The 117855-nt window shown below is 41.8% G+C and overlaps 2 protein-coding genes across 7 annotated transcripts; one reads left to right on the top strand and one right to left on the bottom strand.

Moving 5' to 3' along the window:
• Positions 1-20190: 20190 nt before the first annotated feature.
• Positions 20191-30352, bottom strand: mettl21a (methyltransferase 21A, HSPA lysine). 5 transcript variants are annotated; one of them, XM_072578580.1, is made up of 4 exons: positions 30248-30352; positions 22952-23134; positions 22163-22274; positions 20191-21312 (listed from the first exon to the last, which is right to left on the bottom strand). In XM_072578580.1, exons 2-4 carry the CDS (start codon positions 23096-23098, stop codon positions 20915-20917), a joined length of 657 nt encoding a protein of 218 aa, XP_072434681.1. In that variant the 5' UTR covers positions 23099-23134; positions 30248-30352; the 3' UTR covers positions 20191-20914. The 5 variants fall into 5 exon arrangements, with proteins under 5 accessions (XP_072434681.1, XP_072434682.1, XP_072434679.1 ...); XM_072578581.1 differs by having other exon boundaries at positions 30296-30349; XM_072578578.1 differs by having other exon boundaries at positions 30151-30281.
• ccnyl1 (cyclin Y-like 1) lies at positions 29794-92474 on the top strand. 2 transcript variants are annotated; one of them, XM_072578574.1, is made up of 10 exons: positions 29794-30329; positions 49185-49259; positions 57295-57329; positions 65783-65883; positions 66713-66748; positions 74375-74426; positions 76364-76483; positions 85609-85775; positions 88764-88926; positions 90759-92474. In XM_072578574.1, exons 1-10 carry the CDS (start codon positions 30140-30142, stop codon positions 90873-90875), a joined length of 1056 nt encoding a protein of 351 aa, XP_072434675.1. In that variant the 5' UTR covers positions 29794-30139; the 3' UTR covers positions 90876-92474. The 2 variants fall into 2 exon arrangements, with proteins under 2 accessions (XP_072434675.1, XP_072434676.1); XM_072578575.1 differs by lacking the exon at positions 29794-30329 and adding an exon at positions 49868-49956 and having other exon boundaries at positions 49197-49259.
• Positions 92475-117855: the final 25381 nt, after the last annotated feature.

Raw genomic sequence — 117855 nt, 5'->3', positions numbered from 1 at the left:
GAGTTCTAGAGTACACCTGATCAGGTCCTGGGGATTTATCCACCTTCAAGACATCCAGCACTTCCTCCTCTGTAATATGGACATTTTGCAAGGTGTCACCATCTATTTCTCTACTTTCTATATCCTCCATATCCTTTTCCACATTAAATACTGATGCAAAATACTCGTTTACTATCTCCCCCATTTTCTGCAGCTCTACATAAAGGCCGCCTTGCTGATCTTTGAGGGACTCTATTTTCTCCCTAGTTATCCTTTTGTCCTTAATATATTTGTAAATACCCTTTGGATTCTCCTTAATTCTATTTGCCAAAGCTATCTCATGTCCCTGTTTTGCCCTCCTGATTTCCCTCTTAAGTATACTCCTACTTCCCTTATACTCTTCTAAGGATTCACTCGATCTATCCTGTCTTTACCTGACATATGCTTCCTTCTTTTTCGTAACCAAACCCTCAATTTCTTTAGTCATCCAGTATTCCCTATACTTACCAGTCTTCCCTTTCACCCTGACAGGAATATACTTTCTCTGGATTCTCGTTATCTCATTTCTGAAGGCTTCCCATTTTCCAGCCGTCCCTTTACCTGCGAACATCTGCCTCCAATCGGCTTTCGAAAGTTCTTGGCCTTTCTCCAATTTAGAACTTCAACTTTTAGATCTGGTCTATCCTTTTCCATCACTATTTTATATCTAATGGCATTATGGTCACTGGCCACAAAGTGCTCCCCCACCTTTGTCACCTGCCCTGCCTTATTTCCCAAGAGTAGGTCAAGTTTTGCACCTCCTCTAGTTGGTACATCCACATACAGAATCAGAAAATTTTCTTGTACACACTTAACAAAGTCCTCTCCGTCTAAAAGCTTAACACTATGGCAATTAGAAGGCGCATTATTCTGAATGAGTAGTGGAAGTGCCACCAGCTGAGTCACCTTTAAAGACCAAACGTGAAAGCTTCTCAATTCCAAATAGGAACATTGGTACCTTAATGACAACATAGTAAGATTTTCTGGCTTAGTGCACATACTGTGCACTTGTTAATACAGACCAACACACATACTGGAGGAGTAAGCCATTCAGCCCCTTGAGCCTGCTCCACCATCCAATAAAACCATGGCTGATAGGAACAATAAAGATTAAAATATATATACAACTAGGAGGACTGACTCCGAGCTGGCTGGCCGTGCCCTTGTAAATAAAGGGTGACTTGGTGATGGGATACCAGCCTCTCTTTTTAAAAAAAAGGAGAAAAGTTAAACCATGGCTGATTGGATTGTGACCTCAACTCCACGTTTCCTGCCTATCACTGATGACCTTTAACTCTCTCATTAAAGAAAAATCTGTCTACCTCGGCTTTAAAAATATTCAATGACCCTGCCTGCACCTCTGTCTCAGGAAGAGAATTCCATAGACTCAACTCTCAAAGAGAAACTATTTTTCTCATTTCTGTATTAAAGGGAAACCCTCTAGTTTTAAGTTATGAGACCACATGAAATGGAACAGGGCAGGCTGCTCAGCCCCTTGACCGTGCTGCACCATTTAATACGCTCATGGCTGACGCAATATTCTTCATGTCTACTTTGTTGCCCTTTCCCCATCATCATTGATTCCTCTATTGACTAATGTGTACAGTTTTGGTCACCCTGTTATAGGAAAGGTATAGTTAAACTGGAAAGAATACAAAGGAGATTTACAAGTATGTTGCCAGGACTCGTTAGCTAGAATAGGACTTTATCCCTTGGAACATAGGAGAATGAGGGATGACCTTATTGAGGTGTGTAAAATCATGAGGGGCATAGATAGAATGAATGCTTTTCCCTGGATGGGGAATTGAAAACTAGAGGGCGTAGGTTTAAGGTGAGAGGGGAAAGATTTAAGAAGGACCCGAGGGGCAACTTCTTCACACAGAGAGAGTGGTGCGTGTATGGAATAGGCTGCCAAAAAAAGGGGTTGAGGCAGATAAAATAGCAACATTTAAAAGCATTTGGATAGGTACACAGATGGGAAGGGTTGAGAGGGATATGGACCAAACACAGGCAATTGGAACTAGCTGAGTGAGCACCAGGGTCAGCATAGACCATTTGGGGCCAAAGGGCCTGTTTCCATGCTGTATTACTCTATGACTCTTTGATCAATAACCTGTATCTCAGCCTTAATGATTCACAAATCTAGATCTAATTGCTCCCCACCTACCATCTTTCTCCCCCCCCACCCCCCACTCACACATCCAAACACAAGGGGAAACATATTTTTTCAGCATCCCCTACTCTGCCAAGTCCCAAGAGGACCTTATGTTTCAGTACATCACGCCCTTGTTCATCTGAACTCCAAAGAATACAGGTCCAATCTGTCCAACTGTTACCATCCCAGGTTTTAGTTGAATGAACTTTTCCTGAACTGCTCCAAATGCATTAAAAAACCTTTTGTAAGTAAGATGTCCAAAACTGTAAATTTGATCTACAGTGCTATGTGAAAGGCACTGTTTAATAAAGGCACCATTACAGCATCAAGTGTATTCTGTGGTTCGCCAAAAAATGGGAAAGATCATAGAAGATCAAATTTACAGGGAAATTATAGAGATACTCGAATATTATAAGGCAATAGTAATAGAGGACTTTAATTATCCTAATACACATTTGGCTAGCAATAGCATAAAGGTTAGAGACTAAAAAGCTGCAGATGCTAGAATCCATGGGAGACAAGCAGGAGACTGGGAGAACATAGCAAGTCAGGAAGCATCAGGAGGTGAGAAATCAACGTTTCAGGTGTAACCCTTGTTCAGGACTGGGAAGGGTTACACCCAAAACATTGACTTCGCCACCTCCTGATGCTGCCGGGCTTGCTGTGTTCTTCCAATCTTTTGCTTGTCTATTCTGCAATAGTATAAAGGGCAGGGGGAGAAAGAGTTTCTGAGCCGTATTTAGAAGAATTTTCTAGATCAGTGTGTTCCTGACCTTGCTGGACCTAGTTCTGGGGAAGAAGATGGATCAACTGAGTCATATGTCAGTGTTGGGCATTTAGGGAACAGTGATCATAACAGGGGCGGTACGGTGGCACAGTGGTTAGCACTGCTGCCTCACAGCGCCAAAGACCCGGGTTCAATTCCCGCCTCGGGCGACTGTCTGAGTGGAGTTTGCACATTCTCCCCGTGTCTGCGTGGGTTTCCTCCGGGTGCTCCAGTTTCCTCTCACAGTCCAAAGATGTGCAGGTTAGGTGAATTGGCCATGCTAAATTGCCCGTAGTGTTAGGTAAGGGGTAAATGTAGGGGAATGGGTCTGGGTGGGTTGCTCTTCGGAGAGACTGGTGTGGATTTGTTGGGCCGAAGGGCCTGTTTCCACACTGTAAGCAATCTAAATCTAATCTAATGATATAAGATTCATTCAGTGGAATGAGCACACATCTGTCCAGTGTAAATTAGAATTGCAGATCAATAGACATAGCTGTAACAGAACAGTTAGCTATTCCTTGAAGAGGAGATGCTTCAGACACAGTTAAAGTACATCTCCACAAACAAGCAAAGTAGACCAAATGAAGGTAGTGCTCCCTGGATGACAAACATTGTGTACAGTAAAATGAAGCACAAAAGATGATCAGGTTCTGAGGAAGGCTCACAGGACCCAAAACGTTAACTCCGATTTCTCCCCACGGATGCTTCCAGAGCTGCAGAGCTTTTCCGGAATGTTCTGTTTTTGATTCTGATTTCCAGCATCCGCAGTTTAGTCAGTTTTTTTTAAAAAAAGTGGTAGGTGTCGTGTTGATCAGAGAAATTGAAAGTGAAGCTGAGTATGGAAAGTACAGTTGGGTGAAAAGAAAGTTTGGGAAGAGATTGCAGCTCACATAAAAGAGAGTCCGCAAGTCTTTTATTAGCATGTACAGTATAATCTTTAAGTCAAGTCACATGGGAATTCATGTGAAATTCGAGTCAAACGTTGCTTCATGAAATATGAGCTTGCACCAAAGTGGTGAACATGCAATCTTGCAACTGACAACACAGAAAATACGTAAATGGACAATTATAGTACCTGACTCTAGGACGGAAATGCCACTACATTTAAGACAGATTACACATGAAGTGAGAAGGCAAAAAGGCTGTAATTCTCAACACGATTCTGATTCCATACATACACCAAACACTCTACCTCCTGAGAGCAGCCAGGTCTTCACTTGGATGTTTACAAGAAAGAATCAGAGTCTTGATGAAAAATGCTTCAAATTTTTCTGCCTTTGAAATCTGTCTGAGTTTTTCCCCTTTAGTTCACACCAAACACACAGGAGTTTAACAATTCAGCGAGTAGATCAGATTCTGCTCGTTTCCAACTGTGACTGATCCAGAGTAACCTGTGCAAATGTTTGGCGTATCACAGGTGTTGTTCAATGGGGACTGATATTCTGTTGGTGCACATGGACTTTGACACAACCAGAGCTTCCCAGTCGTCCGACTTTGAGATATTGCAATTTCACTGTAAATAGTAAATGGGTGGCTTGAGGAGCGGTATGGCTGGTTACAGATTGGCAAATGTCTTTAACAAGGAAGAAGATGCTGTTGAGTCACAGTAGAAGAAGGGGATGTTATAAACCTGAATTAGCTCAGAAATTATAAAGAAGTAGGAATAGAAAGACTGGAAGTAATTAAAATGGAAATGCCACCGGGACGAGTGTCGGAGGCTGAGGGGTGACCTTATAGAGGTTTACAAAATTATGAGGGGCATGGATAAGGCAAATAGACAAGGTCTTTTCCCTGGGGTTGGGGAGTCCAGAACTAGAGGGCATAGATTTAGGGTGAGAGGGGAAAGATATAAAAGAGATCTAAGGGGCAACTTTTTCACTCAGAGGGTGGTGGAGGCTGGTACAATTGCAACATTTAAAAGGTATTTGGATGGGTATATGAATAGGAAGGGTTTGGAGGGATATGGGCCGGGTGCTGGCAGGAGGGACTAGATTGGGTTGGGATATCTGGTCGGCATGGACGGGTTGGACCGAAGGGTCTGTTTCCATGTTGTACATCTCTATGACTCTATGACTGCATGGAACATGGAATGTTTGCAAGGATACTGAGGGAGGAAAGGGGAATTGTGAGGCTCATGTTATAATCTTCCAATCCTCCTTAGATACTAAAGGGCGGTGTCAGAGGACTGGAGAGTTGAAAAGGTTAAACCAAACAGCTCAGACGAAGCTGTTTACTGTCAGTGATGGGAACCTATTTAGAAATTATAATCTAAGACAAAATTAGCAGTTGCTTATGTTACAACACAGGGCAAACCCTCCTGCTTAATTTAAACCAGCAACAAAGAAAAGATTTATCCCGTGCAGTAATCTGTGAAAATTCAAGAAGGCAAGAGCTATTTAAAGTAAAAATTAACAACTTTATTTCTTAAAGTATAACAGAGAATAATTAACTAACAACTATTTACAACTTCTTCCTCTCACCTATGTTTTATTTTCCCTTCTACAATACTAGTCCGATAAAACTCCGGAGTATGATTTACCGAAAAATTCAACTTTCAAAACCAGCCAGCTGTCATATCTTCCTCTGTAGATTTGCTCTCCAGGTCCATGTCGATGTTTTTCCTCTGTGCAAGCTCCTTCTCTAGACAGGTATCTCTCAGAGAGTTTTAGATTTAGATTAGATTACTTACAGTGTGGAAACAGGCCCTTCGGCCCAACAAGTCCACACCGACCCACCGAAGCACAAAACAACCCACACTTACCCCTGCCCCTAACACTATGTGCAAACTCCACACAGTCAGTCACCTGAGGCGGGAATTGAACACGGGTCTCTGGCGCTGTGAGGCAGCAGTGCTAATCACTGTGCCAAGTTCTTACTAGTAGCCTACATCTGTTGGTCTTTTGGCAGTTGTCCCCCATCTGTTCAATTTTTCCTGGTCTTATATCCCCAAAGCATTTTAATATTGTCAATTTACTAAGTTCAAACTTGATTGCAGTTTGGTTTTTTTGGGGGGTATAATTTAAACTGATTGGCCTAATTCAAATGAGTTTTTGTCTCCAGGTGGCCAGCTATCCTAGCTGCTGGACCACTTGTTACATATATCTTATTCAGAACACTTGGAGCAGTCAGGGAGTTCTGCTAGCTTTTAACTCTCTGAAAGGTACAGTACACCCACATCTTCATAACACTTGGACAAGTGTAAATTACTTCACGAAATACATCATGCACATTTATTTTTTAAAGTTATATCATGTTTTACTAACATGATTTTGTTTTCATGTAGCAACAGAGAGGATGATGACCTTAATGTAATTTAGGGCCCCAACCCCACCCTCCCCTCCCGTTTATATCTCAGCCCCCTTGGCCCACAAGCCTCATTCTTGCTGAAGGGCCTATGCCCGAAACATCGATTCTCCTGCTCCTCGGATGCTGCCTGACTGGCTGTGCTTTTCCAGCAACACACTCTTAACTCTAATTTCCAGCAACTGCAGTCCTCACTTTTTCTTTAATGTAATATATGTTGGACTTTCCAAAAGCTCTTGATTAAGTGCCACATCATAGGCTCGCCAACAAACTTAGTGAAAGTGACAGCACAGATACGAAGTTGCCAAGGGAGCAGGAAACAGAGAGTAGTAGTGGCGAAAAATTACCAGAGAAGGTTCACTGAGGATTCATCAATGAGGCTTCAGTGGTAGCTGGAGGAACACTGCCTCACTTTCCACTTACTCACCTTACAGCCTTCTGGATTCAACAATGACCTCGACAACTTCAGAGTATGAACTCTGACCTCCATTTAGATATCTTTTCCCCCCAGTGATATCTTTTTCATAGTTCTGCTTTCAGTCAGAACTGACTTTTATTCCACTATTACCCCCTATTCTTTACCCCTTCCATACAAATATTACCACTCCCTTTGTCTTTTGTTCATTACACCTTTGATCTCTAATCTGTCTTGCCCTCTAAATTTTCCCTGATTTTCCCTTCTGTTCCACTTGTGGCTCCTCCTCACCTTTCTCCACAGAGTGAAAACCATCACTTTTCCATCTCTCTCTATTTCCAAAGAAGATCATATTGAACCTGAAATGTGAACTCTGTTTCTCTTTCCAATGGTGCTGCCTGACCTGTTGAGTTTACCCGGCATATTCTTTTTATGTGGTACTGGACAAAGGTAGTTTTATAAGGTAAAGGAATGTATATAGCAGGGTTCCCTTGGGATTGGTACTAAGCTTTACTTGATCTATTAATGAACTAGGCCAGAGTATGAGGGGTCGCAATTTCAATATTTGCAAAGAACAAGAAACATGACCATATCATGAAATCCCACAGCACCAGGTTATAGTCCAACAGGTTTATTTGGAAGCACTAGCTTTCAGAGCACTGCTCCTTCGTCAGGTGGGGCAGGATTATAAGACACAATGATCCTGCCCCACTAGTTATCTGATGAAGGAGCAGCACTGCGAAAGCCAGTGCTTCCAGATAAACCTGTTGGACTATAACCTGGTGTTCTGTGATTTTTAACTATGTCCACCCTAGTCCAACACCAGCATCTCCACATCATGAAATAGATAATGATAGAATACATGAACAGGAAGGGTTTCAAGGGATATGGGCCAAGTGCTGGCACATGGGACCAGATGACTTTCAGATATCTGGACAAGTTGGACCGAAGGGTCTGCTTCCGTGCTGTCCAACTCTTTGACTTTCTATAACTTCGTAAGGGTGGAGTCAGGTTGATGTGATGGGCAGCCAAGTAGCAGACAAAATTTAACACAGGGTGTTAAAGTATGTGAAGTGATACATCTTAGTAGGAAGAACATGAAGTGAAAATATAAACCAGAGGGGACAATTGTAAAATGGATGCAGAAACAGCGTGATCTGCAGCTTCATATACACAAATTGGCGAAGGTGCGAGGCCAGGTTGAGAAAGTGATTAATGAAGTGTTTAGAAAACGGGGCTTTATAAACAAAGGTAAGAGCACAAAAGCAAAGCATTTTGATTGTATAAAAGATTGTTTTGCCAAAGTGTTTAATTCTGGACGCCACATTTTAGGAAGGGTTTACAAATTAAGGCTTTAGAAAAGGTACAGAAGCTACTTTCCAAGAATGATTTTGGGGATAAGGGACTTGAGTTATGCAGAGAGATTACAAAAACTACAGCTGTTCTTCAAAGAAAGAGAAGGGCATTTGTTCAAGATATTCAAATCATGATCAGTCCAGACAGGATAAATAAGGAGAAATTGTTTCCAGTGGTGAAAGGTCAAGAACCAGATCACATTGATTTAAAGGAAAAATAAAACACCATGAATGTTGGAAATCAGAAACATGAACAAAAATTGCTGGAAAAGCTCAGCAGGTCTGGCAGCATCAGTGAAGAGAAACAGTGAACATTTCAGGTCCAGTGACTCTTCTTCAGAATGAGTTATAGTGAGGAAAAGGTGATATGTTAAAGATGGTGTGGTGGAGGAGTAGGGGTTAATGATAGATGGGTGTGGAGTCCAGAGAGAGAGAGAGAGAGAGAGTGAGAGACAGTCAAAGCAGTTGGCCAATCAAAGGAATGGCTAAAGGTCAGTTTTGGAGAATGAATAGCTGCTAATGGGCACCATTAGTAGGTGACAATGGGTTGGTTGTGGTAGCAGTCCATGTGATGACAAAGTCTGTTGTGTAGGGGTTGGGAGAAAGTGTTCAGACCCTAAAATCGTTGAACTTGATATTTAGTCCTGAAGGCTGTAGGGTTCCAAGAGGTAAATGAGGTGCTGTTCTTCCAGCTTTGACTGAGCTTTAATGGATCACTCTAGCAATCCTGAGACAGATAAGTTGACCAGGGAATATGGTGGTGTGTTGAAGTGGCAGGCAACTGGAAGCTCAGGGTCACTTTTGCAGTAGGTGTCCTGAAAAGCGATCTCCCATTCTGCATTTTGTCTCCCCAATTTAGAGCACTGATGATTGGTAAAAGAGGAAAATGGCAACATGAAGAAAATATTTCCAATGCAGCCCGTGGCCGAGAGTCAGAGTGTGCTGCCTGAGAGAGTGGTGGAAGCAGATTCAATCTTGGCTTTCAAATGAGAACTGGATAAGCACCTGAAGGGAACGGGCTGAAGGTAAAGGGAGAGAGTGGGACCAGCTTTGCAGATGCTGCCAGATCTGTTGAATATCTCCAGCTTTGTTTAAATGTCACATTTCCAACATGCTGCATATTCTGCTTTTGTGTTAGAATGCTGCTGTGTTGAAACAAGGTTAAGTACCTAGTTTGGGATAATCAGATTAAATGGCAACATAAATAGATGAAGTTTCAGTGTATTTAAAGCCATCAATTCTTATTCATGGGGACTGTGCATTCATGCGTGCACACTGCCTCACAACTATTCTTATTGAAGTAAATCATTTCTCTGGTTTGTTCTGGCAGGCTCAATAACTCCCAGTTCTGACTCAATGATTTAGTCCTGTTGTAGATTTTCGTAAAGGAAATGAGAGACTGTGTACACTGCCGATTGACTGAATTTTTCACGGATTGGCAACGTTGATCCTTTGGCATTCTTTCCTCCTTAAATTCTCTCCTGGAAGAAAAGTTTGCATTTCTACAGGGCCGTGCACATTGGCAGAGAATCCCAAAAATTTCTGCGACCAAAGAAGTCCTTTCCTTGCACCCAGTCACTATTGATCATGGAGGACCTGTGGCAGCCATTTTATGCAGAGGCTCCAACAAACTGCAGTGTGACAGATGATCAGATAATGTGATTATATTGACTTTAGTTAATAGACAGTATGGGACTGTTATGGTATAGTGGTAGTGTGTCTACCTCCAAACCAGGAGTCCTAAGTTCAAATCCCACCTGCTTCAGAAAGGTGAAATAACATCTCTGAACAATTTGATTAGAAAATATCTACGCAAAACTCTGGCTTGAACCAAGGAATCTTACACATCCACCTCAGTCTTTTTGTTAGTCACTGGAAAATTCATTTCTGTTTTTAATATTTATCATGCACCTTCCGAACGATCACACTGCAGTTTGTAGGAGCTTTCTGCACACAAATTGGCTGCCATTCTTTCCTACAACCGAGACCACCCTACAAAAACACCAGCTGCAATGTAGTTTGGTGATCACAAAAATTGCAAGTCTTGCTTTTTTGGAGAGGCTGAGAGACTCTGAAAAAACAGACAAAGGGTCCAAGAGACTCACAAGATGAGGAAGAAAGAGAGAGAGCTGCAGTAAATAGACTCTTAATCTGTACTTTAAATGGCTGCGGTATATGCCTTATCCTGAGGAAAGAGTCTGCTCAACTGAACATAGTAGTGTGCAGCAGTATTTATGCAGAAGATGTCTCACAAGCATATCATTGTGTTAAATTATGAAAAGTTTACAAAACGAGTAATGGGGGGGGGGATCCAAGATGGCAGCGACCTGAACAGATCTGCCTTGCTGAGCTCTGCACCCCAGCCCAGCAGCAGTGAAACCTTTACCACCCCCCAACCTTCCCTTTATTTGGAGAAAAATTGATGCTAAACAGCTGTGAAACCATTGAAATCTATTTGCTGGGGAGCCTCAAGTGTCTGAACGAAATGGGCAGGGTGTATTTTGTTTGGATGATCGGTTGTTCGGGTGGCTGGAAACAAGTGGTAATCTATGAGTGCTGGTTGTCTGAGTGTCTCTCGATTATCCGGCGATACACACCATAATGACACTTAACTGATAACAGAATGCTGGATTGCCAGGTGCTGTTTTTGCAGGGCCTTGAGATCTTGTTCGGATGGACCGGGATTCGGATGGTTGATGTTAGGATAGTCGAGCTTCTACTGTAAATTCTTTTTGAGCGAGCGGGGATACGAAAGGAAAGCATGCAGCCAAGCCCCAACACCCCCGGGACACCCGCTGAAGGCATGAGGTGTGTCCGTGACTGTGACTGTGGATGCAGCTGCAGCTCCCTCGACAGCTGTGAAAGAGATTTCTGCGCAGCAGAATGTCTCTGAAGAACTCGTGGCGATCTGAGGCATTGTCAAGGAGTTAATGGAGGACAATCATATTCGGCTGGAGCCAATCTCTGCCACGCTGCAAAAGCACGAGAAGGAGTCGGAAGGGCTCGGGAAACGAGTTGAAGAGGTTGAGCGGTCGACCGCGGCATCAGAGACCGAGGTCGAATCCTCGGTGGGGCAGATCCAGGCCCTCGAGAAACCGGTCCGGGCCTTGACTGAACAGGTCAATGATCTGGAAAATCGAGATACGAGGAAAACTTCCGGGTTGTTGGGCTGCCAGAGGTAGTGGAAGGTGAGCAGCTAACAGGTTTTTTGAAGACTGGCTGCCACTGTTTCTTGGTTGGGATTCCGAGGCGGACTGGGTAAAGGTTGACAGACCTCCCCGGGTTGGGGTGCGTAGATCTGGTCCTGGTACGATTTCAAAGCTACAGGCACCAGCAGAGAGTCCTGGAATCTTCTAGAAGAATAGGGAAAGATCCACAGGCCCTTACATATCAGGAATAACGTTTTTCCAGGACTTTTCTCAGCGGTGATCCGTAAAAGGAAATTGCTTGATGAGGTCAAGAGAAAATTAAGAGACTTTGGTATTCAATATTCGATGAGATACCCAGCGGTGCTTCATTACTCACAAGGAAACGGCACGGTCATTTGACTCCTCAGAACAAGCGAAAAATTTCCTAGATGCTAAAATAAATCAAATTGCTAAAATGTTTCAAATTCCTGAGAAAAGTACTCAACGAACTTGCTATCCTTGAGGATGAAGGGATGGGTTTATAGACATGGACAATAATGTTTGGTTTTCTTTCTCTCTTGCTACATTTCTTGTAATTTTACCCTCTTCTTAAAGAAGCTGCAGTTGGTGTGTTTCTTTTGTCCGATTAGGATTGGTGTTGGTACTTAGTTGGGGGTGGGCAGAGTGCTACACTATTTTGTCTGTTTTCTTCTAATGCTTGGGTCTGGGGTGTGGCTCGAGTTGGAAAGGGGAACGGAGATGTGTGTAGGAGATGTAAGTACCCTCTATAGGCTGGGGGTAGAGTCCCCCATTAAGTGTCTTTTGTGTTTTGTAGTTCGTTTAATTTTTTGGTTTTTCGTAAATATACTCCACAAGTCTTCTTTTGTACATGCTCAATGTACTGTAAGTCGGATTCTTGCTCTCAACAGGTCAAAGTGGTTGTAAATGATCATGGCTAGCAGTGTTCTTACATAGTGCCCCTGGAATATTAGAGAGATTCGTTCGCCAGTTAAAGGTGAAAAGGTGTTGTTGAGCCTCAACTAGGAGAGAGTGGATGTTGTCCTGTTGCAGGAGAGTCACTTTAATGACAAGGAGCACTTGAAACCACAGCTGGGCAGGTTTGATCAGGTGTTTTTCTCATCTTTTAACACTAAGGGCGAGGGGCGGTGTATATACTCATCTGGAAGACTCAAACTTTTAATGTAATAGATTGTGTTAAAGATGAATATGGTGGGTTTGTTATCCTTAAGGCCCTAATACAGGGTGAGGAATATGGTATTTTGAATGTCTGTTGTCCTGCCCCACCAACCCCTTAAATTTTTGACTGATGCACTATCTCAGCTGATATCCTTTGTGTCACAGCATTTTATTATACGGGATGGGGGAGAGGCCTTTAATTGCCTTATGGATCCTGTGCTGGGTAGAATGCCCAAACGACCCCTAAAGCTTTCTCCACAATCTACACAGTTCGGTGATCTATGTGTGGAACTGGGGTTGGTAGACGTTTGGAGACGTCTCCACCTCGGGGCAGGAACTTTATGTCCTTTTCCAATCTTCATAGGTGCCATACAAGGATTGATTTTTTTTTTCCCCTAATTCCCGTGGCTCCTCTAGATTCGGTGGTATCTTGTTCAACTGGAAATATCGTCATCTTGGATCACGCAGCAGCATATTCAGTGGTCGAGATTAAGGGTAATGCAATGAGCGCACGGTACTGATGAATGGATCCCTTCATCCTCAAGGACAGCAAGTTCGTTGAGTACTTTTCTCGGGAATTTTGAAACATTTTCAGCCACCAACTTGGGGAAAGCTAGTAATCCATCCATTCTTTGGGAGCCTGCTAAGGCCTATGCTAGAGGGATAATTATCTCATACTCAGCCACTCCGAAGCAATGGAAGACAGAGCAGCAGCATCTGCTCGAGGCATGATTGAAGGCAGCTGAGACGGCATATTGCAGTAGGCCGTCAGTGACTAAGCTGCAGTGGATCACAGCCCTTCGATCCACCTTAAATTCCATACTTACGCATACAGCCTGGAAGGAACTTTCCTTTGTAAAGCAAAAGTTGTTTGAGCATGGTGATAGGCCGGGTAAATACTTGGGATATCTGATTAGGAAAAAGAATGCCTCCCAATTAATTGCTTCTATTAGGGAAAGGAATGGGACTCTTACTTGTAATGCTAAAAAGATCAATACTGTGTTTCGGAGGTTCCAATCTGAACTGTATTAGTCTGAATGTTGTGAGGACAGAAGGGATAAAAAGGAGTCTTTTTTTAGGAACTTGGATCTTCTGGGGTGTTTGCTGAGCAGGTGTCTCTCCTTAGTGCTCCATCAATAGCACAAGAGATACAGGAGGCGGGGTGAGGCAACTTCAAAGTGGAAAGGCGCCTGGCCCTGACGGTCCCCACAGTGAGTTTTATAAAGAATACAATCAGGGCCGATGCTAGACATGTATATATTCATACAGAAGTGATTGCCTCCCGCCATCCTTGAGAGAGGCTAATATATCTCTTATCCTCAAGAAAGGGAAGGCCCCGGGAGGACTGTGCTTCTTATGGACCTATCTCGTTTTTAAGTTTTGATTTTAAAATGATGTCTAAGACTTTGGCATTGAGGTTGGAAGGGGTGTTGCCCTCTATTGTTAAAGAAGATCAGATAGGCTTTATAAAGGGTCGCAGATCCTCTAATAATGTTAGGAGGTTGCTTAATATGATTCAAGTGTACCAGCAGCGATCGGTTCAAAGGTTGGTAGTCTCTTTGGATGCAGAGAAGGCATTCGATCGGTGGAATGGCCTTATCTTTTTTATACCCTGGAGCGGTTTGGCCTGGATGAAATGTTTAATATATGGGTAAGAGTCCTTTGCAGTGATCCTCTGGCAGCAGTTCTTACCAATGGTATAAAGTCTGACAATTTTAACATTGGTAGGGGCAGTCGGCAAGGCTGTCCCCTTTCACCTTTGCTTTTCACATTGGTGATTGAGCCTTTGGTGGAGGCCATTCATGGGGACCCTAATATACCTGTCCAAAAGATGGGGTCGAAGGTGCATGAAATTACGCTATATGTGGATGATGTTCTTATTTTTTTCTCGAACCCGGCAGTCTTGTTGCCCTGTTTGATACAGTGTAGTAATTTATTTGGTTCTTTCTCAGGTTACAAGATCAATTTTTCAAAGTTGGAGGCTCTGCCTTAGGGGATGTGAAAGGTGAGTTCCCCTTTAAGGGGACACAGGGAGGCTTTCTTTACTTGGGCCTCTCTGTTACTATTAGTTATTAGTTGATCAGTTATTCAAGGCTAATTTTGTTCATTTGTTTGACAAAATTAAACAAGGCCTTCAAAGATGTGGGGCCCTTCCAATATCACAGTTGGGGTCGAGTCACTCTTATCAAAACAAATGTTATTCCTCGTTTATTGTACCCTTTGCAGATGCTCCCTTTGCTCTTTCCTAGAAAAACATTTCAGAAATTGAATAACTGGTGTTTACTTCTTTTATTTGGTGCTATAAGCACCCCTTATGAAGCTTGCAAAACTGCAATTGCCCAGGGACTCGGGGGGAAGTGGACTTCCCAGACATTAGACAATATCAACTGAGATCCCTCCTCCTATCTTTTGTAAGTGACTGGACCTGGGGGAGCTCAGCGTCGACATGACAAAGTGTCCTCTAAACAACCTGTTGTTTTTAGACAAAATGAGGAAAGTTGCGGAACATTGCCATAATGCAATAGTTACTAACATGGTCAAAGCATGGAGGGCAATGAGGCAGATGGAGGGTAGCATGTCTAACACATCTTTTCTTACTCCCATAGTTGGCATACCGGGTTCCGGCCAGGGACAACGGATCCCAGGTTTAAACTTTGGGCAGAGAAGGGAGTCTCTTGTTTGGGTGAGCTGTTTGAGGGTGAAACGTTGATGTTGTTTAATCAAATAACTCAGAAATATGAATTGTCGAGTAGGGACCTCTTCATTTTCTTTCAGAGTAGAGATTTTATCCGAGAGGAGACCATGCTTTTGACTGAGTGTTATGGATCTGATAGGGAAAAGAGGGTGCTTCAGGCTGAGAGCACTCTTTCAGTGAGTACCCTACATCATTTGTTGGGGTGAGGTTCCTCGGGTGACATCGAGTGTCTATATGAGGTCTGGGAGAGAGAGTTAGGAGGTGAGATCACTTCAGAAGCATGGGTGGACATTTGTGAGAATGCAAGGATGATTTCAATATGTAATAGGACCCATGCTATGCAGTTAAAGATTCTTCATAGGGCTCATCTGGCCCCAGATCATCTTGTGAAATTTAAGCAGGGAACACCTTCAATGTGCCCCAAATATAAAATAAATACAAACACCCTCACTCATTGTCTGTGGTCCTGCCACAGGCTCAGTACATACTGGAACGCTGTGGCAGGAGTAATGGAGAGCGTCTTAGAGATCAATGTTAAGGTGGACCTGGTCTCTCTGCTCCTGGATTTGCTGAATTTACCTCACTCAGATGTACGTGGGAAAAAGCTTATTACCTCACTCAGATGTACATGGGAAAAAGCTTATCATTGTGCAAGTAAGAACATTTGATGTGCTGGGTGGCATAAGTTAGTTATGGAACACATTCCTTTCGACTCTCTTGCAAATATGGTGCACCAGAAAATGGACAACACTTACAAGATGTGGCAGCCCTTTTAGAGTGACTTGAAAGCAGATCTGTCCGCCATTTTGATTAGGGCTTTTGTCTCGCCGTGATGGTTTGGTCTGATAAACCTAAGGCCATGAAAGGAAGAATTTCAAACAAATGTGGGTTTAATAATTGATGCTCTCAAAGGTTGACAGCTATGGTCTTGTTGCATTGAGTGACATTATTTATTTATTGATTTGTAATGTGTGTAGTTTTGATTTCTTTTGTAGAGTAGTATGGTAGTTAGTTTATTGTTTATTGTTGTTTTTGATATTATGATGCTATATTTCCACGCTGCTGTCACTTTCTAGTTTTGTAAAGAAAGTTTTTCAATAAAAAATTTAAAGAAGAGAATATGATTGTTTTATAGTATTAGAATCCTCTAACATTTCATTCTTATAAATGAATCAATTAGATGAAACCAGACAAACACAGCAAAAATCCAGTGGAGCAAATAGCAAATATTCCAGCTAGGTAAATAATAGTTAAGTTCTCAGGTTTCTTGTTTAAAGTAAGTCTTAATCAGGAGTGTCACGCAAGACTCAGAAACAGAATATGTAAATGAATGCTTAGTCCTGCCTTTATTGCTCTGGGATTAAAGTCTGTTTGTACTGGTCCTACAGCCCAGAGAAGGGATGTTTGAGGCTCTTTGTGGCTGGAACCTTTCATATGTCTATTGCTTAAATTGTCAGTCACTGTATTCTGCATAAATTGTTCATATAGCTCACAAATTAAAGTGAATGAGGCAGTGAGGCATAATGTGCAGTGCGTTAAATCTTTTATTCTTAATTTCAAGCCCCACTCAAGCCAGTTTTCCATCCAATGACACCATCTATTCTTCCCGTTGCCTTTGAAAAGCAACCAACATAATCAAAAACCCCTCCCACCCTGGTTATACTCTTTCTCACCCTCTTCCGTCAAGCAGAAGATATTAAAGTTTGTATACACGTACAAATAAATTCAAGAACAGCTTCTTCCTTGCTGTTATTTGACCTCTGAATGGACCTCTATCATTTTAAATTTAATATTGATCTCACTGTCTGTGCACCTTCTCTGCAGCTGTACCATTGTATTCTCTGCTCTGTTGTTACCCTAATGCACTTTGTACGATATTTTCTGCCTGCACTACACGCAAAACAAAACTTTTCACTTTACCTAGGTACATTTGATAATAATAAACCAAATCACTCCATCACCAGCCCCAGAGTTATGTGAGGTTTTCTTTTCAATACTGAATTTTTCTGGTCCAGTTTTCTGCCCTCCTCTGTCCTCAGGTTTCTGAGTCCTGCTGGGATAGGGGTCCTTCAACATCCTACAAACTTCTATCTCACACAGGTCAGTTGTCAACCCACAGGCTACAGCAACACCTTGGTCTAATTCAGTGCTTTTAACAGTGTGAAATGTCTCAGGCTGCTCAAAATGAGTTTAGGGTGCCAAGTCACTGAAGGTGTTAACTAAATTGGTAAAATGTTTGGTCAAAAAAGTAGAATTTAAGGAGAAGTTTAAAAGAGAAGAGGTGGCTTGGTTTATGAGTGAAATTCCAGAGCTTAGTCTGAGACAGCTGAAGGCAGGGCTACCAATGGTGGGTATATACCACTGCAAAGGAAGGACTATAGGAAAAGGGGTAATCTACCAATCTAAGGAAATAAGGGACGTCATCAAATTGAAAGAGAAGGCAATGTGGCCAGGATCAGTGGAAAACTAGAAGGTTGGGAAAGCTTTATTGGTCAACAGAAAGCCACAAAAAGAGCTATAAAGAAAAGTAAGATAGATTCTGAGAATAAACTAGCTCAGAATATAAAGACAGATAGCAAAAGTCTCTATAAATATACAAAATGAAAAAGAGTGGCTAAAGTAAACATTGTTCCTTTAGAGGATGAGAAAGGAATTTAGTAATGGGATATGAGGGATATGGGCTGAGGTATTGAACAGGTATTTTCTGTCGGTCTTCACAGCGGAGGACACTAATAACATGCCAGTAATTGACAAAGAGACGAAGGGAGCTGAGGACCTGGAAACAATCATTATCACGGAAGAGGTACTGTTGGGCAAGCTCATGGAGCTAAGGAAAGACAAGTCTCCTGGCCCTGATGGAATGCATCCCAGGGTACTAAAAGAGATGGTGGGAGAAATAGCAAATAGCAACTTGTGGTAATTTTCCAAAATTCACTGGACTCTGGGGCAGTTCCAGCAGAATGGAAAACAGCAAATGCGATGTCACTATTTTAAAAAGTAGGTGGACAAAAGATGGGGCATTATAGACTGGTTAGCTTAACTTCTGTAGTGGGGAAAATGCTTGAGACTATTATAAAGGAAGAAATAACAAGGCATCCAGATAGAAATGATCCTGCTGGGCAGATGCAGCATGGGTTCATGAAGGGGTAGGTCATGTTTAACTAATTTACTGACATTCTATGAACTCATTATGAGCACAGTGAACAACTGGGATTCGGTAGATGTGGTGTATCCCAAATTTCTAAAAAGCATTCGACAAGGTGCCATAAAAAAGTGCTGTCTAATAAGATAAAGATGTTATGGGCAATGTATTAGTATGGATAGAGAATTGGTTAACTAACAGGAAGCAAAGAGTGGGAATAAATGAGGGCTATTCTGGCAGGCAATCAGTGACTAGTGGTGTCCCTCAGGGATCAGTGTTGGGACTGCAATTAATCACAATTTACATAGATGATCTGGAGTTGGAGACCATGTGTAGTGTGTCAACGTTTGCAGATGACACCAAGATGAGTGGTAGAGCAAAGTGTGCAGAAGACTGTGAAACTTTGCAAAGGGACATAGATAGTTTTGGTGAGTGGGCAAAGGTCTGGCAGATGGAGGACAATGTTAATAAATGTGAAGTCATCCATTTTGGTAGGAATAACGGTAAAAAGGACAATTACATAAATAGCAAAAGAATTGCAGCATGCTGCTGTGTGAGGGACCTGGGTGCATGAATCACAAAAGATTGGTCTACAAGTACAACAGGTAATTAAGGCGGCAAATGGAATTGTGTTGTTCATTGCTAAAGGGATTGAGTTTAAAAGCAGGGAGGTTATGTTGCAGCTGTACAGGATGCTGCTGAGGCCACACCTGGAGTCTGTGTACAGTTTTGGTCTCCCTACTTGAGAAAGGATGTACTGGCACTGGAGGGTGTGCAGAGGAGGTTCACTAGGTTGATTCTGGAGTCGAGGGGGTTGGCTTATGAGGAGAGACTGAGTCAACTGGGATTATATTCATTGGAATTGAGAAGAATGAAGGGGGTTCTTATAGAAACATATAAAATTATGACAGGAATAGATAAGAAAAAAGTAGAGAAGATGTTTCCACTGGCAGGTAAAATTAGGACAAAGGGGCATAGCCTCAAAATTAGGGGGAGCTGATTTAGAACCAAATTGAGAAGGAACTTCTTCACCCAGAGGGATGTGAATCTGTTGAATTCCCTGCCCAGTGAAGTAGTTGGGGCTTCCTCAGTAAATGTTTTTAAAACTAAGATAGATAACTTTTTTAAAACAATAAAGGAATTAAAGGTTACGGCAAGAGGTCAGGTAAGTAAAGCTGAGGCCACAAAAAGATCAGCCATGATCTTATTGAATGGTGGAGCAGGCTCAAAGAGCCAGATGGCCTAGTCCTGCTCCTAGTTCTGATGTTCTTATGTTAAGGAAATGGGGGAATGCACAAAGGGCTAAAATTGGAGGAGGTCAAGGTCGGGACTGATTTGAGTATTTAATGATTAATTATCACAACTGAATTCAATCTGCTCTTTTGTCAGTACAGCTATTATTTCATTATGAATGGGTACTGTAGACAACTTTTCTTCAGTAGTAACCAGCGGTACTTCACAACAGTTGCAGAATGCGAACTTTTTCTTAAAGTGAAACACAGGTTAGGGCTTTGTCTGGAATACATATAGTGCATTTATATAGCACCTTTCATCAACTCTGGATATTCAAAAGTGCATTTGGAGTTTGTGAAGTGCTTTTGAACTGTCATCACTGAAGGAACACAGTAGTCAGTTTGCATACAGGCAGGCTACACAAACAGCAGTGTGATAAATTACAAGATAATCTTTGTCATGATGCTGGTTAGGGGATGAATATTGATGAGGGCAGCAGGAAGAACAGTCCTGTTCTACATCAAAATAGTATTGTGCAAAATAGTGTCTTACAAATGGGGCCTTAGTTTCATACCTCATTTAAATAACGGCACCTCTGACACGGCAGCATTCCCTCAGCACTGCACTATTCTTTCAGCCTGGTATGTACTGTTGGAGCTGCACTGGGATGTGATAGCCTCCACATTCTTACTCTGAGGTGAGACAGATAACCACTAAGCTGTTCCCTCGTGCAGATGAATATAACATATAGTTAAATAAAATCCACACAGGTAAATCATCATCTTGAACATAACTATTTCTTTATTAGACTTGCTCACATGGACTTTCTTGAACACAAATGTTGAGACTAAATCTCAGAAGTGTAGTGTCGCTAGCTTTGAACCTAAGAAAGATAGACCAGAATTTTTTTTCCAAATTGTCAACTCTTCCCAGCGTTTTGCTATCAGTGAGATTTAGCGAATCCAAGCAGAGAAATCACTTAACGCTAGGGGCACATATTAAAAATAATGCACATATCTGATGGAATGTTAGCCTTTATCTGAAGATGCTGGATTACTGAAGAGTGGAAGTGACTTTACAACTGAGAAGAATGCTGGTCAGGCAAGAGTGCATGTTCCACTTCCAGCATCTGTTCCTCAAAAAGAACAGACTGCCCTTTGAAGGGATAAGTGGATTTGATTAGGTGTGGGCTAGTTGCATAGATGAGACTTGTATTGCCCTGAGTAAAGAAGATGATCTAATTTGGATGATTAAAAAAGGATTTGATAGGTAGATAGAGAGAAACCACTGGTGAGCAAGACCAGAACAAGGGTCATAAGTCTAAAGCTAGAGCTAGACCATTCAAGGGTAATTTCAAAAAGCACTTCTTCACACAAGAAGCCAGTGGAAGTACAGAACTCTCTCTCTCAAACACTGCTGAGGTTTGGTTGAGTGGCAGGAGGGAACTCAAACTTTCAGAATGAACAACATCTTCCTATGTGGATCACAAACAGTGGCTAGATTCTGGTTAAAGATCTTCCTTTGCCAATCTTTTCTGTGCCTTGTAAACATGAACATCTTTCTCAGTGTCGTAGTGGACTTTCTCCACCACAAAGCGACTCCCAAGCATCTGCAGGAAGTTCTGGTCTCGCTCGTAGCGGATGCGGCAGGACAGCAGGATCGTAGTCTGCTCGGAGCTGAGATATTCTAAAGTCTCCAGCAGGGCCGGGAATGCCTCCTCCAGGTAAACCACGTCCGCCCCCAGGACCACGTCATAGCTGCCCGGGTCGAACTGGTCCAGGTTCACCCCCCAATTCAGCTCCCTGGCCCGCGCCTTGGCCCGCAGGTCAGGGGGGATGTTTTCTTGGAGATTAGACTCAAGGAACTGTAATGCCACCTCCCTGTCAGTGACTGTTACATCAGCACCTATTTTAAGAGAAACAAAAATTGTCTTCAAGTATATCTGCTCATTTTCAGGTGAGAAAACCCCATTTCTTTTCCTTCCACCCACCACTATTAGCTTGCTGCTATTTAATCCCTTCATTCTAACCAAAAAACCCACTCATTATTACGGGAGGGGCCAGGAGATGGGGCAAGGTGACAAGGGGAAAGTGACTGATGACTCAATTAAAAGGTATGGAGAAAATGACAATTCAGCACGGTACTGAGTGACTGCCAGAGACTTTCGTATCCTAGCCAATGCTCAGCACCCAGATTCTGGATTAGTGGTGCTGGAAGAGCACAGCAGTTCAGGCAGCATCCAAGTAGCTTCGAAATCTTGGATGCTTCCTGAACTGCTGTGCTCTTCCAGCACCACTAATCCAGAATCTGGTATCCAGCATCTGCAGTTATTGTTTTTACCAATGCTCAGCACCCAGCCAAATCACTGAAACAGATTGATCCTTATGTTTCTGGCTATGAACAAATTGGTTGTAGGGTTTCCTACACAGCAACAGTTAATGTACCCAATAGTTACTTCATTGGTTCTAAAGCACTTTGGAAGATCCTGAGATCATCAGAGGCACTAGAGAAATGTTAATCTTTATAGCTCATTATTGCCTAGCAAGCTGTCAGGCTGCACATTGGCTCAGGTTAGAAATTTCCTACTTGCTACATAATCATTTCAACTTAAAGACAACTTAAGGACAATAACCATTTGCTCAATTCCTCACTGCAGAACACTGTCAACATGTACATGCAATCTTCATGTAATAACGAGAGTGCCACATGGTTTCAGTCACACGGGGATAACAAACAACAGTAATCCACTACCTACCTAGCAATGCTGCAACTATTCCAACTAATCCGGTACCTGCTCCCAGTTCTATCACAGTTCGGTCTTGTAGCTGGATTGTTCCCAGTTCAAGATATGTGCAAAGTACAATGGCCTGAAACAGAGAAGAAAAGACCTCTCTTAGCCTCAATTAATTTTGTCAATTAAAAACAAAAAACGCTGGAAATACCCAACAGATCAGACACCATCTGTGGAAAGATGATGCTGCATGACAGACTAAGTTTTCCTGAATTTCTGTTTTTTGTTATTTCTGTTATGAATACTTGGAGGTAGTTTTCATTCATGTTCTTCACTATTTCATGGTGAGCCTCAATTTCATACCTATTTTAAAGTTTTACCCTTTCTCTTACACTTTCTTCTTATTGCGGTCTTATTTTTTTTCCACCAGTACGTTTAGCCCCCCCCTCCATCACTGGTTAAAGATCAGAGATGGCCCATTTAAAATAGCAATGAGGCAAAACATTTCCTCTGTGAGGCCTTAGGACTCTCTTCTTGCAAAGAAGGTGGAAGCAGAGTCCTTGAATATTTTTAAGGCAGAAGTAGATAGATCCTTGCTAAACAAAGGGAAGAAATGTTATGGGGGTAGGGGAGAGTAGGGATTTGAGGTGCAAACAGATCAGCCATGATCTCATTGAGTGGTATACCAATCTCGAGGTGCATGATCTATTCCTGCTTTGTATGCTTATAAAATAATCTGCCAAATGGGATACTAAACCAGGTTTCCCTGGTTGTGGTCTTTATCAATATGCGAAGTACTAGTCTGATACTTACTGCATCCCACACCACAGCTGCTACACCAAGCTGGTTCCAGTTCTGTCGGATCACTATGTCTCGCTTGGCATAGTGAAAGGTTGCTGATGGCTCATGGAACTTCCGGAGGCCAGGAATCATGGCACCATCATACGGCAGCAAAGCCATTATGTTCCAGCCCAGAATTTCATGCACACTGTAAAACTAAAAAAGAAAGACAAGCATTTATGCAGGGTCTTTCGCTGCATCAGGATGCCCTAAAGTATTTCATTGTCACTCGCGTGGATGAGGGCAGCTCCAACAACATGTAAGGTCGACACTGTGCAGGACAAAGCAGCTCGCCTGATTGGCATCCCATCCACCAACCTTTACATGCCAAATTTCATTGGACAGTACCTTCGGAACCCGCTACCTTTCCCACTTGGAAGGACAAGGACAGCAGATACACGGGAATATCACGTCCTGCAAGTTCCCCTCCCAATCTCAGATCATGCTGAGTTGGAAATTTATTACCGTTCCTTCAGTGTCAATGGGTCGTGGGACTCCCTCCCTAACATCACTGTGGGTGTAGCTACACTTGAGAACTGCAGCAGTTCAAAATGGAGGCATCCTGTCACAATCTCATGGGCAACAGCAATGCCTATATCCATGAATTATCATACAAAAAATCACACTAGAATATTTTCGATGTGCAGTCACCATTATAATTTCAAAAACACTGTGGTTAATTTGCACGTAGCAAGCCAGCACAAAGAGCAAAATGACAGTGACCATCTTATCTGTTTTTATAATGGAGGGGAGCTCCCTCGCCTTGGAGGGGAGACAAGGCTTGGCTTAATGTCTCCTTCAAGAGACAGCACATTGGACAGGGCAGCACTTGTGCTGATTCAGGGGCTGTTTTGGGGTCCCTGAAGCTTTAGGTTGTCACAAATACAGATTAAACCAGAAAATAAAGTAACAATTTTGAAACTAAAAACTAAAATATTCAGCAGGTCTGACTGAACCTGTGGAGAGGGAAAGAGAGTTAATGTTGCAGGTTGGTGACTTTTCAAGAAAAGTACTGATATATATGCTCTATAATTAACCATGTCTTACACTGTTTAAAAATGAAGGCATGTTGACGGATTTTACTTTTCTGCAATTTCTATAATTAAGTACATATTTCTATTCTTCCACAATTACACTATCAGTTTTGTAGATAGTGCCTCCTCCCCAACTGTAAACTTGCTGTAACACGTTTCCTATCACAGATTGTCAGTGACAGCCCTTTCACTATAACACAACATACGGTCTGTTTCACTGAAAGGCCACAAGAGTTTTGTTGATAGACAGAATAAATAGCAGAACACAGCAAAATAATGCAATTGGTTACAACAGGATAAAACCATCCGGTAGCAACAGTCTCCACTTTGCCACGCTTTGCTCCTTCTCTCACCATCCGTTGTGACTATTTTTACACTCTTTGTTCCGACATAGAGTTTGACGCAGCTCTGCAGTGAGTGGTTGGGGGAACAAAAGAAAAGGGAAGGCCAGGCAGCTGCTGAAGGAGGAGGGAGGGAGTTTACCAACTGCCCTCTTCCTCTTTACTTATGGGGAACAAACCCAACTATGTCACTGGGATGAGGCTTTGTCTTGCTGTTAGCTCACATTGATAGTCTCCTTTTCTATTTAGGGGAAGTGGTAGTGCAGTAGTAATGTTATTATTAAGGTAGAGAGGGTTCAGAAGAGATATACCGGGGTGTTGCCAGGTATGGAAGGTTTGAGTTATAAAGAAAGGCTGTGATTTTTTTCACTGGAGCATAGAAGGTTGGCAGGTGACCTGATAGAGATTTATAAAATAATTAACGATGTAGATAGAGTTAATGGTAGGTGTCTTTTCCCTAATATGGGGGATTTCAAAACTAGGGGGGGCATATTTTTCAGGTGAGAGAAGAGAGATTTAAAAAAGATGTGAGGGGCAATGTTCTTACACAGAGAGTGGCTTGTGTGTGGAATGAACTTCCTGAAGAAGTGGTGGATGCAGGTTACAGTTACACTGTTTAAAAGACATTTGGATAAGGACATGAATAGGAAAGGTTTGGAGAGATATGGGCCAGGAGGAGGCAAGTGGAACTAGTTTAGTTTGATTAGATTAGATTACTTACAGTGTGGAAACAGGCCCTTCGGCCCAACAAGTCCACACCACCCCGCCGAAGCGCAACCCACCCATACCCCTACATCTACCCCTTACCTAATACTACGGGCAATTTAGCATGGCCAATTCACCTGACCTGCACATCTTTGGAGTGTGGGAGGAAACCCACGCGGACACGGGGAGAATGTGCAAACTCCACACAGAGTGTGGAGCCTGAGGCGGGAATTGAACCCGGGTCTCTGGCGCTGTGAGGCAGCAGTGCTAACCACTGTGCCACCGTGCCGCCCGTTTGGGATTATGGTTGGCATGGAACGGTTGGACTGAAGGGTCTGTATCCATGCTGAATGACTTTATGGGCTGGCAAATGGGACTAGATTAGGTTAGGATAGCTGGTCGGCATGGATGAGTTGGACTGAAGGGGCTGTTCCCCTGCTGTACATCTCTGTGACTCTATGACTAGCAATCCAGAGACCCAGGCTAATGCTCTGGCACCATGGGTACAAATCCAGTCATGACAAATGATGAAATTTGAATCAGCAAAAACAAAAATTAAAAGCTTAATTGTAACCATTGTTAACTGCTGTAAGAAAAAGTTCTAATCTACTTCACCAAGTTAGGGAAGGAGATCTGCTGCCCAAACCTGATCTGGTCTATATATGGCTCTAGACCCACAACAATGTGATTGATTCTGAATTACTCACTGAAAAGGTCTTAGCTTGCCACTTAGTTTAGGGGCTGGTTATGGATGGATAATAAATGCTAGCCAAGCGAGGAAAGCATAAATTGCACAAACAAATTTTAAAAATCTCCTACACAATTTATATTTCGTCGTCTTTAAACTTCTTACTACCTGCATGTTCCTCCTCCCCTTCCACGTTCTCCCACAACACCAGACATTTAAGGGTATATTTACAAAATCACTGTCAATACAGCACCTGTCATGATCTCAAGACGTTACGAAGCATTTACATGCCAACTATGTTCTCCTATGACACAACAATATACTAATTACTCATTTTTGGAGATGTGTTTATAGAAAATTTAAGATTCTTTTGGGAGGGTCAAGAAGGAGAACAGAATTCCTTTTGAAGTTGTGGATTCCGTGTACATTTGCCGGCTGAATACATTGATTAGATTAGATTTGATTCCCTACAGTGTGGAAACAGCCCCTTCGGCCCAACCAGTCCACACCAACCCTCCGAAGGGTGACCTACCCAGACCCATTTCCCCTCTGACTAATGCACCTAACACTGGCAATTCACTTGACTTGACCATCTTTGGACTGTGGGAGGAAACCGGAGAACCTGGAGGAAACCCACGCAGACACAGGGAGAATGTGCAAACTCCACACAGAGATTCACCCGAGGCTAGAATCGAACCTTGGACCTTGGCACTGTGAGGCAGCAGTGCTAACCACTGTGCCAGCGTGCCGCCCATTGCATGGTTCTGTTTGTGGATAAACTAATATTTGGCTGTTCCATTAAAATATTTTAAAATATTGTCTCCTCTGATGTTTTTGAGCTTTTACCAACATTATATCAATGTACCAACATTATACCAACACCTCTGGCCAGCCTCCTAATACTAATCTCCATAAACTGAAGGTCATCTAAAACACTGCTGCTCATGTTTTTCCTGCACCAAATCCTATTTCACCCCATCACCATTGTGCTTGCTGACCTACTTTGATTCATATACCTGCATCAGCTTGAATTTCAAATCCCTTTTCAGCTTAATCCTTCTCCTCTCTCCCTAACCTACTCCAGCCTGCAATCCTCCAAGATCTCTGTACTGTCATAATTGCACCTGTCCTAAGTTCTGCCTGTTGCACACCTCTGATTTTAATTGTTACACCAATGATAGCCATGCCTTTGGCTGCTTACTCTGGAATTCCCTGACTAAACGTCACGGTTTTCCAGTCTCCCTCTCTCCTTCAAAACTACTTTACTCAATAGTAAAGCTTATATTCAGTTGTCCTCATATCACATCAGGTGATTCAGCATTAAATGTTGCTTGATAATGCTCTTGGGAAATGTCATGTTTAATTTACTAAGGTAAATTTTATAAATGCAAGCTATTATTGTTATAATAGAGGAAGTGTAGCAGCCAATTTCCGCACAGCACGTTCTAACAAACAATAATGTGATAACTAACTGGTTGTGTTTTTGTTATGCTGATTGAGGGATAAGTATTGGCCAAGACCCTAGGGAGAACTCCCAGTTCATCTTCCAAACAGTGGCATAGGATCTGTTGTATCCACAAGAGAACAAAGGAAGCGGCCTTGGTCCCATCTGATAAGTTACACAACAAGACCTAACATACGCTTATGTGGCTCAGTGTCAAACTTTGTCTTGTGATGTTTCTGTGAAGTGCCTTGGGACATTTTATTATTGTAAAGGTGCTAAGTAAAGACAAGTTGTTGAAAAATGGCTCCTCCTATATATTTCTGAACAGGCCTCTGGAGTGAAACCTAAAACCACAATCTGTCAAAACAAAATGTTCCACCATGTCATGGCTGAGGAGGGTGTGAGTTAAAGCTCACACCTTACCCTGCTCCTTGGGTGAGATGTGGTACAGTACCAGAAAACCTAACTAAAATTGAGCTATATGGGGAAACAAAACAAAACAAAGCCTCCTCAAACAACAGACTGAAAACCAGACAGACAACAACTCTTTACTCAAAGACCCTTCAACCATGTAAGTAAAGACAAGCTAAGGCAAGGGTAGAATTTCGAGTATTTTAGGAGTGGGGCAGGGGGATTCTTTCTGGGCGAAAGTGAGGATTGCAGATGCTGGAGATCAGAGTCAAGATCAGAGTGGTGCTGGAAAAGCACAGCAGGTCAGGCAGTGTCTGAAGAGCAGGAAAATTGACATTTCAGGCAAAAGCCCTTCATCAGGAAGGGCTTTTTCTGGCCATAAAGTACTTTGGGACAGCCTGAAGTTCTGAAAAGCACATTACAAATGCAATTTCTTTCTATGATAAATCAACTCTGCATTTATAGTTTTGCATACCCAAAAATTCTTCAACATGAATTAAGAAACTGGTCTCCAGTCCTTAATTTGAGTAAGGATGCATGATAACATCCATAGTGCCTCAATAATTCCTTTGCTGGTTCATCTTAATGAATAGTAGGTTTGCCATATCTGGCTGCTCCAGCCTTCCCCTCTCCCAACAAACTCGCTATCTTCCTCTGACACAACTATTTATTGAGTTTTCCCTTTAAAGATGCAATAGATTGTGGCTCAACTTCTTCCTGTTGCATAGTATTTCTCATTCCAATAATGCTTTACACTAAAATGAAACCATATCTCTCCCCATCCCCTTCCTGGAAATGTAAAAAACCTTTTTCAGTATGGTTAGCTACAATTTATGTTACCTTTTACATTTTTTTAGTTTTGTGCACAATACTTTATCAGAGGAAAATATCTATTAATTTTATCTGTCTCCAGGCTTAACATCCTCCATAAATATTGTTTCTTCAGTTCTCTGCCAAGTTAATAATTCCTGATGAAGGGCTTATGCCCAAAATGCTCATTCTCCTGCTCCTCGGATGCTGTGCTTTTCCAGCACCAGACTCTTGACTCTCTGCCAAGTTAAGTTTGTTTTATCTTACCTCACAGAACTTTGCCTTTTACAAAACTAACATCCTTATCTTTGACTACACATCATCCTTTACATTCTAACATTATCACAATTGCTATTTCCCAATTGTTCTCCTACTCTCATATCAGTTCTCTTGACTGAACTTAATTTCCGAAAGCCAATTCAAGTAATGCTTCTTTTCTTGCCAGGCAAGACATCATATTCAAGGAAGCAGCCTTGAAGTTGCTAAGCAATGGGGACTAGGACCACTTCATTAATAAAGATGGCAGTGGCAGAACAGGATGATTTGATATTACTCATGATAAGAATGAAGCTTCTACAGGTGATGCCATGGATCACACTCCTCATTGCTATCCAGCATATTGCACATCAAGTAAGGAGTGAACCAAATTCAACCATGAAGGCCCTGATGTTGAACAGTTTCAGCGTTAAAACACAAATTAGTAGTCACATGATTGTGATACCAGTGCTTGTGGAATTGTTCATGGTGAAGGAGTCAGTGGGTTTGGAAGAGGATGCAGGATTTTCAATTAAATAGCAGAGATAATGGACTGAAAAATTAAAAGGGTAAAAATATGTAGATACTAGACATTATTTTTGAATGTACTGTTTTAAGTTTATGTTTATATTACAGAAAAAAAGCAGAAGCCATCACATGGGAGCAGATGGAAACTATTTTCTAACTTTCCCCATCCGTAGGTTAAGCCCACAATATGAAGATCAAAGAGGTTTCATGGCAGTGCCTTGGGATAAACAAAGTGCAAGGTTCATTTGGAGATCAGAAAACATTAACAAGTCCAATTCAATGCACATTTCACAACTGCAAGTTGTCCCCACCCAACTCAATCATGCCAGGCTTTCCTGTACAAGAGTGTGTGTATGTCTGAGTCATGAACAGCTGTCTATGACACTTTGAAATTTCGCCAAGAAAAAGTGGGCGGACTTAAATGGGAGGGGGAAGCGCCTTTAATTCACAATGAGGGCAGGTGATTGACATCGTTTCCGACCAATGGGGGTTGCGCGCTGGTGATTGATGCCCGGTGCGCCCAATGCGGAGCGGCGGTTGGTGATCGATCCGCTTGACGGCGCCCAATCAGGAGAGGGGCGGGGCTACCGCTGGGCGGGTCCTGTTGCCATGCCGGAGTCCGGGGTCCAGGCGCGGCGCAAAATGGCGGAGAAATTCCGCGCGGCCGAATGAAGCCAGGGCCGCAGGGGGCTGAGCAGCGGATCCGTCGGCATCCAGGTTCTGTCGGGAGGGGCTGCCGTTCATCAGAGGAGGAGAACGAAGATCCCCTTCCTCACCTGAGAGGCGGCGACGGGGTAAAAGCGTGAGCGCTTCCCCCCCCTCCTCCTCCTCCTTTCCCTTCCCTCTCTGAAGGAAAGCCCGCTCTTAGGCCGGAGGCGTCCGGGGAGGAGGAGGGGGGGGGGGGGGTGGAAGGTGAGCTAAAAGTTTCACTCATTTTCGGAGACGATGGGAAACACCTTGTCCTGTTGCGTGTCCCCGGGGGCAAGCCCCACGCTGTCAGGCCGCGGCGGGCTCCGGGGCCAGGAGCAGCAGCAGGAGCGGATCGACGCTTACCGAGTGGAGGCGGAGCTCCGGGAACCCGAGCCCAGCCCCGGAACCAACCTGCAGCACATCAGTGACAGGGAAGCGCCGGAAGGTGAGAGCGGCGACACCGCGCGGCTGGTGGGAGGAGAGAGGCGGTAGCGCTGGTGATGTCACAGACACTGCCTGAGTTGTTGGAAGTTGGTGCAAAGTTGAAGCAGGCAGCTTCACTGAAGGATTATTGTATAGACTGGGCTATTGACAGCTGCCTCTTCATCCCAGCAGAAAATCACACACACTTATATTTTTAAAAATCACACAACACCAGGTTATAGTCCCAACAGGTTTAATTGGAAGCACACTAGCTTTTGGAGCGACGCTCCTTCATCAGGTGGTTGTGGAGGGCTCGATCCTAACACAGAATTTGTAGCAAAAATTTACAGTGTGATGTAACTGAAATTATACATTGAAAAATTGACTCTGTTAAGCATTTCATCTGTTAGAATACAGTGATAGTTTCACTTCTTTCATGTGTAAATCACAAAACCCTTTTTTTTAAAGTTGCATTCTCGGGTTAGCTGTGAACAATGGTGATAGCTAGACAATATGTTGAAGGTGTTAGCCCCCTGTGGTCTCTGTCTATGACCTGATGTTTAGATTGATTCTAATCTAAAAAGTGAGATAACAGAGTTTTACGTAAATTCATACAGTTTTTGAGCTCAGAGTTCTACATGAATGCATGCAGTTTTTGAGCAAAGTACAATGTAACTCTGCAAGTACAAGTTCACCCCACAAAATATGTGTGCATGTGGGTCTTTGTCTGTCTGGGGTGGGGGTTGTGAGTGTGAGAAAGTGTGTGTGTAGTGAGTGCAGAGTGTCTTAAGTCTGTGAGGGGGTGCATTTGTGAGTGTGGGAGTGTGTGTGTCTATAAGGGTGTCTGTGTGCGTGTCAGTGTGTATGTAGGAATATCTGTGTGTGTGTAGTGCAATGGTGATCACCTGTAATGTGACATGAACCCAAGGTCCCAGTTGAGACCCTCCCTATGTGTACCGAACTTGGCTATCAGCCTCTGCTCAGCCACTTTTCTCTGCTGCCTGTCCCGAAGTCTACCTTGGAGGATGGTCACCCGAAGGCCTGAGGCTGAATGTCCTGGACCACTGAAGTGTTCCCCAAATGGGAGGCAACCCTCCTGTCTGTTGATTGTTGTGCGGTGCTCATTCATCTGTTCTCGTAGCCTTGGCTCGGTTTCCCCAATGTACCATGCCTCCGGGCATCCTTGCCTGCAACGTATAAGATAGACAACGTTGGCTGAGTCACATGAGTGCCTGCCATGAACAAGGTGGGAGGTGTTCCCACGTGTAATGGTGGTATCTATGTCCACAATCTGACACTTATATTTGGTACCTAAAAGAGCTTAGGTATTACCTCATCATTTCTGAGCATTTCCTTCCTGTTACCATTTCTGCATGCCCACCTGGAGTCATGGAGATGTGCAGCATGGAGACAGACCTTTTGATCCAACTCGTTCATGCTGACCAGATATTCTGAATTAATCTAGTTCTATTTGCCAGCATTTGACCCAAACCTTTGCTATTCATGTACCGATACAGATGCTTTTTAAATGTTGTCATTGTACCAACCTCCTCCACTTCCTCTGGCAGCTCATTCCATACATGCACCACCCTCTGCGTGAATGGGTACTGCAGGAACATAGTCGTTCATAAGTCTCTTATCTGGCTCTTTGTGATTCAGGAAGGTTGTGTCTTTTAAGCTGCTAAGAGTGTGCCATTGCTGAGCCCTGATTCTGCACCTTATCCAGGTGTGCTTTCCAGTATTTTTCTAAATGAATTTCTTGGAATTCCCTCCCCAAGAGTATTGCGTGTCCACTTACAGCATATGTACAGCAGTAGTTCAAGAAGGCCGCTTTGTAAGGGCAGGCAATAAATGCTGGCCAGGGACTCCCATGGCTCACAAGTGAATAAAAAAAGGTCTGTGACCACATGACTAAGAGCTCCCGTTGGACCATACCACACTGAGTGCATGTGTCTGGAAATGTAAACTTGTCATTAAGGCAGTATTTGATTGAATATTGTATCAAGGAGGTCTAGCAGAAGTAGATTCTTTTGGAATCTTGGGGAAAGTCAGTGCTGCTTGATGTTGTACTTGGCACAAAGGAAGATCGTTGTTGAAAATCAATCATATCTGTCTCAGGACATTGGAGATTCTCACATAGTGTCTTTGACCCAGCTATCTTCATCTGCACATCAATGCCCTTAAAGCAAATGGTTAGACTTGGGGATTTTGCTATTGATTGCACAATATTCAGTATCATTTATGACTCCTCAGATACCAAAGCATTCTGTGTCCAGATGCCACAAGATCTGGATGAAATTGGGTCTTGGGCTGATAAGTGGTATGCAAAACGTACATCACAGAAGTGCCAGGTAGAGGCCATCCCCAAAAAAAGGAACATAATTATTGCTCCTTGATGTTCAGTGGCATTACTATTGGTGAATCCTCCACTCTGAGCATCCTAGATCCCAGAAACTGAGTTTGACCAGCCATACAAATTCTGTGGCTCAAGGAGCAGGTCAGAGGCTAGGCTCTAGTGTTGGTTTAAAATCACATGTCAGTATCTGGTACATGAATCGAATACACAGGGACAGGAAAACGAATTTGTTTTGCTGTCCTTTCTTTGTTCTGGGTAAGGTCAGGACTGAGTTTATCTGTGACATTGGTGACTCTCTAAGGCTCTAATAGAATGTTGTTCAGCACTAATATGACTCACACATGAAGATGGGTCACTGGACAGAATATACCAGAGTTTGGCTGATGTCCTTCAGGCTCTACACCCAACTTGAATTAATAGATTCAGGACACAAGGGAAGAAATTTGAATGGCAAATTTGCCTTCAAATAAGAACCTGGTGAATGATAATGTTTTGTATCTATAGGTGAAAAGTTATCGCAAACTCACTCAGTGATTAGAGCGTATTCTGGTCCATAGAAAGCTTGTATTTGGGGTTTCTGCTTTCTTTAACCCTTTTCACTCTTAAGATTGAGCACGTATATGATCCATGAATTTTAGCCTGATTAGTGTGTAAGTATACACAACACACAACTTTAAATGACCCTCTCTGTATTATTGTGGTATGATTTGCTATTTCTTCCAATGTAAGCAAATTTCAATGATGCATGATTTGAATTCCTGAAAGGCAACTATTAGAAGCAATTGTGTGTGTGTGTGTCATAAATAGCCTGACAGTGAATTGTTGTCAACAGAGTATTTTTGTAGCATCTTGCAGGATATACTGATGGCAATGTGCTCCCAGCAGCACTTGGTTAATGTCCGTAATCCTAGTTCTTTGTTAAAACAAATGTCTTGCATTACTGTAGTACCTTTTTACAATCTCAAGATGTCCCAAAGCACTTCAGCCAGCGGAGTGCTTTTAAAAGTTGCGACTGATAATTTGCATATAGTAGGGTCCTATAAACAAAATTGTGACAGTCACCAGATAATCTGAGTTTGGAGACAGGTGAGGAATAAATGTTAAACAGTGAATACTCCCCTGCTGTTCTACCATGAGATCTTTTACACAGGCCTCAGTTTAACATCTCATCCCAAAGTTTGCATTTCTGACATTGGATCATTTTCCTAAAGTGACAGCCTAGATTTTGTGTTCATATCTCTGGAGCAGGACTCCAGTCTACAATATTCAGATGCTAGGATGAGAATGCTACACTGAGCCACAGCTGACATTTTGAACTGCTAGCCTGAAAGTGCTTTTATATTTTTGATCGGCTTGTATAATGACTGAATACTGTGCAGTATTCATGGGTCAACTTGGAGCTAAGAAGGCAAATTAGTTGATAAGGAGCAATTTTACATTCTTACTAGACTTAATGAAAAATTTTAAAACTACAAGACACCATTCTAATTGTGCAATAATGCTAAGTTTTTAATGAAACAATGCCTGGTTAACTGAGAATAGGCTCGAACTGTCATTTGTATTAGTTTGATTCTCTCTTGAGTTGATGCAATTGTGAGAATAGGAAGCTGCCAGGGACAGAAGAAAACTGATTGAATGAAACCAATGCAGGTGTCTGCTTGATTCAGTTTCTCAGACTCTGGTCTCTCAGTTAGAAGGTTCAAGCCATTTGAGTGGATAAATTGGGTTCACATACCACCTTACCTTTTGTGACTTGGCTGCTATGTTTTCTACATTACATCAGTGACTACATTTGTAAAGGCACTGCTAGACATGCCATTTTTGGATGACCCATTAAACTGTATGTTTTGCCTCCTTAAGCGAAGCCTTCCTGTTCAGATAGATGCAGCAGACTCCAAGGTGGTATTTGTAAGGCAAACAAGATGGTTAGGGTGAACTTTCTCCCTTATTTAAGCCAGCAAAAATAGATTAATTGGTCATCATTAATTTGACGTTTAACATAGAGTGCTGCTGTACAGTAACTTGCTGGACTTGATTATATGACAACTGTAGTTATACATCAGGTAACATACATTGACAGAAGTACTTTTGACCATCCTAATGGTGTGAAAGATGCTACTAAACAGATGTTTCAAAACTGTCTAACAGGCCTCAGACTATGTTGAGATAATACAGAAAAAATTAGATGGAAGACACCCGTGCAAATACGTAACAGTTTTCTGTGAAAAGTGTTTAAAGGATGTATTATCAACAGTGCAGTAAATAATGCATATAAAAATCGACTGAATATTGTTGTATGGTTGAATGTTAAGTTGGTTTAGGGATTATAGAATTCAGTTGATGCTGGAGATGTGGTGATCAACTACTCCTAGAACTGGAGAATGATAGAAAATGTATGTCTGGTTGTTATTGAGAGGTGAATTTGTTCTTCTGATTGGATGGGAGAAATAGAGAGAGAACAGGCGTATCATGCAAATCTCTCCCCTTGAGTTTTAAAAGTCAAGGGCAGGCTACTGTCTGCTTCCGGTCTTGTTTCAGGGTGAGAGACATTTTTTTCTCTCTCAGTAACTTTATCCACTGTGTAGTATTTCAGTCACTGCAGTCAGTGATGCGATAATTTCAGGGCGGGCGAGTGGGGGGGAAAGCTGAGGGCTATTTCCAAATGATCCAGTTCCGTATAGATAATACGTATGGTAAAAGAAAGTCTGCAGCTGGTGTTCTGTGTCATTCTGAGACTGCGGGATGTAAATTCCACTCTTGTATGGTGATGATTAGTTTTAACTTCAAGGCGTAGTTCAGATTCTGGTTGTCTTCCCGCACTTAATGTGAGCAGTGTGCTGGCAATGCGTGCAGATACCTGAACTGTATGGGGGATTCTATAAGTGCGCTAAACCCACAGAGCAGTTTTGCACTCTTCAGAGTTATTTATATTAGTGCAAAAGCAGGACTTTAAGGCTTTACTCGGGTATCTTTACAGAATCATTGAAATGTACAGCACAGGAGGAGGCCATTCAGTCCATCTCTGCACCAGCTGGCAAATACACCTCTGACTCATCCCATTTTCAGTTTTTTGGTCCAGAACTTTGTAGGATACAGTTCTTCAAGTGAATATTGAAGTGTAAGCCAGTGGGTTGATAGAGGTCCACGTGGAAACTCGATTAAACATTTGAAGATTTCTATCTCTACCACCATTTCAGGTACTGAAATCCAGATGCCTGTCACCCCCTGGATGAAAGGATTTCCTGTTAAATTGCCTTTAAACCTCGTGTTTTTTACCTTGTTATATCTATACATCCCCTTAAGGATCCCACATCCATGGGGAATAGGTCTACTTGTCCACTTTATCTTAATCACTTCTATTAGATTTCCCTTCCACCTCCTTTGTTTCAAAGAAGGCAACCATTAAAGTTCTCTAGTCTAGGCAATATACTTTGTATTTCTGCTTATGCTCTCGAGTGCAATCTCATCTTTCTAATCAGGAGGTGGCCAGAATTGTGCACACTACTCCAGCTGTACCTTAACCAGTGTTAGCATACAGCTGATTATAGAATCCCTACAAGGCAGAAAAAGGCCATTCAGCCCACTGAGTCTGCACAGACTCTCCGAAAAGCATGGGAAATTTAAGAAACATGAAAGGCTGAGAATTCAAGGGTAAGAATTAAGCAAGGCCGCAGTGGTTGGGAGTAAGAATGCTAAAAAGATGAACCTTAAGCCCTTATGCACTCATGTACAGAGCGTGTACAGTAAAATGGATGAGTTAGTCACGTAAGTAGATCTAAATGGGTATGTATGATCTATTAGGAATTATAGAGATGTGGCTGCAGGGTAACCAGGAATGGGAACCGAATATCCATGGGTTTTCAGTTTTTAAAAAGTAGGAGAGAAGGAAAATGAGGTGGTGTAGCACTGTTGATTTTAAAGGAAATTAATGCAATTGTGAGGAAGGATATTTGCTCTGTTGAAGTAGAATCTGTATGTGTTGAGCTTAGAAACACTAAGGGGCAGAGGATATTAATAAAGGTTAATAATAATAGACCCCCTTTGTTGCAATTGCGTTCTTGTGCAACCTTGTGTTATAGAAAAATTATGCTTTACAGTGTCCCCAACTCCCCACAGGAAGAGACAGGATCGTTTAAGAATAGGTTACTAGAGTTCAGAAGAATGGCTTTCGTAGAAACCTACAAGATACTAACAGTACCGTGCACAGTAGATGCAGGAAGAATGTTCCTGATCACTCGGAAACCCATAACTGGGGCTCACAGTCTTAGGTTAAGCACAGTCTCAAGAATAAGATTTACATTGCCTCTTTTCTGACAATTGTACAATGGTGTGGGCCTATTTTCTGTGGCAAAAAATTACTGAGATGACCATGTGGAGATATTTAAATCTGTGAAGGAATCCCAGAGGGTAGATAAAGAGAGAATGTTTCTGCTTTGCAGGGGCCAAATTCCAATAGGGGGTTCAAGAGAATCCTCTTTACCCAGAGAGTGGTTAGGCTGTGGAACTCACTACTCAAGCGATTGCAAAGAGTAACCTAAAGGTGGGTGTGTACCCAGAAGGCAGAAAGGGATAAACGGGTAGTAGGAATAGATGAAGAAAAATGGAGGAGGCTCATTTGGACCCTTCATGTCAGCTTTTTCTTGTGAGTTGATGGAAATGTGTGGAAATTCTGTCTATTTGCCAGTCTGCTTCTTGAGTAACTATCAGTATTATTATAGCAAATAACCAACCAGGTTGTAAGGTTAGTTTGTTCAGGGTGTTAAAGGTTTTTGTGTCTTTCGTTGTCTTTGTACCAGAGTATCTGGGATTGTCTGAAATAACAATTTATTTAAGAAGTGAGTAAGTTTCCTGATGACTCAGTTAACCAATCAGGGAATGTATAATTGCTTTAATGTGCAAGTACAGGTGGATAAAGTGGTGCAGTGTGTCCAGAAGGAAAAGCAAAGAGCTATGATAAGCTTGTTGTATCCTTCTGTTTTATTTTATCTCCCCCTCTCACCATATCCCCTCTCTCCCTCATTACCTATCTATTCATGTCTTAAGTGGATCTACTCTGTTTACTTCAACTATTTCCTGCAGTATTGCATTCCATATTCTAACCACTCCCTGTGTAAAGAATTTTCTCCTGAATTCCTTAATGGTAGTGGCCACAGTGAGAGGCCTGTCTGTAGGTTTAACTGCCCCATTTAGGCCAGTACTTGGAGAGCAGACAGTTTAGATTCACAAGATTAGTGTGTGGGATGGAAAACATCTATTACAACACTGGGATATTAAAGCTATTTCTGCTAGGAACTGACCAGATGAAGAATGAATTTAGAGAGGCTGTTTTCTCCAGTGGTGGAACTAACAATGAAGAGGTCATTGTGCAATTTTTTTTTATTTTTTGCAATGCCTCCAGATAGGGATTTATGAGTTGTGAGAGCACAGAATGTTTTGCTATGGGGATTAGTTGGTGTGTTTTCTTTCTAAAGTAGGTAAATATTTTAAACCCTGGAATGGCAGGGCACTTAACCTCTTTAGGTTACTCTTTGCAATCGCTTGAGTAGTGAGTTCCACAGCCTAACCACTCTCTGGGTAAAGAGGATTCTCTCGAACTCCGTATTGGAATTTGGCCCCTGCAAAGCAGAAACATTCTGTTTATCTACCCTCTGGAATTGCTCTAGCATAGACTCCTGGGCCAAGTTGTCCCAAGTCTATGTTTTATCACTTGGTCTCTATTGAGTCAGTTGGTCTCCACTGTGGTGGTGGCAGAAATGCGATGGGGTGAGAGCTGGAGTGAAATTTGAACCACACAAATCTGACTCTGAAATGAGAGCTCTCCCAACCTGAAACCGAGATTATTCTTCGTTTGTGACCTTTTGACACTCAGCCAAATACCCAAAGATTGCATGAAGCTTTTTTAATGTTCTTATATGGGATGCGAGCCAGCATTTATTGCTTTTCTCTACTTGCCCTTGAGCTGCTGCCTTGAACCTCTGCAGTGCATCGTTGTGGAGCCTGACCCCATCCCAGCTTTACATCTATACACGTGCATTTCAAGGGATGAAGCAGTGGCCGTGTACAATTTTCCTTTCTCTTTCTGTAGCAGGATGCTGGAGTCAATTACAGAGGAACCTCAATTGTCCGAATGAGATGGGCAGGCACTATTTCGTTCGGATAATTGATTATTTGGATAATCAGTATTACCTGAAACAAGGAAAGTCATGCTGATCTAACACTATGCGCTACTGGTGAATTTATTTAAATCTATAATTTTAATGTATTGAGCGCAAGAGGACACTGATTTCACATGATGAACAAAATAAAGCAATGATAACATGAGAAAACTTCTTTAAAATGCAGCAGTAGTTATCATTTGGCAAAGAGTCATAGAGACAGCATTAAACAAGATCCTGAACAGATTCTACAACCGCAACAGCACTTGTCAGTTTCTGGGAACGCAGTCTCGCAGTAGAAAGGCAGGAGCAGTGCCTTGCGTATGTGTTTAAGTTCTTGGCCTTTTTAAAAATTAAATGGCTCTGTAAGGTGACGGGAATACCTCTACAGTAATGTAAAACAGTTACTTTTGCAAAGAGCTGTGTAACAACCCTTACCTTTTAAAAAACATTTAGTCGCTGATGCTTGAGCTGATTGCGTTTCTTTGTTTTTGCCAGCGTTTTCACATGTTCTTCAGTAGGTAAGTTGAACAGGCTTACTACTTTGATGTAACGTTTTTGTGGGACCTTGAAATCATCTTTGGATGATCTGAAATTCAGATAACCGCGGTACCTCTGTATAGCGTTCAATCAAGTGCTCTGGATAGCTCACTCACTACAGATCACATAATCTGAATTAGAAATGCTCTCAAACTTTTCTTGCTTTGTTCTTTAACAGGTGAGTTGGCCTGACCATCAGAGACCATTGATTTTTTTTTCACATATAAATAAACAAAATTAAGATATGCTTTTCGAATTCAGAAGATTAAACTAGGCCATGAAGTGTCAGGAGTTAAAATGGGCCTGATAAACTCAGTAAAATTAAGAAACGAGTAAAAATATAGAGAATGGGCAAGAACAATAGTTTTTGAATTGGTAAGTGATAACATTGTTAACTGAGCAGTGGCCTAAATTACATTCTCTGCACAGATTTCTTTGATTTAAAACTGGAGGAGCAGTATGGGAAGGCCCAAATGAAAGTTATGAGCAGGCTGCTTTTACTTTTAACTTGCTAAATCTGAAAGCTCACTGTTCTTTGGCTTACTCATGTTGAGTTTCTAGCTCTCTGCCAGGTGTAGAATAAATATTTATTTTCTATTTCACTATTCGCGGATATGCAGTTAAAGTGGCTTGAACTCAATTTGACTGATGCGAGAGTGCTACCTCTGAGCTAAGGCTCACCCTTAAAGGAAGTGGGTATAAAATACCCTGCAGTCCTGAGTAAGCACAAGGGAGAGAGTTTCGCCCCTGCATGCTTGAGCCCTTTAGTTTTAGTACCCTGATTTGAAACGACAGTAGGGAGAAAAGCTCAGGATAAGAGATGGTGCTGCTGGTTTATGCTGTGGCAAGGAATAATCGGATGCTTGGAGCCATGTGGGAATTTAGTGTGAAGAGCATTGATAAGGAAATCCAGCTGTTTTCATGGAGTTGGATTGTAGATCATAGGCTATTGTTTTCTTATCTTCTAGCTGCTTAGACTTTGTCAGATCCTTTAGGAAGAGCTGCCTTCAGACCTGAAATGTAGAACCACTCCAGTTTGCATCTTAGGATATTTACCCACCAAGTACAACTGTCAGAAAGTTGAATCACACTTTGATGTTGCATTCACACAATATTGGCATCACTGCCCTTTATCACCCATTGCTAACCTGCCCTTGAGCATGGTAATGATTTGCTGCCTTGATTCACTGATACTTTTTGGATATAGATGCACCTATAGTGTTCGGGAGTTTTAAGGTGACCGTGACAGTGAAGGACCCACAATATAGTTCCACGCCAGAATGGAACCTAACAGCTGATGTTCCAGTGCACCTGATGCTCTTGTCCTTCTAGGTGGTAGGGTACATAGGTTTGGAAGGTGTTATTGAAGGAGCCTCAGTTAGTTATTGCAGTGCACCTTGTAGACGGTGCACACTGCTGCCATTATGTTTTAGTGCGGGAGTGAATATTGAAGGTTGTGGATGGACTACCAATTAAGTGGATTGTCTTGGATGTTGTCAAGGTTGTTGAGTGCTGTTGGTGTTTGCACCCATCCACCAAGTAGAGATTATTCCATCACACTCCAAGCATCCGATTATTCCTTGCCACAGCATAAACCAGCAGCACCATCTCTTATCCTGAGCTTTTCTCCCTACTGCCGTTTCAAATCAGGGTACTAAAACTAAAGGGCTCAAGCATGCAGGGGCTAAACTCTCAACGTTTAGTTGATTGTAAATTGGCTTTGGAGGGAGGTTGTAGAATTCCCAGCCTCTTGTAGCCACAGTATCTGTGTGGCTGGTCCATAGGAGTTTCTGGTCAATGGTGATTCCCACACCATTTATTGGGGTGGGGGTGGGGGGGTTCAGCATGAGCAATATGGTCTTACCTTTGAATGTCAAGGGCAGAGGCTCCTTTTCTTTCTTGTCGGTGATGGTTCCCTGACATTCGATTGACATTAATATCGCCCAGTTTATGAGCCCAAGACTAAACGTTGTACAGGTTTTGTTGCATGCAGACACAGATGGCTTCAGTTTTTGAGGAATTGCAAGTGGTACTGAACACTCACAGGCGAGGAAGACTGGAGGTTTGCTAACGTGGTGCCACTGTTTAAGAAGGGTATTAAGGACAAGCCAGGGAACTATAGACCAGTGAGCCTGACCTCGGTGGTGGGCAAGTTGTTGAAAGGAACCCTGAGGGACAGGGTGTACATGTGTTTGGAAAGGCAAGGACTGATTAGGGATTGTCAACTTGGCTTTATGCATGGGAAATCATGTCTCACAAACTTGATTGAGTTTTTTGAAGAAGTAACAGAGAGGATTGAGGGCAAAACTGTAGATGTGATCTATGTGGACTTCAGTAAGGCATTAGACCGGGTTCCCCATGGGAGACTGGTGAGCAAGGTTAGATCTCATGGAATACAGGGAGAACTTGCCATTTGGATACAGAACTTGCTCAAAGGTAGAAGGCAGAGGATGGTGGTAGAGGGTTGTTTTTCAGACTGGAGGCCTGTGACCAGTGGAGTGCCACAAGGATCGGTGCTGGGCCCTCTACTTTTTGTCATTTATATAAATGATTTGAATGCGAGCAAAAGAGGTATAGTTAGTAAGTTTGTTGATGACACAAATGAGAGGTGTAGTGGACAGCGAAGAAGGTTACCTCCAATTACAATGGGATCTTGATCAGATGGGCCAATGTACTGAGAAGTGGCAGATGGAGTTTAATTTAGATAAATGCGAGGTGCTGCATTTTGGGAAAGCAAATCTTAGCAGGACTTATTGGTAAGGTCCTAGGGAGTGTTGCTGAACCAAGAGACCTTGGAGTGCAGGTTCATAGCTCCTTCAGAATGGAGTCACAGGTAGATAGGATCGTGAAGAAGGCATTTGGTATGTTTTCCTTTATTAGTCAAAAAGTATTGAATAAAGAAGTTGGGAGGTCATGTTGCAGCTGGCCACTGTTGGGATATTGCATGCAATTCAAGTCTTTTCCCTGGGGTGGGGGAGTCCAGAACTAGAGGGCATATGTTTAGGGTTAGAGGGGAAAGATATAAAAGGGACCTAAGAGGCAACTTTTTCACGCAGAGGGTGGTACGTTTATGGAATGAGCTGCCAGAGGATGTGGTGGAGGCTGGTACAATTGCAACATTTAACAGGCATCTGGATGCGTATATGAATAGGAAGGGTTTGGAGGGATATGGGCCAGGTGCTGGCAGGTGGGACTAGATTGGGTTGGGATATCTGGTTGGCATGGACGGGTTGGACCTTAGGGTCTATTTCCGTGCTGTACATCTCTATGATTCAGCAGTCTCCAGAAGATATTCCCACTTATGAATTTTATGATGGAGAAAAAAATCACTGAACATGGTTGAGCCTACCTAGAACACTACCCTGAGGTACTCTTGCAATGATGCCCTTGAGCTCCAAGATTGACTTCCAGCAACTATCACCTCTACCATCTTTCTTTGTGTTGGTTATGTCTCAAGCAGTGGCAGGTTTTAACTCAATTCCCATTTTACTTTTGATTTATTAGGGCTTCTTGATGCCACACTGGATTAAGTGCTACCTTGACATCAAGAGCAGTTACTCTCACTTCCCTCTGGAGTTGAACTCTTTTGTCTGCACCATGCCTGTAATGAAATCTAGAGCTGAATGGCCCTGGTGGAATCCAAACTGAGCCTTGATGAGCCAATTATTATGCTGTTTGATAGCACTTTTCAAAGTTTGGGAGAAGATTTGTAGCTCGGGTGCTCGTTGTTGTGGTTCTGTTCGCCGAGCTGGGAATTTGTCTTGCAAATGTTTCGTCCCCTGTCTAGGTGACATCCTCAGTGCTTGGGAGCCTCCTGTGAAGCGCATCTATGCTGTTTCCTCCGGCATTTATACCGGCCACTACAGCGGACAGCTGGAACTGACAACCGGAAGCGGCAGAGACAGGCCACTATAAGTGCCGGAGGAAACAGCACAGAAGCGCTTCACAGGAGGCTCCCAAGCACTGAGGATGTCACCTCGACAGGGGACGAAACGTTTGCAACACACATTCCCAGCTCGGCGAACAGAACCACAAGTTTGATAGCACTGTCACTGACACTTTCCATTGTTCTCATTACTGAGAGCAGATGAATGGGTCATTAATTGGCTTGATTGAAGTTGTCCTTTTCATGGATTGGACAATTTTCCACACTGTTGCATCATTGCCAGTGTAGCTATTCAGGAGCAGTTTTTAGCAAGGAAAATCCAAAGTCATGAAGCAAATTCATTCACCTTATTCACCACTACAGTTGTTGGTATAGGATCCTTTAGGTTGATCAGAGTTGTTGCGGTGTGCTGGTAGGTTTGTGAGCTACCATGATGCCAACGGGTCAAGTCGTCTGGTAGTCATCTCCAAGGTGTCTTTGTATGGTAGTGTAGCTAGAGTTCCTGGGTGTGTTGTCTACTTGTTCCTAGAGGCCTGGCATTCAAACTGGAACTCCATCAATAAACACTTCGATCTGGACCGTATTTACCAATCTCTGAGAAAAAGAACTGGAAATGATATCACCCACCTTACACGGGAGGCTCACTGATGATGTTACCTAGTGTTACGACACTGGGTAAACTCTCTTGCTTACTGTAAACCAGCAACATAGAGAAGATTTATCCCGTGCAGTAGTTTGTGAAAATTTGAGAAGCCAAGAGCTATTTAAAGTAAAACTTAACAACTGTATTTCTTAAAGTGTAACAGAGAATAATCAACTATTTACAACTCCTCTCTAACCTATCTTTTACCTTCCCTTCTATAATACTAGTCCTATAAAACACTCAAATATGACTTACAAAATAAAACTACTTATCTCAAAACCAGACAGCTTTCAGTTTTCTCTGTATTCCTGCCATCTTTTCTTCTTCTTGGAGATTCTGCTGCACAGGTTATTGAACGATAAAGGTACCTTTTGTAAGAGAGCTATTTTTCAGACTTTACATGCTGGTAGCTTGGCAGTACTCTTCCTAACTGTTCTGTTTTCCCTGGTTTTATACCTCCAAAGCATCGGATTGTGTAATTAGCTTTTAAGATTGTCAGTATATGAAATTCAAACTGGATTGGAGTTTAGTATTTTTCAGGGTATAATTTAAACTGGCCTAATTCGAATCAGTTTTGTCGTTTCTAGGCAACCAGCTACCCGATTAGCTGGAGCACATGTTACATTTTATCTTTTTCCAGAACACTTGATGATGTCAGGTAGTTTTTGCTAGCTTTTAACTCTCTCTTAAAGGTACAGTACCTGCATCTTCATAATACCTAGCATGGTGATGAAACGTCTGAAAACAAATCATTTAGCTCAGCGAGCAAACTTGCAACCTATTTAACGTTTATTAAGCTAAAGTTTCCAATTCTAATTTGTGCATCCCTTCTACTTACCAATTCACCAATGATGGGCATGCCTTGGCCTGGTACTAAGTTCTGAATTTCCCCTCAGTCTTTCCAGTTCTGTTTCTTTCGTAAGGCTGCTGCAACATTGATCATCCTTTATGTGGACCTTTTTTTATTTGGATTTGTTATTTCAAGTAGTTACCTTCCTGTCACTAACCCTCCCCAAATAACCTGGTTGGGGACCAAGCCTGAAGAAGGGCTCATGCCCGAAATGTCGATTCTCCTGTTCTTTTGTTGCTGCCTGACCCTGCTGCGCTTTTCCAGCAACACATTTTTAAGCTCTGATCTCCAGCACCTGCAGTCCTCACTTTCTCCCTGGAGACTAACAGTGACAATCTTCGGCTTATCTGAACCAATAGCTGAGTTCTACTGTGGGTGAGCATACCTGGAGTGGAGCTCAAATCCGGTTTGCTCCAATCAACCCCATCTTCCGGTTGCCATCCTTTCAACTCCCCCGACAATAGGCCGCCTCCACGTCAACACAAGGCCATGCGCAAGCTGAAGGAAGAACCCCTCATCTTCCACCTCAGGAGCTTGCAACCATACGGCCTTAACATAGAACTCACCAGCTTCCAAATCTCTCCATCCCCGCCCCCTCCACCTCATACCAGGCCCACCCTGCCCCCTTAACCTGACCCTACCTGGACATCTTCAATCCCACCTATCCACTCCACCCTTCCCACTGACCAATCCTACCTGCCTCACACTCCTCCCACTATTTAGTTCGCAGCCCCCTTTTCCCCCCGCAACCAGTCCTGGTGAAAAGTTCCAACCTGAAATATCGACTCCCTTCTCTGATGCTGCTTGATCTGCTGTGCTTTTTCCAGTTTCACTCTTTATCCACTCTGACTTTTCCAAGTATCATGTTGTCGCAGAATGTGTACAAATCAGTCACTTAAATGGCAGTATGGGCTCGCTCACAGAATTACAGAATGTTGATAGTACAGAAGGATACCCCTTATGTCTGCACCAGCCCTCTGAGGTTGAAAGGGCTGCATCTGTTCCTAATTGTCTTTTACGTCTCTCAGGCAAAATCATATGTTTCCTCTGTAGTGTGTGGTTAGATGATTACCAGCTGGTAAGGGTTGTTTGCTACTATTTTTGAATTGAACCTTGCATTAAAAATCCATCAGAGAACTCCAGTTCAGATTGCGTGAGATCCTTGATTGACCAAGACAGAATCAAATCTTATGAAGCATGGTGTTAACCGAATTAAAGAAGGAACCTAGAAATGAACCTAGAAGCCCTTCCAAAACCCGTCGTCTGAACAGTATTGAGTTCTTGCAGCGAAACTCTGCTGATTGGAGGGTTGGTGAGGAAGAAGTAGCTACCGGGAAAAAAAAAGAGAAGAATGTTGAATTCATCTTGTAAAAACATCTTTATTTACCGATTGTTTGCAAATAAATTCACTTGTGACAAATCAGAAATTCATGGTTAAAACCATTATGGGTATTCTTGTATATTTTTGTTTGCCATTTTTGTGTTTGTATAGCAGTTCAGATGTGAAATTTTATTGTGTTTGGTGTGTCTTTATCTAAGATAATTGAGAAGTCTAGTGTGTCCTGATTATTTTAAATGCCTAGTTCTCTGGGCAGACGAACTACATGAAAATGAATAACTTGTGTATCTTGAGGCAAAAGGATCTGACTTTGGCAAGTGCTACTTAATTATTGGAAGAAAAGATGATTCCTGAAAGTCTTGTACTTGTAACATTACGTTTAATTTTTCCACTAAAGTGACCTATTAAATTAATGATCAGTAAGCCAAATCATTTTTCTGTTCCAAAGTCCAATTGACTCAAAGTTTGCACTAAGGGGAGGGGTGGGTAGGGTGCAAATTTCAATTTTTCTCTGTCAACTCATAGGTAACGCCCATCAGTCCAATTGCTTTGCAATTTGAACTATGCTATATACAAATGATCAATCGAATTGTTTGATTAGATTAGATTCCCTACAGTGCGGAAATTGGCCCATCGGCCCAACCAGTCCACATTGACCCCACGAAGAATAACCCACCCTGACCCGTTTCCCTCTGACTAATGCACCTAACACTATGGGAAATTTAGCATGGCCAATTCACCTAACCTGCACATCTTTGGACTGTGGGAGGAAACCGGAGCACCAGATGAAACCCACGCAGACACGGGGAAAATATGCCAACTCCACAGCGACAGTCGCCCAAGGCTGGCATTGAACCTGGGACCCTGGTGCTGTGAGGCAGCAGTGCTGCCCTAGCATCCTCCTAGATCTCTGGACTGGTCCAATTCTGCCCTTTTGCAGAACCACATTGACAAATGAGGCCTCTACCTTAGCACAGACAATTCCTTTTCTAAAGTTCTCTTCCTGTCATTACATAAATACTTTTGAAGTGTGAGCTGTAGGGAGAGGCTGAATAGGCTAGAGCTGACTCTATTTTCCATGGAACGTCAGAGGCAGAGAAGTGACCTGAAAGATTTCTAAAATCATAATGGACATGGATAGGGTGAATAGACATTGTCTTTTAGCATTGGGGGGGAGGGCGGGGCCTTAGTGGGAGGGAGTCCTAAACTAGAGGGCATAGGTTTAGGGTGGGAGGAAAAAGATTTAAAAGGGATATAAGGGGCAATTTCTTCATGCAGAGGGTGGTGTGTGTATGGAATCAACTGCTGGAGGAAGTGGTAGAGGCTAGTACAATTCTAACATTTAAAAGTCATCCAGGTGAGTATATGAATAGGAAGGGTTTTGAGGGATATAGGCCAAATGCTGGCAGATAGGGCTGGATTAATTTAGAATGTCTGGTTTGCATGGGCGAGTCAGTCTGAAGGGTCTGTTTCTGTGGTGTACCTCTCAATGAGTCTAGGTGTGGTTTTTCTTGCAGTTGAGCATGCAAGCTACTTTGTACATAAGACCTCGCAAACAGCAATGTGTTAAATTTCCAAGTAATCTGTTTCTTTGTGGGTGTGTGAGTGATCAATATTGCTGTACTTAGAATATTCCAAGCACTACTTTCAATTTCCACTGAAGAGGACAGCTGCGGCCCTTGTTTCACATATCGTCTAAAATAAGGCATGTTTGACAGCAGCCTTTTCAGTACTGCATTAGAGTGTCAGCCTTGATTTCTTTTTGGCCTGGCAATTTTTTTGACTCGGCCAAAAATGTGACTAACTGAGCTATTTTAAAGTCTGTAGCCCCTTCTTAGGCTCTTTAAAATAAAACTTGACTCCAGGCGTTTAAGGTAATATTAAGACAAAAGGACCAAGTCCTAATCAAAGTGATGGGTTTTTAAGGTGAAAGAGAAGCAGAAAAATTGAGGAAGGAATTCTAGTGCTGCAGGCTATATTAGCTAAAGGTTTGATCACCAGTGATGAACATTTGGTGAAATTAGGGCGGTTCATGAAGCAAGACTTCGATAAGCACTGACATTGTGGAGCTATAAAAGATTATAGGGATCAGGAAGGAGCGAGATCATGGAGAGATTTGCAAACAGAGAGAATTATTTTAAAATCTAGGCACTGCTTAACTGGAAGCCAATTGTAGGTCAGTGAGTGAATGACAAATAGGTCTTGATGTTAGTAAAAACATGGACAGCAGTTTTGCTTGATCTCAGGTTTCCCGAGATTAGAATTTTGATGCCCATTGCAGAGTGTGTTGGAATACTTAAGTCTCTAGGTAACAAAAGCAGAGGTGAGGGTTTCAGCAACAGTTAAGCTAAAACAAGGGGCAGAGTCAGGGTGGTGTTATGAAGGTTAACATAGGTGGTCTTGATGATGGCATGGAAAAATGACTAGCAGCTCATTTTGGGATTGTGTATAACACCATGCTTACAAACAGTCTGGTCCAGCTTAAGACTGTTGCCAGAGAGCAAGATAAAATTGTTTTCTAGGAAGTAGTATTTTGAAATGAGGAGGGAAGACGATGACTTTAGTCTTCCTGATATTTCTGTGCAACCAATACAGACTGTGGGACACCAAGCATGGCCGTTTACTGTGAGTTGTGGGATGGGATTGTGAGAAAATTGACAGGAAATAAAGTGTGAGAAAACTTGCATGGAAATTTTCCATTTGCATTGAATTCTGTAGCATTTACAGTGCAGAAGTCAGGCATTCGGCTTTGTACTGTTGTTTAAGCTCCACCTGAGCATCTTCCCACCCCTACTTCATCTAACAGTATAAATATCTTTTCTTCCTCTCTCCCTCGTGTTTCTGTGGCTGCTGCTTAAATGCATTTATGTTTTCACAAATTGCTGAATATGGTAGCAAATTCCATTTTCTTAGCATTTTGAATGATTAAAGTTACCTTTGAATTCATAATTGGATTTTTTTAAACCACTACCTCATTGTAAATGCCCCCAGTTTTGGTCTTCTCTACAAACAGAAATATTTTCTTTAAATTTATAATTTTGTAAAAGCTCTTCAGTTGTTGTAACATGAGATGCAGTTGTTACCTTTTCCTCTGTCTCCCTTTTCTAGATATGAACTTAGAATCCAATCCATCTGACCATCCAAGAGCCAGCACCATCTTCCTGAGCAAGTCCCAGCCAGATGGTGAGTATAGATATGTTTGATCAGTCTGTTCAGTGATATTATTACATATCTCTGGAGCAGATGGGACTTGAACCCATGACTCCTGGCCCCACTACCACTATACCACAGGAATCTTCAGACAGTGAGTATGTATGAGCCACATTAATGTCGTAATATCCACATGTCTTCATTGGCCGTTGTCCACCAGAGTAATGTTGTGCATGTATCAATGTGGAGGGATGTTTCATGGTCACCATTGCAATAGCTAACTACTGTTTCACTCTGGAGTAATTATCCTATTCCTGCAAGAAATATGTTGTGATTTATTTCCAACCACCGAAGCTACACTATCCATAATATTCATTCACCAACTTTCAAATTTCCACGTGATAAGAAATATTACCTTTTTATAGCTACGTTCCTAAAGATTTCTAACCTGCAGGGTGAATGGGTTGCCTTTAATTCAGTGGTGAACAGTTTTATTGGTCTTCCCTATGCAACTCTTTTCCATTAAGTACTGCGCTACCCAAAATTACTTGGCGAAGGTGGAAGAAGGGGGTTATCCCCTTTGTTCCCTATGAATTGCTGAGATATAATGAGAAGGTTATTTTTGCTTATTTACCTTTTAGAGCTGTTTGTCATCCATAAGGATATGACCAGGACCGCAGGTTCCAATATATCAGCAACCTGGGGGTCATGGTGACCAGCAACTCTGAAGGTAAATAAATTCTTAACCTTGATACTTAACTCAATCAAATTAAGAGTTATTAACTTTTAAAGGTTTTTGAAGCAGGTTAGTCCAAGGCAGAGGCACCCAATCCAATTGCATATATTTTTCCTGATTTATTAACTGCCAGCAGATCTCTGCCAACAGATATTTTTAAATAGTTTCAATTACTGGCCAAATAATGTTTAAAATGTTCAAATTCAAATCCTAGTTACAACATCTTCAGTGTCTGTGCCAGCACTACTCACTATTACTTTAAGGAGGTGAGTGTTGGGTCATCGCCTAAGTCTTAAGCAGCTCAGAACACAAAGTTTTGTGCATTCCACATTTGGATGAAAACAATATTTTTAAACATAACACCGTAACAACTAGGAGCAGGAGTAGGCCTTCTGGTCCATTGGGCCTGCTTTGTCATTCAGTCAGCTCATGACTGATCTTTTTGTGGATTTGGCTGTACTTTACTGCCCACTTACCATAACTTTTAATTCCTTTAAGACAAAGATAGATTTTTGAACAATAACAAACTTTCAACAAGGTAGCCTCAACTGCTTCACTGGGTAGGAAATTCCGTAGATTCACAACCTTTTGGGTGAAGAAGTTCCTCCTCAAATCAGTCCAAAATCTGCTCCCTTTTGTTAGCCTTCTGTGCCTAACTCTTCACTAACATCCCAGTTGTTTGTTGCCAGTGACTTCACAATGGGAATGATCGCCTTCTGCTACCACTTTATGCATGCTTTGGGAACAGTTAAAGATTAAAGTGGCAACTTTAAATACTTCACTTCCTGAGAACTCATGCCACCTATTTCCACTTTTGCAACATTGCTACTCCTCTGCCACAAAATCTTTGCCTTGTCCATTCTTTCGACTTGATCATCTATTGCCTTTCTGTCGCCCAAAAATTCCTGTTGGTCAAAAGCATCAAAATCTTTTTCTACCCAATGTCCAGTTTACTCATTATTGATCTACAGTGGCTGTTGTCCCTCAAAATATTAAATTGAAGTTGCTTGATTTTAACAAATTCGTCATAGTCTTGCTGCACCTTTTGCAGCAACCTTTAACAGCATCCTTTAATCCTATGATTGATTCCTTTTTCTCCAACTACAGCTGTCATTCTGAATCACCACTGCTGCATCCTTTGACAGTGGTTTTCACTTGCTCTGTAACCTCTCCTTATGTGACTGTCAGACTCTGCTCCTTTAATGGTCTTTGCAGAAAGCATCTTTTAATGCCAGGTTTTGATCATGCCTTACCTGTCTCTTACTCAATGACTTGCACAGCTTTCCTTGGCAGCTTCCATTTGTGAAGTACCATGGAGCACGTTTCTTCACATTACGAGTGACCTGTGAATAAAAGCTTTTGTTTAAATTTGTTATTCGGCTTATTTTGTTGCATCTTCATCAACGTCATTGTTTTTCTTTCTCACTGTACCCATCTCAACATTGGTGCCATGATACCTAAATTAGTATAAAAAGTAATTGATGTTTCTTTCGTGGAATTTTCGGGGAATGATATGTTGTTTTTCTAATTCAAATGAGATTGAAAATTAGGCTTTTTAAAAAAAAAATGTCAGGGTGCGCTGAAATTCTTGCCTAAATTAGTATGATCTGACTCTGCAAGGAAACCAGGAGGCCAGTGGCTTGGCTTGACTTCTCCAGGCAAAATGCTAGGTAAGCATAGGTGACGGTCTCACAGGCAGTCCATTGCTGCACTTGCCAGAGGAAGTGGTATAGGCAAGGACAATTTCATTATGATAAAGATGTTTGGATGGGTCCATGTGTAGAAAAGATTTACAGCGATATGGGCCAAATGCAGGCACATAAGACTAGCTCAGCTTAGGAGACCTGGTCAGCATGGACAACTGAGGTAGTATGACTCCATGACTGCTAGGTAGGTTAGAAGAGTTAGGGATTTTTTTGGAAAGCTCTGACCCATTCTAGGAACCCTAGAGTCGGAACAAAGGGTTTCTGACAGACAACTGTTGCCCCAGCAGAAACCAGACAATCATCCCAAAGATGTGCCCTTGCATTTAAGAAATATCCAGGCAAACCAAACGTGTCCACTGCAGATTTTTTTTCTCTTTTATCAAATGCACGTGCAATTGCAGAGATAGATTAAAGCATTTCAAAAAAACCTGAACGAGAAAATAATCTGCAAGTTTAAACTGGACCTTTTAAGTTCAGTTTTAGACAATGTCTGTTGCATATCCTGCAGTAATATCTCTCATGTCTCTGGGGTATTCATACCGTAGTTAGGAAGCCACTGGTCTTTCAGGACAATTTGCTTGTAAATTGTGTTTTAAGTTATCCTCCATATTGGATTGTATCTTTGACCAGGCAAATTCATTTATACCTTTTAAGGACCAAGATAGTTAAGCCCCTCAGTATGTTCTAAGATTGCACCACTTTAATGAAAAAATGACTTGCAGTTACACTGTACTTTACGTGACTTAGAATGTTCCACCGTGTTCTGCAAACATTGTAGTACGTTTGAAGAGTGCTTCCTGTTGTAATATTGGAAATGTAACAGCCAGATTGTAGACAGCATTCCACAGACAAAATTGTGATGCAAACCAGATAATTCATGTTAGTGATGTTGCTTGAGGGCTAAATGTTACCAAGGGTATTGCAGAGAACTCCCCTTCTCAACTTCAAAACTGTGTTGAGGAATCTTCAATGCCCAAGCGTGAGGGCAAATGGGACCTTGGTTTGACGTGTCATCCACAAGTTGGCACTCCTGGCAGTACAGCAACCCGTCAGTTCTGCATTCTGAAGATCTGGTGATTGGTGATTGTACGCCTCTGAAAAAAAGTGTTGTCTGTTGTTCAGGCTAAAAAATGCTTGTTGTCTTTATGAAAAGTTTAACCTGATTAAAGTTTTTAAGTGCATTTTGCCACAACAGTGAAAATTCAAAATATGAAAGAGGCAGTGGGAAATAGAAATCATAGAGTCACAGCACAAAAACAGACCCTTCGGTCCAACCGGTCCACGCTGAACATAATCCCAAACTAGTTCCACCTGTCTGCTCCTGGCCCGTATCCATCAAAACATTTTTGAAGCTTTTACCCTTCCAAACAAAGTGATTATGGTATCAGCATCAGTTTCTGTCAGGTATGTTTGGATAGTAAAGCATGCCATCAAGACAGGACAGTGGTTCTCAGCTCTATGCCATTTTTCCAATAAATGTCATGAGCACTTGTCTTCTGCTGCGTTGGTCAGTGGAGGCTGTAACTTGAATGATAAGTGCTGGCAATCATCCTGTAAACAAGCTCAGTGGTGATGCTTTAACTCGAAGTAAAATCAAAAGTGCTGGAAAAGCTCCAAAGGGCAAGGGCGATCAAAGATAAAGGAATTAGAACAAAATGCAAAGGAAGTGGTAATGATTGTAAATGAGAGAGAGGATGTTAATAGCAGAATGAAGGTCATCTCGATGTAAAAATATAAGATAGACGTTTGAGCAGAAAATATTGAAACGGAGGACAGAGTTCATGGTCTCAAATTATTAAACCAAATGTTTCAGAAGCTGTAAAGTACCTCATAGGGAATTGAACTGCTGGCTTTTGCTGGGCTCAGTGAAGAAGGTCCAAGGTAGAATTGTGAGAGTGAGAGCAAATGATGCATTAAAATGTCAAGCAACCAGAAAGTGGTAATTCATTTGGATAGAGTGGAGGTGTTCCACTAAAGCAGCACCCAGTCTATGTTTCGTCTCCTTAGCAGAGTGGCAACTGCACTGTGAGAAACAACTATAATGGAATATATTGAAAGAAATGCAAGTAAGTTGTTACTTCACCTAGATGGAGTTTTTGAGGCCTTGCACAATTCAAAGCAAAGGTTTTATAACTTCTGTTGTTGTGTGGGCACATGGTGTAGGAGGGAGGTGAGATGTTTGGGGTTTGAAAAGTGGACCTGGGTGTTGTGGATGGAACTGCCCCAGTGTTGATAGGAGAGAGGAGGGAAAGATGTGTTAGCTGGTAACAAAATGTTATAAGTCTGGAAAAGGCAGAGAATCACCCTTTAAGTATGAGACTGGTGAGGTGGAAAGTAGGAATCCGGAGAATCCTATCGTAATTCTGGAAGGGAGGAGAAGGGAAAGAGTGAGAACAGAAGTGGGTCAGATATGGCTCAGAGCCCTGTCAGTGGAATCCTTCTCTGGTGAAAAAGAGATGCACTGTCAGGGAAGCTAGCTTAATTGGGAATGTGATGTGGAGGTGCTGATGGTGGACAAAGTTTAAAAATCATGCAACACCAGGTTATAGTCCAAAAGGTTTATTTGGAAGCACTAGCTTTTAGCGCTGCTCCTTCATCAGGTAACTCTGAAGACAGGATTATAAGACACAGAATTTATAGCAGAAGATCAGTGTCATGCAATTTGTTCAATATATCGTTTTAGTTGCATGACACTGTGATCTTTTGCTATAAATTAGGAACAGACATGGCAGAGACAGGGAAAAAAACGAGAATGGAATAGAGTCCTAAAAGGAAATGGAGTGTAAGGAGTTGAGGTAGCTGTGGAGTCTGGGTTTGTCATAAATATTCATAGACACCTATCCCCTAGAAATAGAGACCGAAGTCAACGAAGGGAAGAATATGTGATGCACCAGGTTAAGATAAGTGAAAGGTGGAAGTTGGAAGTAAAATTGACATTTTTTTTCCAGTTTGGGCAGGAAGCAGTCTGTATACATTCTATAAAGGGCCTGTACAAACCCCCTCAAAATATGTTCGGAAAGTAGCCTAGACCCTAACTTCTTCTTATTTTTAAAGGTAAATGTGAGGTGCTGTGTTCCAGATGCAATTCAATTGGTCAGATTTCTCAACATTAAGCAAAGCACACTTTATTCAAACACTGTAGAAAGAAAGAGGAACTTGAATAATTTAAACTGTTATTCTGTTAGGTTTTCCAATAGTTATTTTACAACTGAACAGTAAATGTTGCAATGTAGTAACATCCCATAAACATACCCTGGGCAAAAGGCAAATACAGAAAACAGATTGTCTGACATGCAGTCCTCCAATCCAGAAGAAAACATCAATTCTGAGAGAGAGAGAGTGTAGCAGTCAGCAGAGATTCACTGCTTTCCAACCCTGCTGAGACCATAGCAACAACTGCTGAAAGCTAAAGCAAAGATCCCTGCGTGGGAGCTTGACCACACCTGTTCAGACTGCTTCTATTGTTCTAGCTTTTTAAACAAAAGACCCAAGTCTTCTCAAGTCATTTATCTTCCCATAGACTGCATGTCACCTGTCCCTCCATCTCTCTCGAAAAGAAAGCAGGGTAAGGCACACCACTTAAAGCCACAGTATCATCACAATTCATTGTTGCATTGGAAAAACATCTTGTAGAGGAAGCCTAAGTTGGACTGGAATAATAAATCTACTATTCACTGAATGAGTAGACCAGCTATAGCCATGCCTTTTATTTGGAGGAAGGATGAAAAGTTAAAGGAGAAATTGTTCCATTAGAGAATGATCTCAACCAAGCAGAAGGTAGTAGTGGATCGGGACTGTCTGGGCCTTTGTTCAAGAAAGAAGCAGAGGGCCATGATGAGGGATAGAAAGTGTAGAGGAATTGGATGTCCAGGATAAAGAGGAAGCAGTCAGCACTAGGAACCTGGAAATTGTTGTAATGACATAGCATGTCTGGGGATTCAAGACGATAGGTTGGGACAGACTTGATGGAAAGAAAATAAGATAAGTGCAGTGAACTAAGATCAGGATAGTCCTGTTTGTCAATTTTGGGAAGGAGCTGAATGAGCTATTTTTGGTTGGGGGACTGTAAGGTGGGAAGATGTGGGGGGAGGGATCCCAGAGAAGATGAGGTCAGTGACGGTCAGGGAACTGTGACAGTTTGATGTTCAGTGATGGGGTCATGGCCAAAACACTGTTGAGAAGTGCCTGAGGGTGGGCGCTCAGCAATGCCAGGTGACAACACCACCACCCTTGGAACCAGGGTCAGACCTGAGAGAATGGAATGCAGCAACTTCAGAAGATAGGTTAGGTTGGGTAAGGAGTGTAGAGAAATCAAGACAGCCAGTTGCACGCCAGTAACGTGTGTAACTGATCAGAGATGATGGGACAGTATTGGAAATGACTAAATGGATCCGTGGAATGGGGAGCCGATTCCTACTCAAAGAAGCGAGAACTGGGGCAATAGCGATGAAAGAAGAGATCAGCATTGTGCGCTGTTTGAGATTCATTGAGATGAAGACATTGAGGGTGAGAGAGATGATGTTTCTTGTTAAGTTGTGTAATGAGATGAAGAATTGTATGGAGTGGGGCCAAGAGAGCTTTGAGATAGTGAGTCAGTGCTAATTGAAAGAAATGTGGAGAGTAAATGTGTGGTGGTGCATGGCACGGACTGTCAATCTCAGTATGTGGCATGAACAGCAACCCTAGAAATATTGTATATCTTGAAGATCTATTTAATCAAAGGTGGATTCTAAATGGAAAGGATGGAACTTCAGTTGGAATCCACGCGGGGCAAGATTGAACTCAAATTCTCCTGGTATCATAGCCAACATTTATCCCTTGACTAAGACCATTGAAGGTCATACTACTTATTTGTCTATGGCTATTTGTGGGTCCTTGCTGTGGGGAAATTGGTTGCCATACAATGATTACCATTTGAGAAGTATTTTATTGGGTTGTGAAGTGTTTCAGACACCCTGCAAATGTGAGCAATATAGAAGAATACAGCGCGGAACAAGCCCTTTGGCCCTCGATGTTGCACCAATCTGTGAACTATTCTCAGCTCGTCCCCCTACACTATCCCGTCATCATCCATGAGCTTATCTAAGGATTGTTTAAATCTCCCTAATGTGGCTGAGTTGACTACATTGGCAGGTAGGGCATTGTAAAGAACCTGCCTCTAATATCTATCTTAAATCGATCACCCCTCAGTTTGTAGTTATGCCTCCTCGTACAAGCTGACATCATCATCCTAGGAAAAAGACTATCACTGTCTACCCTATCAAATCCCCTCTTAGCCGCCGCCTTTCCAATGAGAGCAGACTCAAGTCTCTTGGCCTTTCCTCATAAGACCTTCCCTCCAGACCAAGCAACATCCTGGTAAATCTCCTCTGCACCTTTTCCAATGCTTCCAACATCCTTCCTGTAATGGGGCAACCAGAACTGTACACAATGTTCCAAGTGTGGCCACACCAGCATTTTGCATTGTTTGTATAAAAAAAAAACTTGCCGAGCGAGATTGTTTGCAGTTCTTCAGCAGTACTTTATCTGACACATCAAGTTAAAAATTGTAATTTGACTAAAAACAACAACCATTTACTTTAGTGTACTGACATGTTTTAAATGTGTTTTTTTTAAAAAAAAACAGTGAGAGAGAAGAGGAAAAGCAACCACATGAACCATGTAAGTACAATCTTTTTAAACATGCTGTCTATTTGCTCCACTATTGAGGCCATCAACATTTAGTAAAGCTTTAGGGTATTATAATTTTAAAAATGGTATTCATCAATTTCAAACCTTTATGAAAATGCCCAAAATTTAACCAGTTTTGTTGTAATGCATTGGTGGATCTGTAATTATTTTTTGTATTTAACATTTTTTTTCTCTTTTATTTAAGCATTGCTGTTTAATTAACAGACTGTTTTATATTCGCTGTCTGCTGACCCAAATTATCATATCATTTGTATGATTAATTTAATCTTGCAGTGTGTGTTTCCATTGACGCTGTGATATCAGTGGAATGTATCTATCTGTATCCCCTCATCCTGAAACTTGCAAAAATGATCTGAATATGTTGGAGGTGGGTAGTTTGAAATACTTATCTCGCTCAGCACCAACCTGAGCAGCATCAGACTTACAGAAGAAATTTCAATGCTGCCTTATGTCCAATATACGCATTAGAATTTGGAAGAAACAAATTTCGGTGATTATCAGTGAAGATCGTTTTGAAAATAAATTTCTTAAATTATCTGAACTAAGCTGGTAGTGTGAGCTATTAAATCATGTAAGATATGAAATCACACTCTAGGAATATAGCATATGAATGCTTACATTTTTGCCACTGATTTTTATTTGATGCTTAACCTGTTTGTATTAACAGTAGCATAGCAGTTATGCTGGAAGCAAGGTATTTCACAGAAGCACAAATATTTGCTCACTAATTTCCCAGGTACAATTTCATGGATAACAGTCCTTTGAATTTGCGTATCGGCTAGTGTTAGGAAAGCTGAGCAGTTCACATTAGGAGCTAGGTCTGAGACAATCCAAACCGAGAGAATTCTTTCCCAAGGTCTGATCCCAGATGTGAAATACATTGTAACCATCTATTGGTTCTTCCATTCTTAAAGGCTTTCTTTTATATAGTTAAAAATCACACAACAGGTTTATTTGGAAACACTAACTTTCAGAGCACTGCTCCTTCATCAGGTGGTTGTGGAGATTCTTTTATATAGCCTGTCACAACTTCAGAATGTCCTAAACAACTGACAGAGGCATCACCAGGCAGCTGCCTGAATCAAAGATTAGACAGAGGCAGAAAAGAACACAATGCTGCTCTCAATGTATCCAATTGCAGTCTGCTAACTGCTTTCTCCTCTGTCCTGATTGATGTATCCCCCTCTTCTGTACTCCCTCCTGCCTGAGTATGAAGGAAATAGGGAAGAGGTACAAATAATATCAGCACTGGGAGAAACTGCATGTGCTCCAGTGGATGGAGAAGACACTCAAATCTCGCTCTTGTTCAGCCCTAGGAACTACAGTGGGAGAAAAGGGTTCTGCTGCCTAGCCAGGCAATTAGATAGCCAAATTATTCCCAGTCGTTCTAGACAGACTATGCAAATCCATTTATCACGTGTAAAACTGACTTCTAATTGAATCAGTTAACACTGTTTGGCATCCCTTTGGAATGTTGAACATTAAGTGGAATTGTTCCCTTTGGTGTTACCACAACTCAGGTGTGAAATGTTGCCCCCAACAACTAATATTCAAAAAAGCTTGAGGTCGCTTATCTAATTTTTGCTACTGCAGCTAATGTTTTCTGTTTCACAGCCAATGATAACATCTGCCAAGTTTTGGCCTCTTGGGTGAACAACAAAGGAAACCTGACTTTTACTTTGCACTTGAGTATTTGGCTGCAATGTTGGGAAATCAATTCACATACCACCACCATGATTGGGAATGTGCTACAATTAGATGACATGCATTCAGAAGGCTAGGCCCTGCATGACCTATGTATAGCATATGGACTGCATCAGTTCAAGAAGGTAGCTCAACACCACCACCTCCAAAGGGCAACTAGGGACAGGCAATAAACGCTCGTCAGCCAACAATGTTGTACGTGTGGCTTGAAAAGAAAAGCAAATGTGGGAAAATGACTGGTCTTCACCTACACTCCAGTGCAGTATGGGAGTGTGTGCTGTGTTGTTTGAGGCGTAATTGTTTTCCATTCCAAAGACCACATCCATAACATTGCCCATGTGCACCTCACCTCAACTTGTCTGCTGCTGAAACTCTCACTTATGCCTCTGCTGCTTGATGATTCTACTCCGGCCTCCATATTTTGCATTCTGTAAATATAAATTTGTCCAGATTTTTTTTCTGCCTGTGTCTTAACTTGCACCAAATCCTATTCACCATCATGTCTGCGCTCACTGACCTACATCAGGTCTGGTTACAAAACATCTCCATTTTTAACTTCTCGTCCTTGTTTCAAATCCCTCCATGGTCATGCCCTTTCATGTCTCTGTTGTAAGAAGTAAGTGAAAATTGAGAGGTGAGAAAGAAGAAGTAACTTAACAATTACAATCATCAAAGAAATGGTACTGTCAACATATTAGAGCTAAAGGCTGACAGTCTCATGGACTTCTCTGAAGGACTTAAAAGAAGTAGCTACTGAGATAATAGAAGCATTGGGTTCAATTTGCCACAATTCCAGAAAGTCCCATCAGATTGGAAAATGATTAATGTAACTCCTCTATTCAAAAAAAAAAGGTACCAAAAGCAGGAAACTACAGACCAGTTTTAGGGTCAGACTCATACAGCACGGAAACAGATCCTCCAGTCTAACTTGTCCGTGTTGACTAGATAGGGAGTCATTACTTGCCCAGTTGGCCTAACATTTGCCATTGGAAAAATGCTGATGCCATTGAGATTATAGTAGGACACTTAGAAAATCTCACTGTAATCAGGTAGTCTTTTTTTTAAAGGGACATTATTGTTGACTAATTTATTAAAGTTCTTTGAGGAAATAACAAACCACATGGATATTGGGGACCCTGCAGATGTGATTTCAAGTACAGTACTTGATTTCTAGAAAGCATTTGATAAGCTGCCATATCCGAGGTTAAGATATAAATTAAGAGCTCATAGTGTAGGGATTAAGGTATTAGCATGGATAGAGGGTTGGTTAGCTAACAGGAAGCACTGAGTGAGAATAACTTGGCAAGACATAACCAGTGGAGTGCCAATGTAATCAGTGCGGGGGTGTCAACCAATCTACATTGATGATTTGGATGAAAGAACCAAATGAAGGGTTCTTAATTCTGCTGATGATGCAAAGATAGGGCAAAGAGTAAGGTTGAAGAGAAAATCCAGAGTCTGCAAAGGGATTTAGACAAAAAATGGTTAAATGTGAACTTGTCCACTTTTGGCAAGAAGAATAGAGAAGTGTTATATTATTTAAATGGAAAGAGATTGCAGAACTGTGGTAGAAAGGGAACGTGCATCAGGAAAAGGTAGTTTTCAAGTGCAGCAAATGATTCTGAAGACAAATAGGAAGTTGTTGTTTATTGCAAGGTAGATAGAATATAGAAGCAGGAAAGCTTCACTATTATAGTGCAAACGCATTTGGATCATTTTGATCTCCTAATTTGAGAAAGGACTTGATTGCATTAGAAGCAGTGTCAAGAAGGTTCACTCAGCTGATTCTGGATATGAAGGTGTTGTCTTATGAGGATGTCTCCTTGGAGTTTAAAAGTGATCTTATGGAGAGAGATAAGATGCTGAAAGGATGTGAAGGATACATGCATTTCCTTTTGCGAGAGCGACTAGAACTAGAGGACGCAACTTAAAATTAAAGGGTCTCCTACATAATCTAATAATGAAAAATCTGAGGGTGTTGGTCTGTGGAATTCTATGCCCCAGCAAGCCACAGAGGCAGGTTTACTGAAACATTTTAAGGAGGAGAAAGTGAGGACTGCAGATTCTGGAGTACCAGACTTGAAAAATGTGGTGCTGGAAAAACACAGCAGGCCAGGCAGCATCTGAGGGGCAGGAGAATCGACGTTTCTGGCATAAGCCCTTCTTCAGGAATGAGGCTGGTGTGCCAAGCGGGCTGAGATAAAAGGTTGGGGGGAGGGAATTTGGAGGGGCGCTGGGAATACGATATGTGGAAAGAGGTGAGGGTGAGGGTGATAGGCTGGAGAGGGGGTGGGGGCGGAGAGGTCGGGAAGAAGATTGCAGGTCAAGAGGGCGGTGCTGAATCCAAGGGTTGGGACTGAGATAAGGTGGGGGGAGGGGAAATGAGGAAGCTGGAGGAGGGCAAGGACCTGCATGTCATTGGTGGAGTGGGAGGGGGAGCTAAAGTGGAGGTGCAGGTGAATTTGCAACGGATATAGAAGGATCTATTGGGACCTGGAAGGGAGATGAGGGAGGGCGGTGTGGGTGCAAGTTTTGCACTTCTTGCGGTTGCAGGGGAAGGTGCCGGGAGTGGAGGTTGAGTTGGTGGGGGGGTGTGAATCTGATGAGGGAGTCGCGGAGGGAGTGGTCTCCCCTGAATGCTGATAGGAGGAAATATAACCCTGGTGGTGAGGTCTGTCTGGAGGTGACGGAGGATGATACTATGTATCCGGAGGTTGGTGGGGTGGTAGGTGAGGACTAGTGGGGTTCTGTCCTGGTGGCGATTGGAGGGGCAGGGCTCAAGGGTGGAGGTGCGGGAAGTCGGGTCCTTCTATATCCGTCGCAAATTCATCTGCACCTCCACACGCAGCATTTACTGTATCTGCTGCACCCAATGTGGTCTCCTCTACATTGGGGAGACAGGCTGCCTACTTGCGCAATGTTTCAGGGAACATCTCTGGGACACCTGTACCAACCAACCCAACCGCCCCATGGCTGAACACTTTAGCTCCCCCTCCCACTCTGCCAATGACATGCAGGTCCTTGGCCTCCTCCATTGCCAGACCCTGACCACACGACGCCTGGAGGAAGAGCGCCTCATCTTCTGCCTAGGAACCCTCCAACCACATGGGATGAATGTAGATTTCTCCAGCTCCCTCATTCCCCTCCCCCCACCTTATCTCAGTCCCAACCCTTGGATTCAGCACCGCCCTCTTGACCTGCAATCTTCTTCCTGACCGCCCCCACCCCCTCTCTGGCCTATCACCCTCACCCTCCCCTCCTTCCACCTATCGTATTCCCAGCACCCCTCCCCCCTACCTTTTTATCTCAGCCTGCTTGGCACACCAGCCTCATTCCTGAAGAAGGGCTTATCCCGAAATGTCGATTTTTCTGCTCCTCGGATGCTGCCTGGCCTGCTGTGTTTTTCCAGCCCCACATTTTTCAACTCTGAAACATTTTAAGGCTGAGTTGGACAAATTCTTGATTAACAATGGAGTCAAGGGTTATGGAGAGCAGCAGAAAAGTAGAGTTGAGATTGGCCTAAATTTATCAAGTAACGGAGAAAACATGAAGGGCCAAATGGCCTGTTCACACTCCGGATTTTATATGCAAGTTTTTGCTTTTCTATCAGTTGCTTGCAAAAATTCCATAACACCATTTCAAAGAGGAGGATGGGCGTGCTGTCAGGTATCATGTTAATATTCATCCAACATCACTTAATAGAGGTTCACTGGTCCTATTTATGTAGCTGTTTGTGAAACCTTACTTAAACGTGAAACTAACTACTATATTTCCAACCTTGCAATTGTAACTTTTCCTTTGGATGAAAAGTGCTTTGGGATATTCAGAAGTTGTGAAAGACACTGAATAAATGCAAATCATGACTTCAGAGCAAACTATATCTTTTGATCTCCTGTTTCCTTTTGAGAGTTTTTGACAACATTGCCAAAAAACTGACTAAAAAAGAAAGATCAATCAAGGTAATTATTATGAACTGCTTCACAAAGATGCCTATTACAAAGCGCACTTACTGAAGATAGCATTGGGCTCAGTTATGATAAATCCGTGTTTGAGCATTCAAATCATTCTTGACTTGAACCTTCTCAACTCTGTAACCTTCTCCAACTTGATAATCCTACACATTGCTCTGCATTCCTCCAATTCTGACCTTTATTCCTACTCTCCCTGACCCCACCATTGGTACCTATGTTTTCAGCTATCATGGCCCCTAATTTTAGAATTTCAGCCGAAGCCTCTTCCTCTTTTTGTTAGCTCCTTTAACAGCCTCCTTAAAACCTGCCTCTTTGCTTAAATCTTTGCTCAACTTTCCTTATATTCCTTATGTAACCGAACCTCTAGATTTATCTTTTGTCTGGTGGTCCTCCAGTGATATGTCTTTGGATGTTCTACAATGTTAAAGTGATGTAGAAATGCAAGTCATTGTTTTAATATGCTAGGTTGATACATAAAGGACACCCACTTGCAGGAAAAAGCAGAGGATAGTTGGCAGAGTTGGAACAGTATTCCAGCAAGACTCAACAATATTGAGAGGAAGTCAGCAAATTTGGACAATGTCCTTAGCTGACCACTGAAATGTCAAAACAGCCTTAAGAGGGAAGAGTTATGGGGAGAAGGTGCGGACTGAAGATGAAGTAGGAGATCAGCTGTGATCTTATTGAATGACAGAGTGTGTTTGAGAGACCATATGACCCACTCCTGTGGATATTACTGGTGTTCTTACATTGCAGACGTCAATAATGGAGGACCATACACTCTGCATTCAGTATTGATTTGTAGCTGAAATATCAGTTTGGGAGTTAAATTGTTTTCGCATTGACTGCTGCTGCCTATATATGATTCAGTTTGCAGAGTGGATTTAGATGCTGTGTATTTAATGTTAAAGCACTACACGAGAAGGCTGATGAAAGATTTGCCATAGGTCAGGAGATACATGCTCCTGGAGGTTGCTTCATGCGAAATACTTCATCCAACTACTTGTCTAATCGTACAGATTTCTTTTCTATATTTGATCTGTTTGAGTAATAAATGAAAGTGTTTAAGGAAATTAGAAAAGTACGCCATGGTGGCTCAGTGGTTAGCACTGCTGTCTCACAGCACCAGAGACCCGGGTTCGATTCCACCTCTGAACTGTGCAAACTCCACATAGGCATTCTCCCCATGGCTGCATGGGTTTCGTCCCACAGTCCAAAGAGGTGCCAGTTAGGTGGATTGGCTGTGGGAAATGCAGGGTTACAGGGGTGGGGGTAGGATGGGTCTGAGTGGGATGTTCTTTGAAGAGTCAGTGTGGACTGGATGGGTCGAATGATCTGCTTCCACACTCTCTGGATTCTATGATGTCACTTTTTTAAAATGTCCCTACGATTTTTCACCTGGGTTACGCAAAGCAATGTCGATGAGGTTGATCTTTAATTCTTGGCGACACTGGGATAAACAAAAACATGGCAACGCTATTAGTGAAATGGGGATAGTGTTTAGACAATCATGATGGGTCCCACTGAATTCTTCTTAATCATCCTCTCCTGATACAGTAGCATTCATAGAAAGTTGAAGACCGTTTGTATACCATCACTCTTTGGAAAGTTCTACGGAATGAGCCTTGGTAATTAAAAAGGATTTTCAAGGCATTTTAAAATTATAGATAAATATCAAACAAGGACTATGTTGCAAGTGAGAGAGAATAATGGTTAACTACAAAATTTAATCGAATTTAAAGTGGATGGCAATACTCCAGTCAATAGGTTGAAGTCAATCTCCATCTCTCAACTATCAGACACTTCTTTGCTACTACTACAGTCTGGATACTAAGAGTGAAGCTGCCTTTTAAAACTGCTGTGAATATCTGATGGTTTCTCTTCAAGAATATGTGTAAACCCTGCCCAACTCATCCAGGCTGACCAGATGTGCCATTTACCTGCATTTGACCCATACCCCTCTTAAACCCTTTCTATGCAGATGCCTTTCAAATGTTAGAATTTTACCCGCTTCCACCATTTCCTCTCGCAGTTCATTCCATACGCGCACCACCCTTGTGTCCTTTTAGATCTTTCCCCTCTTACCTTAAACCTATCCAGTCTAGTTTTAGACTCCCCTTTCTTGGGAAAAGGCTATGGCTTCATGTTTGAGTGAGGTTATCAAAACATTTGGGGAATAGTAAAACCAAAAGGCTTCCCCCACCCCGATTCACCAAAAGCATAGTTTCATAAAAGGAAAAGCTGTTCAAGTAGATATCATGGTTTCCAACGTATTGTTTCATGGTCAACAGCAGCTAAACTTGCAGTTATAAAGCATTTTTAACAGAGCAGCACATCCAAAACTGCTCGATATTGTTAAACAGAACCTGACTCCAAGTCATGGAAAGAAACCAAAAGCTTGGTGAAAGGAGTAGCTTTTAGGGAGTTCTTCAAGTGTCATAGTCAGTATTCCTCCTTCAACCAACAATTGGGCAAATAATAGGCTGTTGGTATTTGCGAGGAGTTGTTTACACAATAGCTGGTGCACGTACCTGTATAATAACTCAATGTATGAGCCGGTTTAAGAAATGTTAATGTGATTTGAGCTACAAAACAGAGTTATTTATATTAGTGTAAATTCTTAATGTTTTGGGCTTTTTCACTACATGAGATTGATGCATATTTTGTGTAGGTTATCAGTGTCCTATGCTGCTGTGCTACACATCTTTTTCCACCAAACTGATTTGATTTCTTTTTTTATATATACAGGTATCTCCTGGTCAACTTACTAAAAAATACAGCTCATGTTCAACAATATTTATTGATGACAGTACTGTAAGCCAACCTAATCTGAAAAGCACAATTAAATGGTAGGTGATTAACAAGTGATATTGCCCTTCTGTCAGTTTAGATATAAAGTAGATGAAATTGGTTGAGTTTCTTTATCTAATTGTGGGGCACCATAAGTTCAAGTATGTTTACTTGCATTATCTTAAACTGTTGTGAGTTATCTGAATGAATTATCCTAGATGTCTGCCCTTCTGCATAATGTGTTGTGAACTCTAGCCCGAGTCTAGGATATACACACATCATTTGGGCTGACCAGCTAGGAGATGCCATTTTTCAGATTAAGATTTGGCCATTCTGGCTGAGTGTGGAAGATCCCTTGGTACTGCTTAAAGTAAGGTTTTCTCTTGCTTGTAGCCAACATTTATTCCATTGCCAGCACCAACAGGGACAGATTAATTTATCTTTAATCTCCTTCACTTTTTATGGGATTTTGCCATGTACAAATTGGCTGATGCATTTGGCTACATAGCAATAGTGACTGCACTTTTTAAAAGTAATTTTGTTAGTCTTGAAGTGCTTTGAGGTGTCTGGAGAATGTGATGGGCACTATGCCAGTCCTCTCTTTCCAGTCCGTTGGCAAGTTACATTACATCTTCAACCGTGATTCATTTATATTTTAAATGCAGATGTTAGTAGATCAGTAAAAGTTCCACAAGGAAGTTTCGTTTGACATTAAGTGAGGGTGTGGAGATGGTAGGGAAATGCTGTTTCGTTTTTGAAGGGCAGTTAGTGGCAAGAAATGGTAGAAGATTGCATTTGTCAGCCAGGCCATAGTGAAAACTTGTATTTAAATTTGCACATGTTTAACAGCTTTAAGTTTTAATAATTTTTGTTTTCCCCTTCCAACAGCGTTACACTTGCAATATATTATCACACAAAGAACAGGTAATCTTGATTTTCTCATTGTTCCTTTAAGCGCTACTAATTATCTAGTGCCGTCCTTTAGAAGCTAGTTTGTGTGATTTCACCAGAAGCGGGGTGGGGTTTTTCTACAAAGTGCACATCATGTTGGTACTCTGTCAATTATCCATTGTCAACTTGCGGGAACTTAATTTTTAAAAGCTAATGCAATGCATTGCTTTGGGTTCTGTGGTCTCCTGTGAGGTTTTCTGCTCCACTCATTTCTGATACCTGCCCTAAACTATTGTCTGTAATAATTTTTAATGGAGTAAAACTAAAAGGAGGGGAAAGGTTGTTGTCTTCGTCAACTTGCTTTCATATTGGCGTTTCACTATAATGAAATCTTGGATAAATGTTAAAGCAGTGTAAAATGGCCTATAGAAGAGGTCCGTATTGGAAGAATTTGGTGCTCCTGAAGAGATGTGTTGCTAGAGGTGATTGTAGGGTTAGGGGAGGAGTAAAGCCATGGAGGAATTTTCATATGAGGGTGGAAGTATTACATTGAGGGCTTTCTGCTCTTGAAGCAAATTTTAGGTCAGCAAATAGTGGGCATTAGGGTGATAGATGAATGAAACAAGTTTATGATGCGGACGGCAATTTTGAATGACCTAAAATTTATACAAGATGGGAAACTGGCCAGGAGAGTATTAGAGTAGTCAAATCAAGATGTGGCACAATTACGACGTCCTTGTCATTGTTACGTACCCTTGCCATCCCAGCCAAAACAATGTAAATCTTGAGGGAAAGCAAACAAAATTCAGGCCAACTGTGCCAGTGTGAAGTCTGGCCATTTTCTGTGTGACCTCCTCAAATGATTTGGGCCACTTGATCTTCTGGACCACTTTCAGTCAACGTTGAGATTGTAGGTGGCAGTCTTCCAGAAGTTACACCATTTCTCAGTTGAAGAGATAAAGTGACCATGAACTTACTGCATGAGTTCCAGAAATCCATTCATCTCTGGGAAAAGAGCTTTTTCTGACCTAATTGTGCATTTAGCTAACTTGAATGATACCTCAACTATATTTGGTTGAACCAATGCAATCTTGACTTTTTTTTATTATCGTATAAACCAGAAGAAACAAAATTCGCATGAAAACTGAGAATTTGTGGCATTTGAGAGTTTTCTGGATGAATATCTCAAGGCCTGAATTAGCATTGCCCAATAGGTAATGGTCTTGTAAAGGCTCTGGGTGGATCAATTGTTATGATGTAATTTTAATCCTGTTTGAGCATGTTTTACTTAAATCGAAGCCAGGGTTCAATCTGACCAAAGAAAACTGCATAAGTATGAGGGTCAGTTTCAACTGAGAAATTAGTTTAAAACACTTGATAAAAAAGCAATGGCATATTTTTAAAATATTAATGAATAACAAATAGTTTATTCCCTTGAAGAATAAAAACCCCATTGGAAAAGTAATTTATTTGTTATTATTAAAATAATTTAAAGATGGGAAATAAGGCAGGGCAGGTGACTGAGGTGTCAGTGGGGGAAGCACTTTGGGGCCAGCGACCATAATTCTATTTGTTTTAAAATAGTGATGGAAAAGGATAGACCAGATTTAAAAGTTGAAGTCCTAAATTGGAGAAAGGCCAATTTTGACAGTATTAGGCAAGAACTTTCGAAAGCTGATTGGAGGCAGATGTTCACAGGTAAAGGGATGGCTGGAAAATGGGAAGCCTTCAGAAATGAGATAACAAGAATCCAGAGAAAGTATATTCCTGTCAGGGTGAAAGGGAAGGCTGGATGACTAAAGAAATTTGAGGGTTTGGTAAAGAAAAAGAAGGAAGCATATGTCATGTAAAGACAGGATAGATTGAGTGAATCCTTAGAAGAGTATAAAGAAAGTAGGAGTATACTTAAGAGGGAAATCAGGAGGGCAAAACAGGGACATGAGATAGCGTTGGCAAATAGAATTAAGGAGAATCCAAAGGGGTTTTACAAATACATTAAGAACAAAAGGGTAACTAGGGAAAGAATAGGGCCCCTCAAAGATCAGCAAGGCGGCCTTTGTGTGGAGCCACAGAAAATGGGGGAGGTAGTAAATGAATATTTTGCATCAGTATTTACTGTGGAAAAAAATATGGAAGATATAGACTGTAGGGAAATAGATGGTGACATCTTGCAAAATGTCCAGATTACGGAGGAAGTGCTGGATGTCCTGAAACGGTTAAAAGTGGATAAATCCCCAGGACCTGATCAGGTGTACCCGAGAACTCTGTGGGAAGCTAGCGAAGTGATTGCTGGGCCTCTTGCTGAGATATTTGTATCATCGATAGTCACAGGTGAGGTGCTGGAAAACTGGAGGTTGGCAAACATGGTGCCACTGTTTAAGAAGGGCGGTAAGGACAAGCCAGGGAACGAGAGACCGGTGAGCCTGACCTCCGGTGGTGGGCAAGTTTTTGGAGAGAATCCTGAGGGACAGGGTGTACGTGTATTTGGAAAGGCAAGGACTGATTCGGGATAGTCAACATGGCTTTGTGCGTGGGAAATCATGTCTCACAAACTTTGATTGCGTTTTTTGAAGAAGTAACAAAGAGGATTGATGAGGGCAGAGCGGTTGATGTGATCTGTATAGACTTCAGTAAAGCGTTCGACAAGGTTCCCCATGGGAGACTGATTAGCAAGGTTAGATCTCATGGAATAAAGGGAGAACTAACCATTTTGATACAGAATTGGCTCAAAGGTAGAAGACAGAGGGTGGTAGTGGAGGGTTGTTTTTCAGACTGGATGCCTGTGACCCTGGAGTGCCACAATGATCGATGCTGGGTCCTCTACTTTTTGTCATTTATATAAATGATTTGGATGCGAGCATAAGAGGTATAGTTAGTAAGTTTGCAGGTGACACCAAAATTGGACGTGTAGTGGACAGCGAAGAGGGTGACCTCAGATTACAACAGGACCTGGACCAGATGGGCCAATAGGCTGAGGAGTGGCAGATGGAGTTTAATTTAGATAAATGTGAGGTGCTGCATTTTGGAAAGGCAAATCAGAGCAGGACTTATACACTTAATGGTAAGGTCTTAGGGAGTGTTGCTGAACAAAGAGACCTTGGAGTGCAGGTTCATAGCTCCTTGAAAGTGGAGTCACAGGTAGATAGGATAGTGAAGAAGACGTTTGGTATGCTTTCCTTTATTGGTCAGGGTATTGAGTACAGGAGTTGGGAGGTCATGTTGTGACTGTACAGGACATTGGTTAGGCCACTGTTGGAATATTGTGTGCAATTCTGTTCTCCTTCCTATTGGAAAGATGTTGTGAAACTTGAAAGGTTTCAGAAAAGATTTACAAGGATGTTGCCAGGGTTGGAGGATCTGAGCTACAGGGACAAGCTGAACAGGCTGGGGCTGCTTTCCCTGAAGTGTCGGAGGCTGAGGGGTTACCTTATAGAGGTTTATAAAATCATGAGGGGCATGGATAGGGTAAATAGACAAAGTCATTTCTCTGGGATCGGGGAGTCCAGACCTAGAGGGCATAGGTTTAGGGTGAGGGGAGAAAGATGTCAACCCCTTGGGTCTCTTTTATATGTATGGAATGAGCTGCCAGAGGATGTGGTGGAGGCTGGTACAATTGCAACATTTAAAGGGCATTTGGATGGGCATATGAATAGGAAGGGTTTGGAGGGATATGGGCCAGGTGCTGGCAGGTGGAACTAGATTGGGTTGGGGTATCTGGTCGGCATGGACGGGTTAGACCGAAGGGTCTGTTTGCATGCTGTACATCTCTATGACTCTGTCATTAAATTTAACAAAAAGTTTATAATGCTGCCAGTAAGAGTCCGTTGCCTGAAGATTAGGAGAACTTCTGAATTCAGAAAAGGAATGCCAAGAAATTGGTAGAGAAGTAGTAAGTGAGTAGATTAGCATAACAAATCAGATCGCTGTGTCAAAAGTAAGAGGTTGGCAAAAGTACATGTGGTTGCCCTTGAAATGGCAAGTTATAATGTGAAAACACTTTGTATTTGTTCTATGGCAGAAAATACCAAAAACCAGTGCATTCAATTGAAAACATGTTGCAAGACCCTGTGCAGATTGTGCGCACGAATTATGTAGGGATTGTGTGGCAAGTTTCAACTTCTGATAGATAATTTCACTGTTGCCGGAACTCTCCGCCAATGTCTCTGACTCTGAATCTGGATTAAATATATTGGCATTGAGAAATGTGTTTTGCTTACTGGGACACTGACATTAGTACCGGGAAAAGTAAGATTTGTAATGTTGGTATGATCTTCACCTGAATCATGCTGAGGCAATTGGTCTGGCAAGCTGTATAGCTAGAGCAATAGATAAAGACCCTAAGCTATATAATGGAGGAGAGAAATAAAATTTTATTAAGTTCTGTAAATTAAATAGGGAAAATCTGATGGAGCTAGCCTACGAACCTCTCGCAGGCCTAGCCAGACTGAATGCAGGAAAGATGTTACCCCCGGTTGGAGGGTCTAGAAAGAAGGTCACAATCTCATGTACAGAGACAGTTTAGGGCTGAGATAAGGCAGCATTTCTTCACTCAGGGTGGTCAACCTACGGAACGTGCTACCAAGGAAGATAGTGGAGGCAGGTCATTGCGTACGTTCAAGAAAAAGATTGATTCTTTTTTAGATGTTAAAGGCATCAAAGGATAAGGTAGGTAAACAGGGATATGGTGTTCAGATAGAGGAGTGGTAATGACAATATTAAATGCTGGAGCAGATTCAAAGGACCTACACTTTGCCCTGGTTTCTCTGTTTCTACATCAAATAACGCAAGGAGACAAGAAAACAAAGAAGAGCTTTGGTGATCAGGATATTATTTGAACAGCTAGAATACACAAATCGAAGAGTACAACTGTAGAAAGGGCTATAGATTGCAAAAATAATAAAGTGGCATAGCTAAGCCTTTGTGTTTTTGAATGCATATAAGTTCATTTAAAAAGGTGATTTTATATCTAAATAAAAATAAATATGTATGACCCAATAACCATTTTAGAGACAGGGCTACAAGAAGACCAAGACTGGGATAAAATAAAGAACTGCAGATGCTAGAGATCTGAAACAAAAATCAAAGTTGCTCAAAAATCTGGCAGCAGACTCGAAGCACTAACTCTGCTTTCTTCCCCTGGACGCTGCCAGATCTGCTGAGTTTCTTCAGCAGTTTCTCTATCTATGACAAAGATTGAGTCCTGAATACTCAAGACACTTAGGAAAGACAGGAAGCTAGGTAAAAGTGGAAGGACAATTCTGTTAATCAAAGCTGATATCAGCCACACTATAAAGAGCAGACCTTCGTATGGAGATCAGAAAGTAGAATCGGTTTGAGTAGGAATTAGAAATAGCAAAGGTAAGAAGTCACTTATAAGAGTAGTCTATAGACACTGAACATTAATCACACTACAGGACAGGGTAACCAAGAAAAAAAAGGGATTTATTAGAAAACTAGTGATGATCATAGGTGATTTTAGTCAATATATTGGATGAATCAGATTTGCAATGGTAACCTAGATGATGAGTTCAGGGAGTGTAATTGGGTCAGTTTCCTCGAGCAGTGTGTTTTTGGCCAACCAGTGACTGTTATCCTAGTCCTAGTAATATGTAGTGAAATACAGTTGATTAATGACCTCTCAGTTAGGACAGTGATTGTATTATAATTAAAGTTTGCTTTCTGTTTGAGGAAGAAGGCAGTGGATCTAAGACTTGGTGTTTTAAATGAAAACAAGGACGATTGAAGGTGTGAAATCAGGGCTGGCCAGAGCCAACTGGGAAGCTATGTTCAACATATAATGGTGGGCGGCACGGTGGCACAGTGGTTAGCACTGCTGCCTCACAGCGCCAGAAACCCGGGTTCAATTCCCGTTTCAGGCGACTGACTGTGTGGAGTTTGCACGTTCTCCCCGTGTCTGCGTGGGTTTCCTCTGGGTGCTCCGGTTTCCTCCCACAGTCCAAAGATGTGCAGGTCAGGTGAATTGGCGATACTAAATTGCCCGTAGTGTTAGGTAAAAAGGGGTACATGTAGGGGTATGGGTGGGTTGCGCTTCGGCGGGGCGGTGTGGACTTGTTGGGCCGAAGGGCCTGTTTCCACACTGTAAGTAATCTAATCTAATCTATATATTTCATTGAATAAGAAAGATTCTAAGGAAAGGATTCCCCATCTAACTGAAGGCATTAAAGATAATATCTAACTGAAATTAAAGCATATAAATTTGCAAAGATGAGTTGTCAGAGGATTGGATGCAATAGAAGGGCAAAGAGTGACTAAACCTAATAGGATTAATAAGGAGGGAGGAATTGGAATACTTGTGAAAGTTAGCAAGAAATATAAAAAAACTGGAAGTTCCTGAAGGTGTTTAGAAAGGAAAAGAGTAAGTATTGGCTCTCTGAGCAAGTATGGGTATTAGTAGTGGAAAATAGGGCAAGGGCAGATGAATTGACCAGTTATTTTGTGCCTGCCTTCACCATGGAGGATATAAATAACGTGTCAGAAATTATCATCAATCAGATTGAGAAATGGAGCAAGGAACTTAAAGCCATTACAAATACCAGGGCAAGGATGCTACAGAAATTGTTCAAACTAAAATAGAAGCCTGATGGACTTCACCCTAGAGTGAAGTAAATTTCTGAGATAGTAAATTTTACAAAATTTGAGATTTTGGCAAGGTTCCATAAGATTTTTTTAAAAAAGCAAATGTGATTCCTTTATTCAAGGAAGGGGAGGGACAGAAACTAGGAAACTATGGGCCAGTTAGCCTAACATCTATCATAGGGTGTCAAATGCTGCTATCTATTGTTAAGGAAGTTTTACCAGGGCAGTTGGTAAATTTCTGTACAATCAGGCAGAGTCAGCAGAGTTTTGTGGAAGGAAAATTGTTTGACTAATTTATTAGGTTCCTTTTGAGAAAGTAAACATGTAGATAAAGGGGAACCAGTTGATGTATTGTATTTGGATTTCTAGAAGGCATTTGACTAGATGCCATATCAAAGGTTAGCATACAAAGTATAGGAGATGATACCAGCATGGACAGAATATTGGTTGGCTCAAAGGCATTTCAATTTATCAGGCAATAAAAAAGCTGATCACATGGAGAAATGAAAAGAATTCTCTGCAGCAACTGAAGAGTCACAAGACCTAGTGGTAACCTCGCATGCAATAGAGCTGGTTGAATATGGGAGACTGTATAGTTTATGTAATAAACATTAAGTGTAATAAGAACCTTCATGATTCACAGGAAAAAGGAAGGAACACTCTGCAAAGCATTAGCCAGATCACATTATCGAGTAATTTCCTACACTGCATTTACCTCATTAGCTATAAAGTATTTTGGGAGACCCTTAGGTGGTTAAAAATTATTTATGGCAATTTGTTCTCAATATAAGAAATGGCAAAGGATGCCAAAGCTGCTATTATTGCGCAGAATGATTATAGAGAGGAACAAATTCTTAAAAAGGATGAAGTTGATGAAGTCAGTGTAGATAGACTGTGCACTTGGGGGGTATTAAAGAGTTTTTAAAAGACTAAAAAAACATGAAACAAGCAAAAGGTTGATCCAAAGAAATTCCAGAGGGTGGCAGCAAAGTAAGCAGAATTTAGCTTGCAAGTGACAAAGGTGATGAAAGGAGTAAATGTTAACTTGTGCTCTTTCTGCAGAGATTCAGACAGATCAATAGATATTTTTGATGAGAAAATGCACCCGCTGACTGTAAGTGCTTTTCTTTTTATTCAAATCTCACCACATTAATCAGTCTCAAAAGCCATCAATAGTGCTTGTGTTTATTATGTAGACGTGGTGGGTCTAAATGTGCTTGTGATCATCCTTAAGCTTGTATTGTTTATTGGAATTTACAGAACTTGAGTAGTTTAACCTAGTAGGTCTGTACTTTTCTGAAATATACTAAATATTATCCTCCATTGGCCCTTTTGAACCTCCGTTCCAGTTGTTGCCATTATATGAGCTATCAAATTGCTCTTCCCGTGTAGTTGTTCTTCACCTCTTTCCCTTTATCCTCTGACTTTCATTCTGCAAAATTTAGTCAGATTGCATGTAGTTCAGCATGCTAGAATGAATGTAGCAGCCAAGCCCTCTTGTCAGAGTAGCTGGATAGGGATCAGGAATAAGAGCTCTAATTTATTGGCATGCCAACCAGTTTACTTACTCCGGTTCTTCAAGGAGATAAGATTTCAATTTATTTTCAAGTTTCTGTTCGCCCACCTGTATTTGCTGGCAGGGTACAGTGCTACACAGTCTGCCCTGTACAGCACGCATGATTGCTACACAGCGCATTGTCCATGACATGTTGTTTCAGCAGTATACTTCCGTTAAGTTATGAAATAATCTGTTTTTTTATTTAAAAAAGCAACAATGGTAATAGATAGCATGAGTCATCATGTGCTGTGCATGAGTACAGATGCGAAGCTGTTCCATTTGTTGATGTATTGTCCATTCATTCCGCTGGGAAGTCTGTTGTGCAGGGAGGTTAGAGCTGGTGGGCTGGCTGTGGCATTCCGTACAGCCAGTTACTTGGTTTGTACTTGCTACATAAAGTGCCTGAGGTTGCTAGCACTGCTGGAATCTTCATTCCAACAGCTCCCTGCGTACTGTGCCCAAATACTGTGGATGACTAGGGAGAGTCATTTAGTTTCCTTTGTTCTGCACCCTCTAAGTAGTTGGATTGCAGGTCATGAACATAATATTCTCCTGAGGTCCTTCAAGTTGTTCAGTCATTGAAAGGTTAGCTGTGATCAGAGAAAACAGGAGGAGGGTAGGCCATTAAACCCTTCGAGCCTGTTCTATCTTTGATTATGGCTAATCTTCCAACTCAATCGCCAGTTTATGCCTTTTCCCCTGTATCCTTTGATCCCTTTAGCCCCACGTGCAATGTCCAATTTCTTCTTGAAATCATGCAGTTTTGACCTCGATTAGTTCCCGTGAGAGCAAAATCACAGGCTCATCACTCCCTGGATGAAGAAATGTCTCCTCATTCTGGTCCATCCTGCATCCACACACTGCAATCCCTGGTTCCGGAACCTCTGCCATCTGGAACTTACCTCCTATGGTCACCCTGTCTGAGTTCCATAGGTCTCCATGAGATTCCCTACCTCCGGGATCCCTTGGTTCCCTGAACTCCAACAAAAATAATCCTCCCCTCTCTCCACACGTCAGTCCCACCATTCCCAGGAATCAACCCAACAACCCTTTGCCACACTCCCTGAACCCTGTTCCTCCACACGCAAGGAGACCAAAATTTCACACAGCACTGCAAGTGTGGTCTCATCAAGGCCTTGTACATTTGCAGCAAGACATCACTGTTTCTGCACTCCATTCCTCTGCTATAAAGGCCAGCACACCACCTGCTTTCCTGACTACCTGCTGCACCCGCATGCCCACCCCAAGTGACTGGTGCACGAGGCCACTCTGGTCTCGCTGCATGTTCCACACTCTCGTGTATAGCTATTCCGACAACAATCTTTGGGTTAAAGGGATCAAAGGGTATGTGGAGAAAGTGGGCACTGGTACTGAGTTGGATGATCGAGTGTAATCCTGTTTAATGCCGTTGAACTCATCTGTAAAGGAAGTCCAATTATTGTTTTTGTTTTGTCTTATCAATATACTATTTGAGATTTTGTATCTTGCTGCAGAGAGAAGAGGTGCCAGTAGATTATTATAAACGTGACCCAGAGCATAAACACATATATCGGTTTGTACGGACTCTCTTCGGTGCTGCCCAATTGACTGCAGAATGTGCAATAGTAACATTGGTAAGGAACTTGCCCGAGAGCATATGTCTATGGTACCATGCATTTCTAATACTTTGCACCAACTGCAACATTCCAGCAATGATTAATTACGTACATTATCTGAACAAAATATTTGTGCGTTATTCACATTTAGTGTCTCCAAAGCAAGATTTTGGAAGTTTTTCTGTTTATCTCCAAGTCGGTGAAGTTGTAAAAGAATAGAGATCCATAGCAGAACTGCTATTGTTTCTAGGGTCTGTTCAATATTTCCTGAAATAAGTCGTCATTCAGCAAAAGACATGAGTTACGAAGTGATGGTCTGTTTTTAGTGCAAATGATTTTTCTTTTGAAAATCATTGTTCGTGTTGTTCCCTTCTCCAAACAATATAAATCTGAAAGTAATTTTTTGCTCTTTCCTTGCTTGCAGGCCTGTCCTACTGTTTCTCTGTATCAAGCTGTAGCCAGCATTAGCAGCTACAGCTGCAACTCCCTGCACAATGACTCTTGTCACTAGTCTTGAGCTAGATTACTCCTGATTACTTCCCCACACCCACAAGTTGAAAAAAGTTCCCTGTCCTGATGCAGAATATTCCTAGGGCCTAGTGTAGACTATTTGCTGCATATGGGGTGTTCAACAGAATTTCCTCCATTTCAAAGTTAAAGTTCAGTCACTGATGATTTCATCAATGTTTCTGCAAGTTACGAGCCTGAAACAAGAATGCCGTTAGCATGTACTATCTTACCAAATTGTGGCTTTGCTCAGTATTTGAAGGTTGAGTACAGCATACTAAAATGAAACCAAACAGTTGCATGTTCATTGTTGCCATCTATTCACACTACATTGTACTTACATTTTCATGAAGGCCTTTTTGCCTTGGGTTTTCAGTCAGATACTGTGGTGTTTCGGTCTCCTGCATGCACATAGAAGCACCTCTTAATGAATCTGCCAAGCTGTTCCATGTTGCACTTCTAACTCTTCCTGAAAAATGAGATACCTGCCAACTCATCAAGGTCCACCACTTGCATAATTTGTGTTTTCTTGGAAGTCTGTGTGCTTTCCATATCTTTATTTAATATGAATCATCAATGACGATGTGGAGAGATTAGGAAAACTGGAATTGTTTTCCTTGGTGTGGAGAATGTTAAAGGGAGATTCAGTAAAGTTGCTTAAAACTGAAGTGTTTGAGAAAGTAAATGGGGAGGAACAGTTTTCACTGGATAAAAGAGACACTAACCACAGATCTGAGGTAATTGATAAAAGAACTAGGTCAAGATGAGAGATTATTTTTAGGAACGTGTTATAATTACCTGGAATGCACAATCTGAAACAGTGATGGAAGCAGATTTAATAACAACTTTCAAAAGGGAATGTGTAAATATTTATTTTCGTGTACATGGGGAAAGAGCAAAGGAATCCTTCAAAGAGACTGCACAAGTACAATGAGTCAAATGGACTCCTGTGTAAGATTCTAAATATATTTGGATTTTTGTTTGTGAAGTGGTGCATCGACTTTCAGAGTTTGAAATATAAGAGTGGCTGACTCATGCTTAGTTGCTTAAGGACTGAATGTTGGGACATGTACCAGAGGTGCTTGTATTTGTATTATCTTAAAAGAACCTCACCACTAGGTGGTAATATTGCTTCTCATCTCTGCAGTATATTTTGGCCAATATTACATAATAGTTTGCCAACTTGCACTGTGAATCTGAACCATTTGTTTGCAACTCCGTTGTTTTGTAAATGTTGCATTCACAGCAAACCAACAGGCCAATTGACTGAACTGGTCTACGCTAGTTCCACTCTGTCACTGCAACAATCACCATACGTTCTATTTCTTTTTTCCTTCATTTGCTTATCTAGCTTCATCTCAGTGCCATTTACCTCAACTATTTCTGCATATTAGTAAGTATCCTATTCTAATCACACTAAGGATGAAAAGATTGATCTCATGCTTGTTACAAGCAAATTTACAACTTTCTACCAAACAGCTCCTCTGCATTGCAGATCCTTTTTTTGTGGAGAATTTTGTTAGTGATGCGGTAATGTGTATAGACTCGACCTTGGAGGAGTTATTCTTGGAACAAAAACAGGCTGAGGGGAGATTTAGTAAAACTGAAGTCAGGTTGGGTTCAGATGAATAAACGGAAATGCTTCAATGGCTGAAGAGTTGACAGCCAGAAGGCTCAGGTTTAAGGAGATTGTTTTGCCAATCAAAGTCAATAAACAGAAAAGGTTTCATAAGACCATAAGACATAGGAGTGGAAGTAAGGCCATTCGGCCCATCGAGTCCACTCCGCCATTCAAACATGGCTGAATGGGCATTTCAACTCCACTTACCCGCATTCTCCCCGTAGCCCTTAATTCCCCGAGACAACAAGAATCTATCAATCTCTGCCTTGAAGACATTTAGCGTCCCGGCCTCCACTGCACTTTGCGGCAATGAATTCCACAGGCCCACCACTCTCTGGCTGAAGAAATGTCTCCGCATTTCTGTTCTGAATCGACCCCCTCTAATTTTAAGGCTGTGTCCATGGGTCCTAGTCTCCTCACCTAACGGAAACAATTTCCCAGTGTCCACCCTTTCCAAGCCATGGATTATCTTGTATGTCTCTATTAAGCCTCCCCTTAATCTTCTAAACTCCAATGAATACAATCCCAGGATCCTCAGCCGTTCCTCATGTTAGACCAACCATTCCAGGGATCATCCGTGTGAATCTCCGCTGGACATGTTCCAGTGCCAGTATGTCCTTCCTGAGGTGTGGGGACCAAAACTGGACACAGTACTCCAAATGGGGCCTAACCAGAGCTTTATAAAGTCTCAGTAGCACAACGGTGCTTTTATATTCCAACCCTCTTGAGATAAGTGACAACATTGCATTCGCTTTCTTAATCACGGACTCAACCTGCATGTTGACACCTTTTAGAGAATCCTCGACTAGCACTCCCAGATCCCTTTGTACTTTGGCTTTACGAATTTTCGCACCGTTTGGAAAGTAGTCTATGCTTTTATTCTTTTTGCCAAAGAGCAAGACCTCGCATTTGTTCACGTTGAATTCCATCAGCCATTTCCTCGACCACTCTCCCAAATTGTCTAGATCCTCCTGTATCTGGATTAGTGGTGCTGGAAGAGCACAGCAGTTCAGGCAGCATCCGTGCTCTTCCAGCACCACTAATCCAGAATCTGGTTTCCAGCATCTGCAGTCATTGTTTTTACCTAGATCCTCCTGTAGGCTCCCCACTTCCTCAGTACTACCTGCCTGTCCACCTAACTTCGTACCATCTGCAAACTTCACTAGAATGCCCCCAGTCCCTTCATCCAGATCATTAATATATAATGCGAACAGCTGCAGCCCCAAAACTGAACCCTGCGGGACACCGCTCGTCACCGGCTGCCATTCTGAAAAAGAATCTTTTATCCCAACTCTCTGCCTTCTGTCAGACAGCCAATCCTCAATCCATCCCAGTAGCTCACCTCGAACACCATGGGCCTTCACCTTGCTCAGCAGCCTCCCGTGTGGCACCTTATCAAAGGCCTTTTGGAAGTCTAGATAGACCACATCCACTGGGTTTCCCTGGTCTAACCTACTTGTCACCTCTTCAAAGAATTCTAACAGGTTTGTCAAGCATGACCTCCCCTTACTAAATCCATGTTGACTTGTTCTAATCAGACTCTGCTCTTCTAAGAATTTAGAAACCTCATCCTTAATGATGGATTCTAGAATTTTACCAACAACCGAGGTTAGGTTAATTGGCTTATAATTTTCCATCTTTTGTCTTGATCCTTTCTTGAATAATGGGGTTACAACAGCGATCTTCCAATCATCCGGGACGTTCCCTGACTCCAGTGACTCTTGAAAGATCTCAACCAATGCCTCCGCTATTTCCTCAGCCACCTCTCTCAGAACTCTAGGATGTATCCCATCGGGGCCAGGAGATTTATCAATTTTAAGACTTTTTAGCTTTTCTAGCACTATCTCTTTTGTAATGGCAACCATACTCAACTCAGCCCCCTGACTCCCTTGAATTGTTGGGATATTACTCATGTCTTCCACTGTGAAAACTGACGCAAAGTACTTGTTAAGTTCTCCTGCTATTTCCTTATCTCCTATCACTAGGCTTCCAGCATCAGTTTGAAGTGGCCCAATGTCTATTTTTGCCTATCGTTTGTTTCTTATGTATTGAAAGAAACTTTTACCATCATTTCTAATATTACTGGCTAGCCTACCTTCATATTTGATCCTCTCCTTTCTTATTGCTCTCTTTGTTATCCTCTGTTTGTTTTTGTAGCCTTCCCAATCTTCTGATTTCCCACTGCTCTTGGCCACTTTATAGGATCTCTGTTTTTCTTTAATACATTTCCTGGCTTCCTTTGTCAGCCATGGCTGTCTAATCCCTCCCTGGATAATCTTTCTTTTCTTGGGGATGAACCTCTGTACAGTGTCCTCAATTATATCCACAAACTCCTGCCATTTTTGCTCTACTGTCTTCCCGCTAGCCTCTGCTTCCAGTCTATTTTTGTCAGTTCCTCTCTCATGCCCTCATAATTACCTCTACTTAACTGTAACACCATTACATCCGATTTTGCCTTCTCTCTTTCAAATTCCAGACTGAACTCCAACATATTATGATCGCTGCTTCCTCAGGGTTCCCTTACTTTAAGATCTTTTATAAAGTCTGGTTCATTGCAAAGCACTAGGTCCAGGGCATCAATGTGGACTTCAACAGCTTCCTCATTTCCCCTTCCCCCACCTCATCCTAGTTTCAAACTTCCAGCTCAGTAACTGTCCCCATGACTTGTCCGGATTTGTCCGACCTGCCTATCTTCTTTTCCACCTCTCCACCCTCTCCTCCTTGACCTATCACCTTCATCTCCTCCCCCACTCACCCATTGTACTCTATGCTACTCTCTCCCCACCCCCACCCTCCTCTAGCTTACCTCTCCATGCTTCAGGCTCACTGCCTTTATTCCTGATGAAGGGCTTTTGCCCGAAACGTCGATTTTCGCTGCTCGTTGGATGCTGCCTGAACTGCTGTGCTCTTCCAGCACCACTAATCCAGTATGCTGTTCTTCTAGCTTGAGTCTCTCTGATGAAGGGCTTATGCCTAAAACATTGATTCTCCTGCTCCTCGAATGCTGCCTGACCTGCTGTGCTTTTCCAGCACCACACTCTCGACTTTGATCTCCAGCACCTGCAGTCATCACTTTCTACCAATGCACTTTGATAGGAAGAATCAAAAGGCAGACTTTTTAAAAGAAATAAACAGAGGGGTTTAAGTGCACTTGAGCATGAAGCACGTATTTTTAGAATTGAATAGAACCCCTACAGTGTGGAAACAGGCTCTTTCACCCAACAAGTCCACACCGACCCTCCAAAGAGTAACCCACCCAGACCCATTCCCCTACTCTGTTTACCCCTGGCTAATGCACCTAACCTACACATTCCTGAACACAATGAGCAAGTTAGCAAGGCCCCCTCTAACCCCCACATCTTTGGACTGTGGGAGGAAACCGGAGCACCCAGAGGAAACCTGTGCAAACGCGGGGAGAATGTGCAAACTCCACACAGACAGTTGTCCAAGGCTGGAATCAAGCCTGATCCCTGGCACTGTGAGGCAGCAGTGCTAACCACCGAGCCACTGTGCCATCCCTAAAAATCTGCATATTTAGCATGCAGATATGATCATTAAGGTCAATGGAATTTTGGTCTTTATTTTTAGGGATGCCCAGTTTAAAAATAATGAAAAGTCTTGTTACAACTACACAGGGTACTGGTAAGGCTGTGTCCAAAGTACTGTGTACAATTTTGGTTTCCATATTTAAGAAATATGTGCTGATACTGGCAGTCCAGAAGCAATTCACCTTTGCTCCTAAGATAAAGGGATTGACTTATCAGGAGCAGTTCAACTGATTAGTCCTTTAATTGCTAGAGTTTAGATGAATGAGGGGTGATTTTTTTTTGAAACGTACATAATTCTGACTGGGCTTGACAGATTAGATGTTGAGATCGTGTTTTCACTGATGGGAGAATCTCAAACTAGGGGCAGCATGGTGGCTCAGTGCTTAGCACTGCTGGCTCACAGCGCCAGGGACCTGAGTTCAATTCCACCCTTGGGTGACTGTGTGGAGTTTGCACATTCTCCCCTTGTCTGCTTGGGTTTTCTCCCAGGTGTCCCAGTTTCCTCCCACAGTCCAGAGATGTGCAGGTTAGCTGGATAGACCATGGGAACTGCAGGGTTACAGGGATGGGGTAGGGTGTGAGTCTGCATGGGATGCTCTTCAGAGGGTCAGTATAGATCGATGGGCTGAATTCCCTGCTCCCACACTGGGATTCAATGATTCTACAGTTGTAGAATAAAAGAGACCATGTTTTAAACTGAGATGCAAAAAAAAAATCTTCTCCCAGACAGTACTGAATTCTGCAATTCCCTATCACCGAAAGCATTTTAAGAGAAGGTAGATTTTTGAAATATTGATGGCTGTGATGAGCTGGCACGAAAGAACAGTTGAGGTCTTTGGGCAAGTTGGTCATGATTAATTTGAATGTAGGAGGGGGCCAAAGGCCCTAAATGGCCTATTTCTGCTCCTGTTTCATGTGATGAGAAGCAGAGTATATTGGCCCTAAATTCTCTGGAGCTTTGAAAAATGATAGGTGATTAAAGTTTGTGAGAAGATTTGTAGCTCGGGTGCTCGTTGTTGTGGTTCTGTTCGCCGAGCTGGGAATTTGTGTTGCAGACGTTTCATCCTCTGTCTAGGTGACATCCTCAGTGCTTGGGAGCCTCCTGTGAAGCGCTTCTGTGATCTTTCCTCCGGCATTTGTAGTGGTTTGTCCCTGCCACTTCGGTTGTCAGTTCCAGCTGTCTGCTGCAGTGGCCGGTATATTGGGTCCAGGTCGATGTGTTTGTTGATAGAATCTGTGGATGAGTGTCATGCCTCTAGGAATTCCCTGGCTGTTCTCTGTTTGGCTTGTCCTATAATAGTAGTGTTGTCCCAGTCGAACTCATGTTGCTTGTCATCTGCGTGTGTGGCTACTAAGGATAGCTGGTCATGTTCTCATTGAAACAGACGTGATTCTGAAGGGTATTGACAGGGAGAGTTAAGAACATGGGCACGGTCTGAGGATGAGGGACTGGTCACTTAAGGCTAAAATGAGAATGTTGTTCTCTCGAAGCAGTTGTGAATCTTTGGAATTCTCTGCCTCGGAGTTGTGGATGCTTCCATTATTGACTATATGTAAGGCTTTAAGGGAGTCAAAGGATGTTGGTGGTGGGGTGGGGTGGGCGTGGATGTGAGTGAGTGAGATTGAAGCCTAAGATCAGCCAAGTGTGAAATGGTTGAGCAGGTTCGATGGGCTTAATGGTATACTCCTTCTTCTGTCCTTTGTACAGAACAACTCCGGTTATCAGAGAGTCTGAAATCTGGATAATTGACAATCTGAACAAAAGCTCAAGGTTCTGTGAAAATGTTATCAGTTATCTGAACAAAATACTCCCTGTCCATCTCGTTCGGATAATCGAGGTTGTTCTGTATTCTTGCGAGTGTTCACCTGAGACGCCAACACAGAATCAGCATAATTCTTCATAACACTGTAGCATATTGATGAAAGTGTTAGCAAAGGAACCGATTTTACGATTCATACTCCAAGTAGTAAGTAGAATTCACTTGGTGACTGGTAGGTTAAGCTTCTCAAAATCATTTGCCCTTCGTATACTCCACCCAGTATCTCTTACTTTTTTTTTCCTCGCACCTTTTCTCTTCATGTCTCACTCTGACTTCTCATTGTTTTCACCTTCAAAATTGTGACCAAAAAGTTTAATTCCTGGACTCTGCTGCTTGAGGTGATCTCTTTTTGGTGCAAGAATTCTTCTCTTCATATCACAAGTTTGGGAGGCAATAGTTATTTAGAGTTCATGCTTCTGATTTCAGTTTAAGTGAGCTGTCCTCAAAAGAGCTGGTGAGTTCATGTCTGCCTCTTCTGCAGTGACCTCAGCAAGCAATAAGTTCTCGAGTGCTGGCTGTCTGAAGCCTCTATGTTTCTACATGAACAAAGATCATGTGGGCGAGAGAATAAACGCACTGATTCGCACAGAACCTTATCCCAATGGTTTTTGGTTTGTACAGGGAAGCCAACAAACTGCAGGACTTTGTATCTCCACTTCCCTTCCCCACAATCTAATGCCACTTTGACCTTTTGTTTTTTGTACTGCATTCTCCTGAACTGAGAAGTTAGGTATGGATTTGTTTCCAGTCCTCTGCTTTCCCAGCAATGAAACTATCTGCTAAGAGGAACAGATTTGATTTGGGGTGACCGACTGCTTTTGTGTTGAAGTGTATGTTTTTTGTATATATCTTCTCTCCTATTGAGAGATAGAAACCCAGGCCAAGAAAGCTCATTGGCAATTTGATTTGCCTTTCTCCCTACATTGCTTGAAGCTGCTGTGGAGGGTGTAAATTTCAACTCTGTCCTCTCTTCCCCCTGTAGTGGGGAAGTTATTTGATCTACTCTTGCCACCTGTGGATGGTGAAGTGAAAGGAGGTTGGCTAGTTGTGAACCACAGCTTCAAATCCACATTCATTCACTGGCACGATCTGTCGGAGTTCCACAATGATGTGGCTTTTGTTTTAATTTTTGTTCATTATTTTGCTCTTTTTGGGTCAACATGCACCACTACCCAAACAAGCAGGCTTACCACTCCTTAGTTACTGCAGCTGCAATGCAATGAGGCCTCTGCCAAGAAACCTGTAAGAGCAGACCAATTTGTCTAGATCTCTGTTCTTACTCTAGTTCCCATCACTTTTGGGCAGTGCAGCTGAAACCAGATGGGCATTTGTGAGCACAGTTCTAGATTCTTCTACCTCCAGGTGTATCACAGTAGTGCTTGAGTGTGACATCCATGTAAAAAGATAGCCTGAATAGCCCTTGCTGCAAGAACATGCTTGGCTTCTACTCCCTGAGTCAGTCTTAGGATTTGAATGATTCTTCTTCACTCTGTATGCTGCACAGCACTGGCTGTTTTCGCAGTCCCTTACACCCTATCCCATGAATGAGTTATCTGAGTATTTTGGGTATTTGTTACACAGTAGATATTTTGCTTTCAATCTTGTTTGTAAATGCATTAATAACTGATCGAACAATGCTTCTTGCAGGTATACCTAGAAAGGTTGCTGACGTACGCTGAGATAGATATCTGTCCTAGTAACTGGAAACGGATTGTGCTGGGTGCCATCCTGCTTGCTTCTAAGGTCTGGGATGATCAGGCTGTTTGGAACGTGGACTATTGCCAGATCCTGAAAGACATGACGGTCGAGGATATGTAAGTATTTGAGTAGTTGTTGTTTGTTAAACCTGTCCACAGTTTGAAGTTTGCTTTACAGAACCTAGAGCTCCTTGCATACGCACATAAAAGTAGACAACGGCTTGATGTTGTACTGAAGGGAGTCCGACAGGAACATGTTAAAACTTCTGATTATAGTTGGGTAGAATCATATAGGAGGCAATAGGCCTACTGACCTTTTCAATTGCCTGTCCAATTCCCATTTGAATCTACTTCCACCACTTTCAAGTGGTGCATTCCAATTCAAAGTTGGGTACTTTGTAAACAAAAATATGCTGTTAAATAAGGCTGCTTCCTGCCTTTTTTTAAAAAATGTTTTTAAACCATAGAATTTACTAAATGACACCCTTTTTAAGCCTAATTGTGTGACGTGGCGATATAATACTAGGGTCTAAGTTATGAATTTGTAATTTATTTACTAAAATCAGTCCATTCAGAGGTACTGAGTGATTTTTCAATGCTCGGGAAACAAACTGGATGAATGATCCTGACTGCTGTCTGGAACATGTAAGCATCGCACACTGAGGGAAGCTTGCTGCAAATTTCAGTGAGATATTGCAGCCTTATTTACTTGCTATACTTTTTAGATGTTCTCTGTTAAGACCTTTGTTGTGATGGTTGGAGTGAATGACAAGTGAATTAAAAAGAAGGTTGAGGCTGTCTTTCACATTAGTGCCTTTGTTCAGTCTTGCTCAAAATGGAAGCTCGGAAAAGATGAGAGTAAGTGGATGTTGTGGTTCATTTTAAGATAATTATTAAATAAAGCTCATCGAGAAACGCACGGCTTCTGTGGCTGTAGAATGTCAAGGGTAGCAAAGTGCAGCACTCCTAGTATATGCTACCTATGTATTAGCCTGTTGCATAACGAAGAGCAGTTTCCTGTTAAAAGCCTTTCTATAATGCGCCTCTGCAGGTTCAAGGGCCCTCATCCTCTGACATGATAACAGCAGCATTCTGAGAGTCCATTTGTTGCCGTGACGACTGCCCAAGGCCTTTGTGTTTGATTTTTCCCTCCCCGGTAAATCTCTCTCTGCTATCATCCTGGTGAAAGTGGCTCTGAGTCATTTGTTGATAATGCAAAACATAAGAATCCTTTTCATCTGTTGTAGCGGTGCTAGACTTCAGAAAGGAGGACTGATACACGCACGCACACGCAAATACTGTGTCTCTGTCTCTGTCTCTCTCTCTCTCTGTGTCTATCCTCCTCGAGCCCCACAACACGTGTACGCACTCAGTTTTTTTATTTGTTTAATTCTATTTATGGGTGATGTATTCTGTTATGAAGCTTGATGTAGAGAATGCTCTATTCATGTCATCTTTCTTCACACCTTGCATGTACTCCAATTATAATTGCAAAGATACTCCTGTCTAAACCTGGTGATACAAACTAGCCAAAAAAAAAGCACCTTTTTCCTAGCTACCATCAGTTTTGAGGAAGAGTCACTGGACCTGAAATGTTAACTCTGATTTCTCTCCACAGATGCTGCCAGGCCTGATGAGTTTTTCTAGCAATTTATGTTTTTGGTTCTGATTTCCAGTATCCACAGTCCTTCTGTTTTTTTTTAGTGCAAACTAGCCTCATATTTCAACTTCTAAGATGTGTTTACATCTGTGCTTTCATTTGTTACGTTCAAAATCACACAACATCAGGTTATAGTCCAACAGGTTTAATTGGAAGCACTAGCTTTCGGAGCGCTGCCCCTTCAGGCAGTTGAGGAGTGACCACCTGATGAAGGAGCAGTGCTCCAAAAGCTAGTGCTTCCAATTAAACCTTTTGGACTATAACCTGGTGTTGTGTAATTTTGAACTTTGAAATGCCGGTGTTGGACTAGGGTGTACAATCATGATTTCCATTTGTTAAATGAATGGCTTGCATCTGTTGCTTGCTTATGTCAAGTTTCATGATAGAATTCAGTTTCTATATATCTACTGAGTGCTGCTTTGTGATTCAGAAACCTGGAGTGAAAATGGATTGGCTAGATTTGCAGGTTGAAGCAGTACCTTTAAAACGATGTTTTAGCCTTCATTGTTTGCAGATTTAGTTGACTCCCTTGAGAGTGAAACTGAATAAGAGAGAAAACTTATAGTGTGAGGCTGCCTATAAGTTTAATAATTGGATCTGATGATTTGTGTTCCCATTAGGAACAGGACTAGAACATTCAGTTCCTAGAGTCTGCCAGTCAGATCACAGCTGATCTGTATCTTAACTTTATTTACTTGCTTTGATTCAATAACTCTCATACTCTTGCCTAACAAAGTCTATTAATCTAACTTTTATCAGTTGATCCTCTTCAACCACAACAGCTTTGGGGGAAGGGTATGAGTTCTGGGTTTCCTCTGCCCTTTATGTAAAGGTGTGTTTCCTGACATCACACCTAAATAACTAAGCTCTTATTTTAAACTTCCTGTCTTTGGTTAAGTGACGGTTGTTCCAATAATGTGTTGTTGACTGGTAAGAGGACTTGCAGTTGCAGTTAGGAGCGGCTCCAGTCGAAAAATTAATTCTTTGCTCGCTCAGCATTACCAGGTAGATAAAGCAATTCTCCCTCTCTATTCTCCCTCCCTTTCCCAAAGGTAGGGATTTGTGTCAGGACACCATTCCACAAATAGAAATCATCCTCTAATACCATGCTCTAGTGACTGTTTTCCATTGGCAGTTACAGGTGGTGAGCATCAACAGGCTATTTGACCAGTAAGAGCAGACAGCTTTGAGCTAGAAACTCCTGGAGCGTGAAAATGTGCAAATAGATTTACAAACAATGTTAAGAGTTGCAATGGATCATAAGGTACAACACAATGGTCTGGCTGTTGGCCACAGCTATTTATTCTGCTTGTTCCAATGTTTCTGGTTTGTTAAGTCAATTATGTTTGTGGCTCCGCTTTCTCATTAATTATCTTCTGTTTCTATCAATCGAGTATTTTTTTTTCTTTCTTGAAAAGCTCTCATGTTCCTTCCTTGCCCCACAGGAATGAGATGGAGAGACAGTTCCTGGAGCTGCTACAGTTTAACATTAATGTTCCTGCTAGTGTTTACGCCAAATATTACTTTGATCTGCGGTCTCTGGCAGATGACAACAATATGAATTTTCCTTTGGAGCCACTCAGCAAAGAGCGAGCACAGAAACTGGAGGTAATGACTGTGAGGAAGAACGAGCACACTTGTATTTATACAATGCCTTTCATGATCTCCAAATGGTCCAGTCTAATAAATACTTCTGAAACATAACTTTGCTGAAAAGTTGGACAGTGCAGCACCCAAATTGCACACAGCAACATTGCATAAACTGCCATGAGATAATTTACTGGATAGTCTGTTCTCTTTGAGATTTTAGTTGAGGAGAACCCAACTGCTATTTGATAATTGCCATTTACATCCACCTAAGAAGCCTTTGACACAGCTTTGGCTTAAAATTTCAGTCAAAAGACTGTCCCTTCTCCAGACTGACACTGTGCTCAAGTCCTTAAACCTCCTAGCTGCCAGCTCAGAGGACTGCAATTAATGTCATTTGTGCCAACACACACACCTTTTTAGGAAGTTGCCACAAAGTCTGTGACTGACAGTAAATAATTTGCTCCTAATTTAAGTTACATTTGTGTCATATCCTAACTCCTGGCCATGATGTTTGGCTAACAGTGTACCCTCAGTCCTCTACTAATCCATTGATGTTCATAATTTATCAAATGCAACATCCCCCTCACCTCCTCAAACAGCAACATGCTTCTCGTGGCCCCCCTACTTTCCTGGCTGGCATAATAATAAAAACATAGCCTGACATCCTATAGACCTCATAACATCCTTAATGCCCAAACCTCATGAACAATCAAATCATTCATTTTCAGGAGAACATATTGGTGCAAAAGTGCTGTCGGTATATTGTGTTCATTGTGGAAAATGAATGATTTGATTGTTCATGAGGTTTGGGCATTAAGGATGTTACGTGGTCTATAGGATGTCGGGCTTTGTTTTTATTATTGGTAATAGTGTGTAATGTGAGAAATAACATCAGTAAATCAATTGAAGCATGTTGGGGTACAAGTACTTGATGTTAACAATGATTAGAGGAATTGTTAGAGTAAAGAGAGTGAAGCTATTTCCTCCAGCTGGGGAGTGCCGATCAAGGGGGAATATCCTTGAAATTAGAGCTGAGCCTTTTAGGGATCGGATCAGGAAACACTTCGCCAATAGAATAGAAACCTAGGATTCTTCTTGAAGAGAAACTGTTGACCTTAATGCAGGGGACAACTGAACATTTCAAAACTGTTTTTCAACTAAGTAAGGTCATCAACAGTTACAGAACCAAAATGGGTGAATTATGTTAAGATCAACAATGGTCGAACTTTTATTGGTGAATCTGGCTTGAGGGGTTGCATGGCCCTAGGTTTGTAATTTAGTACTGAAAGATGCACATCACTGCCTCACTGTGATACCCCTTGTCATGTTTCTTATTCCCTGCTCTTCTTTAATTCCTCTACATTCTTGAATTAAATAGATCCCTTTTTTGAAAAGGGTGCATATTTCATTTGGATGAATTACTTTCCAAAAGTGAACTTTTGAGTAAGTGCCTTCATTTCACACTGGAACAGCTACTTGGTATCGAAGAACATCTGTCTTGGAAACTATACCTTGAGGAAAGATGGGCATGGAGGGGAAGCATTGTGAAGGCATTTTGCGGCATTCTCTATACTGTTGTATTGAATCTTTTAAACTAGGTTGGAATGTACTATTGTCCAGAAATTTCCAGGCTGAGCCATACCTCCCAAGAGTGTGCCAGTAACACCAAATTATTCCATTGACGGGGGTGTGGGTATTTTAGCTGGGTGACAGATATTCCATGGCATGGGCGATGTGGAGGAGGAAGGAACCTTAAAATTGTGGATTGGTAAAAGGAGGAGAATAACAAATGAGGTTAACAAAAAAACAAATAGACCTGACAATAATTCCTTTTCTTTTCCCTTCTCCAGGCAATCTCCAGGTTGTGCGAGGACAAATACAAAGACATGAGCAAAGCTGCTATAAGGCGGTCACTCAGCGCTGGCAATTTGATAGGAATTAGTCGTTCTAATGCCATCCTGTCCTAGGAAGGAGACTTTATCCCATCGGCATGTATTGCACCAGCAGAGACAGAGTCTTCCAGCTGGGTGACTGAATCTTTCTACAGCTGAATCCCAAGTCTCAGCTCCTGGCACTGAAGAGCACACTTAAGAAATTAACATTTTAAATGTTGCCCACCTGGCTACAAGGCCCTTTTTAGGAGAAGGAAGGAAAAAAAAAATGATTTGACACTACACTGACACAGCAGTGTGGAGATTTTTAATGCTTACTGTGTAGGCCTGTAACTGAGACGTTCCTCAAGCTTTTATTTTAATTTGTCCTAATTCAAAGAAACCATATCCAAACCAAATTGAAATCATGTTGTGTGGACCCTATAGGTAGGCTGGGACAACAGAAGCCAAGTGTGAGAGTAAATAGTGTCAGAACAGGGGCGAATAACTGACCATGTGCACTGTGCAAGTTAAACAAACATCAAGGCTCTCCAGGTGTAAAGCTGTCTCTCAGGCATAGGAAGGACTTAACCAGCATGTATTCGTACATATTCCTGTGATGCAGGTTTTAAAGCTGGAATAGATTTCTCTTTTGCCACCACTCATTTCTTCATAATTTCTCTCCCTTCCCTCCCCCACCTTAAACCCAGCTGGTTCTCTACGTATTTGTTTTTTTGGACATTACCTATATAATTTCCTTGTTGGCTGGTATAGATGAGAACTTGCATTTTTTTTTAAGCACCTTTTTAATGAAGTAAAAACTCTCAAGGCATTTCACCAGCTTACCAACATTGAACCACCGGTGATATTGGGGAACTGGTGATCAAAAGGTTTGTTCAAAGACTTGGTTTTCACGGATAGTTTTAAAGGAGGGTAGATAGGTGGAGAGATTCAGGGCAGGGATTCCGGAGCTCAGGGGATAAGCAGCTTGACCTCTGGTGTATGACAATGTGTGCATCTCTGCTGCTGAAAGCTCACAGTCCCACCGCCATTAATGTGTCCGAAAGCAAAGATTCCCAAGAAGACTGGGAATCTGAAACAAGAGCAAAAATAATAGTAGCACGCAGTAGCAAGGCAGCATCTGTTATGGGGAAAAAAAAGTTAAAATTCAGATCGAGGGCCTTAAATTGATGTGTCCATCAGTCCAAAACTTATCGTCTTGAAGATGACAGTATTACCTCAGATAAAGGGCTCTTACTGTGTAATCAGCCTGTAATAAAAAATGTACCACCACTCTACAGTGTGAAAACAATTTCCACAGAAGCTACTGTGCTTTAAACTGCTGTTTTTTTTTTAATTTTGGGGATTATTTTCCTTTGCTGAATGTTGGCTGTGGAAGGGAGCAGAAAAGGCTGAGAGTCTGCAAAGGGAAGGCAAGCCTGATGGGAGTGTCTTGAGTGTCAGGGTCTGCCAGCCCCATATCTGGTTCACTCAGTTCCTGTAAGTAACCATGCGCAGCAGTCCAATGTCTTCACTACACATAGGGGCCCATACTGCCAGTCATCAGTTGTTCTCTGATTTGTGACATTGTCTCATTCTCTTGACATATTCGTGACCCTAAATGCAAAATGTGAATGCTTGTAAGCAAATGACATTAAATTTGTACATAAACAGGCCATTTGGCCTAACAGGTCAGTACCTCTGTTTATCTGTCCTTCTGCATATCACCTGATCATCATATCCTTCATTCCCTTCTCTCTCATGTAGCTATCTAGCTTTCCCTTAGATGCACGTATGCTAACAAAACTAGAGAGCTCCATGTTCTACCCAGTCTTGATTTTTTTTTAAAAAAAGTTCCTTTTGAATTTCCTATTGGATATATTAGTTGCTATCTTGTAGTACAGTCCCTAATTTTAATCCCCAACCCTGCGAAATGTAAACATCTTCTCTATATCAAATCTTTCATAACCATAAGTGTATCTCACAACTTGTGTTTCCAATGAAAAATATTTTACTGTAGGACATCACTACTTTCACATAAACGTGTAGTCGTATAATTGTTACGTTCCCATCATAAGCTGTAACTTGCTTGTCTCGTTTGACTGAGAGGAAGCAATATTCTGTCGTTTATTTCTGAGCGAGTAAACTTCATACTTTTGCAACCAGTGAAATGGGAGGTACCTGGAGTTTCTCCCAGGCAGGACATGAGGCCCTAGCAGTGTCTGAAGAGTGGTGAGATTTTGATGAAGAAAGTTACTGGTAAAAGCAGAATTGTTAGTCTAGGCTGCCAGAATGTAGGTTTTAAAAAGAAAATCACTAAATTCCATTTAATCTGAGAAGGACAAGTTTACCGTAGTTTGTTTGTTCACCAGAAGCCAGAGGTTCTGGTAATAAATTGTTGAAACTAGGCTGGAGTTTTATTGCTGGTTTTCACCACCACCACCAACCCATCTTCCACAGATTAGTTCACACAGTGTGCAGCTTTATGGTGCTTAAGTTTTTAAAAATTATGTTATTAACCCTTAAATCTGTAGTATTTCTCTTTTAACTAATACCCAGTAGTAGCTAATGGCACAGTCCAAGCAGCAGCCTGAACTCTCTTCTCCTGTGGTTTAACAAGATGGAGAGTCGAAGTGCTTCCTTTCCATTTTAAAGCTAAGCTGCAAATCTTTGTATGAAAGATGCAAAAATAATACGAAGGCTTACAATTTTCACGATTTCCTTTAAATCGTGACGGAAAGGTGGTGAAAATTTGCATGTGCAAATCAATTAACGTAAAACAGCAAAATGGAGATGTTCCATGTGAAGTACTGACATTAATCCTTTCTTTTTTTTCTTCTTGAAGAGTAATTCTTTATGAAACAGCTCTTTAGCAGAGTTCAAAAAACAAGGGAGTGAAGTGTATCTGCATCATGTTGGGAGGAGCTTATCCAGAGCTCAATTGCCGAGTAGTAATAGTTAACTCTATTATTTTTTGTATGTACCAATCCAGCTGAGCATTTCACTTGTGAAGTCATCAGGTGGTGGAAGTAGATACAGATCAGTGTGTTCAAAGATGCTGAGAGCCACGTCTACTGAAATTAATGGTGTTTGTAGTCAAGTGGATTGTGAAGACTTCCTTTCCTCCTGATTTGTGAACAAAACTGCTGTCTATAGAAAAATCCTTCAACTAATTAAACTGACATCTTCAAAGGTAGCGATTAAAGGAAACAGCAACACACAAGGTAGTGGGAGAGCATATTGATTTACTTCATTAGCAGTGAATAATGTATGATCTGGATCTTCGATGCAGCGCGATCAGGTTAAACTGGAACTGATATACTTTGCAGCCTGGATGGATGAATGAATGGGTTTCCTGAGTACCTGTTGAAGCAAAGGAGTTATAGGAATTCATGTTCTTAGACAAGCAATTACAGGTTGCTATTGCTAGGAATGAAATGGTTGTCCTATAAGGGACTGGTCACTGTATTTGAGTGGGATATGAATCAAAGTGTCAGGCCAACTTTAATGTTCGTCATTTCTTCCACTTCCACCACTGGGCACCCTTGTGGCATCTGGACCAGCAAGTGCCAGCGGTTTTGATTGAGGTAATGCTGGTCAACCATTCTCACTTGAGGGAAGTCTTTGCCATTGAGATAGGAAGACTCAAATTTTCCCGGTTCGTCACAGGAGTCGGCGGTCTGACTCCCAATGAGCCAAAATGATATTGTGACAGGAGGTGCATGGTTGAATTTGAAGAGCAGACTGTGATATAACTCTAATGTCAAAAAGCACATGTTGAAATTTCCCCGCCATCTATGAGAGTAATTGAAGTGTGTGACAGTTTTGGCTGTCCTTGGCTAATTTTGCAATTGCTTTCAGTGTAGATAGGCAAGATATAGACTGTATCACTGAAATTTAATTTTCATCTTCACTTCCTTCACCGGCATCTTTCTTTTTAGGAGGTTTTCAGGAAGATTATGACAACAGTTGGAAATAACAAATTGCACTCACATAGTTCCTTTAGCACAGCAAAAGGCATTTCAGAGTGACATTATCTGGGAAATTTGATACCGAGCCTCGTAAGAGGTATTAGAACAAGCAAGAGACAGATTTTTAAGCAGCACCTTTAAAGGTGGAGAGGTAGTTTGAAATGAAAGACTGATATTGCTTGACATGTCTACACTGAGAGTTTGAACAGTTGCCAGAGGATTTGTTTTCTTTGAATTTCAAGTCTGCTTTTGCAACCTGTGAAAAGTTATTAAGAATTTTACTTCAAATTGCAGTTCTTGATGTAAATCTTATGACTTCCCAATCCTTAAAAAAAACCAGAAGGACTGGCAATTTGGATGACAGTTAAGACAGTCAGAGTGGAGTGTTGGCTTACACTGAGGATATTTTCCTTCCCTATTTCTTGTAGTAGCTTCTCATCGTGCAAGCTGAGCCAGCATCTTACTGAAGTATACTATTACCAACTACCATCCATGCTGGTTTGATACAGACTATAGTGTCTGTATTAATGTTGTTCATTGCTGTGTGTCAACTTAAGAACCCATGGAGTCTAGTCTGCAGGAAAACTAATCGTTTGGTGACTGTATTGAGGCTTGTATAATAACGCATTTTGAAAATGGTTATGCAGATATGAGAGAGCAAGCATTCCTTTCTACTGATGGATTCAAGCTACATCATGTTGTTTCCCTTGTGAATAGTGAGCAATTCTTAAACCAGTTATCAGTCAAGTGTTTTCTACCAGCTTCATGAAAGTATGCCACTTAGCTTAAAATGTTGCGAGAAACATTTTGCGTAACGTAGAATTCGTGCATAAACAGATTTGTTTTTGTTTGGTTCTAAATCTCCCTTTTTCTTTTGTAAGACCTCCCTTTGTGATCAGCAGACTGGAATGGTGTAGCTGGGCATTTGTGGAATGAAATGTACTTCATTGGTGTGTTCTAGGTTTTAAAGTTCTATAGAAAAGTAGTCACACACGACCGGGCACTTTCCAGGAAGAAGAATTTTCAGTGCCTTGGCTGACTGTCCATTCACCGGGCTTGAGTCTTTAACACTGAGTGCTGCCCCATGGGGATATAACGATTGAGCTCCCCATCCTCTGCAGATAATCTAAGCTTTTTACTTTCCCAAGGGGTCCCGCAGCTAACTGGATTGCAGGAGTGCAAAGGGACTAGCCAACTCTTGGGCATTTTCCTGAATGTGCCAGTGCATGACCTCCAATGCTCGCAGCCCATCCTCGGGGTACACAAACTTCTCACACCAATTGTAAAGCACATCTCTTTAACTCATTGATTCCTGACTGTTAGTCAAGTGGCCAAAGTGGTCAATGTTCCATCTTCAATATTTTTAAAATGTTTTTTTTAAAAAAAAACAATCTTTAATGGCCGAGTAACGTTTCTCATGGGCTGATTATAGATGTATAACCATGAATGGACAATAGCTGTGACTGAGAATCTAAAGCAGGTTTATAATATCGTTCATTGCCACATTCAACATGTCATAGTCTTTGAGACGTACAGCACAGAAACAGACCTCTCAGTCCAACTCTTCCTTGCTGAACAGATATCTTAATCTAATCCAGCCCCATTTGCCAGCACATATCCCTCTAAACCCTTCCTATTCATATGCCCATCCAGATGTCTGTTAAATGTTGTAATGTACCAGCCTCCTCCACTTCTTCTGGCAGCCCATTCCATACATGCACCACCCTCTATGGAAAACGTTGCCCCTTAGGTCTCTTTTATATCTTTCCCCTCTCACTCTAAACCTATGCCCTCTAGTTCTGGACTCCCCCACCCCATGGAAACGACCTTGTCTATTTACCCTATCCATACCCCTCATGATTTTATAAACCTCTATAAGGTCACTCCTCAGCCTCTGATGCTCCAGGGAAAACAGCCCCAGCCTATTCTCCTGACTGGTCAAACCCTCCAACCCTGGCAACATCCTTATAAATCTTTTCTGAATCTTTTCAAGTTCCACAACATTCATCTGATAGGAAAGAAACCAGAATTGCGCACAATATTCCACAAGTGGCCTAACCAATGTCCTGTACAGCTGCAACATGACTCCCAACTCCTGTACTCAATACTCTGACCTATAAAGCAAAGCATACCAAATGCTGCCTTCACTATCCTATCGATTTGCACTATCCTATCTATCATGACTCTACTTTAAAGGAATTATGAACCTGCACACCAAGGCCTCTTTGTTCAGCAGCACTCACTAGGATCTTACTATTAAGTGTAGAAGTCCTGGTCTGATTTACTTTTCCAAAATACAGCACCTCACATCTATCAAAGTGAAATTCCATCTGCCACTCCTCAGCCCATTGGCCCATCTGATCAAGATCCCATTTATAATCTGAGGTAACCTTCTTCGCTGTCCACTACACCATCAATTTTAGTGTCATCGGCAAACTTACTAACTGTACTTCTTATGTTCACATCCAAATCATTTATATAAACGATGAAATGTAGTGGACCCAGCATTGGTCCTTGTGGCACTCCACTGGTCACAGACCTCCAGTCTGAAAAGCAACCCTCCACCACCGCCCTGTCTTCTGCCTTGGAGCCAGTTCTGTATCCAAATGGCTAGTTCTCCCTGTATTCCATGTAATCTAACCTTGCCAGCCTCCCATGAGGAACCTTGTCGAACACCTTACTGAAGTCCATATAGATCACATCCACTGCTCTGCCCTCATCAATTCTCTTTGTTACTTCTTCAAAAAACTCAATCAAGTTTGTGAGATATGATTTCCCACACACAAAGCCATGCTGACTAACTCTGGTAAGTCCTTACCTTTGTTTACCTATTAGACAATTAGAAAAGATTGGGGGTGGGGGGGGAACCATTTGTGTTATTTTAAATCCCCTTTACAGTGATTGTCCCAGAATTTATATATTCAGCGAGATTTCCTTTGAACAAAATGTAAGTGGAGGAATGGAATTCAATGGATCCTTGTGAACAACAATGATTTACCACCATCCGTATTCACTGATGATCTGATCCACAAGAAGTTCGGTCATAAATGTCGCAGATGAATTTGATGCAAATATTTATTGCTCACTGACCATTACATACAAGTTATCTTTTCTTTTATAATGCATTATAACACGTGAAATTGGCATGATGTGTGTTGTATATGATGCATTGTTTTGTTCAGTTTGGATGAAATAATGTTGCTTTGCTGCAATTAGTTGAATAATCTCTAATATTCCTTATGAGCTTGGCAGTGACACCATAGAATCTTCACAGATTACTGTTTTAGTATCTTTTTGTTCTGGCCTCACCTTGCCCCTGTATCTTCTCCCCACAATTTTACTTTAAATTTGCATCACCTTCATTCTGATCCTGATTTTAAAACATTCAACTTTTTTTTATCTCTTCTGTAAAAGAATTTGAGCTCTGTCTAATGTGTTCTACTGTAGAATTAGCTTTTTGATTCCAAAAATCTAACTCCAGTCTGAATCTTGAGTTCCTTTTCAAAATGCTGGAATTGTAACTGACTCTCTGCCCCAGATTGCTCATTGAAGGATGTTTTGCCTGTTTAATTATATCTACATCTTGCAATCTGGTGTGCAACGTACACATTCACAGCGCCTCTGGTTTAATCAATATACCTCTTTCCTTCACTCAAACACTTGTTTCGTAAATGTTCCTTTATAGTGTTGTCTAACTGCTTCCAGTTTGCCTTTGAAAGAGTTCAAACCTCAGGAAGCTGCTGCAGTCACTTTGTTTTTGCTTCACGTTTTACATATCCTCAATTTTGTGCCGGTGCATGTGCATGAATCAAAGAAGAGGAATCCGATTTTGTATTACAAGTCAAGTCTACCTCCAGCAGTTGAAAATCTTGTAGCACTACTTAGATGTAACACTGTAAACATTCAAACGCCATTGTCCCTCCTTCATGCCAAAGTGGATGAGTCCATTCTTAAAATAGGATTAAGTTAGATGTTGCCAGTCTAGGCCTTTGAACTCAACAATGGTCCATTGTACTTGCGTATACTATAAGCACATGTTATAAACTGTAGTGCAGTTTCTCAAGAACTGGTAGATGCAGATAACAGTGTAAACTGAACTGGCTGAAATTGCAATGCTATGGGGACATAGTTTTGAAATAGGACAAATTAGATAGCTCTATCAAAGAGTCTTCACAGAATGTTTACTGTGTGATTGTATACATTCAGAAACACTGACTAGCATGCATCAATATTTAAATAATGTTCCCAGGCTAGTAAGCTCATTCATTGAAAGGGTGTAAAGTTGGCCTTGGTAATTTTTAAATTAGCCCATCATATTTGTGAAGGCTGTTTGAAGGAGCTACCCAATTTGTCCTATTCCCAATATGTTGTCATAGCATTACAATTTTAGCCCCTTCAGCGTATTCAATTATTATTCAGTCTGCTTTTACAAGTTTCCAGGTTCCTGCACTCTTTGGTGTGGTTGAGGTCCTTTTTCTGTGCATGTGCGTCTGTGTTTACAGGCTTTTGAAGCCCTTTTCCTTTCACTCCATGGATAACTTGTTGGACCACAACAGATTATGTAGCACTGACTTTATTGAACCTTTTGTGCATGTTCATTGTTTACAGAGGCTAGCTGGCATGCACCAGCAGAACATCCAACATTTGCTGGAAGGAAGGATCACAATAAGTGATCACAAGTCCACAAACAGTAGTGACTGATCAAAAATCAGTTGAAACAATGACTGAATCTTACCCAACATTCTGCTGGCATTGAAGAGCTTAGTTTTGTGGATGTTGTGAGTTAAAACTGTCTTTTCACAAACATAACATTCTTAAGCAATGAAAGATTCTAATGTATTCATTGATCTTTGTGTGTGTGTGTGATCAATATCTGTTCATGTGGTGTCAATGCACAAACTGCTTAACATGTAAGTTTTCCTTTCAGCCCAGTTATTTGGTTATATCCAATTATGGCAAGCTGCTCACCTTCAGATCTACCTTTTCCTAATAAATGAATCTACAATTTTGTACATGGTGCTGGTAAAGAATTGATGATCCTTTTGCAGCCTCAACTAGTGGGAGGTCAACAAAACATACTCCAGTGCACACGAACCCTTCCAAGTGCTGCTCAGTATAACTTTCAACAGCACCCAAATGTTCTGCCTGTAGACTCCCTCCTGTTGTATTTTATATTTTAAAATTCTTTGGAATATTTAATTACATTTCCCAAGAGTAGATGTTCCCAACACAGAATTTATAGGAGGAGCCCATAGACAACGCAGTTGCGCACACAAAACAGGATGCTAAAACATCATAGTGATGCTACATAAGCTTTGCAAACAGAAGTGTGTGTAACTGGTGCATCTGACTAACCATAAAACCAAACACGCCCAATTTAATATCTTCTGTTGTTGCACAGAAACTGGCATTGCCAGCCATTCGAAAATGTATTTTTTGATTAGTCGCTTGATGTTGAAACCTGCAATTAAGAAATGTGCAGCTAGAACTGTCGAGTCGGATATATTCCTGGAAGTTTCATAGCGTATCTGATCTTCTGCTTTGCTGAATCAAGCAGACCTCCTTTTCCATTTCCAATATTTGTCCAATTAATAAACAAATGTTTCTAACAAAGTACTTAAAAATAGGTTTAGTTCCCTATGCTTGTTTTTATTTCCTGTCTTTTCAATCTCTGTAGCCAGGAAAGCTTTTAGTTCTTAAACATTTCTAGGCAGACTGGAGGATTGACAACCCTAGGTCAGTCAGTCAGATTTGTATTACTTCAATGACTGGCATGAGCTGTGGAGAGGGCAAGAGCAGACAATAGGAAGGAAGTGTGAGCCACTGCATCCTCAAACTGGTCAGACACTGCTGCTGTAACTCAATCTCAGCATCTTGTGAAATCTTGATTGATACCTGCTGTATATCGAGTAGAATTTCTGTACCTATGTGTGACTTAAAAAATAATATATATACATATGTTTTATATATACATATAAAGTAATGGTAGAATAATATATACCTGCAAATTATAATTTGTAACTAATGGAAGAATTTTTTTAATATAAAAGATAGTTTTAAACAACTTTATAAATCAACCTCTTTTTTTTTGTAGCAAGAATGGAATGGTTGTGGAAATGGTAAACTTTGTAAATCCTCAGGCTCCACTACTAATGTATAGTAGTTGATGGAAAGAAGGAAGGAAAATACAGCTGTGCACAACTTTAATATTAGTCATTTACTAAATCAGTATTACTAAGAGAAATTGTGAATGCAAATGTTTTTAATTGTTGCTTATTTAAGGACTAATTATATTTATTTGACTTTTGTCCCATAAATGTTGAGTTTTATAAAAGGAGGTATTTTACGGTTCTGGAATTTACCCCTTTGTTGCTGTATCTTGTAAAATGTCCGTTGAGCCCTCAGTTGGCACAAGGGGGAAATTAGGCAGATTTCTCTCTTCCTTTATTGCTAACCCGCAACCATTGTAGAGGATGATGGATGGTGTTGTGTGATGGGGACTGACTTAGCGCAATTGCAATGACTTCTGCAATTGATAGTGTACTGGCATTGTTGAGGCTTGTACCTGAGTAGTGACCACTTGAGACAGGTTGTGGAGGGCATTTGCTATTGGTGGGTTAGCACCTACTTCCAGAACAAAGAAAAATATTCAAGGGAAAGGGTATTATTGAGAGGAAAATCGGAGTTACGTATTTTTTCCCCAATGCATCATAACGTGATGCTTTGTGTGGGGTGGATGTACGTACCTCGCAGTTAGGGACGTGTGTTAATACTGCAGAATAAAACCTGCTTTCGAGGAATGTAGGTCTTTTCTTAGGTTGAATGGAATAAAATTAATGATTATTTCTAAATTTTATTGCTCAATACTTTCTTTTCTATCCGCCACCCTTGAACATTTCTGGAAGCCATGTTTTCAGAGAAATGTTGGTTGCTTGTGTTCATTTAAGCTTTTTGATGCAAATGAAATTGGATCTTTTATAATGTGATGATGATACACTCAGAAGGATGGATACAGAATTACACTGGTTATCTTGCTATGCTGCCTGTGAATGCTCAGTAGGGATTTTGTTCCCTGTTTTCAAAACACAAACACTCCCATCCATTTTTAACCAGTGGGCCATGGTATGAGATGTTTTGAATGATCAAGCCTCTCTATGCTCATCATTCTGGTTCCATAGCCAGTTAGCACACAACAAAATGTTAATTGCTAATGGGCATTACAGTTTAATCTCCCAAATTTTCCTTGTTCTTAGTTAAGAACAAGGTGGTAATGTGAAACACACTTTTGTTGCTGCCATTGATCTCAAATTGACTGAAGTGCTCCCACTGTCTAACCAGGTCCTAGTCAAAGCAAATTTTCTACAACGAGGGAGCAAATTGCTCTAGGAGGCACCTTCATGTAGCAGGGCTGATGAAGCATTTCTGACCTTTAGTGTACTTGAAAACCCTACCAAAAAGCCATTTTTAATTTTATATATATTGAGGGGGGGGGGGGGAAGAGGAGAGAATTTGGGGGAAGAGATGGGGTCAAGAGGTGAATGATGAAAATTTAGAACAAGAATTCGGGCAATATAGCAGGTTCGTCAGTGTCTGAAAGACCACCAAAACATGCTTCTCAAATGCTGAGAATGACTAGCATTTTGAGTCTTCATTCCTGGACTACTTTTTGTTCTGAGGCAAAAACTGCACACCCTCAGTTCTTAACCTGTTCATACTTAATTTGTTTTTTAAACTAATAAATCTGATTCATTCAAGTGTCTTGAGGTCAGTTATTTGAATTCTTATGATGCCTAAGATTAGACTTTTTTTTTTCGTTGTGCGTTACTGTTCTCATTTTTTTCAGGGAATTACCTTCCCTAATCTTATGGGAGGTCGCTACTGAGACTGAACTGTATCTGATCACTGTCCATCTCCATTATGGATGAGTTTAAACCAGGGTGTACTTATAATTAAATTTCAACATTAATTGTACTACAATGCAGGAATAAAATAGCAGTAAGTCTTGGTCTCTATAAGATAGGAGTAGAAATGGCCAGTCAGTCCCCCAGCAAGCTCTCTGCTTTCCATTAATTAGATTGTGACTGATACAGCTCCCAATTTCCTGTCAATCTCTTCACTGGACAGCTTCAATTGTTCTAGCATCCACTGCCTCTGATGACATTAGAAATTTTATCCTCAGTGTCATAAAATGCTTTCCAATTTTCCCCCAGGATAGCCTAGCTCTGGATTTAAAATTATGCCTTTACACATGATTTCCATGACTGATGTCCTTATTTCCTCCATCAAATTCTTTTCACCTTTTTAACACTGAGATTTGAAGAGTGATCAGATTAAAGTCAGAGGGAATACCAATAAAATTCATGCACCCCAATCTCTGAACTATGTGCAGTGGTACGTTGCCATATTTGTGGGTATACCTTGTCTGTACCTTGGACTGGTATATGTGCTGTACCTGTCACCTTTGTGTATTAGAACCCCTGATTCTCTGCACTTCTCCAAGCCCTAGTTTCTATCAACTTTTTTTTTTGTTTGAAAATTTCTCCCTATTTATCTTGATTCGGTCTAAAATGGATAATATGCTTGCCCACATTTAGTTCTTTACCATTCTTGTACTTATTTAATTTATCGCAAGAGTTGGATGTTTTGGTAGGTAGCATCCTGACTCTGACTTCAAGACTTTTAAGAAGCTCCCAGTTCAAGACAACTTAGCTATAGGGGCATTAATGATGTGGTTCAGGCAGATTGCAAGTTGTCTTGCTAATCCTTTCAGCACTTTCCCACTGTTGCCACAAAGGACAAAAGTACTGTGTGAAGACAAGCAAAACATAATTTGATGTAATTTGCATCTTGACCCCGTCAGTGCTATTTGCTTTCCCACTTAACTCAGATCCTGCAAAGTTTGACGTGACGTAAACTCAATTCTTCCAACCAGCTTATTAATAGATGTGGTGAGCAGATGACTTTGCTGAACAGAATGTTAACGAACACCATTTATCACATCCCAGCAATCCTTTATCCCTAGTTTGCTTTCTTTTTTCATACAATTTTCAATCCAAATCAAAAATGCTACTTCCAATTCCGTTAACTACTTTTTTTTGCAAATAATCTCCAGTGAATCTGTATACTTCCTATCTATAAATGACTATGCATATTCGTGTTCTTCAGAAAACTCAAACAAATCATAGAGTCATATAGCACGGAAATAAACCCTTCGGTCCAATTATCCTAAACTGCACTCGTCCTATTTGGCCCATATCTCTCTCAACTTTTCCGATTCTTACATTATCCAAATGTCTTTTAAATGTTGGAACTCCATTTGCTTTCACAACTTCCTCTGGCACTTCATTCTATACATGCACCGCTCTGTGGTGGGGGGGGATGTTGTCTCCATGGTCCCTTTCAAATCTTTTCCCCCCCTCACCCTTCAAGGTATGCCGTCTGGTTTTGGACACGCCTACCCTTGGAATAAGATCTAGGCTATTCATCTTAACCGTGCCCCTCATGATGAGGCAGAAAGCAGTGGTGAATTGATTTTATTTTGGACTGGAATGAGCAAGAATAGTGGGCTTCCTTTTGGGGGGAGGGAGCGTTGCTTCCCCTGTAGGACCCTGGCATTTCTCTTTTAATACATGGACGTGGGTATATAAGAATAATTCAAAATTGGAGGACAATACAAATATGAGAATGGAGAAAGTGACTGCAAAGGTTCATGTTTTGTTGTAGAAGCACTGAATTCTTTTTAAGTGTAACTAATGAAAGTACCTCATAAGAGGCTGGTAAACAGACTTGAAGTGAATGCAATTCCAACTGTGGCATATGTTAATTTAGTAAGGCCAGAATTGAAAAATAGGAAAACAAGCAGTACATTGTTCTCTCAGTTTTGTAATGGAGCCGGTGAGACTGATAAAATTGCAGTGATCTCTGCTAGAGATACAAATTATTCATTCAATTTTCCCAGATCAAAAAAAAATGGAAAGCAGCTAGTAAAGCCAGGAAAGGTCTTAATGTATCTATCAGCTTTTGATTTTAAAAGTCTGACAGAATTTACCCAAATTGGTATCGTATTAGCTCTCTTTGTTGAGTCCATATTTGTTGAGAAATGCAAACCAAATATCGCGGAAGCTGGAGATCTGAAGTAAAAACAAAGTGCTGAAGGATCTCAGCAGGTCTGGCAGCACCTGTGGTGAGAGAAGCAGATTTTGGCATTTCGAGTTCACTGTGACTTCTTTGAAACCATTCTGAAGAGGAGGAATTTTGGACTTAGAGCAATCGCCCTCTTCCTCTTTCCACAGATGCTGTCTAATCTGCTGAGTTTCTCCAGCAGTTTCTGTTGTGGAATACATTGAGTATCCAGTAAGTTTCTCTGTAGCTAACAATTAAAAAGAAGTCCATGCGAATCAGGAAAAGCTGTCCATTGGCAACAGTCATACCTAGCTCAAGGAAAGGCAAATACAGGCTAATTATCTCAGCTTTAGGACATTCCATAAGGTTTATTCCAAATCCAATCATCTTCAGTTCCTTTCTTAATGAGTGCCCACCATCATAAGGGTCAATGTTTGTTGTTGATTTTACAATGATCAGTTCCCTGAATAATTAAACAGCTGTTAATTAAACACGCATTGCATTCTGAAAACCACTAGGCTTGGTAAATCACAAATAACATTTGCACCATGTAAGTGCTTAGTAATGGCCCATCTCCAGCAAGAAGTCTAACTACTTTTGCCTTGTCAATTCCGAATTCCCCTAGCCTCAACATCCAGACTGTCAACATTGGCCTGAAACTTAATTAGACAAGCGCACGTCAGAGATTTGGAGCTCTGCAGTGAGTAACTCCTGACCATCTATCATCATCACCATTTACAAGGTACAAATGAGGAATGTGGTAGAATATGCTTCACTTCCCTGACTGTTTGTTGTTCCAATAACTTCAAAAAAAAATCACTCAGGAGAAAGCAGTCTGTTTCATTGGCACCCCATTGACCAGGTCAAGCATTCGCTGTCTGCTGCCGCTCTGAGCTGTTGACATTGTATATCACCTGCAAGATGCACTGCAGAAACTTACCAACGCTGCTTTCATATTGTGTTCTAAATCTGTGACCTTTACTATCTAGGAGAACAAATACATTTAAACACTGCCACCTGTAAATTCTCTGCCAACCCACTCTATCCTAATGTGGAATTATATTGCAGTCCCTTCATTATTGTTGGGTGAACAACCAGAAAAGCCTATAAATTCCTGACTTCTCTCTTCCAGCATTCTTAAGTTTTGGAATGGCATTGGCAAAATTACTATCTACTGACATCACTCCTGAATCAAGAGAGATTGGAAGGATTGCGATTTAAAGTTTCTGTAATTCTCACCTCCACGTCGTTTGGTACTTTATTGTAGAAAAGCAATTGATCTCAGAGATTTAACTGCCCTATGTCCCATTATTTTCCCAAGTGGTATTTTTCTTATATTGAGTTCATTGGTCTGTTCCCCTGGATTTATTTTGAGGTTTTTTTTCCATCACTGAATGCAAGAGTTGGATGTTATGATGGAGTTGGATATAATGTGAGGCCACAGCTAGAGTGCTGTGTGCAAATCTGGTCACCGCACTCTCAAAGAGGAATGTGATTCTTCTGGAAATGGTGCAGAGGAGAATCACCAGGATGTTGCCTTCGCTGGAGGGATTCAACTAAGGGAGAGATTAGAGAGACTGGTGTTTTTCCTTTAAAGAAGGGAAGGTTGAAGGGTATAGCATAGGGGCATGATGCCGCAGTGTACGGATCAAAGTGCTGGAAAATGGGATTAAAATAGATGGATGTTTGGCAAGGATGTGATAGGCCAAAAGGCCTCTTTCCATACTGTAAACACTCATATTCTATTGAAAAAGAAACAGTTTTAAAATGAGCCAATAACTTGTCCATTACAGAATTACTTGTAGCAGTCTTTTGTGGATTTTCATCTGCGCTCCTCTCAATATATTGACTACAAAAAAAAATTTGATCTTCCTTTGGTTATTCTCTCTTTCTCCCAGTCCTTTGAAGGACCACATGCATTTTCCAACTAAAATTATCTCAACCATTTCCTCTAGTCTTAAAGTTTTGCCTCGTGATTTCTTGATCATACTAATGGAGCTGTTGACCTTTTTTTTAGAAAGGTTTACGTAATGGTTTTGTGTTGTACTAAATATGTTGTCTTGCATACCAATCAATCTTGTTCAGAGAAAAGAAGGGATTCTTCAGCTAGTGCTAGGCAACTTAAATTCTACCCCTTTAGAAACCCCACAGCAAGTGCTCGGCAGCAATTCAAGAAGGCAGCTCACCATTACCTTCACGAGGGCAAATAGGGATGGGCTCTCCATGCCGTCCCAGCCAGCAATGCCCAAGTCCCACGCATGAATTTTTAAAAAACCCAAATGCATAGACATTCATTCACAGTTACGATAGACAAAGATGGGTTGACATATATATATGGGTGGGAATAAAATAGACAAAATTCTGAGGGTAAAATGTCTCTACGTCAAATGGGTTAAATTGTCTTGCGCTGTTCCTTTTGATTTCTGACCTGGCACTCTGCTATGTGCAAAGCAATGGTCATTCTTCACTTTGATCTGATGATTCTAGGGCTTTTCTTGTTTGAAATCTTTATTTAAAGTTTGCTGTTTTTCCTTGTCTTTACACCCTAGTGAAGAGAGAGGGAAAGAGAGAGTTGCTTTCAGTTCGCAGGCTTTAGATATCTCTGCCTTCCTGAACCCACAGCCTTGGTTAAGCAGCAGATGATTCCAGTCAGAAGACTGGGACAACACATCTATCCTAGATTCTGGATTAGTGGTGCTGGAAGAGCACAGCAGTTCAGGCAGCATCCGAGGATCAGTAAAATTGATTTTTCGAGCAAAAGCCCTTCATCAGGAATACATCCATCCTAGGACAAGCCAAACAAAGACTCGCACAAGAATTCCTAGAAGCATGGCATTCCAACTGGAACTCTATCAACAAACACATAGAGTAAGACCCCCATCTACCACCCCCTGTGAAAAGGAACAGGAAATGATATCACCACAGGAAATGACATCACCAACCCAAAGAAATCCAAACATATAGATAGAAACCAAGAATTTTCAGCATTGCTTTGCCTGAGGTCCACTGAAGATGTTACCTAGTAAGGTAACGAAACGTCTGGAAATGAGCCTTTCAGCTCTGTGAGTAAACCTACATCCAAAACCTTAACCTGAGCTACAACCCTTCTCAAAACTCACTGTCATCAGACCGGTTTTCCTTACCTCAGATACTGTCAGTGCTGTCTAGAAGCTGCTATAGAATGTTCTATAAGGTTTCATCAGCTGGTCAAGAATAATTTTATAGGCTCCATGTGCAATTGCATATGAATTTTGAAGTAGAGGAAGGTTGCTTAACTACTGTTCATTTTATAGTTGGCTATGCTGTTTTATCCTTCCAGAGCCCACTTCGTGATATTTAACAGCAACCAATAGATTTCAGCTTATTAAGAATTAAATGAATGATAGACTTGCATTGACCTTCACAACCTTGGATGTCATAAAGAACTTTAAAGCCACTGAAGTGCTTTGAATCATAGTACCTTTGGTACAGAAGCAGCCACTGGGACTCATGGAATCCCTACAGTGTGGGAGCAATTCATTCATGCTATCAAGTACACACCAGTCATCCGAAGAGCATCCCACTCAGACCCACCCCCCTACCCTATCCCTGCCTTTTCCAAGGCTAACTCACTTAGCCTGCATGTCCCCGAACACTATGGGGCAGTTTAGTAATGGCCAATCCACCTGACTTGCACATCTTTGAACTGTGGGAGGAAACTAGAGCACTCGGAAGAAACCCTCGCAGACACAGAGGAAGCGCACTCCACACAGACAGTTGCTTGATGCTAGAATCGAACCGGGTCCCTGGTGCTGTGAGGCAGCAGTGCTAACCACTGAGCCACTGTGTCAACCATGAAGGAACATAACTTCCAATTTATGTTTTTATGTTGTCCACAACCCCCTACTTGCCCACTGCACCACCTCAATAAATAGTATTAGGATTTAAAGCTTTATTTCTGAAGTAAATGTGTTTTGGTTGGAGCACTAGGTAGTTAGAGGTGCCATACTTTGAATGAGATGTTAAACCAAGACCCTGGCTGCCTTGCTGGTAAAGATTCCTTGGAAGAACAGCAGTGAAGTTACCCCCTGACCCCTGGCCAATACATAGTCCTCAATTGGCATCACAGATTATCCAATCGGTAACAAATACAGATCGCTCTGCTTTCATGGACATTTCATTAATCCAAATTCACTATAACAAAATTGATGAATATGTTTCTATGAATATGATGAATTGATGATACTGTTTCTAAGGCGTGTATTGGTTATAACATAATTCTGGCCCTATTAGTTTAAATGGCTCTGCTATTATAGGGTTTTGTTATAACATGGGGTTGCATGAGAACAGAACTACGGTGTTTTAGCAGAACTGACTGCAGCTGTTGTTGTAACTTTGCTGAGGGAAATTTTGTCTGCCATTACAACAATGGCTTGGCTTCAAAAGATACATCACTGGCTGTAAACACTTCGAGATGTCCGACAGTCATAGTATAAATGTTAGCCCTTTCTTTCCAAGACACTTGGAGATTAGACGGCAAGATTATATGTTCTGTAACTATAAGGAATTAGTTCCTCAAGTTAGTCCACCATGGCTCTGAGGTAGCAATCTCCTCTGATTAAGGTTTAAGCCCCACTATAGAGCACATGCTCAAAGCTGATGCTTCTATGTAGCACTTATGGGAGTGCTGCACTGTCAATGGCACCACTTTTACATAAGAACTAGGAGCAGGACTAGGCCATCTGGCCCTTCGAGCCTGCTCCACCATTCAATTAGATCATGGCTGATCTTTTTTGTGGCCTCGGTTCCACTTATCCACCCCCTCACCATCACTCTTAACTCCTAAAGTAAAATATTATCTACTTTAGCTTTAAAAACATTTACTGAGGAAGCCTCAACGACTTCACTGGGCAGGGAATTCCATAGATTCACAACCCCTCTGGGTGAAGAAGTTCCTTCTTAATTTGGCTCTAAATCTGTTCCCCCTAACTTAGAGACTGTGCCCTCTTGTCCTAGTTTCACCTGCCAGTGGAAACTTCCTCTCTACATCTGTCTTATCTATTCCCTTAATAATTTTACATGTTTCGATAAGACCCCCCTTCATTCTTCTAAATTCCAATTAATATAATCCCAGTCTACTCTGTCTCTCCTCAAAAACCAACCTCCTCAACTCTGGAATCAACCTAGTGAACCTCCTCCAGTGCCAGTACATCCTTTCTCAAGTAAGGAGACCAAAACTGAACACAGTACTCTAGGTGTGGCCTCACCAGAACCTTATACAGCTGCAACATAACCTCCCTGCTTTCAAACTCATTGCTAAAGGGATTGAAGGAAAAAATTTCATTTACCGCCTTAATTACCTGTTGTACCTGTAGACCAACCTTTTGTGATTTATGCACAAGGACACCCAGGTCCCTCACACAGCAGCATGCTGCATTTTTTTGCCATTTATGTAATTGTCGTTTTTACTGTTATTCCTACCAAAATGGATGACTTCACATTTATTAACATTGTCCTCCATCTGCCAGACCTTTGCCCACTCACCTAAACTATCTATGTCCCTCTGTAAAGTTTCACAGTCCTGTGCACACTTTGCTCTACCACTCATCTTGGTGTCATCTGCAAACTTTGCCACATTACATGTGGTCCCCAACTCCATGTAAATCCTGAATAATTGTGGTCCCAACACTGAACTCTGAGGCACACCACGAGTCACTGATTGCCAACCAGAAAAGTGCTCATTTATCCCCACTCTGCTTCCCTGATATTTCCCTGTTATTTAACCAATCCTCTATCCATGCTAATATATTGCCTGTAACACTTTGCATCTTATACAGTCGCCTTTTATGCGGCACCTTATCGAATGCCTTTTTGAAAATCTAGATACACCACATCTACTGGGTCCTCATTGTCCACTGTGTTCACAATGTCTTCATAGAATTCCAGTAGATTTGTTAAGCATGACCTAACCCTTCATGAACCCATGCTGCATCTGCCTAACGGGATAATTTCTATCTGGATGCCTTGCTATTTCTACCTTGATGATAGATTTAAACAGTTTCCCCACTACAGAAGTTAAGGTAACTGGTTTATAATTCCCATCCTTTGTCTACTTCCTTTTTTAAATAATGGCATCACATTTGCTGTTCTGTAATCTGCTGGAACTGCCTCAGGATCCAGTGAATTTTGGAAAATTACCACAAGTGCACTTGCTATTTCTCCTGCCACCTCTTTTAGTACCCTGGGATGCATTTCATCAGGGCCAGGAGATTTGTCTACCGTTAGCTCCATTACCTTGCCCATCACTACCTCTTTCGTGATAAGGATCGTTTCCAGGTCCTCTCAGGTTCTGTGGGGTGGATGGTGGCTCAGTGGTTAGCACTGCTGCCTCACAGCACCAGGTGCCTGGGTTTGATTCCCACCTTGGGTGACTGTCTGTGTGGAGTTTGCATGTTCTCCCTGTGTCTGTGTAGGTTTCCTCTGGGTGCTCTGGTTTCCTCCCATAATCCAAAGATGTGCAGGTTAGGTGAATTGGCCATGCTAAATTGCCTATAGTGCTCAGGGATGTGTAGGTTAGGTGCATTATTCTGGGGCAATGTAGAGGAGGGGAATGGGTCTGGGTGGGATATTCTTCAGAGGGTTGGTGTGGACTTGTTGGGTTGAAGGGCCTGTTTCCATACTGGCTCTTATACTCTCACCTTTGTCTCTTTGTCAATTACTGGCATTTTATTCGTGTGCAATTGAAATGCTAAACTGCTGGGCGTAGAAATAAATCTCGTGGCACCCCATGAAGCTGTGCAAGAGAATGCCAGGGTCCAATACTCGTCCCGCATCCAGCATCAGCAATGCAGGTTATCTGCTAAATATCCCATTGATGTTTGTGGGAGCCTTCTGTGTGGAAATTGGCTGTAGCTTTTCCTGTGCAACAACAGCAATAACTACACGTTTAATAGTCAGCAAAACGTTTCACGATGTTGTGAAGTGGTGGAAGCTGCTACAGAAATGCAGGTCTTCCTTTACATTCAGCCTGGGATGGGGCAATAGTGGCTGTGTGCTTGCCGCAATCAGTAAGTTTACTCTTGTGCAAGGGTAAAGCTTGATGAAAGTTTGAGGTTTACTGGTAAACACTCATACTAATCAAACGGGAGGGGGAGTTCAGCAAAACAAATATTTAGTCTTTGCTCATGCACAAACAGCACAGTGAGTTAAGCCACAATAAACAAGCACCATTCCCTCATGTTGGCTCTTTTATCTGACCATAATGGCAGCAGCAACTTAGGAAGCTCTTGCATTGAGCAGGCCATTCAGTCGGTCGTGGCCCTCTGAAGAGCATCCCAGCCAGACCCCACCCCTAATCCTATCCCTGTAACCTTGCGTTTCCTATGGCCAATCCACCTGACCCTGCACATCTTTGGACTGTGGGAGGAAACCCACGCAGACACGGGGAGAATGTACAAACTCCACACAGACAGTCACCAGAGACTGGAATTGAACCTGGTTCCCTGGCACTGTGAGGCACCAGTGCTTCTAATCAGGGTCACTTTAAAGCTTATCCCAACTAGATGGAACTGAGAGGCTATTAGAACCCAACACTTAAAGACAGGACCCTCACCACACAGTGTTAGCACCAAGCTTTGCTGCCCAGAATACTCTGGGTCTGGCTGATGATAATTGAATCTCATAGCACTGAAGGAAACCCGTTCAGCCCGTCAGACCAGCCCTAGCTCTTTGAAAGGACTGTGCATTTAGTATCTATCCCCCGCACTTTCCCCACAGTGTTGTAAATATGAAGTTTTGGTGTATGCTTCAGGAAGAAGTGACTGTGTGCAGAGACTGGAATAAGTTGCTCCCTTTAGAGCAGATAGGTGAACGGGTGATTCAACAGAAGTGATTAACATTTTTGACGAGAGCAAGCGAGAAACTGTGACTGGCAGGTTGGTAACAGGAGGAGACCGAGTTAAAATCCAGGTGTGTTATCCAGCATGCATTGGGATAGGGCAGTGACCAGTCTGTGGTAACAGGAGGAATTAATGTGATTTTGATTTGATTAATTTATTACTGTCACATGAACCGAGGTACAGTGTAAAGTGTTGACTTATGTGTGTCACGAGCAGACCATACTATACAAGTGCATCAGGCTAACAGAAGAGAGCGCAGGATAATGTTAAAGCTGCCGAGAAGGTGGAGAGAGAGATCAACATTAACATTAAAGAACTAAAGAAATTGGGATTGTATCATAGACCCCCCAATAGTCAGAGGGAAATTGAGAAACAAACTTGTAAGGAGATCTCAGCTATCTGTAAGAATAATAGGGTAGTTACGGTAGGAGATTTTAACTTTCCAAACATCATCTGGGACTGCCATAGTGTTAAAGGTTTAGATGGAGAGGAATTTCTTAAAACAATTTTCTGATTCAGTATGTCGATGTACCTAATAGAGAAGGTGCAAAACTTGACCTACTCTTGGGAAATAAGGCAGGGCAGGTGACTGAGGTGTCAGTGGGGAGCACTTTGGGGCCAGAGACCATAATTCTATTCGTTTTAAAATAGTGATGGAAAAGGATAGACCAGATCTAAAGTTGAAGTCCTAAATTGGAGAAAGGCCAATTTTGACAGTATTAGGCAAAAACTTTCGAAAGCTGATTGGAGGCAGATGTTCGCAGGTCAAGGGACGGCTGGAAAATGGGAAGCCTTCAGAAATGAGATAACAGGAATATACTTTCTCTGGATTCTTGTCAGGGTGAAAGGGAAGGCTGGTAGCTATAGGGAATACTGGATGACTAAAGAAATTGAGGGTTTGGTTAAGAAAAAGAAGGAAGCATATGTCAGGTATAGACAGGATAGATTGAGTGAATCCTTAGACTATAAAGAAAGTAGGAGTATACTTAAGATGGAAATCAGGAAGGCAAAACGGGGACATGAGATAGCATTGGCAAATAGAATTAAGGAGAATCCAAAGGGGTTTTACAAATATATTAAGGACAGAAGGGTAACTAGGGAGAGAATAGGGCCCCTCAAAGATCAGCAAGGCGGCCTTTATGTGGAGCCACAGAAAATGGGGGAGATACTAAATGAATATTTTGCATCAGTATTTACTGTGGAAAAAGATATGAAGACGTAGGCTGTAGGGAAATAGATGGTGACATCTTGCAAAATGTCCAGATTACAGAGGAGGAAGTGCTGGATGTTTTGAAACGGTTAAAAGTGGATAAATCCCCAGGACCTGATCAGGTGTACCCGAGAACTCTGTGGGAAGCTAGAGAAGTGATTGCTGGGCCTCTTGCTGAGACATTTGTATCATCGATATCATCGAGGTGCTGGAAGATTGGAGGTTGGCAAACGTGGAGCCACGGTTTAAGAAGGGCGGTAAAGACAAGCCAGGGAACTATAGACCGGTGAGCCTGACCTCGGTGGTGGGCAAGTTGTTGGAGGGAATCCTGAGGGACAGGATGTACATGTATTTGGAAAGGCAAGGACTGATTCGGGATAGTCAACATGGCTTTGTGTGTGGGAAGTCATGTCTCACAAACTTGACTGAGTTTTTTGAAGAAGGAACAAAGAAGATTGATGAGGGCAAAGCAGTAGATGTGATCTATATGGACTACAGTAAGGCGTTTGACAAGGTTCCCCATGGGAGACTGATTAGCAAGATTAGATATCATTGGAATACAGGGAGAACTAACCATTTGGATACAGAACTGGCTCAAAGGTAGAAGACAGAGGGTGGTGGTGGAGGGTTGTTTTTCAGACTGGAGGCCTGTGACCAGTGGAGTGCCACAAGGATCGGTGCTGGGCCCTTTACTTTTTGTCATTTACGTAAATGATTTGGATGCGAGCATAAGAGGTACAGTTAGTAAGTTTGCAGATGACACCAAAATTGGAGGTGTAGTGGACAGCGAAGAGGGTTACCTCAGATTACAACAGGATCTGGACCAGATGGGCCAATGAGCTGAGAATGGCAGATGGAGTTTAATTCAGATAAATGCGAGGTGCTGCATTTTGGGAAAGCAAATTTTAGCAGGACTTATGCACTTAATGGTAAGGTCCTAGGGAGTGTTGCTGAACAAAGAGACCTTGGAGTGCAGTTTGTAGCTCCTTGAAGGTGGAGTCGCAGGTAAATAAGGTAGTGAAGAAGGCATTTGTTATGCTTTCCTTCATTGGTCAGAGTATTGAGTACAGGAGTTGGGAGGTCATGTTCAGGACATTGGTTAGGCTATTGTTGGAATATTGTGTGCAATTCTGGTCTCCTTCCTTTCAGAAAGATGTTGTGAAACTTGAAAGGGTTCAGAAAAGATTTACAAGGATGTTGCCAGGGTTGGAGGATCTGAGCTACAGGGAGAGGTTGAACAGGCTGGGGCTGTTTTCCCTGGAGCGTCAGAGGCTGAGGGGTGACCTTATAGAGGTTTATAAAATTGAGGGGCATGGGTAGGATAAATAGACAAAGTCATTTCCCTGGGGGCGGGAGTCCAGAACTAGAGGGCATAGGTTTCGGGTGAGAGGGGAAAGATATACAAGAAACCTAGGGGGGATCTCTTTCACACACAGGGTGGTATGTGTATGGAATGAGCTGCCAGAGGATATGGTGGAGGCTGGTACAATTGCAACATTTTAAGAGGCACTTGAATGGGTATATGAATAGGAAGGGTTTGGAGGGATATGGGCCGGGTGCTGGCAGGTGGGGCTAGATTGGGTTGGGATGTCTGGTCGGCGTGGACGGGTTGGACCGAAGGGTCTGTTTCCATGCTGTACATCTATGACTCTATAACTCCTTGCCTTGATATTTACTCAGGGTGAGAGCATCTCTACTGAGAGGAAAATAGTTTCACCTCTCGCCGCTGCTTCTGTAGTCACTGGTATTGTGTACAGTGACACCCTGGAGCAGGGAATGTTGGAGAAAGATGCCTTTGGTGTGATGCAGGATAATGCACGTTTTACTGTAACTGGTTTTTAAAAACAAAAAATAGCCAGTGGGATTACGAGGCAGTTTTTTTTTATTTTGCAATGGGTTGTTATAATCTGAAAGGGTGGTGGAAAAATTCAATATTTTTCAAAAGGTAATATTCTCAATAGGGTCATGGGGAGAAAGATTCGAAGGGGAAAATGGCCTTCTTTCTAATTCAATGATTCTATGAATGCAGCTCTGTAGCTGGAACAGTTTTGATGGGGCCAGTTGTTTAAACTGTATGACGTGCTGTTCTACTGTTCGAATGGCCGGTGGTTGTTCCCCTCAGAGCTGCCGTTTCCCGCAGTCGACGTCTGGATAACCAGAGGACACAGACTTAAAGCAATTGACAAAAGAATCAAAGCAAACATTCCTACTGCCATCTCAAGGGCATTTAGGGGGTGTACCTCACATGCTGGCCTTGCTATTGATGCCCATGTCCTATGAAAGGCTGACAAAGACAATATATTCCTATCCTGTCCCTTCAATTGTGGCTAATAACGGCAGAATTGCAATCCACTACATTTCTAATGTAGCTGTTTAACACTGGCATTCTTGAAGAATTGGGTTAGTTCAGTGCCAAAAGGCTGCAGGTATGGGAATCACGATGTTAGACTACCTCAAAAGCTGCACCTTAAATTGCTTTTATTACATGCTGCTGTTCCTGGTTTGAGTTTCCCTTAAGCTGCTCTTAATTAGACTGGAAGCTTTTTAATAGGGGAGGCAATCAAAGGATGTGCAATTATATAGCAATTCACTAACTTTGGTCATCCTAACACCATCTGCAGCCACTGGAAGCCCTTTTTTGAGGGTGGCATGGTGGCTCAGGGGTGAGCACTGCTGTCTCAGCACCAGGCTCCCAGGTTCGATTCTAGCCTCAGGCGACTGTCTGCGTGGGTTTGCTCCAGTTTCCTCCCACAGTCTAAAGATGTGCAGGTTAGGTGAATTGGCCATGCTAAATTGCCCATAGGTTAGGTGTATTAGTCAGAAGGAAATGGGTCTGGCTGAGTTACTCTTCGGAGGGTCGGTGTATACTTATTGGGCCGAAGGGCCTGTTTCCACACTGTAGGGAATCTAATCTAAGTGTAGGCTCAGTTGTAATGGAATTATTGCAGCCAATTTGCTCCCAGCAAGCTCCCACAAACAAGAAAACTACCATATTGTTTTCTTTTGTATTTGTTGAAGGGTTAATGTTGGCCAGGGTGTGCTTTGCTTTCCTTTACCCTATCATTAAAGAGGTTTGAATTCTCAGGCATTGCCAACAGTCAAACACTCCACATTGGGATGGTCAACCTGGATTCTGTGCTGGAGTGGAATTTGAACCTATAACCTTCAGAGTCAGTTCAGCCCACAGCCCAAACCAGCCTTCCATCCATTGACTCTACCTCTACTTGCTGCTGCCTCAGGAAATCAACCAACACAATCAAAGACCACACCCCCACCACTCTGGTGAGACTCTCTTCCACCCTCTTCTCTCAGGCAGAAGACAAAGATGTTCGAATACACGTACAAACAGATTCAAGAACAGCTTCTTCCCCACTATTATCTGACTTTTGAACAGACCCCTCATGTTATTTCTGATGTCTCACATTCTCTGCACCTTCCCTACGGCTGTAGTACTGTGTTCAGCCTCCCTGATGTACTTTGTATGGTACAATCTGCCTGTATAGTACACAAAACAACACTCTTCACTGTATCTCCACACACGTAACAACAAACCCATCAACAATAAATCAATCAGTTAGACAGAGGTGAGAATGCTGTCAGGTTTACAGCTAGCACATAATTTTTGTGCTGAGCTTTATTAATTAATTATGTGGGGCATGGATAGAGTAAGTAGACAAGGTCATTTCCCTGGGCTGGGGGAGTTCAGAACTGGAAAGCATTGGTTTAAGGTGAAAGGGGAAACATTTAACAAGGGCATAATTGGCAACTTGTTCATACAGAGGGTGGTGTGTGTATGGAATGAGCTGCCACAGGAAATGGTGGAGGTTGGTACAATTACAGCATTTAAAAGTCATCCGGATGGGTCTATGATTAGGAAGGGTTTTCAGGGATACAGG

This window comes from Chiloscyllium punctatum, chromosome 10 (genome assembly GCF_047496795.1).
Source record: "Chiloscyllium punctatum isolate Juve2018m chromosome 10, sChiPun1.3, whole genome shotgun sequence".
NCBI classification, from domain to species: Eukaryota; Metazoa; Chordata; class Chondrichthyes; order Orectolobiformes; family Hemiscylliidae; genus Chiloscyllium; species Chiloscyllium punctatum.
Note: the sequence above shows the minus strand (reverse complement) of the source record. Positions and strands in the feature narration are given on the sequence as shown.

Bases quoted from the DNA above. Each gene is read 5' to 3' on its own strand.
- mettl21a (XM_072578576.1), bottom strand. The intron at 22,275-22,951 runs GTAAGTATCAGA...TCTCTGTTTCAG, and splicing joins CAGCTGTGGTGTGGGATGCA to GCCATTGTACTTTGCACATA. The intron at 21,313-22,162 runs GTAGGTAGTGGA...CTCTTAAAATAG, and splicing joins AATAGTTGCAGCATTGCTAG to GTGCTGATGTAACAGTCACT.
- ccnyl1 (XM_072578574.1), top strand. From the start codon at position 30,140: ATGGGAAACACCTTGTCCTGTTGCGTGTCCCCGGGGGCAAGCCCCACG. The intron at 66,749-74,374 runs GTAATCTTGATT...CTCTTTCTGCAG, and splicing joins TATTATCACACAAAGAACAG to AGATTCAGACAGATCAATAG. The intron at 74,427-76,363 runs GTAAGTGCTTTT...ATCTTGCTGCAG, and splicing joins AGAAAATGCACCCGCTGACT to AGAGAAGAGGTGCCAGTAGA.